Below are 142935 nucleotides of genomic sequence, written 5' to 3'. Positions count from 1 at the left end.
TTCCTGTAACAAAGGGCGAATATCAGTGCATTGTTGATTTGGCTCCAGTACTTGTTTTATTTGATCTGTTAAGAAAAGAGAAATACAGTATTTCTATATGCATTTTCAATGCTGTATAGCTTTAATTAGACATGTACAGATACCTTTTTCATCATCCTCACAACTGCCGTGTTTAATTTTGTACCATGATCTCTTTGTTTTTCAAAGAAAACTACTGCCTCACAGAAGCTAGCCTGGAAAGATAGTAAGTGCAAAGCACAGGGAGAAAGTGAGTGTGCTTACCTTGCCAAACTTGAGAAAAGGCAGAATTACTTGAAGAACCCCCGCTTTTTCCCACCAAATGCTCTTCATGGAGGCAAATCTCTTGTCATTCCTCAAGAAAAGGTGGAACAAACGATAGCCAGAAGAAAAGCAGAAGATAATAAAGGGTATGCAGTATATACAGTTTCTTGATTCTGAGCTGGAGCACACAGAGAGCTCCACTGTAGAATTACTGTGGATTTACATGTAGATATTTTGAGCTAAATGTCTGTGTAGTCTCTTAGGAAACAAAGTATGTCTGTATGACATTTTGTTTTTGCTAAGGGATACCTTTTGCAATTTCTCATTTTATCAGTATTTAAAGAACTAGGCAGTAAGATAATGTCTCCTTTTTTTTATCTTTCAGTGATACCTCATTTGTTCCTGTGTTTCTTGCCAATCCACCTACTGTTTTGTTTTCTGATTATGAAGTTGGCCAGGTTTATGAGGTGAGAACTTAATTCTTTGTAGAGTTAATTCTACCACTGAGAAGCATTATGCCCTGCCATGATCTACATATTTCACCCAATCTTTTGGCTTTCTGCAGTTTAACAAAAGTCTGAGTTTCTTCTTTATATTGAATTAATGACCCTTTAGCTTCCTTGGAGATACTCTTTCACACATGCCACTGACACACTAACTAATGAAAACTAAAATGGACCCTTTTCAGTCTCCGCTTCGTTTTGGTAGTATCTGATTCAGCCTTTATTGAATAAACAGATTTTTAGGCTGCTTGTGATAATAAATTAGTTACTACTAGTAGAGTACTAGGGAACTGCAAACATTATAATGAGTGGTGATAAATACAATGGGGTGTTTTATTTTCTTTTTAAATGAAGATGACTATAGAGCTGCAGAACATCACTTCAACATGTCATCATGTAAGACTTATCCCCCCCACTACTTCAGCGTTTGCCGTTGGGCCAGGTAAGGGTTCTTTTTGCTGCCTTTAAGATGTTAACACATAAGAGATCTAATTTATTTGCTTGAACAAAGATTTTTCAGAGACATTCTGTTTGGTTCTGCTATCCATAGTGCTCAGTTCTTTAGAAACTGAAGGTTGACTTATGTCTCTAGGACCATTCACATGCAACTCATAAGCAGATTCAAATAGTCTAATGAGGAATTCAAGAAGACTAACTAACATTAAAGTGTTTGAAGTTAGATTGAAATGTATCCATGGAATACCTAGATTGAGTCTTATCCAAAATTCATCTAGGAACAGATGTAGTTTCCACTGAAATCATTAGGGGGAGAGGGCAAGAAATAACATACTTCAGTTGCAGCAAGGAAGATTAGGTTAGAGGAGAGTTAAGAAAAACATCTTTCCTATAGTAGAATAGCCAGGCACTGGGATAGATTGCCTAAGGAGATTGTGGTATTTCAGTCACAACATTGGCAGGAATATTTAGAAGTTAGATGCCCCCATGTAAACCTTGTTGTCTTGTGGCAGAGGAAGACTGGGTAACATCTCTGGGTTTCTCCTCACCCTGTTTTCTGTAGTTATGAGAAGCATATTTCAGACAGAAAATCTTCTTTGAGTTCAGTGGAGGATATGCACATACACAGATTACGCTGGCAGGCCTTTTGTGGTCATTTGTTTTTATCAGCTTGACTTAGGCAATAAATGGGGAGAGTTCACAGGCACCTTTCCAGAGAGAGATGTGATCATAAATACACATGCCAACTTTGGGAGATTTTAATTTTTTTAATTCCCTGCATTTTTTTTTCCAAGGAAAATTTCCAGGAAAGGGAGGACTGATTGCTCCTGGGATGACATGCCAGTACAGAGTCCAATTTATTCCTGAGTATCTAGGAGATTATGAAGATTGTATATTAGTGGAGACTCAAGTATCAGAACCTCTTCTGATCCCAATCCAAGCTAAAAGACCACCTCCAGTGTTAACATGTTAGTAATGTCCAATTCTTAAGTTTCTCTAAAGTTAAATGGACTTGTTTTTTTTTTTCATTTGACTGTCTCCAACTTTATGTCACAAAACAAATGCGGACAAACTTGGCAGTGCAGTTTCTACATTTTGATATCTATCTCATTTTCACTCATAATAGATGTATTAGTTATTAAAATGTAATCCTGCCAAATTTTTTCCTCAATTATTTGTTCTTGCCACATCAAGCTCATTTTTTTTCACTGTATTAGAGGAGTGAGCAGGAGCCACTTTTCTAGGTTTGTGTCTTGTCGATTCCTGAACTACTAACTGTAATTACCAATCCTAAATATTGAGGAACTACGATTTAGTTATAAATATTTGATGCTATTAATATTCATGGAATGTTACATTAATTATATATGGATATGACATCTGCAGGATTCACCTCTCAGATATCTAACTTCAGCTGTAACAACCAGGATTACTTTTGCAGAAACTTGCTTTGATTTTTTGTAAATTCACCTTTCCTGTTATACTGAGCTTTTTTAAAAATCATCTTACTTTTTGTCATTATTCAATGGAGTCTTTAAGTAAGAAGCACCAACAAAACGTAAGATGAATGTAGAAATATGCACCCCATACTGTGCAACTTTTAAATGGAAACAATTTAAGGCTTTTTAGGATCGCAGCACCTAGCATATTCATATGCAGTAATGTTGTCTTTAACGAGTTATTTAAGAACTGGCTTTGCCATCTGCTAGCCTTCACTGTCTGTGTAGTCTGATTTTCTGTGTTACTCATTGCAGTGCCTCACATTATAGACTGTGGTTTCTGCCTTGTTGGAGGAATAAAAGTAACGATGATTTTGTGCAGAAATGAAGGATTTAGCACTGGGAAGTTCTGTATAATGCCAAAGAAAGCCTGGCCACCTCCTAATTTCAGGGTGAGTGATTAGAAGGGAAATACTGGACATGGTATGGTATAGATGCCCCGACATGAAGACCTTTAATCTTTAATCATGGTATATTAGCACAGAAGTCATAAGGCCTTGCTAGGGACATCTGTATTGTTCCATTCCCTCAAGGATTCATATTCATCCTCGAGCCCAGTCTCCCTGGATGTCCCTACCGCCTCCTTGTGCTCTGGCTTGCCTGTGGAAGAAGTTGTCTTGCTCAGTGGTGAGTTAAACTCAGGCACAGATCAGGGAAAGGACAACTGGCTTGAACTTTAATCTTACCCTTAAAGCAAATAGAAATGCAATCAGTTCTAGCTAATTTGCTCCCCTTCCCCACCAAAGATATCACTTACTGACCTTGCTGCACCTGTAGACCCTAGCAGTCCACTGCAGTACTGCTCTGTCTTTAGCTTTCCATCACAAAACAGGGTCTAAGTGATACAGACAAAGAAGATAAGATGTGCCTGGTAGATTGGCATTTTATGTGCTGGAGAAAAGGCTAATGGGATAGCTGATTTGCCAGGTTGTCCCTCCTGAAACGCTTTACAGTTCCAACTCAAAGTGAGTCATAAGCATGGAGAAACAGACAGAACTCCTATGCTCCAGCGTAGCTGTCCCGTGAACGTGAATATTAGGGCTCCTGACACTATTGTTTGTCTTTGGAGACAGCACCTTCCCTCCTGCTTTCACTAAGGTAATTATAAAGCATGGAGCATTTCTTCTAATTAGGCCATATACATAAGCCGCATACTTTTGAGATGTGTGAAAAAAATTACAGTAAGAGGTAGAACAATGTTGTTGTAGTATACTGCCTGTTTTAGGTAACCCTGTACTTTAAGAACAACCTGATCAATTTAATTTATTAATCTTTTGTTTTTCTTCTTTTTTAATGATTTAGGCTGTTGCCACTGTTGGTTTTGTGATACAAGACCCTTTTGGGATCCATCCTGCTGTTTTTGAGCTAGCTCCAGGGCAGAGTACAACAGTAGAGGTTAGTACCAACTGCTGTAGAAAGTATTTGTACTTTACCAAATACATTAGCAAACAAGATCATTTTAGAAGATCTTGGCTGGACCTTGCAAATTTGGAGTTGTGTGAGCAAAAATGCTCAAATCCTTTTGTGCAATTATGCTGGAAGAATTGCAATTGTGAGTCTTACTGGAGAGTCTTTCATTGCAACTTCCAAGTCTTGCTTAGCCACTCAAAGACCAGTCAGATTTTCCCCACGCAAAGAATCCTGTTAGAGAAAACAGGAATCTGAGAACACAGGAGTCTTTATTTCACTCCAGCTGGGGCATCAAGTCCAAGAATTGTTTCCTCTCTGAACTTCCTTGGAAAAAAAGGACATTTTGGGTAAAAAATTATTTCAATGTAGAGCATCAGGTACGGATCCTTCACTTATGCTGTGCTCTTTCCTGAAAAAGATCCTGCAGTAGGTGTGCATTACTGCTTGCTACCACTGCTTTCTCTGATGTGGGCCACATTTTATTATAGCATTACTATGGGGAGAGGAAGAGTGATATGGAGCGTATGGCTAGCCTCCAGCTCTTCCTTTCTCCAGTACCTCCTGGCTATTGATAAGAGGAATGAGTCAGGCAGGTGTGGATGAAGGAGAAACGTTTCTCCTCCTTTATTGTCTCCCCAGGTGCATTGCTTCAGCGGGGCCAGGCACATGTGGGAGAGAAAGAGGAGATGGATTTAGCATGGGTTGGGTTTGCAGGTGGTAATGGATAAGAGGTAGAATAACTGTGGTGCACATTATACAGCCAAAGGTTTTGGCCCCTGAACCATTTGTGTTGAGGTGGAGCTCAGGGAAGGCACACAGCAGCTCACGCTGTTGTAGCTTGACAGGCAGCGGTGGCATTGCTCAGTAAATGACTGAGCGCAGATTCGATTCTGAGGATGCAATTCATACAACTAACCCAGTAGACTGCCCACATCTCCAGTGACTACAAAGGCAGCCCCTGGTGACCATCATGACACACATGTAAGTTTTGTGACCCAGAAAACACCTATTTCTTTCTGGTCTGTATTAATGGAATGTGACACTGTCTGCTTCTTGCAAATGTAAGGTTTAATTACTAATCACTAGAACTATCCTTTAGTCAACATTTACGAACTGAAACTTAGTACCTCCTGGAGAGAAATCAGTTACAGACATTGCTGTTCCACTTCTCTCTTTCAGGTAGTGTTTTTCCCTTCTTTTCCGGAAGTCTCACAGCAAACATACACCATTGTTTGTGACAATTGCCAAGTCAATGATGTTACAGTCACAGGTTTGTTTCTAACGCCTTTCAGAGATCATGTTTCTAACACTGTAGATATTCAAATAATGTGGGTGGTGGTTGATGGCTTGAAGTGATGGTAAGATTTTATGTCACTGAATTAAGCAAATACTTTGTCCCCTGATGGTGTTAAATGCAAAGCATTATTATTATTATTATTATTACTACTCCATCCCAGTGCATGAAATACAGGGGATTCAGAAAGCACTGAGCTCTTAACCCACTGTAGCCAAAACTCCAAATGTAAGATGTCATGAAGTAGCAGAAAAGAACACCTGTAGTCAGGTGCAATTAATTTCTTAGGCTTTTGTATCAATAAGATAACATGACAAATTATAAAACATCAGCTTTAACAGGGCAGAAATACCTTTGGGTGTGAAGCAAATTTGGGGCACATCTTGGATTAGGGTGTTCGGGGGAGATAGGCAGTCTTTGGATGAGCTAATGAAACCAGTTGAAATTCTTGTAGATGTTAGTGCTTGTCATGTAATGTGAGTGCTATAACATTAGGCTTGACTTGTAGTCTATTTAATCACTTTATTACAAGTATTTCCTTTGGAAATTTTTTAATAGTGTGTTTGCTGCTTATTTTTATTTTGATATACTGCTCAAAACATCTGGGAGCCATATTATCAACCATTGCAAACATTCTGCTCACTTCAGTGAAATGATGCTGATGTCAGGGAGCTGAGGTTGTGGCCCTGAAATCCAAATCTGTTAAAGTCATGAAGAGAAGATCTCTGTTGATACATGTTGATGAACAAAGAACATTAGGAAAATACTGTAGAATTAACACATTGGAGTTCTGAAACTTGAGGAAACACCAGATATAATCAGTAATGGCCATTGCTGGCATTTGCTGTTAATGAGTAATATGAACAATGTTAATAGCCAGATGGTAAACAGTAATATCTACTTATTTCTTCAAGGGGTTGGACAGCTGATAGCTCTGGAGCCTTTGTTTGTCACGGGTGGAGAAAGCAAACCTGAACCTGGTGAAGTTACTGATGTAACAGCACAGCATCTCATACGATTTGACCCCCAAAACCCACACACCACTGAGGAGAAGAAATTGGTTATAAGAAACTCTACGTATGTAGCTACTATTAATAGAGTAATGCTCTGCATTCCGAACATACTGGTAGGGATCTCATTTGTTATACCATGCTCTCTCAAGATGGAGAAACCTTCATGCACTTGATAAAATTTGTGCAGAAGCCTTGCTTCTTTTTGCTCCATTGTTTAGTAATTAAGGTTCAAGGATATGCTTGTAAGAGCAGGAACATTATATATAGATCAAACATTATGGCAACCCTTAGCCATGCCATTTCATTCGTACACTGCCAAGGTCAATATATTTGCCTCAGTATAGATAAATCTACAACTGCAAAAGATTCATAAATATGGCTGGTTGCAAGAAATATTTAACAGGGTCATCCAGATGGGATTTATCTAACTTTACATGTCTACAATGTATACTTGTGCAACTGAGCTAAGCACCCTATACTCTTTTCCTTTCATAGTGCAGGGAAATAGATGCTTTTAAGGATGCAATTCTGACTGTAGACATCTCCCACAGAACAAGACATAACGCATCCTGGACTCCACTGGATATCCACCGATTAAAACAGGAGCCCAATGAAACTAGCTCGTATTAAAACTTTCCAATGATTCCTACTATTGAGTCCTAATAGATTTAAATATAAACTCTATTTGAAGTCAAGGGATATGTCCCTATGTGCAATTACATTGTACTGAGCATAGTGGAATCCTGATTTTGATCAAAATCAGTTGGACAATAATAGAAGTACACTAATGTGCATGACTGCAGTAGTTAGAGGCTGCAGACCATCAAAGCAGTGAGGAGGTCAGTGCTGGTTTTAGATACATTCATGTAATTGCTATTTGCTACAGTGAATTTCTGGAAGTTTGTTTTCTGGCCTGGAAACCACACGTGCATAATGCCAGTACAGAATGCTGTTTGGGTATAGAAAGTGTGATTCAGTGAACTGGATACTGTAAACTGACGAAGGATGTGACTATGCCAATTTCCACATTTTCTCTGTGTTATAATCATGACAGCAGTCCCTGCATGCCTGGTGTCAGCATTTGCATGAAACAAAGCTGGACAGGCTGAGACTGAACTCCACAGAAGCAGGAGAGAGAAAACTTTCTACTGCTATAGAAAGTGATACAAGAAATTGTACATATTCAGTTTTATGTCATGGATACACACTTTCAAATTCCAGTGTCATTCCTCCCCTTAGTAAGGCAAAGTTTTTGAGGTCAGTATGAACAAGATTTTAAAACCCATGAACACATTCCCTGGAATACACTTCTGCTGAAGCAACCCAGTTAAGCAACCTTTTCTGGATTACAAAGAATGTTGCAGAGCCATTGCTATAATCTTAGCTGGAGCCCATGTGTTTCTTGATATGTTAAAGACCACAGCTTGCACTTGGATCAAATTCAGGATGTTGTGTAGATCATCAGCAGTGATCCAATGCAAACATACTGATACCAGCAGGAGTTGTCCTGTTGATCTCAGATTCTTGAAAGAAGAAGTGTAGAGTTCCCTAAAAGTTGCATTACATGAGAAGTTAAGTAAGGCAAGAAAGTGTTAACATATCTTGCACATTTATATAATTTACTTTAATATATTAGCATGTTCTTTGTACAATTTATATACTCTGACTCTATGCTGCCTCATCAGCTTTGTAGCTCACAAAGACTGGTAAGTCTAACCCCTGTAATTTTTAAGGAGAGAAAATCCCTACATGGAAAAAGGCACTGAAAATTTTCTCCCAATATTTTGCTCAAAAATATTTGATTTTTTTTATCATAGCTCTTTTTTGTTTATTGATCTCTTTGCAGCCACATAGAACTTCCTTTCTACTGGCAGATAATGAAGCCTAATCTGAAACCATTAATACCAGAAGAAATTGCAGACTTTATGAAGCTCAAATACAATCAAGACACAGAGTCAGCCTTCTCCCTAAATCCTGAGCAGGGAGTTTTGCTTCCCCATGCTGATCATGAGTTTATTCTCACTTACACTCCACAGGAGGTATGGCTTGTGAGTCCTTCCTATCTACAAACTCCAGCTGTGTATTTTTATGCAAGTCATAAAATCCTTGCTGTGCAGCTTTCTGAATTAAATTTAATTAGCTGGTACTATGCTCTGATAAACAGCGTTCAAAATGTAGAAAGTTACTAAAAGAAAACATGTTTTGACTGCAAACTATGAGACAGTTTCTGATCTCATGTCATTTTTGATACTGATTGGACACAATTAATTTTACACTGAAACTGTGGACACATCCTCATAGCTGCAGCTGTGCTGGCTGGTAAAGTTACCACTCTCACATTACCAGCTCCTCCACGATCTCCTGACCCTTCCCATCTGCTGAGTGAGCTGCTTTGGGGATGTGCCCCATACCTACTGCAGCCTAAACAAGTTTGATTAGCAAACAGTGATTATTTAAACTGTTTCCAGCTGTAGCTTTCTTGGGCTGAAATGGGTCCTGTGAACAGCTGTATGGTAAATTAAGGGGGTAGTAGTAGCCTTTGGCAGAGAAATGATGGTATGCAGCTGTGGATAAAGAGGGGTGCAATGATGTTTGAATGCAGCTGTACCAGTGACTGTTGTCTTAGTTTCTGCTCTGCTGTCCGTGTAAATAAAGAGCATGAGCTCACTGTATTTAAAGAAACTCGATCCAAAGTAAGCCCAAGAGTGGGAATATCCTATGCTGTAGTGATTGACAGACATAGGAATACCTCAAATAAGTATGGAAGAGAAACTACCTGGGTTTTTAAAATACTTTAATTAGTTAAAAGAAAAATATATGAATGATATTTTAAAGATTTTAATTTGTTAACAAAAATATATTGAATTAACATATACACTTAAATTAATATCTCTCTACAAACAAATTAATCTTTCTCAAAGCCCTTCAAATTTAAGGCCTGCTTCTGTGTTTCCTTTTATTTTCCCCATTAGAATATAGAAGGCATCCTCTTTTCCCACGACAGAAAAGCAGTGTTTCTTACTCAAAATCAGATTGATGGTCAATTAAGCAAATACCCTGGAGCAGTTAGAAGAAACTTTAAGTTAGTACAGCAGTACTGATCTTAATTTGGGGAGCCTTTGCAGATGCTTGTGTGTAGTATGCAATATACTAGGGAAATAATAACAGGCATGTCAAAAATTAGTATTTTTCTTGGAACCATACACCATGAGATCAGAATCTGGCTTAATATTTTGCAGTCAAACATGTTTTCTTTTAGTAACTCTAAAGTTTCAATATTGTTTATCAGGGCTTAGTACTCCAATGATGATTGTTCATCCTTTAAATGTAAACTACTTTTTCATCTTTTTTTTAATCCTCAACATAACTGATTACTTGACATTAAAATTCTCTCCTTCTTCATGTGTATAGCTGAAGAATTATCACAGTGTGATTCAGATGGTACTGAGGGACATCCCAGAATCACCTTGGTAAGCTGAGAAACAGTATTTCCCAGTAAGATGTGTAGCCGCATTTTAGCTATGCTATTACGTTAAGTTACTGGGATTCTTCATCTTTCTGGTGATGATGGACTGACAATTATAAAGGATTTTATCTGCACAACTAATAGTGATAGAAAGAGCGTCTCTGTGAGCTTCCCTCAGGTCTGAACACATTCCTTAGCCCTAGCTAAGGCTGCACCTCTCTTGGGAAAACATACTACTATCATTTTGTCTGTTCATTTCCCAGCTTTCTGCTGAGATTTCCAGCAGGTTTTCCTGTTATTACTGTTTGTCACAGCAGTCTATGACTTACACACTTGTTTGTGAACAGACTGGGACGACTAGAGTACATTAAAGAACTACTGTAATTTTTCCAGTTTTTAATTGTCCCCAGCCTGAGCTAACTGCACACGGGCAGTCTGTAGTTGAGAAACTTTTGATGATTTTCACTTTTGATCTGGCAGTTAACAGATGGGATCCAGTTTAAACACCAGTTTAAGATGCTTTATAATTCTACCATATTTTCTCCCAAAGTTCAGTAAAAGAGAGGATCCTTCAAAACATCCCAGAATACAAAGCAGAGGATGTAATAGCATTGGAAATAGAAGTTAAAGGATCAACAGAACCATTTCATCTTCTTCTGGAACCATACGCCATTATCATCCCTGGAGAAAACTTTATTGGTGTAAATGTCAGAAAAACATTTAAGGTTTGTTTGCTTTTGACTTCATTGTTATCATGTGCTTTGAGTCACTAGATGTCGTACGTGTTATTAGAAGATATCAGACAATCCATGTTATTTTAGTTTTTCTTAAATATTTTTAAAGGAGGCCGTGACTCCAGGAGGATCTGAAAATCCAGGGGTACTGAAATCCCCTAGCAAGCCTTCTTAGCCCTACACTCCAGGCAGCAGGCTTTGTTCTTTTTTCATCTCTCAAGTTTGATACCACAGAGTTTTACCCTTCTAAATATTTTTCTGGGTCACTAACCTGTTGTTTATCACTTTGTCACTCCTGTAGTGTAAAAGTTTTCCAGTTGGAGGAATAGCCAATGGATGATTAAATCACTTCGTAACAGAGGCACTGTTCATGCAAAGTACTACAGCAAGCACAGAAGATCTACAAAGTCACATATGCTGCATCTTACTAGACCTTATTCTTTCCTGCAGGTTCTGATAATTTCTGTTTGACCACTGTGGGACAGACTGCTGCTGCAATTGTCCACTCACTCAGCGTCCTCTTCAGTATAGATCAGGATCCTTTTGATCTTAGACTCACTTGGGAAAAATAGGCCTGTTAGCAAGAGCCAGGCAGGAAGACATTTCCCAGTTAATGGTCTTCCCATTTTTTCTTAAAGATACTGCTAATCAGTGTTTCGTTTTATGCTTTCTCATCCTAGAAGTTCTTTTTCAACTTAAGACAGCCGTTTCATACTTTCCGGTAATCCAGCATAACTACGTGTGTGGTATAGGTTATTAAGTCACTTACGGATAATATAATGGTATTCCTCACAGTTTCCAATTGGTTTTTTAGTCTTAAAAAGGTAAGAATTTGAACTATGCTTAGAGATAATTGTGCTTCAGAGAGCAAAGTTATTTGCTGTAATTAAGAAATAATGTCTGAATAGATCTGAAGAGCAGGCCAAAGATTTCAAGAGCTTACATCTCCCTCACAAAGAGATCCTTTGGCAAAAAAAAAAAGCTGCTCTCAAAGATTTGAAGTTTACCTATAGAAGGTCTGTTACTTTTTTGAAAAATGGGGAAAAAGTTTTAAAGGCTTCAAATATGATAATGTTCTTCGAAAGAATGGTTAATAGATTTTTCTTCAAGTTCAGAAAACACCTTCACCTGTGTGAAGATAGCCACTGTGTTAAATATAGTGCTTATATAATCTGATTCAATATAGTGCTTTCAGCATAGATCTCCACATCTGAGCTACCTGGGCTAAGCTTTCCTTACAATCCTCGGAGATCTCATGGGCAGCATCCACAGGGTGATTAATCTCATCCTATAGGCTAAAATAGGTCAGAGGAATTGCTCCCAGTGCTCTCTAGTTGGCTTTATTTTCAGTAAAGAGAATCCTAGGAGCTGAGGTCAGATGTAGCTCTTGCATCTACTTTGCAGACACCTGAAATCCAGTCAGGTGAATCCCACTTCTTCTTGTCCTTTTTTTACATCACAGAGGAGAAAAGAAAGGGAGGACACAGCATTATCATGAAAATAACAGTAGTTAGTGTATGGCACTGGGTTAGTACTGTTCGAGTCAGAAGTTAGATGAAGCTCTGTGCCTTTCGCTCTTACCGTGCTCAGTTTATTTCAAGATTCAGGTGAAGATACAGTATGTTGTAGCTAGATTCGAGGTATATTAGTAGGTCATAATGTTTAGTGGTGACCAGGATATTGTTAGAGTTTGCAAAGTATGTGATGTAAGACTTGCAATACCTAGTTTGCAGTGCATCAGTACTCTCAGCAAATTGGCTTGTTGCTATGAAAGCTTAAAGTGCATTAATTGTCTCGTTGATTTTAATTGTTTTAGATGTGGAATAACAGCAAATCATTGATCAAGTACACGTGGGAGAAAATCATTGTCTGTGACATCATGGAAGTTGAACCTCATACTGGCGTCATAGGTAAAGTTTCTGTGACTTGCAAGCATCAGTTAATGGCAGAAATATTTAAATTGGTACGAGCGGAAGAGAAGAGTTACAGAGCACTATAATGCAAGCTGCAAAGCAAGACCTGATCCCCAGCCCACTGGAGCCAGCAGGAGACTTAGTCTGGTTCCAGGAGTTACAGTAACAGGCTTGCAGTAGGTGGTTTATTTGCAAAACAGTGGAACAGGACCCTGAATTTTTCTTTTCTAGATATGAATAAATGCTGTGAATTTGAACTGACAATTACTGGAAGCAAACCTGGGTGCATCAGCCGTAACCTCCAGTGTAAAATTGAACACTGTCCAGAGCCAGTTGTACTGCATGTTGAGGCTGCTTTTAAGGTAAGAAACAGTTCAGTGTTGTGGGATGACTAGCTGTGGGGCCTGGCTGTTGTCCATATAAAGCTTTTTGCCTCTTAAAGGCCTGTAAAATCTAAAGCAGTTACAAACAGGAGGTATTTTTGCTGTCTAGTAACTATTGAGTCAATGTTGATACTCCCATGACAGTAAGATTTTTTCTGTATTACACACAATGCATTTGCTTTCTGCTGTTCTCTGTGAAAATGAACATTAATCTTAGCTAATGTATGCTTCTTAATTAGGCAGTTTTGGCAGAAGTGTCCATTCTGACATCTGTTTCCTGGTGTCCTAGGGTCCACTTCTTTGTATTGATGTTCCATCACTCTGGTTAGGTTTGATTAAGCAGGGTGAGAGCGTGTTAAGGACCTTTGAGATTAAAAATCTGTGTCAGCTGCCAGCACGATGGAGAATGCAAGAAAGCCAGGTTTGTCTAGCTGAAAGGAATGAAGAGGTAAGTCACTGCTATAGCTGGCTATGCTCTCTCTTTAGCTATTTCTTCCTTATGCTTAGGAGTTGTAATATTCATTCCAGATATCAAAAGTTCTAATTTTGGTGATTTCTTATGAAACTGGTTGTGCACAACCAATTCTTTCTCAATTCTTTTGAGATTAAATGCTTCTTTGCAATTTTTCTCTATTTCCATTTATTACAAAGCCCCTGCCAGCCTGATCCAAAGCGACATGGAGTGTTTCCTGTATGACAGTGGTTTCATCTGCTGCTGATCTAAATAAGGGGGCAAGACTTTATCAGAACTGAGGCTGCTAAACACTCATCCCACACACCCACATCAGCATCTCAGACAAGAATCTCAGCACCTAGTGAATTGGGCCTTTTGGCTTTAAACAATAGCTTTGAAACACACAGGTGTCTCCCAAAATGACTTCTTACCACAATGAATACTAAAACTGTTGTTTAGTATTATCTAGGCTGTGATGGGTCAAATGCAGTCCATTCCAGTCTTTGTCTTCAGAGCTCATTCCACCATTTCATGTGAAATAACTAAAGCAACTTGGAGGCAATACTGGTGGCAAAGAATTGAGTGAGATTGAGTGAGATGGTCTGCTATCTGCAGACCATCACATATTCCTAAAATTAAAAAAAAAAAAAGTAAAATGCTTATTTTGATTATTTGTGGCACACAGTGGGCTTTGTAGCTAGATTTCTCCTTGGTGTTATGCATTAAAGGGAAGTGAGGAAATCCAGACTCTGGGGTAAGTGTTTTTTGTTGTAAGGAAAGGCCAAATTCTACCTGTAGGACTCTTTACATAATTATGCATGCAAGGAATTGAGTTCACTTGTTTCATGGCAAAATTGGTCTAAACGCTGTTCAGATGTTCTGTTTTTCTGGACAGACTGTCAGTTTTGCAGCGGGGAGAGGAGCTTGTTAAGCAGGAACTTTCCATTGACCATCAGGAGATGGAAGCCTGTGAGAAGTTGTACTGTATCCCCATGAGTTCTTGAGCTTTGTTTTCTTTTCTACATATCATGTAGATATCTCACCAACTTTGGATGAAAGTTGATGGCAAAAAGAAAAGATTTATGAGTGGTGGTTATGGCAGCCTTGCAGAACAGGGGTGGGTGTGGGGGGGGGTGTGTATGTCTATCCCTTTTCCCCCAGAACAATTATAATCAGAAGTGCCTTATTAGGGATAGGGGTGCCCTGGAGGAGACCCTGTCCTCACAGCCCTCAAGCCCTTACTTCTGACTGTTACTCCTTTGTCTCCTGCCATTCCCAACAATTCCCAGAACTCCAGGGAGATTTTAGACTTAATCTCTTGAGTTTTTCATCCCAGAGCCCATTCATATCGCAGTGAAGATCATAGATCAAGTGCTCCATTCCTCCTGGATAAGAGCTACCCCTTTCCTTTCCTGAACCTCTGCAGTCCCCACCCCACACTGGTGCTCTTTCTGTTTCCAATCCTTCAGCCCTCCGTTCTCCACCTTCTGCCCAAGAATCTCCCCACCTTGTGGCACCTTGCTCAGCCCCTCCACTTGGGAGGAGACACTGCTACTGCTTCTGACTGCTTCTCCTTCACATTCCCCCTCACTCCAAGCACAGGCATCCCCGTTATGCCCTTGGCTCTGACTACCTCTCTTAGGTCATTGTGTTTTTATTAGCTGTCCCCATAGAAGCAAAGTCCTGCCTCCTTGTCTAGCCAGGTTTTCACAAAGCTCGCACTGTGCTTACTGAAATCAACCCAGGTGGGATGCCAGGGGCAGAGAGAAAGGACATCTCTGAGGAAAAACTAGACACATGCAAGTTCCTAATCAGATTGTGTGGCTTCAGCATTTTACCCTTGCTTTGCAGGCGTCAAAGAAATTCCTGTTTCCTCTCTCCTCTCCTAGGTGTCTCCCTTTACCATTCAACCATCTGCTGGAGAAATACCTCCTTTGGGTATATGCAGTGTGTCAGTTCAGTTCACGTCATTGCTGTGCCAGCGTCTCCAGACAGTATTAGAACTAGAGGTAGAAAATGGAGAAGGAAGGTAAGGGGGAAGAGTGGCATTGTGCTTTGTTTTTTCCTGACATTCACATGTGATTTTCACTTTAGGTAGTTTTATCTCCTAAAACAAAAATATGTAGCAGGAACTCAGAGTGGGGTTGTGTAACCTATCAATGAACTATCCAATCACTAATATTGCTAAATAAACATAATCATCATTCTTTCCAGCATGCTGTTGTATGTCTAGCACATTTCATTAACGATAACAATAGACCATCTGTGTGTTTATTTCCAGTCATCTTCCTGTTTTTGTTGAAGTTCAGACCCCCCAAGCGTGCCTGATATCTAGTCATCTAGTATTCACTGAAATTTATACTGGAGTTCCTGCCAAAGCAACCAGCAAACTTTTTAACCAGACACTGCTGCCAGCAAAATACTTATGGGGAAAGGTAAATGCGCTTCTAATAGATGAAGAATACAGCAGGGATGGAAATTGTAATTTCTATCAAAATACAAACTACTCTTAAAAGCTTTTCTGATGTATTCTTTGAGTAGTGATTCCTGTTTTTCTGGCTTATGAGCAAGACTTCAACTTGAGACCAGCCTTGAAAAGATTAACTACCATTTGATATTAATATGCTCTTACTGTCTGTGGATCATCCCCCGGAGAATGGGTGGGCAGAGATGTGAGCGGAAATAGGATGTAAGCTACCAGAGTGTTAAACAAAGTACCATGGCAGTTTAGGGTTTGCATTTAATTCAGTAGAGCAAAGAAACAATGTTGCTTTTGAATTGTGTCTAAATTTTGCTTAAATTTTACATTCTGGTTGGGATTCAGCTCACAGATTAGGACCCCTAAATTTAATGTCAGTATGTAAGCTATGGTCTGAACTCTCTTTTCAGTCAATGGAAATCCGAGCAGGAAGTCGGTCACTAGAATATATATGTCTAGTGTCGTTGTGGGTGCTGTAGAGTGTTCTTCCTCACCTCCAGGTGTCACTCAAGGAGGTCTCTTGTAAGTCCTGTCACACCAGCCAGCCACGTTTGTATGGCTTGGCTACCCTATGTGCCTGCATTTAGGCAACTGAATCCTACCCTGTCTATACAGTCAATAGAGTCCAGAGAAGTATTCAGCTCCCCCTAAAATGGACACCTGCTTCGGTCTGCAGAACGCTCACTAGCACATACTAACTGGATGTCTGTTGGCTACAATGGTAGTGTTGACGCCCACTATGCATACAATTAGGTTAATTAGCCTGTAAGCCGAATCCTACTGTCAGTGTCTTGGTCATTCAGATCTATTCTGACATCCAGGGTTCAGCTCAGTTGCCTACATAAAAGCATTCAGTGCCATCCGAGATGTCCTTAGGTGCCCAAGACATCCTAACTGAGCGTGTGGATGATATAGGACCTATGGGAAAACGTTTTGGAACAGCTGGAGCCTAGGAGGGATATCCACAGTATTTTGCATGGTATCTGATGTTCATATGTGAGCAACCAAGTTGAACCCCGGATACATGCCATGTGCATGTAGTCAATTAGGGAAGGTGCCAACACCAGGATTGTCTCTGTAGGCCACCTCTGTAGTCAGTGGAGAGAGATATGGCACCTGTAGGATCCTGCTCCGATATCAGATAGGTTGACTTAACCCTGGAAGGGCTTGTGACTGTGAAAGGGACGACAGTGACTCTGCTCCCAGCCCAGATGCTCAGTTGGGCACCTGAAATCATTTGGAATAAACGTAACATGAGGATCTTATCAGCCATGGGGGAATTGTAAAGCAAGCCTCATCTCAACAAATTATATGTGTTGCTACCTGAAAGTGTCCTAAACCTTAAAATAACTCTGTTTTTATAGTCCTCTTTGATCCGAAGAGAAAACCTGAAAGAATCGGTGTTAATGAATTGAGAGAGTTAACTGCGTGACTGTCCTTTCTGTTCGGCAGCTCATTGGAAGTCAGGCAGCTTTCTGCTCTGCCGCTGTCTCCCCAGCCAGTGGCACCTTAGGCCCAAATGAAGAAAAAGAATTCTGCATAGAGCTGTCAGCTAACATCGTGGTAAGTTTAAAAATTGATGCAATTTTATCAAAACAGCAACATTGGCATTCTCATCTTGCCTCCATCTGGCAAAAGGAAGGATTTTTGTATACAAAATGTAATGCTCTTTTTTTCCATACAATATCTCTGAATTTGCTTTGCTTTAGAGGTAACCATGGTTGAAGGCAAGAATTAAAGCAGTCTACATGGTGTGCAATTTTCTACCCTGCCTCTTTTTTTCCCAACTGTTCTTGTTTTCTTTCTTTCTTGAATGCCTATTCAATTACTCTTAATGCTTATCACTTTTCTTAGAGCATTCAGATCCTCACTTTGGATTATCCCAAATGAAATGTAGCAGACTGGCATATATAGTATACATTTGGTTTTCTGAATATGACTGGGCTCATGACATTTTGATATTTGAAAACTTAAAAGGGGCTGATGGGACTGAGTGTCTGCAAAATAGGGTGTAGACTGCAGAGTCTACAAACTTCAGGGATTCAGCCATAGACTTTACAGGGGCATTCAAACAGTTGATTTAATGCAGCTAAATAAAGGAGCTTCCTATAGGTGTGGTGTATTAGTTCCCATTACAGTCACTGGAGACCTAAGTTTCATTTATTCACTTAAAAGTAGGTGTTCAGTACTATCAGAGATGCCCTAGAAGATCTCAGATGCCAGACATACATGGGTATGTGGCACGGGATCCCAGTAAACTTGAGCTTTGTTCATGGAAAGCTGGAAGCTCAACAGGACACGTTAGGCATCTGAAAGGGCATTTTTGCATGTGGCTGGGGAACTGAATGCCATCCAAGCCACCCACAAGAAAGGCTGTCTGCATTATATGTGAGCTAGACGCCCAAGTACCATTAATGAATCAGTGGAGATTCAGAGCTCGTATTTGGAGTTCACCTTTACAGATGAACTCAAGGGCTCTGTGGTGGGTTGACCCTGGCTGGACACCAGGTCCCCACCAAAGCCACTCTGTCAGTCCCCTCCTCAGCTGGAGAGGGGGGAGAAAATGTAACGAAAGGCTCGTGGGTCGAGATAAGGACAGGGAGATCACTCACCAATTACTGTCAAGGGCAAAACAGACTTGACTTGGGGAAATTAGTTTAATTTATTACCAGTCAAAATCAAAGTAGGATAATGAGAAAGTAAAAACTAAATCCTGAAACACCTTACCCCCACCCTTCCCTCCTTCCTGGGCTTAACTTCACTCCTGAGTTCTCCACCTCCTCCCCACCAGCAGCACAGGGGGACGGGGAATAGGGGTTGCAGTGAGTTCATCACACGTTGTCTCTGCTGCTCCTTCCTCCTCAGGGGAAGGACTCCTCACACTCTTCCCCTGCTCCAGCGTGGGGTCTGTCCCATGGGAGACAGTCCTCCACGAACTTCTCCAACGTGAGTCCTTCCCACGGGCTGCAGTTCTTCACAAACTGCTCCAGTGTGGGTCCCTTCCACGGGGTGCAGTCCTTCAGGAACAGACTGCTCCAGCGTGGGTCCCCCACAGGGTCACAAGTCCTGCCAGCAAACCTGCTCCAGTGTGGGCTCCTCTGTCCACGGGGCCACAGGCCCTGCCAGCAGCCTGCTCCAGCGCGGGCTTCCCATGGGGTCACAGTCTCCTTTGGGCATCCACCTGCTCTGGTGTGGGGTCCTTCATGGGCTGCAGGTGGGTATCTGCTCCACCGTTAACCTCCATGGGCTTCACGGAGACAGCCTGCCTCACCATGGTCTTCACCACGGGCTGCAGGGGAATCTCTGCTCTGGTGCCTGGAGCACCTCCTCCCCCTTCACTGACCTTGGTGTCTGCAGAGCTGTTTCTCTCACGTATTCTCACTCCTCTCTTCTGACTGCTTGCTGGTGTTGCGCAGTTTTTTCCCCCTTCTTAAATATGTTATCCCAGAGGTGCTACCACCATCGCTGATGGGCTCAGCCTTGGCCAGCGGCAGGTCCATCTTGGAGCCGGCTGGCATTGGCTCTGTCAGACATAGTGGAAGCTTCTAGCAGCTTCTCACAGAAGCCACCCCTGTAGCCCCCCCACTACCAAAACCTTGCCACACAAAGCCAATACAGGCTCACATTTAGACAGTTACATTTAGAAGTCTGAATCTGGAGCTGAATCCCAGTCTATTATTTTATGCAGGATGCACCGGTTCATGAATTGATAAGGCAAAAAAGAATAGTAGTGTTGAATTAGCCAGAGTACTGGTGTAACTGCACCACCTAATTCATCCTACAAGTCCTGCTTTAAACCCAGGTAGAAATAAAATCTTGGTTTTAGAAGATTATTTAAGCATGACTAGAAGTGATTAATGCTCAGAGCTTCAACACTTGCAGTATAGCAAGTGTGTCAAAAATCACTAATAGAGCAGTTTTAAGCTTATAAACTGATGCGAGTACAAAGCCAAGAAAGAGCGACAAATTTTTACTTTGGTACTGCCTTCTAAGCAAATCTGATGCTGGCAGAGAATGCACTTAAAGCAATTCAGTGAAACTTTTCAAGATTCCGTTGTAGTTCTTGTTTTAGTCCAGTGATGTTTATAGGTGTTTTCTAAGTAAATTTCTTAATGAGGCTGCCTTTCCTCTGTGATGTTTGCTTCATTCACAAGGAAACTTGACTCTTCTTTCAGGGTGAGCTGAAACACCTTGCCCTTTCCTGTAGCATAGAAGACATGATTGAACCCCTCATTCTGAGCATTTCTGGAGAAGTGAAAGGACTGCATGTCACCTATGCAGTACCTTGTGACAGTGGAGTTGCCAGGTAAATCAAGGATTTACCCCTGAACTGAACACAAATTACTTCTTCCCAAAGCAAAAATACAATAGAGAGGGGAAAAAAACCCACTTATCTATGTAAACTTCATTCCTCCTCCTGCTGTAGGCAGCAAGGACAGTAAAATGTGCTGGGACAATTCACTGAAGGTGCTTATGTGAAGAAAAGGTACTGGGTTTACACCCTAGCCAAATTCAGCCAAATAAACCCAAGAGAAGACTGGAGAAGAGCACTACTCCACTCCCACCATTGTTTAGCTGAAACAAATTAAATTAACAACTGTGAATTCACTAATTCATGAATAATAAATTGGTGTGAAGTTAACTGCACATTAGTGAAACTTATGTTCATGTGTTGTGTCTGTTCTCCCTTGTTCTCCTGGCACTTGTAACCTGCCAGCTGCCTTGAGACTTTTGTGTAAAGAGAGCATGAAAAATTACCTTTCTCCCTGGTAGCCAAAGTGTGGGACCTCTGCTGTCCCTCACATGTTTGTGAGTAACAACTATTTTCTGGAATGCCCAAAATTTGCAAATTCAACTCTTAGATGTGAATTTAGAATTACAGAATAATAACCAAGATCCTGTATTTTGGACCATTAAGTTTTGTTGTTGCACTGTGAGACATGATATTGAAGAAAGATGAATATACTTCTCTTTGACTTGCTATATCTGACTGATATTTATTTTTCTGATACGTAGCATGATTGCTCTTTTTTGGAATATGCTTGTCTTTATATAAGTAAAAATGGCTTTAATTTGGTAGGGTGGCATGTTATACCTGATAAAAATTCTACCCAAAATAAATCCTTATGTGGATAGAAGTGAAAAAATGAAAAGCAGTAAATGCTGATGACAAAAATAATAGGCTGCATGGTCCTTTTACACTGGTCATCACAACCACATTGCATATTGCACATTTTAAAATCTACTGAAATTATCTGTGGCGTAAGAAAATAAGACTGATGTTTTAATACTACTGTAACTTTTTCTGACAGTGATGAAAGACAAATGTTACAAAGCCCGTGTGATCTTCTTTTGGACTTTGGATCTGAAGTTGTGTTTAACGACATAGTAAAGCGTCAACTAATTCTTACCAATCACACTGGAATCAGTGCTCCATTCAAACTAGAAGCTGAGTATTTCACTGGCTATTCACTTACTCCAGAACAAGGACTCTGCCCGTAAGTCTTGCTTTTCTGCATAATGACTCAAATACTAATTTAGGTCTGGATTAAATCTGAAATCAGGACAGAGTGCTATTGCCTCTATCACAAAATGGACTTTCTGCAGTGTTCTAGTGGGTTTTTTTAAGCTCTTACTCTGACTGTGGTAATTAAACCTGCTGGTGAGGTTTTCTGCAGAAACAGATAGCATGCAATGCAAGGACAGAAGATTTAGCTGGTGTAAATGGCAAAACACTATTGTTGCCAGTGGACATAAGCTGGTTTACACTGGCCAAGGCTCTGTTGTGTTAGATTGTACACAGATCTTACAGCTCTGAAGCTGATTCACTCTTAAGGGTGTTACTTTCCAAAAATGCTTTGTAGGCAGTCCTTCTTTAAGGTATAATGGCTACTAATTTAGGAGTCAGGTAGAGCTGCTGCTTTAGCAGAGTCCTGCTCATTTCACAGAAATGTCGTTGTGATTTTTTTTAGTTTTTCAAACTCCTTAAGCTACCTGGTGAAAAGACGAGGGCCCGTCACAAAACATGCAGCCAGAAGAGCGCAGTCAGGTATGAACATAGCTGTTAATCCTCCCAGTGGAGAGAAGGCAAAATACAACTGACTACCATATTCAGCATTAAATGTGCTAGTCAGGCACATCATTTCATTCTTGGAGTATCTGGCTAAGTCTACACTGTTAAATGACTTAGTTCCTCAATTCATTCTTGAGTTTGAAAGCCCACATTGCATAAGCATTAGGTCAATCTCTCTCTTCCCCCTCCCGCTTCTTTTTTCTCCCCCCCTGCCTTTCTTTCTCTCTCTCTTTCCTCTTCTTTTTCTTGAAACCAACAGTCTGAAACAAAGATGGGTGGTTCTGGTGATAGTTCACTCCCAGGATCACTCCCAGCACACAGTATGGATGACACGCATAACGTTTGGCTATTTCCCTCCTACACAGTCTTCCAATACCATTGCAGCAGGCTTTTCTCCCTCAAACCCTATTATATACCCTCCCCACTGTGGAAAGCTACAGCACAGCCCATCCATCATTTCTGATGCATTGTACTGAAAAATAATAATATTTGGAGCCACAGGAGGCCCAGGGAGGGGGGAAATGGGAGCGAAATGCTATAAAGTGTGGATGTGTCTTCTGTATCCAAAATAAAACTTGGACATATTGGTACCTTGCCATAGTGTTTGGTATCTGTTACAAAGAGAGAGCTTTTCAGCTGTTGCATTAGTACTTAAGATTGGAAAAATGCTGTTCTGACAGATTCCATGCAAGCTTATTGATTTAGAAGGCTAGGTGACTCAGAATGTGGAACAGCTTTGCTCTTTGTAATTCATTCTTTGTGTTGAAGAGCACACAGAGGTAAACAGGCAGCTGCTAATAGAAAGATAACCAGTTAGCACAAATTCCAGCTTATTTTTCTCAAATTGAGGGTGTGTTTTCACATAGCCAATTAGTGCCTTGCATATCCCAAAGAGTCCTGGATCAGGTTGTTGGAAGGGAGTCCCTCTATGAAATAATCTCTGCAAGAACTAACTCTCAAAAAAACAGATTGATTAAGACCCACTGCAGAAGGGAACTTGGGTAAAGTGGTATAAATGTAGGTTGTGTAAATGATCCCAGGTTTTTTTTTAAGCCATTGAGGTTAGGCTGATTAACACCAGCTAAAAATACGGTTCTATATATGAAAGACTAACTTGTTCCATTTCCTCAAAATTCATCAAATGCTTCTTTGCTGTGCTCCTTCAGAGTTTGCAGCGGCAGTGCTGTCTCATGGGAAGGGAGTAGCTTTCCATATACAACCTTCCACAGGAACCCTGAGAGCCTTCCAGCAGCTAATCATAGAAATAACAGCTTACAATAACATGTGGGGAGAGTACCGGGATGATCTTGTCTGTAAGGTAGGTGGGGCTTCGGTTTTAAGTGAAGTATTGCTATGGCAGATCTTACACCAATTATATTTCCCATATTCCTTTCTGTTAAAAATACTTTTTCAGTTTCGTACGACTTCTGTAAAAACTCAGGGTAGATATTGCTATACTGCTACCTCCAACGACATGTAAGGAACAATTGTTTGCTCTTACAGTGCCTGGTTTAGTTTTGGGGTAATATGTTTATCCCCTGGGAGGTCTTCATTTGCCTTTAAAATGACTGGAGCAGTTTTGATTTATAAAATCTGTTTGGTAGCTGGCCAGTGCACTACTCTGCTCTACCAATACAATATATTGTGTTGTATGGAAAAGCTGCAGGAAAGCTGATGAATGTATGAGGTATTGCATTCTCCTGCTGAGAAGAGCTTTTGTTAGCATATAAATTAGACGCTGTCAAAAGAAACCAGTCAAAAATATTTGAAAATCCAATCAGTTTTCAAAACATAATTTTGTAACCCAGAGAACTAAAGTTTTATCTTGATTCTAATAGCAAAAATTGATTTTTAATAGGTGGGAGACTTACAACCGAAATTAATTCCTATGCAAATGACTGTGAAAGGCTGTCCAATCTTCCTACAGATGACAGGACCACAAACAGAGCAACCCATAATCAGGTATAGCGCAAAATACTGTCAGAGAAGTCAGAGAATTAAATACCATTGGACTATAGCCAACATACACACCTGTTCCCATCGTGTTGTGATATAATGAGAAGGTCAGCAAAGTGACTGTCAAAGTACAGTATCTGCTTCTACAACACCACTACATTTGTCTCTGCCAGCATAATTAGAACAGAATCTGCATACAAGCCTTCTCAGGTTTACCAGCAATCACTGTTCTGGGCTTACAGTCACAGAAGTTCACCCAGTCGAGCCTTACCCGATTCTGTGGAGATGGAAACTGGTACACGGTGGCAGTTCTCATCATCATCCACAGTCTATTTCTCCCTGTCCCTTTACCTGGACCAGGAGAAATGCAGCCCCAAGGTAAATAGGGACAGGGGAAGGTTTAAGCCCTCTCATACAGCGAGTTGCATCTGCACATCTGGGTGAGGGGTAAGGGTTGGTTTACGGGGGCCGCAGCACTACACGCTCGGCCAGCTGCCATACAGCATGACTGCTTCTTTCTGACTTCAAAGGAATTAGCATCATGTGTCATACTGCAGCCAAGAGCATTTGCAATGTCAGCTCCGTAATGGGGCATAGAAAATGGATTTAGCTATCCACCATAAAAAACCCCTTATGCACCTGGAAATCTGTGTCTGACACAGGTCACTCCACTGCTGTGTAGCCATTTGCTGCTGCTGCCAGAGTGTTTCACAAAAGCTGACTTCACATGTTTACCCTGAAACATCTGAGACAACTAAGAAAACTGGAAAAAAAGAGACTAATTAAATAAAGCAGTATTGTACTTCACAGTATAGGCCATGCTTTACCTGATAGCCACTCTTAACAGGCTGCCAGTGCAGCCAGATATGTTTCCACTTTTAAACAAATCTTTAATAATTTCAGACATTCACTTTTATTTTCTGCATGTACTGACAGCAAGGTTCCCGCCCCCAGGTTTGGCACTCATGTCTCTGGAGGGTCTCCTGTCTTTCGGAGGGTCCAGCTCAACAATCCCACTCCCTTTGGTAAGAATGACTTTCGTGCAGCAAACATCGACACTTGCATTGCGCTCCTTATGATAATAAAAATAGAAGAACTCATTAACATGTTAATTAACAGGCCTACTTGTTTCCTAATCAAGATGTTTTTTATAAAAATAATAATAGTATATAAGAGAGTGTCTAAGCTGTTTTCTAACTTAGCTTGTACAGAATGATAATACATGTTGTCAGGTCTTTATATGCATAGTAGTATTTATCATGATGGCATTATTGCCGTGAATATTAGTTTGCTTTCTGTAACAGTAAAGCAGGTAAGCTCCAGCCAGAGTGTAGTAGTATATACGTAATTGACTCAATGTGTTGTTACCATGAAACTGCAAATCCTATCCTGATGTGTTTGGGTTTTCACTCATTGCAATGATGGGAATTCAGGATTTTCCATCCTGTTTTTGTAAATCCCTCACAGCACTAACCCTGGTCAATGAGATACACTACCTGCTTCTTAGTGGCATCATCTGGCTCTTCTGTGTTTAGTCTTTTTATCTCTTGAGTGAGATTTTAAGCTCTTAGAGCAAAGGTCAATCACCTTTTTTTTTTTTTTCTGAATGCCACCAAACACATTTGCTTAACAAACAAAATATTTATTTTAATGTTAATAAAATTACAGTTTAGGACCTAGAGAGCAGACAAGCTAGAATAAGGACATAGCACACATGGTCTTAAATCATTTTAGTTTACAGCAAACATGGAAAGCTTAAGATGTGCTTTAATACAAATCCAGTTGCTAGACACAAATTCGTTACTTGATCTTCTTCTTCTCTGGTACCAACCAAGCTATGTGTCTTCTCAATGACCAGAAGTAGTTGTCTTTTCTCCTTTTCAATTCAGACATCCGCCTGGACTGGGAAATTTACAATCAAGAGGAAGATGATAAAAACCTGGTCGACCTGTTGATGTTATTTGGAGACCCTTTTCCTCCTAAGGACATGGATGAAAATGAGACTGCATCAATTGGTAGCAACTCAGAGTCAGAGATTGTGTTAAAGCTGGATCAAACTGCCATTCCCTGCGGAAGCATTTATTCAGCTTTGCAAACCACAGATGAGGTCAGCTGTTAGTCTGTTTTTTGTACTGCTGCTGAGATACATGATGGGTTTCTTGGCATGAAAGGTTGAAAACAATAACATGCGATATAACTTGTAACTAAGAGCTGGATTGTTAAAAGAAATGTCAGCTCCTCTCACAGTCAAAAAAGCAATACATGGGTAGATGGCTATCGGTATCAGCAGTCAGTTTCCAGAATGAGCTATAAGCAAATCGCTCTTCAGCTTCTTCTTTTCTTAAAGTTGTTAAAGGAGCTGATCAGATGATACTTTTTAAAATATTGTCATTGACAAACTAATGCCATTTTTACATGAAAGTGTTAAGATAGCTAAAACTCCTCAATTTGGGCCTACTTTTCTCATGGGTGCTTTATGGTGTCAATGTGTGCTGTAGTCAGGGAGCAGAACCTAACCTGCGAAGTTCAAATTGCAGCTAATGTTTTGGAGGTATTTATCCCAGTGCCAAACTTAGATTGGTTACTCTGTTAGAATATGGTAACACCTATTACACATGAAGTTTGATTATAATATGGCCATTTACTGTCTTGAAGGGCTGGGAGTGACAGGGAGAAGGTATCATACAGGTTACGTGTATTTCTCCGGCAAAAGCTTTACAGGAAAGATATTAAAATCACCTTTTTTCCATTTCAGCTTGGAAGGCATAGTTGTTTTGAATATACCTCTAAACTTTCTTGTGCCACAAGGGAAAGTTATTGCCCTAGAGCGCTGGTTTGTATAATGGGCCAGAGATGTTCCAGTTGAGTGCTTCTCTGGGCAGAACAGGACCCAAGCATGCACATTTTCCAAGGGGTTCAGGAGCAGTTTTGGGAGAGCAAACCTATGCATGAAAAAATTCATGTACAGGACGCATCCACGTGTCCAGCTTTTGTGCCAGAAGGAAAGAAGCTGGAGCTGGCCATACTTACTGACTAGCGCAGCAGTTCCCTGTACACTTCACTTGCATTCCTCCTTTGCAGCATAACGGTTTTAACCATTCCCCGCCCTTGTGTCCCTGCAGTCTTCAGACACCAACAGCAAAGAGAAGGAAATCGTCGCTCAAGAACCTACAATACAGAAAATTGTCTCTGTACTTATACGACCTCATGAAGGGGTTCCTGCAGACAACCCATACTCCATTACTCCAAGACAGATAGTAAGCTTTTACATTTTCTTTGTGCTTAGATTTAGCATATTTTCTGCAGGACAGAGGAGACCGAGAAGGAGGAGGAGGTAGCTTTGGTTTGGGGTAGAGACTACTAAACAGTGAAACAGTAGGCTGGGAGGCTCTGGGATCTTGAAGATGACCATGAGAAGAGTTTGCAAAGTCAACAGAAAAAAGAAAGTGTCCCACCTACATTTGAGCAGTTAACTGATGACTGGAATTAGGTGTTCAGTTGTACTAGGCTCTCTAGAGTGGCACCTCTGGTCTTCTCACTTGGGTTGCCTCGGTGAAATGTGTGGCATTAGGTGGGAGGCATCCAGCCTGAAGCTTTGGAAGCATGTTACTTAACCAGGGTAGATTTGCTAAGTAGACGTGGCAGAGCTGGAAAGCAGGCTGCTGGGAAAGGGTGCTCTGTAGACAACTCTTTTGGATAAACTGTTGTAACCCACGGTACTTCAAAAGTAACTGGTGCAAATAGGGGCCACAGTGTCACAATTCCTTAGGAATAAGATAAAGCAAAGACAGCACTGGAAAGATCTAACTATGAGTGACAGGGTTGCCCAAAACATCAGTGTGTCAGTTTTGATTCTTAAATACTAGCAAGTTTTTTGCCAAAGGGTTTCAGTTACAAGTTAGAATGAGCTAAAGATTACATAAAAGAAGTAATTACAGAAATGGCATCTCAAAGCAATGAAGCCTACAGTCAGCTCTGGGGTAATTGAGGCTGAGATAGCTCAGATAAACAAGTGCCTCATTGTGGAGACAGCCTGTATCGGGCATAGCCAGCAGCGAGCTTGGCCCATGTGGAATGGAGTTGCTGCCTATGGAGCCATTCAGGTATTCCTCTGCAGAAATGTCCTCTGTGTTTCTACTATTGCCGCAGGAAGGTCTGTTAGCTCAGGTGCTGTGCAGCACAGCTGGCCAGACCTGGCGTAAGTCCATGTCTGAACAACTAAGCTCTCTATGACCACAATGCACAGACCCTGCAGTGTTGTAGGATGTGACAGAGCTTACTAGCTCTGCTCTGGCCCTGCTAGACCTCAGGCAGAGCTTTCTTATGCTCCTCACCACGCTGAGGAGGGGAACGCAGCGCAAGGAGAGCTGAGCTAGTTTTGCTTCTACTGAACGTAGGTCCCAGCAGGACCACACGTCTCACCCTGTGATCACGTGAAATGGGGGAGTTTGTGTCTGCACAGCACGAGCCTGAAAGCAGTACACGCCACATGGCCCCTGAGCTCACAAACTCGGCTAGACATGAATTGGCTCTGTAGGGAGATGGAAAAGGCTTTTCTGCAGCAATAGCAGGATTTAACCACAACCTGCATATGTTTCTGCAGCAATAGCAGGATTTAACCATAACCTGCATAATGCACCTAAAGAAAGCAGAATCTGTTCAACCTGTAAATCCCAGAAAACCCACTGTAGCTGGCTAGTGCATTTGATTACATTCCCTGCTGTCATGTAAAATGGAAAAATAGCCAAGAGTAAACTGAACTGTAAAATACTCTTAATTCACACTTGTAACTCTTAAAAAAATGTTTCTTGTATCTGTGAGTGCTGTCAGTTGTGGCAGAATCATCTGAGTTAGCCATGGAGTAAGAGTAGGCAGAACTATGTATTTTTAAAAACAAACTAACAGGTATGTACATATGTTTGTGTACTTAGGGAGCTGGTCTGTGACTGTGCTTGAAATCTGTTGATGCTAAAGAGTAGCTACACCAATATTTGCAGCTGAAATAATTAAGTCAGTTTTGTTGTCACATGTTGTGATTTTAGTGCAAGCCTGAGCATAGCCCATCCCCAGGAGATTTCATGCTGCTTGTGCAACTCAGTTTTAGCAGCTGAGAGCTGAGGCTGCTTGTGCAATCCCCAGCAGCTCCCTGCACTACTGAACACTTGGCTCTCGGGTGCAGGTGGTTCCAGGAGGTGGCAGCAGCTCCGTTTGCATCTCCTTCACCCCACGCGTCCTACCAGAGGCTGTGCCTGAAGTGCAGTGTGAAGGGGTGGTGCTGGGTTTCATGAGCCTAGACGACGAGGTAAGCTGACTATCACAGCAAGGCTAAAGATGACTAGAAAATAATCGTTTCCCTTCCTGTAATTTCATGTACGGGCAGGTACACAGCAGGCCGGTCTGTATAAACAGTCCTGTTCCTGCTACCCCGTTACATCCTTCCTTAACTACAGCTCTTCATTTGTTGCATTTGCCTTTTAGCTTGGAAGCGTTCTGGGGTGGGAATGTCACCGTCTTCTTATGTTGTCCAGTGCAGTAGACCCCAGACAAAAGCCCAGGATTTGAAACGCTATCACAACATCAGGTTTTATTGATAACAACAGTTAACAATGGGACTGAGACTCAGGACTGCTGAGTTCTGTTCCTGGCTCTGCATCCACCTTCCTGTGTGAATTTGAACAGCGTATCTCTCCTCCGGGAAACTTCCTCTTCAAAACCTGCAACTGCAGCTCACAGGCTAATGTGAGGCTTGAATAGTGTTTTATGAATTGCTCTGCGATTCTCTGATGTGAATCATTGCAAAGATGCAAGTTATAATGAATGAATGATGATAGAATATTTAATAAAAACATCCCTAATGTTCCTGACTCCTGGAGGAAGAAATATCTGCGTCTGTATTAACCACAGTCATTCAGAGTTCAACTACTGCTTAGCTTTTGCTGTTCCTTGCATGTTGCCATCGTGTCTTACAAACAGGCAATACATTGCCAAGCAGAATCCCTTTTTGGCTAACGGCCTCTTGAGCTAAAAGTAGCATTCCAGGTCTTAGTGCTATCATTTTATACATCATTTCCATTTTCATTTTGTTGTCAGCTTGCAAAGACAGTGCCTAACAAAGTGCATCGCAGGCACGGCTATGAAGCTCCGCCGTTACGAATAGACTTGCAAGCTTTCATAAGGCATGCTCTGTAAGTACCATCACACTGACGGCTGGTACGCTCGCAGAAGAAATCAGCCTGGGGCAGGGCTCTGACCAGCTCTGATTCTTTACGCTCAGGTTAAAAGTAGACATGGATCATGACAGAGGAATGGTGTTTCATTCAATGGCAAGTGATCTCGTACCAGATCAGCCTCTGTTAGGAGTAAGTATTTCAACGCACCAATGTATTCAGCTGGTTTGTACTGCCGTGCTACTGTAAGAATTCAGAGCTGTATGCACATGGTTTTTAAAATGCATCTTTATCCCCAGGAGCCTCATGTTGCAATTTTCTATATTGCACATAACAAGATAGGTAAAACAAAAGGACTACAAGTACTTATTAGGCAGGAATAAGCAAAGCTGAGCTCAAACAATGCCTATTTTGTACATCTTTCTCTTTCTTTGTAGAGGAGTTTGTAAGTAGAAAAATAAGTACTTCTTTTCAGGACATAAAGGTCTGATAGCAGAATGAGTCACTTACTTAGAGCAGCGTGGTCAGTTTCTGTGGCCCTTGACATTCAAAGACTTTTAAAATTTATTACATTATTTGTATTTTGGTTTTTTACTCAAGAAATGTTGAAAAACACAAGTAGAAAATACTGGGTTGCTTTGGGGTAAAGTCCTTCAGATCCCCAGTGGTGCTGAATGACCAGACAGACTAGCACAAACCTCTCAAGGGAGTTAAAACTAACCAGTTTGCAATCATTTCTCCACCAGGTTTTGACAGATTCGGTAATGACTCAGAGTTTGAAACTCATCAATTGCACTAAGGTTCCTCTGTACTTCAGGCTCCTTCTGTCTACGCCCTTCAGCCTGTCCAGCGCAGATCCCAAAAAGAGCACCAAAACATCCCGCAGCAAGGAGGAAAAAGAACAGCAACCACAACTTGTACTTTATCCTCAGCAAAACATGCTGGTAGGCTCCAAAATAATAACCCTGTGCCAGAATAGATAGTTTAGTAATTGGTGTGTTAGCATGGTCCAGATGAACCGCAAGAAAAACACAACCAGTATAGAAATCTCCCAATTTCAGGGGAAACAGTGGTAAAATAGTGGCAAATGCTAATTACTGCAGTTTTGCCTGCTATATTGGGGTACAAAATATTTTTCTACAGTGGCCCTGATGTGCTTTTCTCATCAACTCTGACCTGTTGCAAACTCCTGCAGAAAACCCTGTGGTTTTTGGAGCTCACCTAAATCAATAGCTATATATATGCTGGACAAATTAAGAGATTTCTAAAGACTGCAGTCCCCTCTTTTCCTTAAATTAGATGCAGGCAGTGCAAACAGAAAAATTTGATTTGTTTTGGGTGTACACAATGACATTAAAGGAAACAAAGTCCTGGAGTCAAGAATTAGCCAGGGTGCAAAGAATGAGTAACAGTTGTATTTCTGAAGTGTGCTTCTCATTTTTTCAGTGTTCATTTTGCCATGGAGACACACGTGTCTTAATTCTGCATGTGCAGGAAGAAAGAAGACTTGTATGTTTAAGACAGTTTGGGGAATATGGTATTTGTAACCTCAGGAATTTAGAACCTTTGTCTTGCTAGAGACTGTTTCTCCCCTGTGGTTCAGAGATTAGCTGTTCACCTTTACACTCCATCTCCGTGTACTGGATTCATAGGAAATAGCTGTGTTTTTTCTTTAATGCTTTGTTCCAGTGGGAATTTGGTTGCTGGCATGACACCTTTGGGTTCCAGTGGGAAAATGTGTGCCTGGGCCTTTGAGCAGTGTTTACTTTGGACTTCCTGCACACAGTGTCTTCTTACGTGATGGTCATCTGAATTTCTCTTCCCACAGGTGAAAGTGTCATTTCACACAACTCTGGAGTTACTTACGTATCAACATTTGCCAGATACCCAGCTGCTTCCTGGATTCCAAGTGCTCCAGTTTGAGAACGGAGAGAGAAAGCTGAAGTTTAATCAAAATCTGGTCATTGAACATAGTAACAGCACTACCCAGGTAAGATCAGAACGAGATCTCTGGGCTGTGAGAAAGGGCTATGTTTTATTAGCACATCTGAGACAGAATGAATGTGCCTTAAGATTTACTCGGCTTTGAAATACAGCCACCTCTAGAGTAAATTGTGTCATCCAGTTGAAGTGAACGGCCATGGATTTGCAAAAGGAGATAGCTCCCTGTTGAGACTGCAGGTGACTCTCAGATGGACAGAGCGATTTCGGGTCAGCACCCTGGTGTTCGTACCCCAGCTCTTTGCGCAGCGTGACGGCCTGGATGATACGGCTCCATCGACGGGCAGCACACCCAAGCACAGTATGACTCTCAACGTCCTTCTGAGACATGGGGTCAGGACTGTCTCGGCGAATGTGCCAGCGACTGAATCACCAACCATTGCCTCCTGCAGTACCCGAGTGCTTCCTGAAAGTCTTCTGAGTCTGTCTAACTCATGTGGTGTGGTCACAGCCCACACACATGTAAAGACCAATCTCTTCCAGATGGAAAGCTATAAACCCCCCCCCAAGTCTTCACCAGTTCCAGTGCACTGCAGGCGTTTGGGGTTTTTTTTCATACCAGGTATTTCTGAGGACTGATCTGTGTAAGATCCGAGCACCATATCTGAGATACAGTCAATTTCATAATAATCTTGGGCAATCTGCACAAACTGAATGACTCACAGTGGGCCATATACAGTCCTAAGGGATGACAAGATGCTGTAATGTCTGCATCTCCACAGAAAACCCTAGTAACAAATGAGAATGTTCACTTCATTAAGACCACAGTGTCTGGTTTGAAAACCTATCCCAAAACAGTAAAACAAGCAACAACTTAATTCACTCTAAGCTGTAGAATGGGGAATTGACTCTACAAAAGAACACAGAACTACGCTTGATTCAGTGCTTGAGGTTAAGAATGATCCAGCTGTAGCAGATATTAAAGCTCTACAAAAATAAGGTGGGTGTTTTTCTCCTTTCCCTTTCCTCTGTTTTGCAGCTGGTCCCAGTGACTGCATACCTCACCGTTCCAGTTCTGGAGCTCTCTTGTGACACGGTTGATTTCAAGACCTGCTTTGTTGCACAGACCAAGACTGAACATGTCTTCCTATGTAACAGGAGTGGCTGTAGAAGTTACTGGATTGCTTTGCTGGGTATTCTGGTTTCGCAATTGGATTTCCTTTTATATAGTTTCACTAGTCAGTGTTTTCATTTAGTAAGACTGCATGCACTCACTCAATATATAGCCAATATATGATGATGTTGGCTGCAAACGTATCAGGTCTGCTTCTGTTCTCACTTACGTGGCTTCTTTTCTTTTTTTTCCTTTTTTTTTTTTTTTGACATCAGTGGATCTCTACTGATTTCAGCAGTTAGTTACTCCAGATTTAACCAAAAGATTGAATCACAACCCTTACAATTAGTCGACATGCTTTGCTCATTTATAATACCATCCTAAGAGGCAAAAAGAAGCAGCAGCTCCTCATGAGTTCGGTTTGAGCTTGTGCCTAATGATGTTAACAACAGAAGGGCTTCAAAGGAAAGAAGATCAGGGCCTTGTTATTTTGATGTGGAGGCCACTGATCACTCCCCTTGATTAGAGGATGAAAACAGAAACTGGTCACATGCATAGAAAGCCTGTGACAGTGCAAGACATGATTTATTAGGCGCATTGGTTTGAGTGCTGTACGTGCTGTACAAACTCATACAAAGGGTCGTGTATTGCTTTGCTTGATATTCACTGCAGATGAACAGGAGAGGCATAACGACCTGGAAGTATTTTCTGTCTCCCCTACTAACGGCATTTTGGAGGCACGTGAAGGGGACCCACCTACCAAAGAGATTTTGCAGATCAGCTTTACTGCAAGGTACAGTTCACCAGACTGAAATATTGCTGTTATTCCCTGTCAATCCCAGACTTATGGTGTGAGTAGTTGCCAAAAGCAGAGAGCAGTTCTGCTCTGTTCTCGTGTTATCAGGCTGCTCACTTGGCTTCTAACACTTCCCAATCCTGGGCTTCCAGCTGGTACTTTTTCCATATAACCATGTTCCCTATACTGCTCCCATATATGGAAAGCTGCCCAGCAGGGAAGGACCTGGGAGTGCTGGTTGACAGCCAGCAGAATATGAGCCAGCAGTGTGCCCAGGTGGCCAAGAAAGCCAATGGCATCCTGGCTTGTATCAGAAATAGTGTGGCCAGCAGGACTAGGGCAGTGATCGTGCCCCTGTACTCGGCACTGGTGAGGCTGCACCTCAAATACTGTGTTCAGTTTTGGGCCCCTCACTCCAAGACATTGAGGGGCTGGAGCATGTCCGGAGAAGGGCAACGAAGCTGGTGAAGGGTCTGGAGCACAAGTCTGATGAGGAGCAGCTGAGGGACCTGGGGTTGTTTAGCCTGGAGAAAATGAGGCTGAGGGGAGACCTCATCGCTCTCTACCACTACCTGAAAGGAGGGTGTAGTGAGGTGGGGGTCGGTCTCTTCTCCCAGGTAACAAGTGATAGGACAAGAGGAAATGGCCTCAAGTTGCACCAGGGGAGGTTTAGACTGGATATTAGGAAATGTTACTTCACTGAAAGGGTTATCAAGCATTGGAACAGGCTGCCCAGGGAAGCGGTTGAGTCACCATCCCTGGAGGTATTTAAAAGACATTTGGATGAGGTGCTTAGGGACCTGGTGTAGTGGTGGTCTTGGCAGTGTTAGGTTTACAGTTGGACTCGATGATCTTAAAGGTCTTTTCCAACCTATACGATTCTGTGATTCTGTGATTTCTTTTGGAATTGGCAACCAGAATTTCAGACTTCAGATTCACCCACTTGAAATCATGCTGTTCCAACAGTTGGCATGAGACGCTATGTATCACTGGATAAAATCCCTTTCATTAGGGCAATGTCTTCAACAGGGGCAAATCTCAGGCCTCTAATTCAGTGCAGAGGCTGATACAACAGTTGAGTCCTTTATGCATGCAGCACTGTATTAGGACAGAGGGAGAAACGTGTCTGGAGTATCTCAGAATTCCAGTAAAGCATGTTTGTCAGCATTGTCCATTGTCCCAGCAGGAAAGCGCAATGATGTCTTTCAGAGTCAGTCTCAGGGCTCCTTCCTTATTGTTTATGTGGCTTCTCTCTAAAAGTAACTTTTTGAAGTCCTTTACTTCCCTACATGCATTCGGAGTACCTCCTGATGAAGCAAATAGAGCAAAGTGTTGTTCTAATGCAGTGATACGATGTGGTTTACCCTTGCTTAGCCTGGTGCAATGTTTAGCATAACTGTTATGGTGATGTCTGATGAGAAATAAAAAAAAAAAAATCAATGTACTTTTGTTGCCTCTAGTCCAAAGGTTTTCTACACAACAAAAATAATGTGAGCTGCAGGCAAATGACAGCAAAGAACAGAAGAGAGCAGATGAAAATGGCTTTCTTTGTCCTATAAACATCCAATATTGTTCTAATTATGTTTATGGATATCTTATCATAATCTTTGTCAAGGCTAGGAATTAGTTGTGAATGGCAGAGGTAGTGACGCAAAGCCTTTAATTCCTTTGCTCTAATTAGAGATACAACTCCTGTAAGAAAATTTGGCTTCCATTACAAATTGTTTTCTTGGAAGTTATCACATGGTGGCAGAAAGTTTAAGACAAGTCTGTCTATCCCAGTGAACTCTGAACACTGCTGACAGGGAAGTTTCAAGAAGCGAACTACAGGTGACACTAGTTATTGTCGTAACTTGGATCTCCCTGGAACACGCTGCGCGATCTCCATCACTGGAGCTACTGAGATCTCGGTGGGACGAAGCCTTGAGCAGCTGCTCTCAGCTGTCCCTGCTCTGAGCAGCGCGATGGACCAGGGACCTCCCCGGGCTCCCGACTGCCTACATTTTTCCGGCGTGCTTGTGAATATGCCTGAAGCGCTTCTTTCTGTCTGACAACAGATACGCTAATCGGCATGCCTGAAAGTGCCTGAAAGTACCAGAAAGCAAAGATGTTGCTGTATAGCAGCCAGCTCGTCTGTTCAGCTCCGGACATAGAATTCCCAACACAGCACAGCTTGGGACCAGCATGGCATTAGTAAATAATTATATGCACGGTGTGAAGTGATTTTAATAATTCACCTCCCTAAATCAGTGGTCTTCCTGCAGGGGAATTTTTTATGAGAAGGAAAAAATAAAAGTTGTCTGGCAGAACAGGCTCTTGCCTCAGGCCTTTACAACAGCCATCTCTTAGACGCGGAGAAGTCCTTCAGATGAACAGCCTCAGGAGTGTTGGGTAGCTTTAGCCTTAGGTGAATTATGCTGTAAGACTTCCCCTTAGCACAAAACTGCACTTGCTGTAAGCTTTTTGATGTGCATTTACGACCTGGACTCTGTTGACTGCCCCTTGTCTTAGGGGACCTGACAGAAATGTTTCCGTTTCAAACGTGGTCTGTCACAGGGACGAGTTTTCACATCAAGGCACTGCAGGCATTCGCTCCCAAACACTAGCCCCCAGCAGAGCTTCATTTTATTTATTTAACAAAAACAGAATTTCACAAGTAGGAACACACTAAAGTTCTTCTTTCAAATATGACGTTAACAATCCAACGTCTTCACTTGAGGTAGAGACTGGACCATTCTTTTCAAATATCCCGTATGTAGCTGTGGGACATGACACTATGAAGTGAGATTGCCACCCGCAGACTCGACACTAAGGTTAGAGACCAGTGCTTGTGACTAGGAGCAGTTTATGTCTTAGAGCACCATTCTCCCCTTTTTCTTCTGCAAAGTAGCTAATCTTATCCTTAAACGCAATATTGCGTCTAGCTGTAACTGAACTGTCTTTTTGCTCTGCATTTTAGGAGCGACATTGAATATGAAACTATCATGACCATTACTGGCATGCTGGGAGAGGAGCCTTGCAAACTACAGCTCAGGGGACGAGGAACATATGATGGAAAATGTGAAGACCTGGATTTAATTTAAGCAAGACAGTGTGGGACATGACAAGGTAATGGGCTGGATGCAGATGTGCCATCAGTTGAGCCTGTATTTTCACTTACTTCAGTTGTTTTAATATGGACTGGAATTTTAGCAGAATGAAATTTTAAATTATGAGGAAAAAAGCTCATGGTACTTTAAAGAAAACAGTCATAATCTTCTGTGCTATTACTTTTATTGCTGTGATAAGCTTACCATTACCCACAGAACCAGGCTCTGCAAAATAATCCGTTTTAAATTGCAAAGCAGCTATGGTAACGGTTAGGCCAAAACTCTTTGCATATCACCGTATGCCTCAAATTACAATTAAAGACTGTTCGTACCTTAAAAAGCAGCTTTTGTTTTGCCTTGTTTATTTGTTTGACATTAAAATGGACATTGACACATAATAAAAGCAGGAATTGGTGAACAGGCCAGCGTTCCCCTGGCTGTTTTCTCGGTGCCTTACGTGAAAAGGGGAAGAGCCAACTTTCCCTGGACTCCTTGGAAAATTACCAACCTGCATGTTTCATCATGCTTGGGTATTGAGAACATCCCCTTCAGCTACAGAGGGAGGAACCCTTCTTCCTTTTAATTCTTTCCCCCCACATGGTTCCCATTTACTCACACTTCTCTTTAAATGTTTTTAGTATTACTTTAGCTAAAGGTCACTGAAATTCCCACTTCTGAGCCTGTTAAGTTTTCCACTCCCATCATATAAAAGGTTTTTGTTAAAGGCAGTGTGCGCAGGGAGGAGGGAGCTGCAATCCACACTGGAGGAGAACAAAAGACGCACGATAGCTGCCTTCTGCCTGGTTTAAAACAGACTTGTACTAGCAATGAGAACTCATTGTATACGCAGGAACCTCAGTATGCAAGAAGGACCCTCGAAGATGCTAATGCCTCTCTGCCTCCTCTAAATAATTTCATCTTTTTGCTCTAAAATACAGCATGCGTCATTGCTGAGTGAGTGAGACAGGCTACAGCGCAGGAATGTCAGAATATCAAACAGCTCTAACTAACCATGACCTTCAACTAACAATCATCCTAAAAAGAAAACAAATATATTGCAAGAGCCCAACTGTATTAATAAGTGCAAAAACAAGAGCCAGGACAAAGAACTTCAGTCTATGTTACAAATTTAAACTTCTCTGACATCTCAAAGACGATGAGTACATTTCTTTTTCAAGCCGTTAGCTCTGAGTTTCAGTGATCTTTCTGCTCACAAGAGGAAGAACAGGTAAGGGAGAACTTTACAAGATGAAACATACATTCTGCTGATGTTCATGTAGTGCCTGCGGTAAGAGTAACGCTGCAATCTGGTTTATGTTATGTAAGTAAATATTCTTAAGCATAAGCTTGTCCTCTAAGTTAGAATCATACAGGCTGATAATTAGAAATGTGTTGTAAGAGATGGGATGGCCATTTTCAAATTCCTGGCTTCTAGCAAATCATCAAAACCTCACTATTCAGGCACCTCAATCGTTTGTTTACTCCTGTGTAAATTACATTCTAGTCCTGCCACTTGCCCCCACTGGAGGCTTCAGAGCAGCTTGGTTAAAAGTAGAAAGCTAAAGCACATCCTCCAGTACAGGGACAATTTAAGACATAGCCAACTTGTGACTGGGCTAGGACAGATGTAGTTGTAAAGGAAATGATGTTAAGTCTTTGCACTGCTTTGAAAACAAGCTGTTCTGGACTTCTTGCAAGATGGTGAAATCTTTTAAGAAAACCCTGGAAAAGCCTTTCCATGTGCACTGTTGTTTTCATTCTGAGCAACCGTTTCAGACAGTTTGTCATTAAAAAATACTGTACCATGAACTACTTCTCTCTGATAATACTCAGAGAATAAAGGGATCAATTAGATTAGAAATATTCATTCAGAATCACCACACAAGGGCCTGTAGTTGAACTTCAGCTGAACTAAATTCTCATGTCAGGATGCCATTTGCCAGTTTTGCATTTTCCCACCTGCTTAGTAGATCTGCACGATTTATTCTACTTCGCCATTTGTGCCCAAAATTTGTAGATCTAGTAACAAATCCCTGAACCCACTTGATTTCACAGTGCAAATCATTTGCTATTACGAGAGAAGGCAGAGAATTAGCTGTTGCGTTGTTTCATCAGTACACTGGAGTTCAGTTCCCTGGGTACTCAAATACCGCTGCAGCGCCCATGCCAGTTCCAATGCACATTGATACAACACCGTATGCTCTGAAACGAAGGAACACATGGAATTAAGACAGATCTGGTTTAGATCATCTGGGGAAAAAAAGAATACAATGAATCTGAGCTACCAACTGCTCTCCTGTGTCACCAAGAGATTCTAACTCTGGAGCAGGTCCTGATGCCCTGGAGTTCTTGCAGGGTGGTGTTTGCAGAGCACGTGGACACACGTTTCTCTGCCTGCTTCCTGGACAGGAGCAGTGCAGCAGAAGCAAGCTCCTTAGCCACCTGCCTCAGACATACTAGCAGCGAGGCTGAGCTAGGAGAACTGCTTTGATTCAGATGGGTTGAGGAAGAAACTCTTCCTTTCCTACCACTGCCCTTCACATGGGCTTTGCTATGTAAAAGTTCAAGGTAAATTTGGATAGTCGGATGACATGCAGTAGGATTTGTGGAAAAGCAGAGTGGAAAGCCTGATTTCAGAGCAAGTTCTTCCACCTCAGCTTGAGGTGATTTATTATTACTGCCCGATTTGCTTGGCATTTAACAGCTCACCATCACTGTTACCCTCCCCTCTAGGCCAGGGCACAGCTCATCCTAAGGTGCAAGCCAGTGACACTGTACTCGCCAGCCCCAAAGGGAGCAGCGACAGAGCCAGCCAGCAGCAGCCCCAGGGTTTCTTCCACACGTCAGGAAGAGCCCTGGGACCGAACTGTCACAAAGGCCGATGCAGCCCAGCCTTGTAGAGCTGCCAGCCCACCAGCTCTCCCCGCTGACTTGCTGCTCTATCGCTGCATGCCGGAGATGTCTACTCCAGGGCCCCGCACCGCCACAGACCAGGAGAGACCCTGCATCCATGGACAGCCCCACCTAAGGAGAACCATTGGGAATTCACGCTCAAAGCTATCAAAGGGATGGAGAAAGCTTAACCCAAACCAATGGTTACTTCTGAGCCCAAGTTACTTACATACATTTAAGGCATTAAGGCTAATGCTGTTCTTCAGCGCTCACCTTTTCCCTCTGCGCTTCAATTCATTGAGCAAAGTGACAACTTGACGAGCACCAGTACAGCCCAGTGGGTGCCCCAGTGCTATTGCTCCTCCCAGGGGGTTGACCTTCTCCATGGGAATGCCCAGCTTTTCAACACAGTACACAGCCTAGAAAGACAGAGGGAATGGTTTCATGGAGATGCTCTTGCCTCTGTTAGTTCTCAGCTCTCCTGCAATAGAGCCAAGAGGACTGCAGAGAAGACTGGTAACTGGGTTTATGAAAGGCAGGTCCTGCTTGACCAACCTGATCTCCTTCTATGACAAGGTGACCCGCCCACAGTGGATGAGGGAGAGGCTGTGGATGTTGTCTACCTAGGCTTTAGTAAAGCCTTTGACACCATTTCCCACAGCATTCTCCTGGAGAAACTGGCTGCTCGTGGCTTGGACAGGCGTACGCTTCGCTGGGTAAAGAACTGGCTGGATGGCCAGGCCCAAAGAGTGGTGGTGAATGGAGGTAAATCCAGTTGGTGGCCGGTCACAAGTGGTGTTCCCCAGGGCTCTGTGCTGGGGACAGTTCTGTTTAATATCTTTATCAATGATCTGGATGAGGGGATCAAGTGCACCCTCAGTAAGTTTGAACCAAGTTGTGTGGGAGTGTTGATCTGCTTGAGGGTAGGAATGCCCTACAGAGGGATCTGGACAGGCTGGATCGATGGGCCAAGGCCAATTGTATGAGGTTCAACAAGGCTCAGTGCCAGGTCCTGCACTTGGGCCACAACAACCCCATGCAAGGCTACAGGCTTGGGGTAGAGTGGCTGGAAAGCTGCCTGGTGGAAAAGGACCTGGGGGTGATGGTTGACAGCCACCTGAATATGAGCCAGCAGTGTGCCCAGGTGGCCAAGAAGGCCAATGGCATCCTGGCTTGTATCAGAAATAGTGTGGCCAGCAGGACTAGGGAAGTGGTCGTCCCCCTGTACTTGGCACTGGTGAGGCCGCACCTCGAATACTGTGTTCAGTTTTGGGCCCCTCACTCCAAGAGAGACATTGAGGGGCTGGAGCGTGTCCAGAGAAGGGCAGCGAAGCTGGTGAAGGGTCTGGAGCACAAGGCTGATGGGGAGCGGCTGAGGGACCTGGGGTTGTTTAGCCTGGAGAAAAGGAGGCTGAGGGGAGACCTCATCGCTCTCTACAACTGCCTGAAAGGAGGTTGTAGCGAGGTGGGGGTCGGTCTCTTCTCCCAAGTAACAAGTGATAGGACAAGAGGAAATGGCCTCAAGTTGTGTCAGGGGAGGTTTAGACTGGATATTAGGAAATTTTACTTCACTGAAAGGGTTGTCCAGCATTGGAACAGGCTGCCCAGGGAAGTGGTTGAGTCACCATCCCTGGAGGTATTTAAAAGATGTGTAGATGAGGTGCTTAGGGACATGGTTTAGTGGTGGGCTTGGCAGTTAACAGTTGGACTTGATGATCTTAAAGTTCTTCTCCAACCTAAATGATTCTATGATCTCGTCCATATATAAAGAGGGACAGCAAACCATCCTAGGCAGCTCTAGGGGCTTCACAAAACTTGTGCTTAAAATGAATTTAGCTCAAACTATGTTTGTTATTACACAAACTCCACATCATTGTGTCAGTTGCTCTTTAAGTATTAAACAGTTAGTACTTAAGTGGCCTGACTCCAGCCAGACCATCTTTCCCAGTGGAAAGGAGTGGAACTACATTACAAATCCAAAGCACACAAAGTGAGCTAAGCCTATCAACTTCAGCTCAAACTGAGCCCACATCCTTTCTGACAGACATGTCATAGGTTTGTGGAAGACACAGTAGTGAAGTTCCTACCTTTCATTAAGGACTTCCGAATTAGCGAGCGCAGCACATTCACACTGATACCACCCGATAACAAATCACAGCCCTTGCGAAAAACATTTTGCAAGCTGGTATGAGGATTCAAAGCAAAGATTATATTCTTATTCAGTGGAGATATTTTTCTGGTTTGTTTGGGTTTTTTTTAAATATTAAGCTGTATAAGCAATGCCCTGCTTATTTTTATTTGAAGGCAAGGGAAAACAGTCTGCGCATGTTATTAACATTTGGCTGAAGATGTAACATGTGGAACAAGTTCAAATCTTGATTTGGAGTCCAAGCTGAAATATACTCCGCTACCAAGCAATGTAGCAACTCAAACGGGACGATCACTCACCTGGCTTGCAAAGGCTTCATTAATTTCATATATATCAATGTCATTCAGAGTCAGACCTATGGTTCAGAAAAGCCAGGATTTAAAAGGAGATATTTTTGCCTTATGACTATATCAAAGAGAATAATTCACTCACAGCCTCCCTTTATGAATTCTAGTTCTACTCCACTAATGACAATGAGGGGAACCTTGGCTCCATGTGGGGTATCTACACTTGTACACATGTTTAGGTACAACAATGTCTGAAGACTGCAAAACGTCACAGTTCACGGTATTGTGTCACTGAATTTACCAAGTTTCCTTAGATTAATGTGATTTCTTTGCAGAGGGATTAAAGATAGCAGGGTATTTTGAGACTGAAAGATAAAACTATAGGTGAGCATGTGACCATAGCAATGATAGACGGACACACCAATAATCGTCAGCTATAAAAGCGATTTAACCTGATGAGTATGATAAGAACCCTGAGGAAAGCCTGTTCCACTGGTCAGATGCCAAAATTGTAAAGAAAAAAAAACAAAAAACAAACAAAACCTACACTCCCACACGCTGGTCATATTAAGGAAGAGAAAACAGCACTAAATGAACACTAAATCACCTGCCACGTGTTAACTGTTTGTTAAGACTGTGCAGGGATTTAATCCTGAGCTTCTCAAAGGTGCGTGAATGACAATTTATCCGAGTACAAGTGAGCAGTATTACAATAATCCCAGCTGGGATCTCTTTTAAGGTTTTGAATTTAAGTTCACTGTTCCCATGGCTGATAGCTGCACATGCTAGAATAACAGAATGTTAAATTTCAGTCCACAGAGTCTGATCTGCCTTGCGCCAAGCACTGTATGAATGACAAGTGGTTCTTACCCGCCTTCTCCACAGCTACAGGGATTGCGTAGGCTGGTCCTATGCCCATAACATCAGGTGGGACTCCAACCACAGCGAAGGACCTGAGCACCCCCAGGACTGGGAGTCCCAGTTGCGCTGCTTTTGAGCGTTTTGCCAGGAGAACAGCAGCTGCTCCATCACTGACCTGGCTGGCATTACCTGTTGGAAGAGATCTATTAACACCTTTTTTGCCTAAGCACCTTCGATTACAAGGCAGGTACACCACAGGAACAACACAAATTTAACAACAGAGCTGACCTGCTGTAGTGCTACCATCCTCTTTGAAAGCAGGCTTCAGCTTTGCCAAGCCTTCCAGGGTCGTGGAGGGCCTAATCCCTTCATCTTGGTGCACGGTGATTGTTTTTTGGTTGCCTTGATTATCTAGAACCGTGGTCTTCACTGGAACAATCTCAGCTTTAAACAGTCCTATCTGCTGAGCTTTTGCTGCTCTGTTAAACAAGAGTATGAAAGGTTAGAATATTCTGGAGGTGACTTGCAAGAGAACTAACGTCAAGGAAACCAGTTAGTAAGAGAATGAACTAAGGTGTGACTTGGTACACAGGTACATCGTCACTGAGTAGTGGACAAAACAACAGGTGAATACTTGTTTCCATTCATGGGAAGACAAACTTCCTACCTCTGCATCACGAGAAATATACCGCTAACATTATGGGCATTCTCCCCGAACCTGGGTCACAGGATTGCACACTTCTGAGCAAGATCCCCGTTCTGTTCCCATCAACACCTTTGTGACTGACTGACCACCACCAGCCCACAGCATGAAGTTGTGCTTGTCCAGTGGTACAGTCACATCACAACTGTAAGAAAATAAATGAATCCTGACGTTCAAACATAAATTCTTATTTTTGAGTTTAAACAGGGCAAGTGGGCTAAGCCTCTACATAATGCTAATAATTTCTGACAAGTTAAGGAATGGCTAAAGTTTCACTCATTCCTGGTCTTGTCCTACTAAAGACAAGTTGAGCTTTAGACCGCAGACTTCAGGTATAATCTTCTGGCATTTAAACGTAACCTTTCAATGCAAAATTACTGCTATTTATGCTGCATAGTTCAGCATGACTACACAGAAGGGTATCACTTAATTTAGCAGTAAAGATGCGGTGAAGATAGGGTCTGGTCCTTGAGACAGCAGCATTAGCAGCAGGGACTGACCTGCTACTGACCAGACTGACGGAAGTAGGCAGAATGCAGTTAGCTAAATTAGAATTAGCTCAGGGCACACGGTTTTAATCTTTCATATCAACAAGGTATTTAAAAGCCTCCACAGTACAGCTGATTTAGAAGATTTACCTCCCAGCAGCAGAGCACCCTTTACAGGGAATACGAATTGGAGACTGAAAGCTTGTTTTACCCCCTCATCACTTTACGCTTTTACTAATAAAATGAAAATATTTAATACTCCCAGGTAAGTGAGAGTTAAGAGTGAGGTGCTGAAGGACAGATCAGTAACTCCGCAGACATCCTGAGACCGAGGCCAGAAAATCACCCCTTTCCTCATGTGAGAGGCGAGGATCGCGTTCACATACCCTTTTGCGTTATCAGTTCAATGTCAGTGAGAAAGGCTGGCATGCCAAGTTCCCTAGAAGCAGGGCCAGAATTTAAAGGTTAACTGGCCTGTGCAGTGGCTTCCTGTATTAGATAAATAATTGGACCGGGGCGATGCTTAAACACAGCTCTGAAAGTGAGTTTAACTCTTTGACAGCAGCAACTTTTAACGTATCGCCTGACACTGGACTGCCAGTACAGCCGCATGGATTCCAGGGGTCAGTTTACTTTGGCAGTGACTTAACCTAAGAGGAAGGTTATTAGAGGTAGGACTGGACTCGCTTGGAGCCAAACACCTGCAGTGAAAACAAGCCACTCTTCTCATAAGCTTGGCAGTTCTCTAGAAACTGCTACATTTCAATATTCCTCCTTTAGGAAAGGTTCCTTCTGCTGCCACTGCCACGTTCAGTTTCAAATGATACTGAGCCAAAGCCAGTATGAAAATATTGAACCATACATTCATTTCAGAACCCTCATCCTTTGGATGCTGAAAACACAGGGGCACTCATGGCTCGTGTGCGCAGTGATACCTGCACAAGATTAGTCACACAATTCCCAGTACAGCTCTGGGCTCAGGTTTCCTTATCACACAAACCCGGGGCATGCACTAGTCTTCGCTCTGACCATGTCAAGCTTCTCTACTCACTACTAAGTTTTCAAAGGCAACACGAAGGCTGCACCTAACCACTCTTGAGAAGTAGCGATGCGTTTTCTATCTGTATTTATTCCTTAACTAAAAGGCTGGAAAAAAAAAAAAATCATTTACTTTTGTTGGGAAGCCAAGGCAAAGGCATCTTGCTTCTTTCGGGAAACTCCAAACTTCTCTGCCACGTTTTCTGAGGTAATTCTGGGGAAAACAAAAGCACAGAGTTAATCCAACGACACAGCTAATGGAGCTGCAGTTGTCTTCTACTAAGACAACACAAGGTACAAGCATTGGCTTCAGTCTCAAAGCTAACTGCTGCCTTCTCAACCTAGAACCGCTTGGCAGAAGCAGATCCTGAATCAAATCCAGAACCAAAACAAGGTTCAAATCCACTCTCAACATTTTGCTCATTAAGCCACTGAGCTTAAGACGTAAGACGAGGACATCTTTCATCAGAGTTGCTGATCTTCCCCCCATTTCACATAATTCATCTTCTACCACAACCAGGGAGGACGCTGACACATGCAGATCCAAGCTCTCCGCATTCAGACTGATCTGAAACAGTACGGTCACTGAGGTGACAAACCAACTAGAAAACCCTTAAACTTTGGGAAGAGGAAAACTTACCCCATAGGAATAAGGCAATCCCGAGCTTTGCTGTTTTCCATCATACTGGAACTGATATCACCAGGGTTATTTGCATTTCTGAGGGACATCGTTTCCACACTAAACACAAGAAAAATTTGAATTTGCTACCAGTGCTTTCATAGTATATTTGTGGTAATTGCTCAATTAAGACTGATCAAAACTCAGTATCTTGACAACATGCTTTCCTATCACCCTATAGAAACGCAGCTAATAATTAAGAACTGGCTGAGGCAGAAGCTCTTCAATCATCAATATAAGAATTACCATGAAATGAAAACAGATTGCTAGATTAAATTGGTCCTTGTTTCACTAAGAACAGGATACCAATGTCAACAGTTAATTTCTCGTGTTTCCACAGCTAGGAAGGAATCGCTAATGATTCTGGCACTTTTGTCCTCAAACATACCGAGAAATCTAAGGTTCTAGGACTGGAGTTTCCAGTGAGATTGTCAACAGCCATAAAAATGCAATTTACAGCTTAAGAACTGGTTGGCAGTATAATAAGAAAAGTATTAAGCAAACCATGACAAAGAGACTTCAGTGAGTTAGGCCATTTGTATTTCGCAACACAGAATTTAAGACGTGGATCCCAGAGGCTGCAGTCTTTCACCTACAAATGAGTTAACAGATTGAAGATGGCCAATTTTACTGCATAAATACACAGCCATCGCTTAAGACTAGTGAGCTTTTGTAAAGTCAGTCTAGACCATGAAGCCTATGATGGGAGGAGGGTTTGAATTCTACTCTGCACCACATAAATACATTAATAAAGAGGAAGTAACAAAGAAAACATTCCTGGAAAATGCAAGACAAGCAAAAAACTTTAAGGCTTCAGGCCTTTCCCCAAGCAGCTTATAGTAAGTGTTATCAGGAATTTAAACTAACTCTAATATGGGACACTGCATTACTTGACTTCAGCTGCGTCTACTCCCAGAGGGAAGGTACAGAATCAGGCTTTAAGACCAAACCACAGCTACTGCATTTTGCGTTGAAGGTCATCCAGTATCTCTCCACCTACAGAGTGTGCGAGTCCACCTAGGGGGAGAGCATGACTTGGGAGAAACCCAGCTCACAAATGCCATTTGTAACATACGGATTTTATGTCTTCTGGCCTCTACCCTGCAGGGTCCTCCATGAAAACTTCCTACAATGAAACGCACTGGCTTGCATATCCAAAGGTGCAAAGGCTGGATTCCCAAACGCTTTGAGCCTTTCAGTACCTTTAAGCGTACCATTTTGGTGGACACTGCCAAGCAACTTCTCAAAACAAATGTGTTAAAGTGAACGAGTGAAAAGCATCACGTGCTCAAGCACAAGCGTTCCCCATGACACCAAGTGCTCAGCCGACACCAGAGGAACATGCCTGTCTTGCTGAGCTGTTTATTTCGGAGCAGTCTAAGAAGGGTGTTCTGAGCATCAGATCTTGCTCAACCAAGTACATGCAGGTGCTGAGAAGCTGTAAATATAAATATTTTCCCAAGACCTACCAGATGACCGTGTACAGTAATAATTCAAGAACAACTTAGAGTTACCAAGGTAAAGAAAAAGAGAAACCCAATATTTTAGTCTCAGGATTACTGAATACTTTTTTTTGTTATTTGTTCTTCTGAAGTGAATGTGTATGTGGTCACTAGTATTTCTCTAAAGCCAACTTAACATTTACATAATCCTCTAAAAAATAAACACTTCTTATGATGTTAGGACAGAAGCAAAGAACAGCATGCCCGTCCACTGCAACAGAACATCTCCTGTAAGTCTGTAGAACAGTTATTAGCCTGGGTAGGACATTAATTTCTTTACCCAAGATAGCTGCTGGTATTCTAAGACACCAGTTAACTGGAGATTAGTTAAAATCAGGCTGTCAGAGCTCTGCACACAAGTGGTATCCTACAGCAGAGCCAGAGGACCCTAATAAAACAGGCTTTTTGCATGCTTGTAAGAGATACTCAGCCTCTTACTGCAACCCCAGCAGACATGTCACCAAGACCAAAACTTCCAGGGGAATTAAAGGATTTTCAAGCACCCTCTCTCAGACCCTTTAAGATGACCCGATCTTCTGTGAAAGTACTCAGCAGCCTCTGGAAATACACGAATTGCATCTACAGCCACCACTTAAATCCAGGTCCTAATTTTAGAGTTTATTCACCCATTTTTCAAACGAGGACAGCACCTATTTCCTTGGACAGGGAACAGATCTGCTTGGATGGGATTTCTAATTCCTCACACAAGAGCTATTGCAGAGGGACTGAGCGCTACTTGCAGGCAGCCTAAGCAAGTGCCATAAAAAGCCATTCTTACCCACAGGCCAAGCCAATGTCATATGATCCATTTCGGATGCCACCTGTAACAGCAGTGCATAAATATTCTTACTATCATTAGGAGCAAAAGCACTTCCATTCCAGCTGCGGTTTTATGAACACCTGAGGCACCCACTACAGCTGGAAGGTGCGTTCCCGCCGCCCTCCCGCCTGCCAGAACGTGAGCCAGGTCAAGGAGCTGATGGGGCTGAAGGCTAACCATGACCTGACGTGCGAGCAGAGATGACAGGAGGGACCCTTCTAGAAGCTGCCTGATGTGGAAGTGATGGTAGAACTTATCCTCAGAAAACCAAGTTACTTCTCTGGGGGTAAACTCGGCCACTCAAGGATATCACAGAACTAAAAACACACTGAAAATTCCTCAACAGCAGAAGACTTTATCACTATTTTTACTGCTCAGAGAGACTGAAGGACAGGAGAAATGAGCACTTGGGGTGTGGCAGGCATCGACTCTGATCCAAGTGCCCATAACACTTACCAGCGATATTGATAATGGCCTGTAGCCCGGAGGAGCACTGCCGGTTCACGCTCGAGCATGGCACTGTCTCTGGAATACCACTAGGAAATAAGACAGCGTTGGCAAAGACTCAATGATGAAAAACACGCATCAAGCCAAACCTCTGACGAGAGCATTAAGCCACTTGATTAAATGTTAACCCTCAGGTTTAAGACAGACCCCTTTATAGGTGTGTTGACCTATTTGGTCCTGCACCAAGAGAAAGCAAAGTTCACAGATAATTTCCAAACTTGATTTGCAAGTGGCTCCGAGTGCTGTTTCCCCACAGGTCTGTCTTCAGACCTCTGTAAGCAAGGCCCTCTCGCATGCCTAGTTCCCAAGCTCTGATTGAGGCCAGAAATACTGGAAAGCTCTGCAATATTCATAATTACAGGTGGGCTGTGTCTGCACCTCTCCAAAGTAGTGGTGGTACACTGATCTACAGAAGCAAACATCACTTGGCAACAGACACTGGCTGAAATATTTGGAAGCTGGGATCTGGCTCAATATGAGCCATCGACCACCAACAACAGGCAATGAACAGAAAGACCTGAGACAACTCCATGGTTTCAGGCCCACATAGAGCAGAAAGAAGCGCAGCCTTGCAGTACAGAGAAGCAGCAGGTACAGCTGAGAGCCCACTAAACAAGACCTCCCATTCACAGGCTCAACACAGGCGGCACAGATTAACTGGCCTTACTTCTGCCTCCCTGTCCCTTTACTAGCAGGGTTCTCCAAACACTTGATCAAAGTCTAATTTCTAGACAAAAGGTGATTTGCCATAATTTCCTAGGAGCGCAAGAGGCTCATCGCAACCTCTGACCCAGTGCTGCTCTGTAGCCAAGGCCTGGAAAGGGAGGAGGAACCTCGATCTGGTTGAGAGTTTACCTTAGAAACTGTGCAACTCTTGCAATCAAAGCGCCAGCTCCAGGCTGCAGCACATTTCCTGAATGCAAAGATACGATTCCAGTCAATCGGTTGCATTTCCCTCGCTATTTGCTGCAGGCATCGAAGGGATGTTAACATCGCCATGGCTGGGGACTGTCCAGCACCCGGATCAGAGCCCCACTGCTAGACAGAACAGCTGTGAAGGTTGTACTGATTTCATAAAACTAATGCTACGCAGTAACCCCTTCCAACCCCACAATACTTGCAAGTATCCCGTGGGACACCAGGAGCGGCCTGTCCCAGAGAGAGCTATCCAGACCAGGAGTTTCAAGTCCGGACAGAGGTTGTTCACTCACCAACACAGATGTCTCCCAGGACCTCAGGACGAAGACTGACATCTTGAAGGACAGCCGTCATAACAGCAGACAGCAGTTCATCAGGTGTAGTATCCTAAAAGCACAGGGGATTAGCACTAGTTAACAAACACCAGAAACTGCCCTGTCACCAATTCACCCTCAGACTGCTTCAGGGGGCTAGTGCACAATGCTTAGACAGCTTTACTCCACTCCTCAGCTCATGATGGTTGTTATTTTCCTACAAAAGCAGAATGACTCTGCGTGTTTTTTACCCCAGGTACCTTTCAAGCACTGTAACACACGCTGCTTTCTTACCTAGCTCAGTTTTATATGAGCACGCTTTGTAGGGCCTTTAAAACCAAACGACTACAGTGGGTTATGTGACAAAACTTAGCAAGTAGAGCCCCTCAGTTTATTTTGTGAAAGAAACAAGGGTGACCCCTCAGCTAGTGGGAAGCGCTGCTGGCACGATGAGACCTATTTTGAAGGATGACAAGCGACGCGCATCCTTTGGGGCCATCCCGGCACCACGCTCTTGCCTCGGTCAGAGCCCCAGGACTCCGCGCTTGCCATCCAGCGAGGAAAAGGGCTGCTCCAGGAGAAGGGTGGCAGGTCCATGCCAAGCGCCGTCGGTATCCGAGCAAGCCGGGCAGGCGAGGGAGACGCTGCTTTTCTAAGCGGTTGCTCTGTTTCACCGCAGCAGGTAAAAGCAGCGTGGTAGAGACCTCCCCCAGGCTTTAAGGGGAGCCACGCAACTCGTCAGCCCACGGGCCGACATTTTTGGGGATGCCAGTGGTCCTGCCACACCTGGGCCAGGCGCCCCCCGGCATTAAAAGCATCAGAAAAAGCTGTCTTTTAGCGCGTTATAAGGCGGAGCCCCGCTCCTGGGCCGTGGATGGGGACAGTGAGAAGCAGCACCCTGGGTCTGTGAGGAGGGGGGGCAAGCGGGGGTCCCCACCTCCCCGTGGGGGTGCGCAGCGCCTGTGGTGGGGCAGCGCTGGGGAGACCGGGAGGCCCCAGCCCCCGAGGGGGAAGGCGGGCCGGGACCCGCAGCACCCCGGGAGGGGGGCAGGCCGGCAGGTTCCTCCCCCCGGCCCTACCTTGAAGCCGCCGCGCTTGGCGCGGCCGATGGCGGTCCTCCGCCCGTGCACCACCACCACATCGTCGGGGCTGGCGGCCCGCGGCGAGACGCCGGCGTGGCTTCCGCACGGCGCGGCCCGGATCCCGGTCCCCGTCGCCGGGGGGGAACCGGCGAGGTGCCCCAGCACCAGCTGCACCCGCCGCCGCGCTCCGCCGCCCGGCCCCGCCGCCATCTTGTCACCGCCGCCGCCGGGGGCGCGACGCGGCGGGCCTCGGCCCTCATTTGCATGGCCCCGCCCCCCGCCCGGGATGGCCCCGCCCCGAAGGCTTAACCCAGGGCTTCGGCCCGTGCGTGGAGGGGGGCAATAAAACATTAAAATAAAGACGTAAACCAAAGAAACCCCAACAAAACAAAGCAAAAAACCGGATTAAAAATAAGTATATTAAAATAAATAAGTAAATTTAAATTAGGTCAATTTAAAATAAATAAAAATTTAAATTGAAAAAGAAAAATAAACAAATTAAAACAAAAAATAACAAAGGAAAAGGGAAAAGGAAAAAAAAGGAAAAAAGGAAAAACAAAAATAAAAAGGAAAAAGGAAAAAAGAGAAAAAATATAAAATACAAAAGATAAAAGAAAAAAGAAAAGAAAAAGGAAAAAGGAAAAAAGAGAAAAGAGAAAAAAATAAGAATATGGAAAAAGTAAAGAAAAAGTAAAGAAAAAATAAATAAAGAAGAAATAGAAATAAAGAAAAGTAAAGAAAAATAAAGGAAATTTTTAAATAACAATAAATAAATAAAAATAAAACGAAATAAATTTTAAAAATATAAAAAACAGCGCACGTGGAGCATTTGAAGAACACGGGACGCCACGACAAAGGGACAGGCAGAGCCGTGGGGTCTGAGACCTTCACAGACTCATTATTTCGAGTAAAACCCACCACCCACCAGCTCCATCCCTGCCGGGTCGCCCCCCCGGCCCGGCTGCCGCACCGCCCCTCGCCCCCGCCTGCGCACAGCCACTGCCTACTGGGAACCGTCCTACTGGGAAGGGGCTGTACTGGTGTGCAGGGGACAGGTGACGTCCCGCTCCAGCCTCCCCCCCGAGAAAATAATTTCTCGATGGATACACGACGATGCGGCACGCAGGGAAAGCCACCGGGCCCGCGACAGGCAAAATAAAATAAAATTAAAACAAAACAAAACAACAAGCAACTTTACATGGCATAATATTACATTCTCTTTTCCTAGTTTCATTCTGTACATCAGAACACTGCAAGGGTTTTAAAAAATAAAAAGGCAAAGGCACCTGAGGAGCGAGTCGCACGCACACACGTGCACACAGACGTGTGCACACACACACACCCCCACGCACGAGCCGCATCCGTCCACGGGAGGGTCTGGGTGATTTGGGGGCCCTGGGAGCGTTTCGGGGTGGCCGGGAAGCCCGTTTTGCTCTCAAGGCTTTGCAAAGAAGGAAAACACCCACCCACCACTGAAGGGCTGAGAAAATCAAAACCAAACGGATTCAATGAAAGAGGAAAAGACAGCTTAAAAATGTTTTGTTTTTTTTTTTAGCTTTGGTGAAAACACACTTTGTTACCCTCTTCTGACAAAACCCTTCCCAGCCAACACTGATTTATTTTTTTTTCTTGTATTTTTTTCCATCCATCCCATATTACTGAACAGGCTGACGGATTTGGTCGTGCTCACAGAATGAAATTCTTCATTCCTCCTCGGAGAAAGGAGACGATTTTACCCCTTCTCCACCCCCCACCCCCCCCCGAGGAGAGCTGCCCATCACCGCTGTGGTCCACTGGCACAAACCCCCCGTGCTGCCCCGCTGCAGCCCCCCAGCTCCACCTGAGCCCAGCCTGGGTAATAACTGGCCTCTGCAGCTTTGCAGGCAAATTTATAGGGAATCCTTTTAGCTCTTTCTTTTAATTTGCCCTAACACTACACCAGTGGTTTTGTTTTTTTTTTTTAACTAAAATAACTCTAATTTTTGCTTCTCTTTTCGGAGCTGTGGACAAGGAAGCGCTCCCACCGCCACGCTAGTGGTGCAAAGTCTTGATCTCTTCCACGCAGAAGAATTCAAGGATGCGTGAAGTCACACGAACAACCAATTTCTCAAATTCCTCTTCAGTCCAAGCAACACTTTTCATTTTCAATTAAAAACAATATTAAAATAAACCTGTGTTTGACACACTGGCCTGAAGATGGCAACCTCTCAGTAACTACTTATTTAACCCTTTGCTGAGCTGGGTGGAAATAGCTAATGCAGCAGGGAAGGGGGAGGTGGGATGGTGCAATTAATTTGTCCAAAAATACCAAGATCTGATTAATTAATTAGCTTCCAGGGACTTTGTGCGTGCTCCCTGCCCAGGTTTTCCAGCAGGGTAGTGCTGGTCAAAGAGGCTGTAGCCCAACTCTGCTTTCAACTGGCCCATTTTCTCCTATGACTTCAAATATACTGCAGGAAGAAATCTGTTTCCAGCTGCCCTCGACCGACGCAGCTCTGCTCTCCCGCTCTGAGGCTTCATGGTCCTGCAGCTGCTCCCTCAGGCACCACCACGGAGGTGACGTCCCCCTTCCCTGCACCTGGGGCTGGTCCCACGAGGCACGGAGGAGAAGGCACCCAGCCCTCGGCAGCCCAGATCTGCAGGCACCGGTCCTCTCTCCCTAATTTTAGTCACCCACTTGGGTTTTATGGAGACCCACTGGGCTCCTCCTGCAGCTTCACATCCAAAACGCATTGGCATCCCTCCAGCCCCAGTGTAGCAGCATGGGCACGGCTAGCAGGTCTACGGCTATGGGCAGAGAGCCGCCCTCGCCAAGATCCCCTCCAGCTCCCCCCTGAACCCTGATGGTTCCCAGCACGAACTGGCTGGTGCTCAGCCCTGCCCACCGCAGGCATCGACAGCTTTTAGACATCCCTCTGCACGGCCCGTGGCAGAGGTCCCAGGCATCCGTCCGCGGGTGTACCCCGCAGAGACCTCCTGCGCCCCGAGAAGACCCCTTCTTCCAAGATTCGCACACACACACACACACACACACACACACACACACACACAAAGGCAAAGTCAACACAGCTGCTGCATCACTGAGCCCGACTCCATGCTTTGTGCATCACTCCTTGATTGTAACCGCTTAAGGCACAGAACAGTATTAAACGCCGCCCCGCTGGAGATGCTGGCTGGTCCCGCGACCTCCAGAAGGGTTCGGTCCCCTTGTGAACAGGGACACCTGGGTCCCCCCGACTCTGCGGTCTGAGGATCTTCTCCTCCGGCTTGGCTGAAGCCCATGTCTGTTCCCCTGTGAAAGGTGGTGATCGCCACCGAGCATCTTATTCCTCCACTGCTCCCAGGGACGCTGCCAGCATCGTTGTCTTGCTGGGGGGGACGACAGATCCCATTCGCCGCACTTTCCCCAAGAGATAAGTAACACGGCAAGGGGGGACGACCCCGACATTGCTGGCAACAAGAAGGTTACTTGGTCCTAGCCCAGCACCCGCACAGTCCAGGAAATCCCTCACTCTGAATTCCCGGCACTGATGGTCCCGAGCGCAGCTTGGAAATCCAACAACGTGGTGGGTGCCGAGCCGGTGACAAGCAAGAAGGGACCCGCGGGGGCCACCGCCAGGACAGCCCAGTGTGGAGGTCTGAACCGCAGAGCGCAAAAGGCCGCGGGTCTGGCGGCCGCCCCCCTCCCACCGGCGTTTCCCCATCCCCGCTGCCAGGGGCTCAGAGCCCGCAGTTGACAAAGGGGTGTCTCAGCAGCTCCTCGGCCGTCGGCCTCCGCTTCTCCTCCACGAAGATCTGTTTGAGGAAGTTGCGGCAGGAGTTCGAGACGCCGTCGGGGAGCTGGGGATTGGTCGGCTGGGTGGCGATTTTAAAAATAGCTGCCATGGCTTCGAACTCTGCCCACGGCGGCTTCTCCGTTAACATCTCCACCACGGTGCAGGCCACGCTCCTGCAACAACGCCAAGCACGCAGGGGTGAGACAGTGGGTAAGGGACTGGGGTGGCTGTGCATTTGAAGTCTAATCGGCTCTAGGATTGCACCTGCCTGGAACGGACTGCACGGGGAGCAAACCGCGTGAGAGTTGGGCACACGTCTCCAGCACGCATGGCCCCCTGAAGCCCACTGTTCACACAGCTCCTTGCACAGGGCTCTCCGCTCCCACTGGTGAGAGTGAACTTGCAAGCCTTGCCCTAAAGCTGGTGGCTTTTCTGCCTATGTTAACTGGCAGATATTAAGTTTCATAAAAGCATGTGAGAAACCTTATCAGAGCATGCCCTGAAGGGAAACCCAGGCACAAGTTTAGACACCACAGTTTCAGCAGTAGCATGTAGTTCCCCAAGAAGCTGAACCAGAATGAAATGTGTTCACCTACATCCAACTTCATCTCTGACATGCATCTGAGAAGGAGCACGTCAGATGAGCGGCAAAGAGCCTGAGAGGTTTCCCTGTGCTTGCTGAGGAGTCCTCGTCTCAGCAGGAACCCTCTCTGCCACCTCCATTCATAGCTGCTTCTAAAAAATTAAACCCTCCCATCAGCCAGAGCAGACGGTGCAGGGCTGCCTGCTAAGGAGTCCCTAGGTTTCCATCCCAGGCCTCCAGTGGAGAGACTAGTTTTTGTTGACCCTACTTTGCTTGGGCACCCAACGGAAAGCACAGTGCGAAAACACTGCTTCCTCCCCATTTATTGGGAGGATTAGTACCATTATCCCAACTCTTTTAGGCTCCAGCTGACATCTGTGGATCTCCACAGATCAAAACATTCACAAGCAGCCAGTGATTTTGGTTGTCTTTGTGCCCGAGCCAAGTGCAAACACCCAGCAGCAGTTTTTGAGAGGCCACACAAGATCCTCCCTGAGCCTCCAAGCTGGGTTTAGCTGACGTAAAATCAGGGCCACCAAAACTCAACAGCTCTTTTAGCAAACTTTGTTATCAACCTGCTTTCCAGGATTGAAGAGCAGCTATGGGGTTGAGCTGCGCATGGCCCTCAGACATGATAAAAGCTTCCAAAAGCAAGTTGTGATTTTGAGTGCTCCTGTTTTGGGACTTTCAGCTACAATATGCCCCCTCTGGATACCTGCACGGTTGATCCTAACATTTAGCTCCTATTTCCATCCTTTGCACTGCTCCATCTTCCAACTACTAGCTACATCTATTGTTCCCATTCCAACTTCCCAAAGGGATCATTTGTTGAAGCGGCAGTGGTGGGGTTTCTACTGTATTCCTTACCACACGTCAGCTTTCCTTCCGTAGCCTTCTCCACTGATAACCTCTGGGCTCATCCAGTATGGTGTTCCTGTGACAGATTTAATCCCAGTCCCAGACATGCAGATGGTCTGGATGCGTTTGCTGGCCCCAAAATCTCCAAGTTTCACATTTCCAGCAGAATCTCTCAAAATATTGGCACCTAGGGGTGAAAACCAAAAACAGAAACCCCAAGAGATGAAGCAGCAACCTGAGTTGAAGTGGCTACAGTGAGGAGAGCAGGAAGGGCAAAGGCAAAGAGCTGGACATGAGGGAGCCTTGATGGGTCTGGACTCAGCATTACACAAAACCCACCTCTCCTAAGGCAGCTGCTCTCCAGGAGGGTTGACTCCCATCAGCTCTCCTGGATAGCCTCACTCAGCAGGTTTCCCAAAAGTGAGCAGTGAATGGGAGACAACAGATCGTCCTCCCCACGTGTAGACAGCAGAACAGAGCCTCAGATCCCTCTGAATGCCAGGGCCTCTCAGTTCCTGGGTATGTTACGCCAGGTTTTCAGACGTGTAAGGGCAGTTAACAATAATCCCTCTCAAGTACTTAACCTGGGCTTCCCAAGCAGGAAGACAGCACAAGATTTTGGTTTCAGCTGCTTGTTCAAGATTCTCATGGTTCAAGTTGGTGAAGGCCAGGGGCAAAAATACTTTAAATACCAGATCCCAGCACTATGTTTTGCACAAGAATTTATATTGGGGCGGGGGGAGGTTGGGTTGAACAAATACAGGCAAGTAATAAGCCTCTCTTATGTGAATATTATCTACTCACCTTTAATGTCCCTGTGGACAATCATATTGCTGTGTAAGTAGAAGACTCCCTGCAGGATCTGCCTGGTGTACTTCCGAGTGACGTTCTCGGTCAGAGCACCATAAGCTTTTAGCTGGTCCTTTATTGAGCCCTGTTGCAAAGAAACAACATACATCAACTGTAAGGACCAGCAGAACCAGGTGCATCACGTCACAGTGACTTTTTAAACTTTCCTGACCACTCCGCCTTCCATCTCGAAAAAAAACCCAAAACTCTGCTGTAGAAACAGAAAGATAAAAATCCACTAAGTGCTGAACGGAGCAAGGACTTGTTCCCAGTGTCCCAGATCCCACTAGAGAAAGAGGTATGGTTTCTGATGGGTATCAGCGTTACCTTCTGCCACCACTACAGACCTTTTTCTCCCTCTAGTGGCTGGACGTCACCAAGAGCTCATGGGGAAGGACCAAACCAATGAGGAGTTACAACTCAAGTGAAAGGATCAACTCAACTAGTTTTTCAGGGCCAAGCTGATGAGTCAGTCTTCTATGAAGCCTGTCCCCACAACTTCTCACAGCAAGGACCACCCACTGCCATGGGGCAGACAGACTCATGAGGGACATGATCAGCCCCACATGGGACTGCTTCACCAAGAAGACCCAGGGTAGACAATTTGCAGGTACTTGAATTTCTGTCCCAGGCATGCAGGCTCCTACTGGTTTGATTTTATTGATCAAAGAGGAAAGGAAGCAAGGGTGCAGACATCTGTCATCTGTAAGAGGCTGACCCCCTTGGTTTTAGCTATATTTTCTGCCCACTTGGAAATGGACATCCCTTACTATGCCAGAAGTGAGTTTTAGCAGGGATGAACCAGAGGCAGATTTGAGGCTCAGAGAAGTCACACCCACAGATCTACCTCCAGCATTCAGGTTGGCTGAAGAGCAGGAGGGGAAACTCATCCTGTTTCTGCCTGTCTTGCAGCTCTGGGGTTTATCCAAGATTGCCATAGTCCTCTTCTGGGAACGGTGGGATACTCTGCTCCAAGTCAGTCACTCAAACTGTATCAGCTTTTCCACATCCACCCACCTCTGCTGTTGCTCTGCCCAGCTACTGTTTTGGCCTTCTTTGGAGGCTGGTGGTGATCCTGTTGATGGGCCTATCCTTTCCCTTTCACAGTGCTGCTGAAGTAACCCAAGATGCTCTGAAATTACCCCCTTGTGCAAGCTGTATGCAGGGTATGTTCCCTCACCCACAACCCGAACAAGCTTTCTTATCCTGGCCTCCCTCACACTGAATGGGGGACATCAAATATGATACTGTTTGATGGGGGAAACAGGGTCTTCAAGGCCTGTGGTCAAATAGACCATTCCACTTCCCAAGCATAAATTTAAAAAAATAGTTTATGGGCAGGGCAGGACAGAAAACACAGAGTCAGCTACTTAATGGGGGCAGTCGTAAGAATGCCAGGCTAATGGTGCACCCAACCTTGGCCCCGTGAAGATTTTGCCAAGCTGGCTGCGTTAAATCAGAAGCTTGGCCAGACCCAGCATTGTGGAGCTGCAGTCCTGCAAGGTTTGGGAACTCATTCACTTCCACTGGCCTTGGAAACCAAAGCCCTGAGCTGCTTTTGTGAAATGAGCCGTTGTTGCAGTACGAAAGTCAATCTGTATTTGGTCAGAGCTCTGGTTTATCATTAAAAAAACAAACATTCAACTTCCAGCCCTGCTGGACACTGCCCCAGCATCAAATGTTGGTTTCCTGGCTGCTAACAAACATCAGCACACTGCAGAATAAGTGGCAAGGGGACTGCTGAAAATCCCGGGTTTTATTCCTCTGGGTCCATGCCTCGTGGTAAGGCCTGAAAGTGAGATGTCTGCCTGCAGGGAGAGAGGGAGGACAGGGCTTGGAAGGTACTCAAACGCATGAAAGTCCACCTGATTACTCACATGCAAGATGCGTTAGGAGAGCTTCTAGCACGTTTACTAATGACCAAGATTATTTGCAACCAGATGACTTAATAGTGCCTTCTGACCTTACAAATCTCTGTATAAACAAGGGTTTATTCTCCCACACTCTGGGGAATGAATCCAGCTGGACAGGCGGGACTTAGCAGACCAGATCCTCTGGCAATGTAAATAGCATTATGCTGGTTTATACCAACCGATGACTCTGTCTAGGTGGCTGATGTAATTCACATGCTCGCAAACAGAGAAAGAGATGTTCAACTAATCTGTGTACATTCCCCAGTCCCTGCTTAGGCTCTCTCAAAGCTTTCTGATCTTCTTTTTCCCTAGGGCTATTTCATCCTATATCAGCAAAGTCACAAATTGAAGCCACTCCTGCACAAGAGGATAATGCTACCAACAAAAAGTTCTGTCCTGAACAGGAGAAGACTTACAAGTGAGTAACACCATTTTTAATACACACGTGCTGAAAGCCATAAATAATTGATGACAGCTGTGGGTGGACAGTTGTACTACTAACTTTTCCTGCAGGGATTTGCAATAAATACTTAAGGATGGGCTCAGGCCACAATGTTTGGAGGCAGATCTGTATCATGTCCCACATTCACCAAGTTCAGATTCCAGACAGTGAACACACCCTGCTCCAGGATTCAAATCTAAAACCTGCCTTCAAGGCTTTTGATTTCACCCACTGCACGTTGAGGGGCTTCACCATGACATCTGACTCACAACCTAAGCTTTCCCAAGCCTCAGGGATGCATCCACTGTTTTGGTTTGGCTCATCAGATATAGAGCAGTTCAGCTGAACAGTTTAACTCCAGATCCAAATTTCACCAAACTCCAGGGCAGTCTAAATCTGTTCTCTGTCTCTCAGGATAATCTTTAGCAGGAACCACACTTACCCCTGGCATGTATTCAACAAAGATAGACAGTTTCTTCTCCTCAGGATCCCGCAAGCACCCGTAGTACTGCACTATCCTGTCGTGACGGAGAGTCTTCAACAGCTGAATCTCACATTCTAAGGCATTCACCTCCTGCAACAAAACAGACATGCTTCGTGACGAAAGGGAATGGTTACTTTGGCAATATTATCCAAATATTGCTCGATGCTGAGCACTCTTTTCACAGCACCTGTGAAGCTGCCCACGAGGACATCTGCCACGTAAGGCTCAAAATGAGGAGTGCTACCCTAAGAATAGAATAAAATAGACTATTTCAGTTGGAAGGGACCTACAATGATTGCCTAGTCCAACTGCCTGACCAATTCAGGGCTGACCAAAAGTTAAAGCAAGTTGTTAAGGGCACTGTCCAAATGCCTCTTAAACACTGACAGGCTTGGGGCATCGACTGCCTCTCTAGGAAGCCTGCTTCAGTGTTTGAAGAAACAGGTAAGGAGAGAAAGAGATGGGATACACAAGGGCTTGGATTTGAGACAGGTTTACTTATTTACTTGTGCTCAAGGAGTTTTTCTGGAAAGGTGTGAATGAAGATACCAGCAAAGCTACTGCGGAGCCCAAAGCAGGAAGAAGCTGAAGGGAGCAAGAAGGCTGAAACTAAGGAAGAGCAGACAGACTTGCAAGAGATGATACTCGAGACAGAGCGGCCCAACATAACCAAGGAACTGGGAGGTAGAGGAGTCACCGGCGCACACTGACTGGTGCCACAAGCCATTGGGGACCACGCCAAAGAGGACAAATAACACACATTGTCTTTACACACTGCCTTCCATCAGGGACACAGACCCCTCCACCACCTCTACCCTCAGCCTCCAGCCCACAATCCCCCAACATGCTGCAGAACGCAGTCCTGCTCTCGTACTCACTTTACTCGTCTCTTGACTGTCAGGGTCAAAAGGCACCTGTTTGACCGACAGCTCCCGGCCAGTGTCGGCATCGTAGCAGAGATAAACTTCCCCAAAAGCTCCTCTTCCGAGCAGCTTCCCCAGCCTCCAGTTCACAGGTGCCTGCAGGGCTACACGAGAGAGGAGAGGGTTGAGAGAAGAGCACAGCAGGGAGACTTCAGCACCAGGGTCCATCTGACCCTACAGAGTGCAGATCAGGCTCGCAACGAGCTCACCAAGGCAAGCAGTGAGCCACCCTCTTCCCAGGGGTACCATGACAAACCAGTTTTAATTGCACGAGTGCTACTGGTGTGGGGGGGGATGTCTCCCAGTCTGCATTAGTATAAAGCAGAAACAAGTTCCAGAAAAGTCATATTTCCTTAGAGTCCTTCCTCTAGAAACTGCTTTCTTAGCTAATGTTGAACATTCCTCTGCTATAGGAGTGGTTAGCAGGATATGCCATGGCTGAGCAGCAACCCAGGCGGGGACCAGTAAAGAGTTTTATCTCACTAGTCATTTCTAGGTTGTTATCCATCACTGAACAGGCCCAGAATGAACCAATTTCTACAGTATGGGCAGTCTTGCAACACCAGAGCAGCCTGCAAAACCTCTGCATCCATTTGCTCCTGCATCCCACGTCTCCTAGAAGCTTCTGCTGTGCAAGCACATTGACAGTCCAGGACAAAAGCAATTTTCTGCAACTCAGCAAGTGATGAAAACCAGCTGACCCCATACACGCCCTCAAGTCAAGGCCAAGGTAAGATACAGTGTGTTGTATTAAATCTTCCTCATGAGACGTAAGCTAGCGCAGTGTGCCTTGTGTTGGGGATGGAATCAGGGTGCATTCACACATGGTTAGCTTAGCTGATGTCCATTAACTCAGCAGGTGACAATAACTCAATTTTGTTGAGAGACCCATATGTACTGAGGCCTCAGACACTAGTGGCTTTGATTCACTTACAGTTCCTAGCTTTCGTAGGGGAGGTGCTGAAGACCTGCAGACCTTTTTCACAATTGTTCCACCATTTGGGCCTGTACTCGTCGTACTGCAATGTGCTGAGCTTGCTGTCCCCATTAAAGCTCTTGGTTCGGCTAGAAGGGACAAGCTGAAACAGGTTCTCCTGTGGGAAGTAACTCCTTGGGAAAGTCCTCCGGCCTGCAGGAGAAGAGGCGGAGAGTTATGGCAAGAACGCACACACCAGCTTGGATCTAACTATCACCACCTTCTCACGTCACTGCCCAGAGCCAGTCATGCACCTCTTCAAATTAAACAAAACCAGTTTAATGAAACTGAAGCAAAGCCCTGTGAACATTTTAAATTCAATTTAAGAGTTGTTAACAGCAGGCATTACATCTAATGCAGATGTTTCCAGAGGCGTTTGCAACAGTTTAATTACATTAGGGGTTTTGTTGGTTGTTCCTCACAATTAAATGCTGAACAGGCAGGGATTTACACTGCAAATTATCCCTGCCATCCCCTAACACCACAATACAGATGACCACACAAGCAATGCCAGATCTCATGATAATTGCTTGCACAAGGGTGGTGTCAGTGAGAGATGAAGTTCATTCTGGAAGGCTCAATATGTTGTCTGCATGTCCTCAGTATTTTTTTTCCAAGGGAATTTGATCATTATTCAGTTTTGCCTTCCACCACTTGCAGTCTCACACAGTGAAAGAAGGAGCAGCAACGAGGTGATGGAGCGGGCCCCAAAGCTCAGAGCTCAACAGCTTAAAACAGAGATGTGAACAGATACTGCTACCCTGAAATTGCTAGGGGATTTCCTACAGCTCTGTGAGAAACCTCCTGTAAAGGTCACAAACCAGCATCCTCAACAGCAAGCAATTTAGGGGGACAGAAAGGTTGATATCATCAGGGATGAGAAATGCTACCCATCCATGGGGCTAAGTTAAAACACTAGGTATAAGCAGAGGAGGAGCTGAGCACTGACTTTCATACATGCTGTAGATGCTCAGCACTTCCCAAGAGCAGACCCGCAAGGTGTCACAGAGCATGCTCTTCAGAATATGCAAGTGAATCCCAAATTATTTGGTTCTTCTCCTTTTATTAGAAAATTCTCCTTCCCAAGTCTCTCCAGTCCTAGGCATTGTCACAAGCCACTGAGATCCTGGACCGAGCACCTCCCTCCCCAACCCTCCATCATTTTCTTACCATCACTGTAGTCCTTGCGACTTTGGGAGAGGTGGTACTGCCTCGGAAAGGTCCCACCTTTCCCAAACCTCTCGCAGAATGGGATGTCGAAATCTGTCAGGAGGGAAGAAGAGATGCGTTTCTGAGATCAGCTCAGTATCAAATGCCCAGAGCGTTTCTTATGGGAAAGCGTTCTGGTCTTCATGCTAAATTACAGGCACAAGGACGAGGCGACAAGCTGTTCATTTACACGACCATACATTCCCCAAGGCTCACTCTGAAATCTGTCCACAGTCACACACTCCTTAGTGGAAGGTAAGGGTTAGACACACTGGTCTCAGTTCCCCTAAAGCAAAGAGGTTTAACTGCTGACTTTATGGACCCTGGCCCACACTGTCCAAATACAAGGCAGGGGATTAACATAGGCCATGCCTGATTTCCAAGACAGTGCACTACACGTCTTATTTGCACATGGAAAATACAAAAATTAGCGTGGAAACAGAACTGCCAGGCAGGGTCAGGCCGAGATCCATCTATTCCAAAACCTCTGCTCTGATATCAGCTATTTCCAGGGAAATGCAAAAATCCAGCACTTGGCTAACACCAGAAAATCCCTTCCCTCTTTCTTCTTAGATGCGACTCCTGATCTCTGAAAGCCAGAGACCAATTTATACCCCCAGAGCCCCAAACTTTTATATTTACTTTGATTAAATGCTAGAAAGATAGACTTAAGAATGTACAGGAGGGACTAAAGACCATCAGTTTAGATCAGACACGAGATTATGAGAGAGATGGATGGACATGTGAGATAAGGACATATTTTTTAAATAAAAAAACCACAGCACAGGAAGCCATTGCTGGTAGCACTGAATAACTTGAGATTAAAATATCTGTCATTTCCCCCCCCATCTTTCACCTCCTGTTTTTCCTCCATCCAACTCTAATGACACAGTCCATTCTGATTGTTTGTTTGTCTTAGCCTGAGGCCAGCAGCCGCTCCTTGGAGACCATTCCTGGCCTCGGCCGCGCTTCAGCATGATTTCCCCATTACAGCAGTGTGCAAGAGGAGTGCATAATGGCTGAAATATGGTCAGTAAGAAAAGTAACAAGGACAGGTCAAGAGGTTCCCGGCAAGCCACGTGTAAGCAACGATGCCGAGTGGTGTCTCAAACCAAAATGCCTCCCCTACCACCAGGGATGTATTAAAACCTTCAGCGACATGGACTGACTGCAGCTTCAACTCTACGCTTCAGTCTAGAAATCCTGCCTCAGGCCAGAAATGAGTTATCATGCTACAGGCTGACTGCCATTTGTTCATTTTTAATAGTGAAAGTCATTACAATATTACAGAGTTTCCATGATTTAACCAGCTGGATGTTTATAAGTGATTAAGCAGTAACCTGTGATCCTTGCAAGTTACCAATACACTTCCTCTAATGGCACTTGCAGTATTACAGATTATGATTAATGCAAGTGAAAGAGGTATAACTCCCTAGAGAGTTTGGGACTTGGGTTTTGCTATGTAGGAAGCTGGGATCCTGAAAGTGCAACTCACGGGTACTATCAGAGACAAAAGGTGATGCCACAAGGCTGTTTCCAGCTTCTCAGCACCTCCCAGTTGACTCCAAATACAAGAGCAAGGCCCCCTCAGCACCTTCTTCCAACACAGAGCTCATCTCTGATCTTTCAACAGCTATACTTTCTTGCATTCATTTACTTCAGGGCCCTTGCTGCCCAGTTTGGACTGTTGTTGCTGTAAACCAATTCCCAAACCAGGCCCAAATGTTCTTCAGTGCTACCACTATTGCTGCGAGCCAAGAAGGGTTAATGATGACAAGAGCAGCCCTGCCTGTGTTTGATGCTCTGGGTCTTCTGATTTTAGAGAACATTCATGTTTGACCATTGCAGCGTCATTCTGCAGTGTAACCTAAGCAATGGAGCTGGTTTGCTTGATTGTTTTTAATTACTTTTCATGCAGTGCCACTCCTCTAATAGCCTTTATCCAGTTTCTTTATTACATGCTTTTTATACTTTTAAGCAAATACAAACCTCCAAGAGTGCTTACCCATGCAATCCAGACTGTCTTTGGGATGGCTCTTCCTTCCAGGAACAGGGGTTTGAGTAAAGGGAGGGCTGCAAAGAGATGGAAAGAAAAAAAAAAGATACACTTTATTATATCAGAAAGGCTGTAGAATAAATTAGGAAGTGATGACACGCAGAAAGCACAGGCTATACCACAAGATGCACTGACCACTGATCAGCCCAGTCTACCCAACTAAACTCCCATCCTCAACCTGCACAAGAATGAAGACTGGTTTTTTGCTGGATCACAGCTTGCCTTGTGGCAAACAAAAGGGATGCTGCAGAAAACACGCTCACCAGGCTGAAACGAAGCAGCCAAAGACCATAACACCTATGCACAAGACAGCACAGAAGGAGGCCTGCAGATTTCTCTTCCCTCAACGTCAAGTGTTCAACCATGCAACTCTGCTTTCTATGAATGTTGCTTAGCTGCTGCAGATGTACACACTGGAGTCCTTCGGTCACACTGTATTCATGCGGATCTCCCCTTCTCTGCAACGTCATCCCCCGCCTTCCTCACACAGGCGGGTCTGTACCACCCCTGGGCACACGCACCCTCCCAGGAGACCAGAAGGGAGAGAGTGAGCTTGGTGCTTCAAGGCGCAAGGTCTTTAAACTACGCTGAGACGATGATAAAGCACTGCAAGGGTATCTCAGTGATCCTAATTTCACCCCAGCCTCTGTAAGGGCCAACAGGGTGATCTGGGCAGGTTGCTTTTCCACTCTCCCTTTTAACAAAATGGGCATAGTAGTAGAAATCTGCTTTGTAAAGTGCTCTGAAATCTACTCATGTCAAAGCTGATCACAACAGGTTTGCTATGGTGAAGAGGAATTTGTCGTGTTATTTCTTAGCATCAGACTGGTCACCATGCCTGGTGACTAGCTCTGCCCTCTTGAGGCTAATGCCATCTCAAGCAATTGGCAGCCATGACTCAGCTACGTCTTTGCAGGAATAGTCATGCTTACTCCTCTTTCTGCCTTCAAAGAATATAGCCCTCCTCGTGCCTTTTCCAGCTCCTAGACCCCATGACTGAACACAGCTGCCTGCTTCTTTGTATGTGAAACCAAGCCATACTACCCTCTTGCAAACATGCCTAACACTCTTCTCTTGGTTCACAATAAAGCATTATAACCAGAACATGCCCATTCTGTTGTTCTTCCTAGCAAAATCTATGCAAAAGTGAAGCTGGGGCATTGAGGCTGGGAGCACACAGAATCCAGCTTCGATACAGCTGTAACAACGAGCAAATACATCACAGGAAATTATTAAAAGCCACAAAAAGGAAATGGACCTTGATGCTGAGACAGATCCAAAACGCACAGAGCTGCAAACCTGAAGCACGCTACACAATCAAATCAACACAACGCAGACCTGCTGGAACACAGCCTTGACGCTGTATGGCAAAAGCAACAGGGGAAAAAAAAAGAAAATCTTTGATGCAGATGGAAAAAAATATATATTGCTTCCAAAAAGGACACTGTGTCTTATACACAGCCTACCGTGCACAGCAGCAAACATACAGTTGCTGTGCACGTGTGAGCTTGGACCAACCAGCCGCACCAACTATTGAACTGCAGCCTGTGTTAGTACAACGTGTCCTAGATGCTTCCTGCCGAGAAGCTAAACTTAGTCGTTGCTCGTCTGGTGTCCTCAGCACTTTGACTGACATGGCCGTGGCTGCTAGCAGTGCACAGGGGCTGCCAAATTTACAAGCCCTCAACGGAGAGCAGACGGCATGCCCGGGGAGGAGGAGGCATGGAGAGGCTAACAGAGTACTGACCCGGTGACTGCAGAGAGCCGGAGCGGTAGGAGAGGGAGAAGCAGAAAACCTGGGCACACAAAGCCAGGATGTCTGCAGATCCCCAGCTACTTTGTCCAGCTCAGATTACTGCAATTCAAATCATACCATTGCACAGATATCTGTGCTAGGATCTGGTTTTTAGCATTCAGGATGAATTTGTTTTTCTCAGGTACATCCTCATCCCAACAGGAACCTCAGGGGATGCCGCTGACCCTGCTCTTCTCCTGCTATGGAGTGGAGGCTGCATTTCAGCTTGTGAACATGGTGACATGCACAACTCACCTGTCCACAGATCTGTCCAGCGACTGGCAGCTCCCAGAGAGCGACTCATCAGGGCTGATGAAAGCTTCAAGCATCTGACGGTGAAAGAAAAGGGAAAACAATAAAACCACGCACTGTAGCTCTCCAAGCTCCAGTACCAGTGGACCTCTGCAGGGTCAACAAAGCTCCACTGAAGCCAGCTGATTTACACCAGCTGATGCGAGCCGCAGTGAGATCCAATCTAACAAAAGTTTTCTCCCCAGTGGAAATCCATTTATGATGCCCTCTATGGATTATTCTTCTTTCCAGCTGCTATTTGCTAGTAGGGAAACCGAGGCAAAGATAATTAGCACCCTGATGTTCAAACCATGCTGAGAAGTCAATGAGGTTCAAAATGCTCAAAGTATTTGTGAAAAAAAATAGTAACAAAAAAAAAATCAGGACACAAATGATGTGCCCAAGGCCGGTGGATATTGTGTGCCACAGCCAGGATCGCAGCCCTGGACTCCTGACTCCCCTGAGCTGCCCTGGCACATGAGACCAGCCTTCCGCTCCAGTGATAAGCGAAGCATCATCAGGGCTTTTGGCTGGAGGAACTGGCTTGGCTCTCACTAGCTCAGTGAGTCAAAAGCTGCATTTGTGTTGCTTCCTGGATGAGACATTGTACTGGACGGGGTTATTTATAGATGGTTAGTAACAATAGAGGTTTTGTATTGAGTGGCAAACCTAGGGGCTATGTGCACTTCTACGCGGAGCAGAGCTTGCTCAGGGCCACGCTCTGCTGCAGTCGGTAGATGCATCCTCCTGCATCCTCCTGTCCTGTGGACACGTTAACCCCTACTCCACAGCTAGCCCCAAGCCCAGCTCGTTCCCGGGAAAGCTGAGCAACGAGGGTTAAACACCACGTGGAGTCACCCTTTGCTGGCTGCCGGACCCACATCGCTCCTCCTTCCCCGTGTACAGGAACAGCCTCCCTTTCCATGTGCTGTTCCTGCGTTAGACGTCCTCAACCGGTTGTCATAACAGCTCACATTGTTTTGGCAAGACAGTCCCATTGGAAAGTGAGATTTTTCTCTGCTTCCCAGTTTTTACCCCAAAGCCTCATCCTTCAAAGTGCACCAGCCAAAGAGGAGCAAGACCCTTGCCAGACCCCACTCTCCACCTCTGCCAGCCATGCCAGGTCTCTCCCAGCAGTCAAAATAATGCTGAAACGGACTCATTTCTCGAAAGCATAGAAATCCATTGGGAATCCAAGCAGGCTCCATACTCAACCTCTGTCCATCTGCTAAACTGGTCTCAAGGCAAAGACTGCAGTTATATCACAGGCTTGCACAGGGGCATCCCCCAAAAGGCAGCAAGCACTAGCTTGTAAGTGGTTTTCCACAAGGTACATATAGGAGCTGCAGCACGAGGACATTCTGAGGGCAAAGTCCATATGGGGAAAAGCATGGCTACACAATGAGAAGAGGGAAAAAAAAAACCCAACCCCAAATCCCCTTTTTCCTGCATTTAACTTGCCAGAGAAGTGCAGCAGGCCACCCACAGCATGATGCTGGGGAAAAGCGAGGAGAGCATCTGGGAACCTTCATCAAGAGCAGGCTCAGAGCTCAGCTAGCGCTAACAGAGCTCCATTAAAAGCCAGTGGAGCTGCGCTGATTTACACCCAAGAGGGGGTTCATGTGGACCCTCCCCCGGCACGCACACACAATTTGTCTTAATCCTACCAAACGTGTTTGGAAGGCATGTGAAAACAATAGAAAGCCAACTTTTGGCTCAAGGAGCACAAGATACATCTGCACCCTGACGCTGCCAAGACTCACCCGGAGTGACTTCTTATTTTATTAATGGCTGTATAATAAACCGTTGAAAACACAACTTTGCCATGGAAACACTGGCACAGCCTGCACACAAAAGCGGAGCTAGTGGGTGCTGTTTGAGTATAAGAAATGCACATCTCCCTAGGCAAGATCCTTGGGGGCTGTCACAGCAGCCTGCTGGAGTGAGCTTAGCGCCTTCCAGATGTCCCTCTGTGTCCCTCCTGCATGGCTAGTCCTCCTGCAAATTGTGGATCCTGGTCCTGCCCTTCCAAGAGCTTCGCAAGAATGAATTGTGTGCCCAGTTATCCCAGCTGACTTCACAGGACCTATACTAAGCTTTTCGGAGCTATAGCTTGAGCAGAGATGCAAATGGAGAGGGAGGTGTAAGCTGCTCCCACTCTGATCCCTCGACACTCCAGTTTCCCCTATCGTGGTTACCAAATTGACTGGAGAAGAGGTACTGCTCATCACTGTGCTGAATAACTAGCTGCTCTTTTATTACTGAGGGATTGGAATATACAAACTCCTCATTAAGAGAGGAAAAAAAAATATATGGGGGGAGGAACAGAGAGACAAAACCACAGAAAGAGGCTGCAGGCAGAGCCAGGAACTGTAGCCGGAGGTCAGGCAGAAACAGCACACGGGAAGCAGCGAGAGCTGCTGACATCCCCAGGCTGTTGCAATCACAGGCAATCAGTTGCTTCACACACTCCCTCATGGTCCCCGTGATCTGGAAGGGCTGCGGCCACAAGGGCCCGGCAGCTGGTGTGCACGCTTGTGCCAGATCTACGCTCCTCCAGAGCTACCTGAGGTGCCTGAGCATGTTGCCATCACCACTGCAGCTGATTTTAGGGTTCCTGGAAATCGGGCCTGCTGTTTCTTGAGCATGTCAAGCCCAGGGGCACCCATTCCTGGAAAAAGCTGGCCTGAGCCCCATGCACAGGGCCCACTGGGGATTTAATGGTGAGAATGGCACTCACAGCACAGCCTCCCTCGTGCCTGATGCTGTTCCAGTTTAACCCACGTGCCCCGGCCCCACTTACGTTCTGATCCATGGTCTCGGGGATGAACTCGCCCTCGCTGTTGATGCTGGTATAGGATCCCTGGCGAGCAATCTGCTGCTGCTCTTCGGGAACGCTCCCCGGGGGTGGAGAGCTCCGGCCAGTGTGCAGAGAGCCTAGGACATGGGAAAGGCACGGGTCAAGGAGAGGACTTGCCACATCCAAGTCCTTTCAGAGACGCTGTTCCAGTGATCACAGACCTCCTGGAGACGCTGCTGGGTTTGAACTTGTGTGGAAGGGAATGGAGGAACTAGAGATGCAATACTGTTTACGGGCATCCTACAACGCTTGTGCAACAGGGACAGTTTGTTACTGTGGGGCCACACAACATCTAGCAGACTTGGCCTTCAACCTACCCTGGATCCTACGAGCTGTGCACTGTATCCAGGTGCTCTGTCAACACCAAAAAGAAAAGGGGTCCAGAGTTTTGTTGCAATAGAATCAGGCAATCTCAAAGCAAAATGCAAATCCAAACCCACCTCTCCTCTTTGACCTCCGGGCATTTCCTCCCTGGATCATGTCACTGCTTTGTTCAGCAATCTGGGAACAGCCCAGGTGAACTCGGTGCAACATCACTTAAACACTTCTTATATGGAAAACAATTTGCACTCAAATACCCCTCTTCTCTCCCCCTTCCCTATACGAAAGTAAAGAGGAAGGAAAACCAGCCCTCAAATCCAAGCATCGCAGGGAGGGGCAAGACCTACGGGATCAGCTCATCCCATCTCCTGCCAAGGGGGGGTTGTCTCTCCTGTCTGTAGCCCCAGAGGCTCCATGCCTGCAGCTGGCAGAGCCTCCACACTGGCAGAGCCACCTGGAAACCCTGGGGCTTTGCAGTGCATCATGCACACCTTGGCACAGGGAGCAAGGCTTTCGCAGGCACACCACCAAGGCCTGCTTAGCAAAGGGGGTTTCTGTTTTGCACCTAGGAGAGAACTCCACAGCTTCTTTACGTCGATGGCCCATTCCTCCCCATTATTCCCTCAAATCCACCCTAACTGATTCCTTGTGCCTTTTCAGGATTTAGGGAGTGTTGCCCTCACTTGGCCTAGATGCACAGGCTTGGCTCCGCTTGTCTTTCTGCAGTCCCTCCCCTCCATCTCTGGGCTGTCATCACTTCATGGCAAGGAATTGCTGATGGAGGACCATGCTGCTCTGTGCTGGAGCTTTAACCAGCTGGAATTGTGCAATGTCAGCCTTCACACCAACACAACAACTTGTTTTTAAGCAGACTTCTAAAAAGCACACATCCTTGAAGAGTTAGAAAGCACATGGAGATGTGCTTCCTTACACTTCTTACCCACTTTTGTTCATCACTACCATTTGGTAAGAACGTGCCCAGGCTTAGCACAATACTGCAAGAGAAAAGTACTGGGAAGGGGCCTGTCCCATCGTGAAAAGTCAACACTGATCAATCAACACAACACTTCTGCCTCTTCTGCTGCTATTTTGCATCACAGTTACTGTGCCAGATTGATCTCTGGCATAAATCCATCAGCGTGATCAACGCTTCAAGTCCAAGTCCCCACCTTCGACTTAAGCTGATATGCATCAGGAGCTCCTAACGTTAACAGTGTCACACCACATTAAAGATCACTAAATCAGACTTGCTGGATTTATACCAAATACACAGATATCTCTGTCCCATGGTACATCTCCCTCCAGGCTCCTTGCTCGCTTTGTAAAAATAAAAGTCACATGGCTTCGAGTTACTTTTTTTTCTTCTTCCTATTTTCTCCTTCACAGATTTCCTGCAGGATAAGAACACAGTGAAAAAAACCCAACTGAAGTAACGCCAAGATCAGAGGGAGAGAATCTCTCGAGTGCTGCGGCGCTCATAATGAACTGGCTTTCCACCAGCCCTAAAAACAAAACCAGTTGGGAAGTACAGCATCCTCTCTTTGAAGATAAATAAACAAACGTTTAACCATTTAACAGTTTGGGCACCCTGGATAAATCACTGCGTTATCACCCCCCTCATTTGCTTAGCAGATGTCAATCCAGAATGCCACATAAAGACATTAGGGTGGCTCTTGCTCCAAAAAGCTGCTAGAGGATTTGACGTGCTGTAACCGCTGTATCTTAGCTTCGGTGAGCATTTCTGTTACTGCTACTAAGAGGTGTGGATCTGCTCGTGCAGTGCTGGGATCTCTCGCTGCAACAACCCACCCACTGCCCAGGAAGTCTTCAGCTCAGATTTTACAAAGAGCTGTACATGCCCTGTTTGATTTTGAACCCAGGGAGTTAAATGAGATTTATCACAACCGTAAAGACTTTGCATGATCTCACATTAAGCCTTTGCCTGTAACAACTACTCCCAGTCATCAGGTCAGTTGTGTTTGACCTTCCAGAGCCACATTTCCTGCCAAAAACTGTAAAAGGGGATAAGACACTAGCAGCAGGCAAGGAAGTTAAACAAAACGCTCAGGCTTTTGCACGCTTGGAAACTGCTGGATTGAACCAGACCCCTTTCAGCCAGGCTGTTCGGGTAGAAGAGCTGCTCGAAGTAATTTATGCAGCTTCATACCTCCAGGAGCACTTGTTGCTGCTGCTTCACATCCACACGTGACCATCTGCCTGGGAGGAACACGGGGAGGTGGTGGGAGCAGAACCCTGGAGCCCAAGGTTGATTTCCCCCTCCAGCCCTATCCTGCCCCATTAACAAAACCTCAGTCAATCTCAGTGCTGCTGGGGGGGGGGAATGAAAATAGGGGTCAGGGAGAGAGAGCAACTATGGTACTCAATGGCAGACTTAATTCATAGTGAGGACAACACAAGGCATATTGGATATATTAGATAACGCTGCTTTACCCACCCAGAGGCAGAGGAAGAGACGGACAGACAAGCCCAGATGTGCCTGTTTGAAACATCATGGATGCTCTTCACACTTGACCTAGTACTCAAGAAACAGCAGCAGCAGCAGGCAGAGAGAGGAGAACCCCAAGGGGCTGTCCTTCTGGGGTCTACAGGATTACATGTCAGCTCCAGTCCTCAGACCCAGTGGGGATGGGGCAGGCTCTGAGGCACATCTTTATAAGCTGAATGCTGACCAGAACTCAGCAGCTCTATTCAAGGTTCCTGAACTCAGAGAAACTCTGCAGATTGGCACCGGTTGAGCATCTGACCTCGGTTACCCTTTGCAGCAAGGTGCTTTGGGAAGGGATTCCTGCTCCATGTTACACGCACTAATACAAAGCCATATATTTGAGAGTAGAGCACAGCATGTCCCGAGAAGGGTGAACCAGGCCAGCACGGAGACTTACAGTCACTGCTGGCATCTACTGGGGTCTTTCATGTTCCCTTCTGTTATTTTTATTGAAGAAGTGTCTTTCATGCAGTATGTGCAGAGTTCGTGGTGCTGCATGTACAGCCAGCTCCCCCGTGCCAGGCTTGGCTTCCTTCCGCCTCTGTGTTCCCTGGCTTCACCCTTTCCCTGCCCCAACGGGTCCTTCCCAAAACTTCATCCATCACCAATCGGCATCAAGCAGGGGTCCTGATGGAGAATAGAAGCCCCTTAAAAGTCAGAGCTGGGGGGGGCGTTTGTTGGCAGCCACCTACGCTCACAGCTGCAGCCACAGAGAGCCCAGCCCTGGGATGATGTCACCGCAGAGCCGAACGAGGGACATGACGTCAAGATGTGCTGTTCCTCTGAGCCCTGCCAGAAACACAGGGCTCAGGACACAGCGGCACAAGAAGAAGGGATAAATCTGCAGGAAATTTCTCTCTCTGTGACTGTCGAGGGGAGGTGTGAGCAGATGGACCAAATCCCCCTCAATTTCTTCTTTTTCAGTGGGACCCCTACAAGTCTCCCTCCTCTCCATGCTGATCCTCTGAGGATGGAGTCCTACATCTTGATTTAAGGCAAACTTTAGGGTACTTCTATACTAATAAGCAGGACAGAGCCCATTTTCTAGCCCTAAAGTAGCTGGCATGATGCACACAGTCAAATTCTCCTCCTCTTCTCAAAACAGAGGGGGTCTCATTCATCCCAACTCCTGCAACAGGTCCCTAGACCATGCTACCCCAGTTTGTAACCGGGCACTGCTGGGACGGCAGTCATTGGTACAGGGCTGGCCAGGCAATGTGCTAATGATTAAGCAACCCCATCAACGGCCAGCCAGTGCTCGTGTCCTGGACCTGTGAATTTAACAGCAAAGATATCACCTCCAAGCCTTTGTTTCTCGGAGTCATCTGACCAGCCTGTGCACCAGCAAAGTCTCTGTACCATCTCTCTCCAGAGATCTGTATTCAAATCCTCCCAGCATGCTAGCAGGGGTTAGATGCTGCTGCACACGTATCCGGGCACCCATGAAAACCTGGGTACCACCACTGCGGTGGCAATTCTCTGAGGCGAAAATCCTGCTGTTCTCATGGCTGGTCCATATTTGACAGCATGGACCCAGCCAGCATTCACTCCTCATCTGGAGAGGGCTAGCAGGCACCTGATGCCACAGCTCAGCAGCCTGGTTTGCCACCGTGAGGGGAGAAAGAAAACAAAACAAAACAAAACAAACTTTTGGCAAATGTTTCCATTGAAATGGTGATTCTGGAATGGGGCTCTTGCATAATTTGTGGATAATGTTCTGAAACATGTATTTCCTCAAAGTAAATAAAAACAACCCTCAGCTATCTGAAAATCCAGAATCCAGATAGATTTTAGCCAAAGTTTCCTGGCAGCCAGCTGAACATTTACAGATGCTGGTCACCAAGAGACTGGAACATTTTCCACTTCCTCCCCCCCAAAAAGTGTGGGGGGTGGGGGGGTGGGGAATTCCCACTGAAAAAGTTTATGGGAAAAAAAAAAAAGAAAATATTGACTTCGTATAAGGTTTTTCAGGGACATGGAGTGAAGACATTTTCTGTCCAGCAGAAGCAAAAATATCCAAATCTTCCCCAGAACATCTACCCCCCTTCCAACGTGCTTGTGCCAACAACATGCAGTTTTATTATTTTTCGCTGCTGCTAACATGGCAGAGTCAGCAGAAAAATACGAGATCTCAGAAACACTGAGAACATGACCATGAACCACTTTTTTTTATAAAGTCACTTCAAATCTCCTTTTAAATGTGATTTCAAGAGAAAAGCTGAACTGAGTTAAGAGCCTCTCTTGATAGCAACCCCTTTGATGACAGCAGAAGCAAACACTGTGAAATACCTTGCAACTGCAAGTGAAGAACAGTTTCTCCTACAGAAATCCCAGCCTCTTAGGCTGCCTTTTCACTATCCAGCAAGTTCAGTGAAATCCCTGGTTCAGGGAACCACAACACAGGATCGTCTCTGCCTGTCTGTTGCCTGACTTTCAGTTTTATGCTCTACCTGAAACACTGCTCTCCCTTTCAGCTCACTGGAGTTTCTGCCCAGCTGCTAAACTACCCAGTTCTGACTCAGGAAGTCAAAAAACTGAATCTGCTAGATTGCGAACAGCTCCTAAGCAGGGCTCTAGTAGCTTCATACAGACCTCAGCTAACTCCAAAGAGAGGTCTGGTGTGCTGTTACCATGCAGAGGGTTTGTTGCAACCTTTTTTCGAACTAAGAGCAAGACTGACGGTCTGCATGGAAAAAAACAGAGGAATGACTGTAGCATGGGCTGGTTACCTTTGCTACCTAACAATATAACAGCACTGAGGACACTGGTTTTGGCGCATTAGCAATCGGCATGCTGACTCTCCTGAAGACCCTAATGTTAGCACACTCTACATCCCACATTTGGTGCCGCCCAGTCCCCCTCCTCCATTATCTAGATTAAACCAGCATGTTATACCCATTCCTCCACTTTGGTATTCAGGCATTCCCTCAAAACCCATCTGTACCTCAGGTTTGCACCCTTGCAGAGCTGACTTCTCTTCCTTTGTCTGCCTTGTCTTATCTACAGGATGCTCTTCAAGGCAGGGACACCTCACAGTCAGCAGGGATCTGGTCAGAGACTCTCTTGGTATTACAGCAGCTCCAAAACAGTAACGAAAGGCCAAAGCATGACATAAAAGCTAGTAGGAAAGTCTAACGATGCAAGAACTAATCTTCTCGCTAGCACAGCTACACATGGGATCAATTCTGCCCATCACGCTTGGTTCACACATCAGCTCCCGGTGCCACAGCTCTTCACTGGCTTACATTAACAGCTTAACAAGTGCCAAAAAAGAGCAGCAGAGATGTTTTGCTCAAGCACAGTTTCTGCTGAGGCTCTGTGCCTTACCATGTATTTGTGTGTGCATTTCATTCAGAATCATCTAGTGACTCTGCCAGACTCTGAGCAAACTCTCAAGAGCCGTGTGAGCTAGAAAAAAAAACACAACAGAAAAAGACATCCCTGGCACATCCAAACAACAGGCCCAAAGAGAGCTCTTGTACATGTACCACCCACCCCTGGCTTCAGTAAGAGTTGGGCACGGCTGCACAAGGGGCTATACTGGACCTACCCTAGAAGAATATTTCCTATATATCATTTTCTGAGATGCAGCAAACCACAGGATATGTTACCAAGGCAGCACAGGCTATGAGACAGAGGAAGGACAAATTCTTTGAGAAAAATACTCTTTGTTGCACAGAGAAAAGAGTTTCGAAGTGTTTACTGCCATATAAGCACAGAAGATCTTTGGAGAATGAAGCATATCTTCATATATATTTGTATAGGAGGATCCCACTTTATTCAAGGCCTCTGATTCTGTTGTTTCTACAGTTGTCGAATAATTGTATGAAAACAACAGGGATCTGTAGAAATTACCCTGTAACCAGCACCCACAGATGCAGCAGAGAGTATTCACTGTATTTCAAGATCATTGATCCTGCCTATAGGTTGTAATATGAATAATTATACCCCTGCTATACACTCCTACAGGCTGCTTTACCAGTTCTGCACAAGGCACCCTGCGCTCTACAAAATCCTACAAGGTTCTTCAAACAAAAGGTCCTACAGACAGCTCATCAAGAGTACTTGTCATTTCAAAAAGCTCAGAGCATTTTAGAAAGCAAGAAAAGCATAAACTCAAGGACAGAAAAACAAAGAAAAGACCACACAAGGCTATGAACAAACTCGAGTCCCTGCAGGGCTGCAAGAAGAGACTAGGCATTTGCCAGCCTGGCTTGAGAGGCTGCAGGTATCTACTCCCAGCACCTCTAAAGGAAAGGGATGCTCCCCTTCCTCTGAAATGCAACCACTGCAAAACACTGCACACATCCATTCTCCTGAGAAACCACAAAAGCAACTACCACAGACTTCATTTCACCAACAAGAACAGATCGGTGGCATGGAGACACATATTTGGTCCTTATGTGGTGAAGCTGGTCCAAGCTCAGGAGCTAAGAAACCCAAGCCCATTCAGCTACATTATTCTGCTAACTGGGGAAGGGGGAGAGACGCCGAGAGAATGACAGCAGATGGTTAAAAGAGTAAGTATGTCAAGGTCTCAAGAAGCCTTGGCTTTCTATAGATCCTTACGCTTCACTTTGATGAAGCTCAGTAGCATCGAATTCACTGGAGATTTTCATCACTGCATTTCCCCCCTCCAATTACACCTCAGATCCCCTGCTCTTCTTAACTTTCATGCCCAACGTGACTCCCTGCTCAGCACAACCTTGTCCGACCTGTGCAGCTTGCAGAGTCTATTCCTCAGGCTGAGGATAAGCAGCAAATGCACTGAGCTACTGGTGGGAGACATCAGGGTGGTCATCCAGACTGCAGCAGCTACAGGGTTGTGACAGGAAAGAGAAAGGGGATGGTGGCCAGCTTGTAATAGCACAAACCACCCCGCAGAGGGTTGCATTTCACTGACCTGTTGAATACTTCCGCGTCCTCTCAGAGTCCTTGTACAGGGATCCCATGATATCACCCATGGATCTGGAGATCCTCATTTCGTGCTGTTTACTGTTGTTTGGCTGGAGGAGCTGGTAAGCAGACAAAGGGAATGATCAGACTCTGCCAGAGCCCTTGCAGACGCACCATGTGAAACCCTGTATTTGTCTCCCCATGACCATATTACCCAAGAACAAAAAAAAAAAAAAAAAAAAAAAAACCCAACCACATGCACGTAATCTAGAGTGATCCAAAAATCATTCACAAACAATTGATATCTGTTATTAAAATACTGTAATAAGATAGGATTGAGCTCCAGTTGATAATGATAAATACAGATATTTGATATAAAAGACCATTCCCACACTGGCATTATGTCCAGATAGATACAGAGATTGATCCCTGCCCTGAAACCCTGTTTGCAGTCCCAAAATCAGAGCCTCTCCTCCACGCTCCCTAGACTTCAGTGGTAGCCTAGGCACTGCAGAGGTTTCTCTGTAACAGGGCAGAGGAACAGAGTGGAGGATCAGGCTCTGCTAGGGAAGACAGATAAGGGAGAAAGCAAGGAAATGACAATCCAGCTGGTAAGTTAAATGGTAGTGGCCAAGTCTTACTAAGTTAACACGCTACAATGTACTGTGATTTTGTGATAATTCGATGTATGACCTTGGAACCCTATGTTCTTGCATGGTTACATGCTTCAGGAAGAGCTGGACCTACTTTCAAAGCTATGCATGAATCTACCTGGCTGCCCTGCTCTTAGTAGCTGACTTGCAATACTGCAGTGTTCCTGCAGTTGCTATGGTAGATCGCCCCATTTCTGCCCAGGATTTAGGAAACTCCAGCTGATGGTTCAGTTTTCCCCTGGGAATCTGGTCCCTCCACCTTTTGAGAGCCTCTCAAAAGGAGCAAAGTTCCAGGAGCTGTGAGCACCAGTGGTAGCATGAGGACAAGCACTATGAGTTTCAAGACTTCCAGTCTCGCCGGTACTTCTAGGAAATATAAGGAAGCAACGGAGTTGCAACATCTGTAAATCCCTTGCTTTACAGCCTGTGCTAAGGGCAGCACGACATGTGCTTTGGCAAGACACTCTGTGCAGGCGAGGTCAAGCTAACAGGCTTAACTGCAAAACCACTGAGCTCAGGAAAAACAAATAAATAAATAATGGGAAAAAAGACAGTCCTGCATGAGACTGAAGGGTTCTCCAGTTTGCTCTCCCTGGCCTTTAGTACTGCAGCACCACATGGAGGGAACGGTGCTCACACTGCTACCCAGCATGGCAAGGGCCAGGGCATCACCCTGTATGTGGAGGAGAGGCTACAGAGGAATGGTGACAGCATCCCTAAGCAGAAAGCACAAGGGGTTCCCTTGGGGTTTAACCTTGTTTGAGGATCAGTACAGTATTTAACCTTTCACAGGTTGCAGGAGGAGCTAGAGGGAGCTGAGCTCAGTCTCTGGGCCACCACCACAGGAGGATTTCCGAGCAGCTGAGCCAGAGCAGGGCTGACCCCCCTCTTGACCAGCTTGCCTTCTGCTCTGCACCATCAGGAGATTCATTTGCACTCCCCAACACAATAACAAGGCATCTCGCTCTGGACACAAAAGAGCAGAGAAGGTGAAGGGCTCACATTCGCTTTCTTTGGAGCGCTCACGAGGATCCGCAGGCTCTTCAGGGAAGGGCTCAGCTCCAACTGTTCCATCGCTTTGTCCAAATCTTCCTGGGATTTCAGTGGGATCAGGAGCTGGAAGGGATTGAACAAACACCGGAGCATGGCAGTGTCGCACTTTTGGGTAAACAGAGGAAGCCAGATCCTTGCAGTGAGCAGCCTGGGAATCGGGGGGTGAGGGAGGAACCCAAGAAAGCAGATGGAAAACAGAGCCCCCATGCCCTCAGCTTGCCAAGCTCTAACGTTTTCTTACAAGTTCTCATCTACCACGGAACAGACGCAAAAAATCACAACAAAAAACATCTGCAAGGAGAGAGCTTAAAGGTCACCAATTCAGCTAGCAGGAAGAGGAGAGGGCTGAGACGAAACCTTAGGCTTGCTGCCTGCTCTTCTGGGGCTGCTCTGATCTCGGAGTTTGTAGGCAAGACCTGCTGCTACCCAGCCCCAAAACAGCCCCACACATTCTTCCTGGGTTTCTTCCTGGGAAGATGGTCATGCAATGGTGCTCCAAGAAAGCATAAAGCTGCACCCAAGGATTTACTGTGGCAGATCCTCAGTGGCCTTCCCTACTGCTGCAACCTGTGTTCCTGCGCAGTGACACAGTCTCCCTAGTGTTTGGGCATCAGGAGAAATCAGGGAACATCTCACAAGCAAGAGTCTCTTCCCTTTTGATGTGAAAGGCATGCATTGCTCTCCCTCCAAGAACCACTTCTTTGACTCCCAGCAGGACAAATTCAGCTTCTGCTCTTTATAAGGTAAATAGAACAGGGAACTACACAGTGCCGTGTCTATCAGGCAGCTAAAGTCCTGATGTTTTCCTGGTAAATGGCAGACTATTGCCCTCGTATCTCCAGAGGGAATTTGAACCTCCTGACATTGCTGTGTGGTGTACCATGTCCTGCAGACAGCCTTCAAAGCTTCCAATGCCCAACACAGCTGCACTTCAGAGGGGCTCTGTGGCCTTCTGCTGCCGTGGGCTAAGATTAAAAACACAACTTTTTGCCCCTCATCTAGGGACATTCTGCCTAATCTCACAAAAACCAGTCCTCAGCCTCTGTAGGTTGCCTCGGGCATTGGCACTGAATCCAGCCAACACAGCACATGTTATACTTACGCCTCTGCCAAAGTACACAGCAGTTCCACCTACCGAAGGGACTGAGTAGCCACAGCTCCCAGTAGGCTCTCACTGGTCTTACTGGGAGCCACAGCTGCCCAGCACTTCTGAAAGGCAGCTCAGCCCTCTGGCTCATCAGGGTTCATGCCACCAGCCACAGCAAACGCACCTCAGATCAACCGCTCCAGAAGATGACACTCAAAAGCCACCTGTGTCTACCTTTTTGATCCCAGGGTGTTGCCAAGGGTTTGGCTGTTGTCCCGTACATAAATACACCTCAGACTGTGTGCACTGAGGCTAGGATTTTGGGGATGACCAGGTCAAGGGAAGGCTGTGGGCCCTGGCCAACAGAGATGAGGTTTCACCTTGGGAAACTGCTACAGCCACCTCCTCCACCCAAGGACCACAGCCTGAGCCTGCCAAGCTCCGTCTTAGATGTCCGTGTGCTGCTGTTTCTACAGTGTGAGCACTGCAAGGTTTGGGTTGTGTTTCTTCCCTCCTGTGTGATAGGAAGGTTATCTTTCATCCCCATTTTGCAGGCAGGGAACAGAGCCATATGCAGGCTACCTGTTTCATATGATAAGCATCAAGCTTACCCAAGAAAGCCAGGCTCCTGCAGCTGTGGATAGCAGGTGGTCCTGAGTTTATACCTACCTTAGGCACCCAGCTTCGAGATACTAAAAGCCAGGTCTGCAAAGGGGCACTGCAATAGCTAAGTTTAATGCAACCTGCTATTCTGTAGAGTTTACAGTCCCAAATTAGATACCCAGGACATCTATAGCTTGCATGGGAGAGTTAGATATCCAGAAATGGGATTAGCAGGTGAGAAAAGGAAACTGCCAGGTGTAATTGCTGGAAGCAGTGGTAATTGCTGAGGAAAGAACGCCAGTTCTCAGAAGATATTTAAGAATGAACTCCAGGTTGAGCTAGGAATGTTCTTCTGGTCTAAGGTATGGAAACGTGGTTGAGAAATTTCTACAAGAAGACAGAAAAAGAGACCCTAGAGCAAAGCATTTAGCACATTCACCCAGGAAGAGGGATAATCAGGCTGTGTACCCTTTGTCTGAAAACTATTTAGTTATTTGTATGTCGGAAAAAGATTCCAGGACGAACTCTTGAGAAGGCCTTGCCCCAGGACATCCTACAGGCTGTACGGACTTGAGTTCTCAACCAAACCAGATGGAGAAGAGTTCAGGAAGATGTCCCTTACCTCCCAAGCAAGGGACCTAACCAGCTGGGGTTTTTACAGAGAACACTAACACCAGTCTTGTCTGGGCTGGGCCTCACAAGCAATGCTGGAAACAGATTCCCAGACTGGGATAGGGCTTGGACATGAATGAAAGGAAAGTACTCACCAGGTAGATAGCAACTATTCAGGGCTTTCAGTAGGTCAATGGAGTAATGGTTAGACCACGGTTCATGGTTAAACTTTGGGATCTGAATGAATCACCTGCGGTCGCAGCAGATACCAGACAAAGATGGTATTGAATAAGTCTCCCAAATGCTGCGCAGCTGTCCTCTCAGTCTGCTTCCTTAAGCAGCAGAGCTTAAGGGATATTCTCTTGGTGCACCGCTTAATCCTCTTGAAGTTCACAAGGGCTCCACAGGTGCATCAAGCAGAAAAGCCTTCTCTCCTACACTCACCCAAACAGAAATGAGAATGGTGGAGAGCTGCTCCACCTCATTTCACCACCAAGCAGAATTTGACTCTGAACTGTAAGCATAATCTCACTGCTCACGCATCCTTTTACTGAGCTCCTCACAAGTGTTCAGGGCTGCAATCCCTCAGCTGCTGCTTTGAACAGAATGTTCTGCAGGTCACTCCATCTCACTCCAATATCACAACATTAACACATTTGCATGCCTGCTTCAGAGGAGCCAAAAACATCAGGCAGAACTTGCCCTCCTGTAAAAAGGACTGGAGCCAGTATTTAGCTTGGCTTTACCTATTGCCCACATCTGGCAAGTAAATTTTGCTCCATTTGGCTTCCAGACTGTGGCACATATGGATATCAGGAACAGATATCTACTAGGCACAAAACTAAATATAGACTCATGCAGAACCACAGAAATAATTGCCAGGGTGCATTTCCAGTAACTGGGTTTATTCTGTCTACAGAGTGAGCAGCCATGACGAACAGCAAAGTTTACCCACACAGAAGTTTCACTAAATAGAGCTTATTAGATTTTCTTCTTGCTTTTAAATAATATACTCCCCTGGAGCCTAATGTTTTAGTATGGGACTTGGTACTCAATCCACTGCAGTCTAAGAAAATGAGTGCAAAGGGTGAGTTTTCACTGACTACAACAGTCTTGCTAGACCTCACTCTGTAAGACACTGCAGAAAGCCAAAGAATAGTAGGAAACAGGGTTGGGGAAAAATCTGAGAGGTCAATTAGTTCATCTTCCTGCCCAATGCCGGACCAACTGGCATCAACAATTCTTGACAAATGTTTGTTAAATATGTTTTTAAACACCCCTCCTCCCCCGCGGTAATGGAGCTTCTACTACTTCCCTAGGCTTTAACTCTCCTTAACCTTCCAAAATGACGGTGAGGGACAGCCTCAAAGGAGACAAGCAAGGGGAGGTCAGGAGGGAACTGGTGGCACGCCAAGGTTCAGTGTTCTGCCCAAGGTCATGAGTTGGTAATGGAGATGGGACAAATGACAAGGTAACACTTAATCACACCTGGAGCAGCTGTTGAGCAGTGTATACAGATCAAATTCAGACAGAGTATTTGCTGTAGAAGCCAGTCTTTCAATCCATAACACAGGCAACTGTCTAACAAACACCACGCTGTGCTGTCCATGGCCAGGCCAGATTTTGCTGTCCCGCTCATCAGAAAGATGAGCCCAGCCTAGTACTAACGTGCAGACATGCCCCATGCGGTACACCCACAGCCAGGCCCCACTCTTATCTGTACCAGCCCAAGCCCGCTGATTCCATGGTCCCACCAGGATGTGATTCATGCATGCCCCTGCTCCACCCAACTGGCACGCTCATCTCGCTGCTCTTGGCTTCAGGACTCCTGCTTCACCGGGACAGGGACTGCCATTTAGTGAGCTTTTGTAGGGGCCTGTTGCCCTCAGTGTAATTTTGGTCTACAAGGTGTTATTGCAAGAGAAACATCTGATGGCAACACAGAATTACTGCACAGTTCCCTTTGAGCATGAAGAAAGGGTGAAACATTTAATTGTAATGAGTCTGTGGTCAGGCTACCTCTGAGACTTGCAGTCATGAGACTCAAAAACCTTACCCAGAACATGTGAGGAGCCAGATGCCAGGGTGTCACCATGTGGACATGTAGGCTATCTCCCCAAAGGTCACTTTTGTCTGTTTATGGTGTTTCCACAATAACAACCCTGAATTACTATTGCTCAGACCTCTTCCAAAGGTGTGGGTTCTTACAAGCAGAAATTTTTATGTATAGAAAAACAAAACACTGAAGGTCCTTCTCAACCCTAAGAAGTTAGGGCTACCCAAAGGCCTGCTCACAGTCCTGCTACATGCTGTGCACATGCCCAGGAAGACAGTCTCTAACATGGGATAAAATGCATTATTTAAGCTTCTGTTTGCTGTTGCTGGAAAAAATTCCTCTTCCAGTGGAAAGAAACCTGGAATGAAATGAGTCATTCCTGGAGAATTCAATGGCAGGCTATTCCCAGGAGGGCTGTCAGAGAATGCCCAAGATTAGAAAGCTGACCATATTCAAAGGCAAAACCCAGCGGACACTTTGGTATCATGAGGTACCTATTATAAAAGAATAGCAACCTTTTTGTGGATCAAATTTCCATTGAAACAGAAAGAAAAAAAAAAGAAAATAAAAGGAAAAAAAAAAGAGAGAAAGCTCTCTTCATGACCTCCCTCTCCATTCATACTTTAATGAAAGGCCGTTAGTCATTTGCAATTAATACTTGAACAAGCAAGCTGTCACGACAGATCCAAAAGAATTGGTGTTCAAAAGCATACCTATTTGTCATCTGGCCCTCTCCTCCTTCCCAAAGCCAAACCCACCTTAAGAGTCCAGCGGCTCCAGCTGCCTGCCCAGTTCATGGCAAGATGCCTCACAAGAAAACACTAAGCACACCAAAACAGATGTCAAGGATTGCCCCCTTCTAGGTTAAGGCCCTCATTAGTATCCTCCTTTCAGACACCGTGCTGGGCTCAAAGAAAAAGTTGGAAAACCACAGTGCTCTGGGTTATGAAGAAGGTTGGAGTAGAAAGGTCTTCGAGCCTTAAAATGCAAGGATCACAGAGGGAGGGTTTCTTGGCTGCCTGTACGTGGCCGCAGGACCTGCTAGAGGAACCTACAGTGATGCACATTTCACTGCAGACCTAACCACAAGAACGTGCACATGGTTCTGGAGTGAAACAAAGTCAGTGATGGATAAAAGCATGCTGCCTTAGCAGCACTGTGCCTCATGCTCTGGACTTCACCATGCTCCTGCAACTGCCCCCAAGATGGAAAGGCTTCACATCCAAACCAAACACGCAGTAGCCTACAGTCACTTCATGTGGCTCTCAGGAAAGCCATCTGGTCTCAGCTGTTCTTCTCTCTGTCCTGTGTGCACTCTCACCAGCCAGATACACTCTGAAAGTTGGTTCTATTGCCCCAGGGTGTTAATGGGAAAACATCTACCGCTGCTGATTGTGTAGCTGAACTGACAATGTCTCCATCATCTCAGGTAATTAATTCCTCCCCTCTTTGAGTTAGGGGGATTTTTTGTTCTGGGGAAAAGACAATGTTCCTGGGTCACCATTTAATAGGCCTTAATTGAAATAATTTTGAGAAGGGGAAAGCCTGGCTTGGAGTCTGAGAATCCAACTGAACTGTGTCTGGACAACAGCTCTTGTACGCTCACTAGCTGGGAACCACAAAATAAGATTATCTTTCTTCATATCCACGTACAACACTAAATTAGGGCCTTAAGAACACACCACTGCTCAATTCTGAAGTGGGGACCAGGCACCCTAAAACTCTCCCTCAGCAATAAGGAGAAGAGTACCTCATTGTTCACACAGACTAAGTCCATCGTCTGTCCAAAAGCATCCGTGACCTTCTGCACCACTTCTTTGAATCTGACTGGTCTCGGAAACTGGATAATCCTGTATACACAAACAAATACAACAATAGTCTCAATTTAGTAGAAGCATACTATAATTTGGGACTAGACTGACGATTCAGAAGCAAGGACCTGTATGCTTCTACCATGAAGCATAAAGCTTGCTCCTTGCTTTTAGACTTACAGAAATACTGCTCATCTGCTATGCCCAAGAGGGGACTTGACCTACCCTGCAAGAATATCTACCAAAAATCCTAGTGCAGCTCCTCTGCTCCTCCCCCTACTGTGAGGTACAGGTGGAAAAGAAGAAAGTCCAGCAGCCCTTCACTGGAGAAGACCCAGGATCAGGCACTGGTCAGTGATTTATCATCTCCATTTTCAGCAAGTGGCTCTGAATAGGGAGGAGGGATGGAAGAGAGAATAATGCAGTTTGGCATCCTGTAACTCTCCTGTACCATCACATGCAGCAGCTCTATAGGTACATATCAGCAGGTACAGTCTAGCCCTATGGTGACATTAAATTTTCTTTAACTTTAACATGTAACTTGGACAATCAGCCTGTGAGTTTCCAGCCCTGTGTCCTGCCCTGCCACAGACACTGAGCACCAAGCAGAGGTGATTCCATGAAAATGTCAAGCCGGGAAGGGCGGGCAAGCTTTAACTCCCAGCTCTATTTTTATGGGACCCATGCCCAAAATCTGGTTATCTTAAGTGTCATAGGCTGCTAATCAAAGGACACATTTCTGTAGAGCTGCAGCTCAGCTGTGGTTCAGCAGGACTCAAGAATTAAAAAGAGAAAAAGATCCAAGCATGCACCCTATGTCCCTGGTAAGAGGCATTTAATGACTTCCAGCTTGGAACCACTTTGCCTGTGTGCAGATCCCGGGAGGTACTTGTGGCAAACGGGATGACGAGGCAAGGCTCTTGCATATAAAATTGTAGTTGATTTTAGGGGAACGAATTCTGCTGTGAGCTCATCTGCAGCTGGCTGAAGTCAGTAGGATGATGTTGGGTAAAAAGGGTAATTTGTCCCTGTACATGTGGGGGACTGGGTTGGGTACATACCTTTTCTCTCCTTCATATTCAAACTTGATCCTGACATTTCGCTGCTGAAAGAAAAAGCAGAAAAAGGTTAGGTCCCAAACCGCATCCCAGATTGACACGCAGGTCCAAAGCTGACAGCAGTTCTCAGGGAGACTCCCCTAACTCCAGCGGGCGCCTGGTCTATTTAGGGCCAAGCTGCCTGCTGGACTCACGGACTTTGGGGAAACTCCACATTGCTGATAAATGTGCTTGTCAAAAAATAAGGTCTTCTGTAATCAAGAGGACACTCACTCATCTGTATAATTGTTAGTTTTAATAAAGTGCATTAATAAAAGTGGAAAATTTTGAATGCTCCGAACTCAGTTGGGAACAAGCCACTATTATCAAAGAGGCAAACATGTTAAGTGTCTGATGTCTGTCCATCTTCAGCGCTTCCCATCGTTTTACCCCAGTACCTTTCTGTTGGAAACCCAAAAAGCAAAGCTCAGAGGATGTTTAATAGAACACAGGAATATTTGGGGCAAAGAAATAGGAATTAAAAGCAAGCATCCTATAATGGAAGTGGAGAGACAGTCTTGGATTTTAAAAGCCAACAGTGCTGGGGTGGTGGGGGGATGGCTGTTATTTTGTTAGGACCTACAAAATGCAAAATATATCAGGCATCACTACACTATACAGAGTAAATGCCCACCCTGAACTGACCCGTTGCTCACCTCAAGAGAAATCATTAAATTTGTCCAAAGAAGAGCCAGTGGAGTCATGGGCAGACTGAGCACACAACTGTGCAGGGACTAGTGAAAGCCAGTTCTCCCATCCTCTATTTGTACATATTTAGCAGTGATCGAGACCACAGGGAGCCTTTTCATTCATTCAGCTTCTCAGACCGAGCCTGAGCCAAGCATCCCTCTAGCATCCCTTGGCTCATTCCAGGACTTTCCGATGGTCTCCAAGGCAGATCAAAACCCTCTTTACTTCCCAGACCAGGTTTAGTCACCCCAGTTAACCAGGGCTCTGCCCCCACTAGTGCACACAAGTCTCCTCAAATAGTGGTTTTCTCCCCATGGAGAAAAAAGAGCTCTCCCCCTCCCTCCAAGGTGCAACACCAGGGAGGGCTCGGTCCCATGCTGCCTGCATCTCACAGGGATAACCCCCGAATGGGTGGGTGACAGCCCTTCCTGAGCAAGGGCCTTATCTCTAACCCTGGATTGCCAGCGCGTGAAGGCACACTTTCCATCCTCTCAGAGGGAAAGCAGAGCCACAGTGAAACAGCTTTGTCTCTAATGAGGAAAATAAGCTGGACGGGCGTCCTTAGGTTTATTTTTAAACTGACAGCTCCTCGAGTTCTGCAAACACCCATCGAAGATCAGGAAGTCAAGGCTGGAGGTGATTTGGTTGAAAAGCTTAAAAAGCCACAGCAGATTCAGGGTAAACATGTTGGATCATCTGAAACGCATCCTTTTTATCTCTGCTCGTGGCATTTTCTGTGTTTCCAGAAAGGCTAGGAAATACCAGGGCCAGGACAGTCACCAAATGGGGCACTCCAGCAGTGTTACAGGTCTGTGCTAAACAGACACTTACATCACCTCGGTGTCTGCAGCCAGTTCTCCAGACCCACAATGTTTGGACAAACTCCAGGTTCACTTCTAGAACCAGGCCCAACCCATAAAAATACCAAACTAACTCTAAAACAGCCCAAAATTCAAAAGGAGAAGAGATGACCATAACTAACGTAGTGTTGAAGGTCCAAATCATTCTAGAGAGACAGGCAAATATGGGTGGGATTGCCACCTTGGATTATCTCTGTTGGAAAAGAAAAAAGATATGGGCTCTTTTATGCTAATTTTTATTTGCATGCACCTCTCTGAACAGGGTCTGGCTGGTTCATCCCTCCTGGATGCGGACGTGTAAATCAGGAGGTGTGGGTTCACTGTATGTAGCTCTGCAAAGCCCTTCTCTAAAGTGCGAGAAGAAAATCAGGGCAAGGAACTTTCAAGGTTTCTCCTTACAAAGGAGCAGGACGTGTAAGGGGAAAAGCTCACGCAGCTCTGGCCTTGCTGCAGGAAACCTTTCAAAACACGGGTTTCACTTTCAGCACAGACCCGAACGCTGCACCAAGCTGGGACATACCATGCACTGCCTGTTTATGCTGAGCAACACAAATTTCGCAGACAAATAAGTTTTGAAAAACAGCTTGTGTCTGGAAAATGTCAAAACACTCGTATAAAGCTCCAGAGAGAGAAGAAAAGGGAAAAAAAAGAGCCACGACCCTGCTGCATCCTTTTCTTCTACATCAACAACAGGGCTGATGTGCTGTGGCCCAAAGCCAACAGAAGCCAGCTGCCCCAGACTGCTCCACTCTGCTTCTGAGCAGAGCAACAAACACACTGGCTGCAATAGGGGAATGACAACCCACTTCATTTGTTAATTAGATTATTATTTATTCTTTTTGCTGATATAAAACCCACTAACCTCTTGTCTCCCTCAAAGAAATCAAGACCATAAACTTGTAAGCATTTGCGAGAGAGAAATATATATATATACACATAGTCTGAGAAATTGGTTACAGTTTTATTTTGCAATCTTCCCTTGGCTTGCTCATGTTTTTGACCCACAGCTAAAGACAAATTCATCACTGCTAGCAGCAACAAATACTTTTTCCCTTTTTAAAAAAAAAAAAATAGTGGGCAGTGCCCAAAGCACTAGGAAGTCCCAAGGGGATGCAAAGCACTTCCTAAATGCCAGAGCAGGCTGTGATTTTTTACACCCATGGAAATCTGGTTCAGAGCAACTGGTTTGAGATTACACAAGGAGTCTGGGGCACTGCCAAGTGCTGGAGCAAAATCTCACATGAGTCTGCACCCAGCATCTCAAACGCACGATCGAGGGGAAGGCAGGATCAGCATCTTCTCCGTAAGGACCTCAACATAACGTGCAAATGCTTGAGGGCAGGTTGTGGAAGAGGGGCAGGTGGTGGAGGCTGCCGGGTCCTACTCACTTTTGCAATTTTGTGAGGAATGAAGACAACAGTGACTCCTCCTTGCAGAATCCAAGTCGTGCTATTTACTCTCCCTGCCATCAGATGTCAAATGAGGTCAATGGCAGCCTTGTTCTCCCCGCAATCAAGAGGTCATTAGTTGGTGTAGGAGAACAAGCTGAGATGTCCAAGAAGGGTGTGTGTTAAATACGGTGGAGGAGAGGGGTAAGGCCATGCCGCAAGGCACCAGCCTTAAACACTGAGCTCTGGCAGAGGATTTCATTGATGGTTTCATGGAGCGCTTTAAAAGCTGAGGCAGGTAATGGAGCAAGCAGGGGAAACTGAGGCACAAAGTGCTTTGCCTCAGGGTGTGAAGAAAAAGCCCATCCTGGGGAAGAGAAATCTCCGGGGAGACCTTATTGCAGCCTTTCAATATATAAAAGGGACCTTATAAGATGGAGAGAGACTTTTTACCAGGTCCTGTAGTGACAGGACAAGGGGCAACAGTTTTAAACTGAAAGAGGGTAGATTTAGATTGGATATAAGGAAGAAATTTTTTATTATGAGAGTGGTGAGACAGTGGAACAGGTTGCCCAGAGAAGCTGTGGGTGCTTCATCACTGGAAGTGTTCAAGGGCAGGTTGGACAGGGCCTTGAGCATCCTGGTCTAGTGGAAGGTGTCCCTGCCCATGGCAGCAGGTTGGAGTAGAAGGTCTTTAAAGGTCCTTTCCAACCCAAACCAGTCTGTGATTTTGTGATTCATTCTATGAAGCAGCAGAGTGGCAGAGCCAGGCACAAAATTTAGATGTTTGATCTCCTAGGTTGTATGCACTGAGCAACCTTGCCCTCTCCACATGCGTTTCCATACGACATGGGGCACGGAGGAGCCCGCGTCTCAGCTGGCGCCTGTAAGGCCCTGCTGCGACACAAACAAAATAAGTGACAACCCTGACAGGAAATACCACAGTAATTCCCTTCGTTTCTGGAATAATTTCTTCTCCGAGATACTCGTACCGGCATTTCCTCCAGCCCTGCTAACAAATGGTATTTTACTCTTTCTTGCCATCTGCCTCGGAAAGGAAAAAGCAAAGCCACCGCAGTGGCCACAAACCCATCACCATCTTTCCAGGCTTTCCTTGTGGTATTTTTAGCTCCTTCCTCAAAACTTCTAATTTCACGAAGAGAAAAGACCACAACTGCCGAGCTTTGCTGACGGGAATCGGGGGGGGAAAGGGGGCAACCGCTTCTGCCTGCGAGGCACTCGGCTGGGGACCATGCACCCCGGCGGGCTCGGCCAAGCTCAGCCCCCAGAGCTCGACCCAGCAGCCCTGCACGCTGGTTTAGATTAAGGAAAACATTGGAAAAAAATTGAAAAAGTGTTTCCAAACGAGGTGAATCATGATCTTATACAGAGATCCCTGAAGAGCTGACTGCTGTTTGTAATAAAAGCACGCATGGAGAGCAGGAAAACATGCTGTTAGGCCTAAAATGGAAGTAGCTTCGGAGGAACAGGAGGTGCTGAGCACCCTCAGCTGCTGAACACCCAAAGAGTCGATCAGAGAGGGGGTATGAGTCCAAGCTGAGCAATACCATGCCCATGGAGAAGGGCAACTGATGGGGCAGGGACACCCTCGCTACATCGCCTCGATGCCACCGACTGCAGGCAGGGACCCAGCGGAGAAGACAGCCCCGCACCTCCACCTCTGCCCCTGCACTAGTGTGGCACCGAGAGCTGAAGCACCTAAAACTACCACGCTGTAAAATCCCAGATGACTGCCAAGTTCAAAGACTCCCCCCATCATGCCCTCTCCTCCTCCCAAATTCAGCCACCGTCAGAAACAGCGTTCTGGTCGGACTCCACCTCTGTGGATTGCTTTTAAAGCTGCTCGTCAAACCTAACCAGAGAACAGCTTTGCCCATGCTGAGACACCACAGGGACAGAGCCTTTGGATCACTCCTTCCATCCAAATCCATGGTTGCCTCACAAACCACCTGGGACAAAGCCTCTGACTCCAGCATTAACCTTTCTGAGGTCAAGAAAGGCAGGAAAAAAAATCATCACAAGGGGCCTCCCCTTCCCTTCCGTGCTGCACCAAGGGGGGCTCATTCCAGCTTTGCTCTTACCCACCCACAAGACCTTGGGCACTTACTTTGCCTCAGTTTCCCCCCTGGGCAAAACAGGGGCAATGAAGGAGACCCACTTCTGCATGCTGCAGAGTAAGCAGAGGGATTATATTCACTTCTCTCATTTTCTACTTGTTGGATTAGGAAACAATGAGAAAACCCCACTGAGCGGTGCGGCGTTCAAGCATTAGTGCTCTCCTAATGTACATTTTACTCCTTTGTACAAATTACTCCTTTGTACAAAGCCACAAAGCGGTGGGATTTCTCCTCAACTTCTGGCTTTGGCCAAGAGAAACTGGCACCACAGGGCCAGGCGGAGGGGACTTCTGCACCTCCCTGACGTGCACGTTGTTTGCATTAGTCCTGTGCTCGCCCCTGCTTTTAGCAACGGGATGTTCGTTACAAGCCAGACATCTGGACCACGTCCCTAAACCGCAATAGGAGATGACTAATCCTCGTCATTAGGAATTATCTGCACAGAACCCCCACGCGCTTTGGGTTATTCAGCAATCAGACAGAAAAGGGTTTGTCTGGGATTGCCCCCTTCTCCTCTCGGGGGGTGGAAGCTACAAGATATCCTGGTCCTCCTGGATCCTTACAGTTCTTTTCCTCCAAAAAAGCAAGCCCAGAATGTGAGCAGCTCAGGGGCCACTGGAAAGATGATGTCTAGAGGGTTCATTGCTCCCTGATATAGATATTTTCGGTTTATACATCAGAAGAAATCACAGGCTTCAAAATGTTTATCCAAAACCACCTACCTGGCAGGGAATAGCTTTTTTTCCAGCTGGATTTCTCCTTGGTATTACCCTCTTAGCACCCAAGTCAGCTCCACACACAGACAAGGGAAAGCCTCTTCCCCAAATTCTTGGGACTCCACTGCCTTTGTCATCTCCAGCCAAGCCTTTCCCAACCGGTGCTGCTGCCCTCTTGGTCCCTTGCTTCTGCCCCCCAGGTGGGGCAATCCCTGCAGACCTCCTCATAGAGTCTCCCATCTTCAAGGTGGTATTTACGGACCCTCATCATATTCCCCAACGGTAAAACAGATGTGATAAAGCCAAACTCCTTTTAGGCTGCTTGAAGACCTATAAACAGAGACCCCTAGAACATGAGCTGCATTTTTTTCCAGTTATGAGCAAGCCTTGTCCTGCATCCAACTTGCCAAAGAAAAGAGAGTCCGGGGGTAATTTACTAAAAGCACAACTTTTAGGTCAGTCTGACATTTGTTGTGCATGGGAAAACGTTCCTCGGAAGTATTGGACTTTACTGCTGTGAAAGAACTTGCAATCAAAATTAACGTGGCGGAGGAATTGCTAGCTGTCATCAGCTGTGATAGAGGCCCACACCAATGCCTTGTCATTAGACCGAAGCGCAGCACTGACAACCAACTTCATACTGCGAGTTGCCAAGCGCTATTTATGCAAATAAATGACTGTGCACATAAATAGATGTAAAATAAATGTTAATATAATTGCTCCTTTCTTCTCCATGCTTTTGTTTGGGATTTCTAATTCTTTGTGGTTTCCCTTCTTATCCCACTCATCTTTTTCCTTAGTGATTACAATACAGATCTTTTTTCTGCCTTTTCCTCCTTCCCCTCTTCAGAGTCACTGCTATAAACAGACTCCTTTGTCCAGGAGACTGCCTGAAAGGACTCCTTCCAGCCATGCCAGAGGATGCATGAGGAATAATGGAGCGATAAAAGGAATGGAGGAATAATAGTGCACAGGATGCACTAGGAATAACGTCAGGATGATCCCTCTGTTCCCAAAGAACAGTTCTGTTTTAAAGATTGTAACTTACACACGGAAGGAATAGGGTGTCCATCTCTATCCCACTACCCTGTTTTCTCACAAGGCAGAAAGGCAGAGTAACGTCGTGACTGACACACCTGACCAGGACTTGGGAGATTCAAGCTCAGCCATCACATCTGCTGCCAGCTGCCTGGGCAATCTAAGGGAGGAAGCTCATCTGCACCGTGCATCAAGTATCGCTGTTCTCATTTCCAGCTGGTTCTACCATGAGGCATTAGACATCCAGAAACTCAGCCTTAGTCCTAAACTCATTTGTAAGGAAAGCAAGCTAAAAAAAGAAAGATTTTCACGCAATTTGCCAAAGGATGTTCATTTCATAAGATGATCTGAAGCAAAACTGGCGATATTTTTGGGAAGAAATACTGTGCAGCACACACCACCACAGACGATTTTCTTGTGTGGCCCAAGCCCACCAGGAATACTATCTGGCAGGCTCCAAATTTCAACTTCTGTCAAGAGAGCACTAAGGAACCCCTCCAGGAGACAGGGATGAGATAGCACTTTGGTTGTGTTTCTCTGTGGACCAAAAAACTGCTGCAAGCCACAAAGGGACAGGCTAGTTAGTCAACACATTCTTGCTTTTCAGTGGAAATGTGGAACACTGACTAAAGGATTCCCATGCCTCAGAAGAGCATTTTTCTACAGAAAAAAAATATTTTTTTTTAATCTAATAACTGAACGTCCAGACCCAAGTATTTCAATGTGAGCATGTTGCTGCAGGGCCTCATAAGAGACACCTACAGTGAGATTCCCAAGAGGAAAAGTTAGCATCTAAATGCCCCATGCCTCACTCTCCCTCTCCAAGAAGGGAGACTGTGCAGTGCATCTGTCAGCCCAACCAGCCAACCTGATCACAGAAAAAAAAAAATCAAAAAGAAAGAAAAAAAGAAAAGAGAACACCAAGTACCAAAGGAACAACAAATCACAGGCATGACAACAGCATTTCCAAAGGAATCTTTCCCCCACATCAATTTCTGTGCTAAAAAACAAGGGAAAAAAAACCCTAAAAGTGACCCAAACAAGTCGATTAAAAGTTTCTGAGCTGCAAACATGAACTAAATCCCCGCTAATTCCACCTACTTTGGCCACTCCCCACCTCGCAGACTAGACTCCCATTGCCCCACGAGCCAGACTTGTTCCAGCTAGTCCAATTTAGTGAAGCAACAATTCAACATACTCCAACGCCCTTTCATCTCATGGGGCCTGTTGGTCTGAATTCTCAACCCCGGATGCGCGAGGAGAGCGGGATGCTGACTATTTGCATCTCCTCCATCAGAGAGCTCTGAGTAACAATGAGCACGCAGCTACGGCTGGTCCGCTTACGGATAAAAAGAAAAATCATAAAAGAGGCAATGCTTTTCCAAGCATCAGTGTTGTAATTGGGAAGGAAAGTTTGATTGCTAATATGATAAAATGAAACGCAAGTGGCAGCCAACAATTCTAAAGCTGCTATCAGAACACAACATAACTCTATTGGTGATTTATAAATGAAGATACAGACTGGATGGGCTGTGGATACGAATTTGATTGCAAGATGTCAACCTTATGAAACTTTTGTAGATAAGAATTCAGCCACTGAAACCTATTATTTTCCTTATTTTCGACTAATTATCTGGTTAACTGTGCATCTGCAGCACTTATAGCCACAGTTTTCAGAAGCGACAGCAGGGATTTTTCCCCCATTGTGAGAAAACAAATATGTTATTTAAGAGAAGTCTAAAACTCTTTGCTATCCTGAAAGCAACCCGAGATGGCTTGGTATGGTCCCCACCCATCAACTTGCAGAAAATGCTACCCTCGGAGCCATCCAAAGCTGCGCTGGATTGTCTGCTTTGCCTGCAGCTGCAGAGAGCAAGCTCTGAATTTCTCTGGTCAGTTTTGTAAACATCTTGGACTTATTTCAGCATGAGCTGAACACAAATCCAGTGATTCAACTTGGACAGCTGCTACCGCCAGGACACACTTTAAAACAGACATGCTACGTGCGCACTTTTCTCCTCTGCATACAGAGTTCTTTGTTAGTAGCACAAGTGCCATTAAAATATGCATAACGACAGAAAATGACAATTTGTTTTCTTCCTTGCTAGGCATTCAGCAATTGCAAAGTTGATTGCAAGCTTATTCTAAGCCATAGCACTGGAAGTGGAATTCCAAGTGGACTTGCTCGCATGCTTCTCCAGCAGCTTCCCGGCCTCCTTAATTATTTTTCCCCTTCTTTTTTCCTTGCTATTTTGACAACTGAATTCTTTCTTCACAACTTTCACGTTCGCATAATATTTGTTCCATACGCAAACAGGCTATTAAATCCACTTTAGCTATTATATCAATGTCAGCGAATAATTTCTGACATTGCTCAAGGGACTACATTTTTGCTCACCAAATCAACTCTGAGTGTGCAACAGGGCCAAAATGTTTGGTTTTAGGAGCATAAAGATAAACACCAGTAATTAATATTTAAACACTTTATATAAGAATGACATTATTCCTCCCAGAAGAGCCTGGGTGTCTACAGCTCAAAGTTGGCAGTCTGTCTTTCAAATATCTGAAGTACAATGTGCACATGATAAATATTGTATTTCATCAACGCTGTCAACAGAAAACATTTGACTAATCCAAATCTTAAAGCTGCATAGCCCGTAACAAGTTCTACTACTTTCAGTGCTAAGCAAGAGAAAGTATGCCTTGGGGTGAGATTTGAGATTTAAAACCAGTTTTAGGCTCTGTTGCCATATTTGTGAATGATTTGGGGTATCACCCTTCTTCCTCTGCTCCTCCATTGCTCCTCTGTGATGCAGGGATGCCTGTAGCTTCTTTGCAGCTCTTCAAAAAGAAGTCCTAAAGCTTACGCCTTGATAAAATTACGTTATTTCTGATGTGCTTAGCTCCTGCAGCACTTGTTAACTTCAGTTCTAACATTTCAACTGTGTTCTCCCAGCATGGAGAACCTCTTTGGTCTACTGGAGTTTGGGGTGGACTCAAGCAATGCCTTACCTGTTTGCTGGAGTGGACACTGTTTTTATTCCTGTTGTTGTCCAGCAGCCCCCCACATTTGCCCAACGCTGCCAAATCCTTCATAATAGAGTTCAGAGCTTCTTCTTCATCTGCAAAAGAAGCAGAGACAACTGAAGTGTGGAAGTCAACCTCGCCCCTGGAAACGCAGTCAAAATACAGCATTGCAAATGCAATCTTTCAACCCAAATGGCTCAAAAGACACGACGTCCAGCCTTCCTATTAAGAGAGGCATTCAAAAGCTACACCACAGTCCCTCCCAGCCCATCGTGCCTTGGAAATACAGGTCTCTTCATCACAGGTCAGACAGATCCTCAGAAAAGCCAGTGGCTGAGTGTGGGTGACCACTGCTCCTCCAGCTCGTAGCCCATGTCTGCTGCCCATGGGGCCCTTTCGAGAGGGACCCATAGGCCAGATGCACTGTCCAGGGGCCTGGATCCAGTTTGTGAGGTATAAGGTGGTGCTCTATAGGACAGAAACCTTTCAGGACCCAGAAGGCTCATGCAGAAGGTGATGGAGTACAAAACAGTTCTTCATCTCATAGAATCATTAAGATTGGAAAAGACCTCTAAGATCACCTAGTCCAACCATCAACCCAACACCTACATGCCTACTAAACCATATCCCAAAATGCCACATCTACATGTTTTTTGAACTCCTCCAAGGATGGTGACTCCACCACCTCCACCCTCCACCCAGAGGGGCAGCCTGTTCAGTGCTTGATCTTCTCCTTTCCTCCCCCTTTATTAAAGATGCTCAAGAGCCACAACTGATTTTCAAAACTAGAGCCAGTGAGAAACCATGGGAGAGGGCAAGAAACTCATTAGCAGAGGTAACAAAACTCAACTATGCAGGACAGAAGAGAGAGACACACTGACAGCCCATATGGTATTTCTGATTTCTGCAGTAACTAGAGAACTTTGAAAGACCCATTTGATCTGAAACCAATCTCCGCCTTCTCAACACTTTTACATCGATGGTTGTGGTCTCTTAAAGCAGCTATAAACGATTACATTGCAAAATACCAACCACAAGCACTAAAAACCCCATCAAGATCTAGGGCACGGCATACTCGTTAGGAGGGTGTGAGAACCCGTTGCATGCTCCATATTCACGATACAGGCAAGACAGGCAGGTATTAGGCACGTGACGCTATTACTGTAAAAATACAAATACAGCTACTGCATTTTGTGTAAAACCAAGTGTCTCCAGTGTTAGAGCCACCCCTACACCAAGCCAGCCTGCAGATTTAACTCAAAGTCTGGAGAGGTGAAAGATGACAAAAACTATATGAAATCAGACAGGACTGGACCCAAATACTGAGGTTCTTTCCCCAGAGAGGTATGTGTCCCGGATCCTCATACTCAGATACAACATCATCTCCTCTTTTCCCACTCCTCCTGCTAGGCTGTATCAGGACTGAAGCTGTGGGGAAAAAAAAAGATGTGAGAAAAAGACTTCTCATGCATGCTGTGCACCCAGAGACATCTCATTAAAGAAATAAGGGGGAAAATGGGGGAAAATGTTTAAAATTCAGTGTCACTTTTATTTTAGAGCTCAGAAATGAGCTATAATGTATGCATCAGGCATTAGGAAAATGCCTACATTTTACTGTAGGCAATGCACATGTATATATATATTTATATTATATTTTAAATATATTTATATATCAATATTAAACATATAATAAACAAAATAATAAAATTCATCTCAAAGTACATTAAAGTGCAATTCCTCTTCTCTTCCACATTTCCCTACCCACTAAAAAGACAGGTATGTTTTTCCAGAGGGGTGTCAGGGAGCATAACCTGAAGTGCTACAAGAAACTACTCAAGAAAAAGATAACTTTCAGTTCTAGTTCAGGGGCAAAAAAAACCCAACAAAACCAAACACAACAACAAGAACAAGAATGTTCCCATAGTAGTTTGGGGTTTGGGTTGGGTTTTTTTTGTTTGGGGTTTTTTGTGTTGTTGCCTTTGGTTTTGTTTGTTTTTTTTTTTTAAAGGGACCTCTGGGGACAAGCATAGTTTTGCAGACAGATTTTGTAGTAGGAAAAAAACCAACACAAAAAAGAAGAAAAAAAGCCTTTTTTTTGGTGGAGGGGGAAGGGAAAAGGGGGAGGGACAAGTTAAAAAAAACCCACAAAAACAAAAACCCCACACACCACCCTCCAGGAATTTTCCACCAAAGCTATAATCTCTAAAATGCCCCTCACCCCTTTCTTTTTTCCAACCCGAGTGACAACAAAAGTTTCCTGAACTCACTGACACAAAACGTGGTCCGTAATGTCATGGGGAAACAGGGCTTCAGCAGGCAGTGGCAGAGCTGGGCTTTTACTAGCAAAACCACCCGATTCACCACCGCTCTCCCACCTCCAAACCCTCCTGGACATGCCTGGCAGCATCTGCCAGGAGATGCATCTCTGGTTAACCCACCGGTGCTCTGCAAGGATAGTCCAGGACTTGTAAGTCAGCACTGCCTGTCCCAAGGAGGAACAGCAGGGTTTGCTGGAGGTCAATAGTAATAATAATAAAAAATAATAATAAACCAACAAACAGGGACAGAGTAACTTCAAAGTTTTCTGGAGTGACTGTTGGCTGCTCCCACCATTCCTCCCAAGAGAAAGACCTGGCAGCCCCCAAGAGCTGGTCCAAACCCCCCGTAGACCACATCCCAGAGAGCTCCCACCACATCCCATGGGTACCCGCAAGGATTAACCATGCATCCAAGACCAATAGGATGAACCACACTTTTGCTAGGATGTCTGACGAGCACATGGCATCACTGAAGACATCAAAAAAAGAGAGATCTTTGAGCTCAAGTGGATCCTACCACTATTACCACTAGAGATGAGTATTCAGCGTCACTGCTTCAGTGTTTTTCCTATAGGGTAGGCTACTTTGTCCCTCGTACAGACAGTAGTCACAAGGGATTGCAATATAATTTCACTAGACGGAAGCTGGAGGTGAGCAACCCTGCAAAATGCAGAGAGACTGCAATTGAAAAATCACCTCTGCGGGGTGTACAGAAAACCTGGATGTCCTCGCTGCATACCCTGCCACATGGGGCTTATGCTGGCCATCAAGTCAGGGTATTCAAACTAACTTGTGACAAGTTGTTTACTAATAGAGAAAGCAAGGAAGGCCCATTTCCCATGGACTTCTGTCTTCTCCTTAAACACCAAGGGGTTTCCAATGTCCAGGAAAGGTTGGATTTATATTACATTGCCCTCAAAGCATTAACTGAGTCTTCCTCCTCTACCTACCCATCAGTTTTGTCAAAACTTTTTGCAATGCAGTCTTCCGAGTCCATCAAATACAGGTTTAAAAATTCCTGGTGCTGCAACCCCACCTGCATGATTGTGAAAAATCACATTTCCTTAGAAAGTCAGGGTACTCATCTCTGCCAGAAGTGTCCTTTTGCATCTCTCCCAACATAGCAAAGCAAGAAGCATCCACTCACTTTCAGTAACTGCTTAAATTTAGCCTATTTTCACAAATACCCAACCATCAACTTAATCAACCTAGAATCGGTGGTGTAAAACTGGGCCCTAGCTGTCCCGAATCAGGTACTAGAAGAGAAAAAAAAAAAAAAAAAAAGAGAAGGAAAGAGAATGTATTTCTAATATTTAGGCTGTCCACTCAGCATCTTTGTTCCTCCATCTACTAAAAAGCCTATGCCAAAGAACATTCTGAAGAGCATTTGAGAATTTTTTATTATAAAACATGAGTGTTACTTGCCAAAAAACCAAAATACACATCCATGCCATCACTGCTACAAAATAAGATAAGAAAACTTCTTCCTATACGAACAGGAAAGGTTGTTTTCTGCTGCTGGAGCGTGAAAGAATACGACTTAAGCACAAGCAGGAATACGTTATTTCCTTAAAGTAATGTATTTCTATGTGCTTAAGTAGCTTTTTAACGACTTTTAACAGTGTGCTTTTAGTTCAAGAGAACTGCAGTTTCAGAGGGACTATGACCGAAGCCTCAGCTGTTCAAAACAAAGCGAAAAAAACCCCACACCATCCTCTGAAGCAACTTCAGAGCAGGAGCACCATTTGCATCATCGGTTGCAAAACTGACACTTCCCAGTCCTCTCTGTGACAGCTTTGCACAGGAACTGATGCTTTCCAGACTAAGCCTCTTGCCCATCCTAATTACTGCTCCTGGGGTCTCCGAGCTGACTCCCAAGAAGGGTGGAGAACTTTGTTCCATGGAAACAAGCAGCCAGCTCAGCCAGTTCAGTCAAAATTCAAACAAGTACTGAAACTTACTGGATAATTAAATCCAAATGCCACTCCCAAGCCTCTCCGGCAAAAGGGGTGTTACAGGCTGCTCGCTCTCCATTTGGCTTGGTTTGAGCGGGCAGAGGGTGCAGGATGGATGGCTCTTCCCAGGGGAAAATGCCAGGGAATTGATAGGAAACCCATGCCCAAGGGACATGCAAGATCAGGTTCTCCTGATCTAGCACTGGCAGGACCCAAATATGCAGCAGCCTTGTGAGAAGGCAGCATTGAGACTACACAGCAAACATCTCCCCAAGCTCTACCACGGCTCCAGAGCAAAACAGCTGCAAGTTGCACAACACCAATGAAGTATCTGCAGAGCTCAGATGGACTCGGAGACTCATGGAAACCACTGACTTTGTGCAATGTGAGTAGGTTCTTGCTCCTGAACAACCTTCTGGCCCAGCTTCACTCTTGCACCGTTTTGTACAAATTCACTTAAGGTATTGTAGGTTGACAGGATGAATTACTTGTATAACGAAGCCTGCTCTCTCTCCAGCACAACGTGTAAACGGGAATACTTCTACTATGGAAGAGCAGGACAAAGAAAAGCTGATTACACAGACAGCAAAAATGAAATGTAAAAATCAGTTGTGTTTGGCCGTGTCTTTTTGCCCCCAGTGTCTCTTCTTCCATCTTCAGCTCTTTACTTTCAGCTATTTCCCTTAGTGGGAAACTCATTTCTTTCTTCCCTACTTCCCACCATCACCCCAATTTTGCACTTTTAAAATCATCTTCCTGTGACAAAGCTCATTTGATCACATCACCAGCCCACCCAATCAAGGACCACTTCCAACCAAATATAGTAGAGGTCTCAAAGATATTAATGTCCCAAAGGTTTGGGGGCGGGGGGAAATCCATAGTCACATAGAGGAGATGAACACATGGAAGAAGTCAGCCAAGAGCCCTCCCAGGAAGCAATGACAAGCAGAGCTACAGTGGGCATGGGAAGGTTGGTTTTATACTTTAATAAAAGTACACTGATTCATTTTGTCAGGATCTTATAAAAAAGAGAATGCCTTCTTCTCTCATCAAGTTTTCAGTTCTGTAGTATGTTAAGACTCACAGGTCTAAGGCTCTACCAATGTGAATCTAGGGCATTCAGCACTTAGTAAAATCAACTATGAAGTGAAATCAAAAAGCCACAAGATGACACATCTCTCTGCCCTTCAGATACATGTTTCCGGTGCTGCTACATGCCTTCGGTTCCAGTGTGCATGCGGGAGAGAGGAACTTGGAGTTTCAGTCTTAGTACAGCAGGCTCACTGCTGCACGAGAAGAAAAAAAAAGGCAAGGGAGAAATAGTGAGCCTGAAGGTCAACACGGACCACCCAAAACAATTCAACAGTCAGGAGAGAAAGCAAATGAAAAAGGGACAAAGGAATAATTTAGCTGTGTTCAGATGGTCTAGACAGTGCTGTTGTTGTTGGCTTCACTAATAGGTCATTACTAAGAGCAGCTTACGGTAGTTCCATGAAGCTGCTTCCATCAACACTGCAAAAAAAAAAAAAAAAAAAGCACCAGCTGGATGAAGCACACAGAAAAGCCTGCAGAAGTAAAACACAGTCTTGTAAAACACGACAAGTTCTGATTTCGGCCTCTCACACACACCAGGCAGAGCTGGGGCTGGGAAAAGTCGGGGAAAAATCCTGGGCGTTGCAGAGGGAAGAATATTGTCCTCTGAGTCATTACTGAGCAAGGCTGGAGTGTGTAGCTAAGGGGCCGCACGCTGTCATATACGCTTCCGCTTGGATCCAACGTAAAACCACAGACGTGACCGCTTGTGGTCACTAAAGATCCCATTGTGCTTTTCACAGCTGTGATGTTGATAGCCCAGTTCAGCCGTTGTGCCTGTGTAAATTCCAGCAGCACCCTCCATCGCTAGCATCCACCTCTCTGGAAGGTGATGCAACTGCTGGGGATATCCCCAGGCAGAGGGAAGAGCTCTGTGAAGGCTGAGAGGGGATGAGGAGAGGATGGGAAGCCTCACAGAACCATTGTCGCCTTCAGTAAGAGCCCTTTCAAAAGGCAAGACTTTGAACATATAGTGAAAAAAATATTGCAATGTAATAAAACATACTGAAAAGAAATATGGAACCACATGACTACAACACTAACAGTCTTAACTTTGGCCTACAAAGGACATCAGCCTTCCATTTTCTCTGTTTTTGGAAAACATTTTTTTTTTTATTAACTGGTATACAAGGTTTATCATTTACCAAAGAGAACCTCAACTGAAAGCGAAGACTCACTACCTCAGCATCACTCAGTACAAAGGGCAGTCTCTGTCCTGATGGACTTTCAGCTAAATTGTCAGCTGGAGACATGAGTGTTTTTTATGTCTCATTTGATGAACAGGAATCTGAGACAGACAGAAGTCTTGCTCAATACTACACAAGTCTGCAGCCAGAGCTAAGTACATTAATGGAGCTTAAATTCAGAAAGGACTTGACTTGATCTAGCCTTCCTGGCTGTATACAAAGGCCACAGAAATTCATTTAGCAGCCTCTGCATCACGATCTTGACCTGGAATCACACAAAACAGCCTCTTTCAGAAAGCTGTCCAGAAAGTCTCAGTTTGAACAGTTCACGCACTTATTTCAATAACCTCTCTGTAACAAATATCTCTCTAAGTTCCAGTTTGAGTATAGCTCGCTTCATATTCTACTCATTAGATCTTGATATCCCTGTACCTTAGAGACCTCCCTATTAACAGAAATCCCCCCTCATCTTCTGCAGGTATTCACGGACTGCTATCTCATCCCCTTTTAACCCTTCTTCATTTAACTAAATGGAAACACATAGCTTCTTACATTAGAGTAATCCTTAATTCATTCCTACAGCTCTTCCCAGTTGTTTTTTTTTTTTTCTTCATGAAGAGCAGAGCAAACATCAGAGTAGCATATAATGTTCAATGGCCACAACACCTTTTCATTTCAATTTGCAGTGTAACCATGGGGTAACAGCAAACTTGGCCCACGCGTTACAGTGAAAGTTCATGTCTACTGGGCCAACAGCAACTTGGGCTGCCCACTGCCTTCGTTAGAAGGTCAATGTCATACCAGTCCTTCCTGGTATGATGCTTCCTGGTCCAGGGAACTAGACAACACTAACTTATGCAAAAGCAGGTGTCAAAGAACTTGCTTGTGAAGACAAACGCTGCCTTTTCTCCAAAAGCCAGAGGAAGAAAAAGCTTGGAGGTGAAGAGAAACCCAGGACTTTTGGGTTTCTTCAGTACCTGCAAACACTATCAACAGACATGTACTGCCACCAGGATTCAGGCCATGCACAAAATACCAGGCGCTGAGGTACCACGACAGCATGGACTCAGTGATCTTAAGGGCCTTTTCCAACCTAAATAATTCTATGATTCTAAATAGCAGAAGGGATCAATAAGTAAGTAACCACTGTCACAGTGACCGACCCAGTCAATACTAGGAAGGAGTCCAGTGAGCTAGAAGCTCAAGAGCCTGACTTGGATCATAACAAAAGCCTCTAAGCAAGTAAAGAAGGGACCCAGACACACTCACAGGCAGCTACAAATACTGTTTTGTAACTCACCCCCCTTAGAAGGGCTGCCTGGGAATGACCTGCCGCAAAACAGATTGCTGCGTGCATCCACCTACTGACAGAGATGCAGATACACCTCCATGTAAATTAAACCAACACGCACAAATCATTTTGCTACTGTCTGCAGCAGTGTTCAGTATCTGATAAAGAGAAAAATGATCCAGTTACCCTCCCCCAGTCCAGATTACTGTGCACTGCAGCAGACACACCAGTGGAGCACGTTCCTTTTGCAAATCAGCAAAGGCTCACCAGCAGCTGGATCCTGCTGCCGTTCCCCCTCCTGCAACCCCACCCAAGGGATGGCAAGGTCACCCCTGTGTACGGCTCGAGGGCAGGGCACAGCTCAGCAGGTCACACGGAGCAATTCTACATGAGGAAGTGAGGGAAGACCCTTCTGATATGCAGGATTTCTTGGCAGGAGTTTGCTCACTGACGTCTTAAGCTTGGGACACACAAATTCACACAGATAACTAATGCCGTGAGGTGCTGGGGTTTCTTGAAAGCACGTTTCTCCTTATCAAGGAGTTATGATGCTAAAGGGTGCACCATCTAATAGGTATAGAAGACTATTAATACGTTACCTGACAAATTGATAGTAAACGTTTGCTCTCCATAAATGGCATCATTTTGGATTTTGAATTTTGCTTTTGTAGCACAACTAGTAACTGCTTTGTGAAAAGAAACAAAACCAAACCCATCAGAAGCTTTTGACAGCTACAGACATCCATCACGCCAAACGCTCAGTAAAACATCTGTGGTTTTAGGGTACAGTTATACTATCTCACAGACCCTTTTCTCAGGGGTAAAGATCATTTTGAGAGTTCCTGCCTCCTATTCCCCCTCTACCCCATGCTATCCCTCAGGTGACCCATACACCTATTGGGAAAATTGCAGAGTCAACAGATCAGAGAACCTGTTTAGATCAAAAACAACCCTTCCCTTTACATCCCCTTGCAAAAGGAGACAGAAATTAGTGCTCAGGAATGGGCTTGAGGGGAAGGCAAAAATCTGTTGAAAAAAGCTAACCAATTATTTTTTACATTATAATTACATTATAATTAGTAAACTATCAACTAATTCTTATCACCACAACAGGACCCAACCAGTCCCCAAAATAATCATGTACATAAATAAGCAAACACCTCCAATGTAAGGTTAAGTGATTGGGCTCTTAACATGTCTGCACGAGCACTGAGAAAACAGCAGAAGAGAATAAACTAGCAAATAAATATGCTATATCATAATGTATTGAGATACTGTATGCGTGATAACTAAGAACTTCAACTACCCTCTGAATTTCCCCAGGAAAAACAGAAAGCTAAGGTAACACTACTGGGAATTCACTTCAGTTTAGGTAGGGCAAGAGTGATGCCCTTAAAACACTGAGTGATCGCTGTCTTGCAGACACCAAAACCAAAACCTTTTGAGGGCATTGAACAGCAAGTTTTATCGCTTACGTAAAAGTTTCAGTGGCTAATCCACAAATCATACAAGAAATTTCTCTTGATGAACGCGAAGGCTGTGGCACGATACTGACATACCCTCATCCTAGAGATTTACCAGGGACTTTTGCAATGGAAAAGGACTCAGGATCCAAAAGGTGTTTGGTTTAGCTCAGCAGGGAGGGAAAGTAGGGTTACGTCTGCAGTTCATTACAACCCTCTGCTCCCAAAATAGCCATTCCTCTGACAGTGCCGTGCACAGTAAAATTCCACGGGATCAGAGCTGCCGGCAGAGCCTTCCCATGCTCTGCCCTCCTCCACGAACCGATCCCCGTGCACACTCGTCACCATGTCCCCCATACATCCCCGCACACGTGGAGGGCAGCAAAGCCCAGCTACGAAGCCATTTTCCCCCCCAGATACAGCCCGTGTGACATCCCGACAGCCAGATTTGGTTAGGGCGAAGCAGCTCAGGGACGAGGCCATGTAAACTCTCTGGCGTTACAGGATGAGGAGAGCTGCTCGGAGGCTGCACTGTGATGGGCGTCTGAGCTGGTCAGCTTGGAGATGGGCAAAAATCTTTGCCCTTGTGGGTTTATCCCATGGCTTTCAGATAAAGGCTCAGGCACAAAACCCGGCCTCCTCCCTCCTTCTCACAGCCCCCCTCCTCCAGCAGCGCGATGCCGCTGGGCCCCTAACAACCTGGGGGGGTCCAGCCATGGCACCCCACACCCTTCAACCCTCCTCAGCTAATGGGGCAAACACCTGGGTTAAAACTGGGTGCCATTTGGTGGTGGGGGGAAGATTTGCTGAAGAGGGCAGAATTGGGGAAAACAGGAGCTGCCTCTCATATCCAGCCAGCGACTTGGATCCAGGAGCAGGAGACGTGATGGTTCAATAATAAAAAACACACCAGTTTTTAGTGATATAAAGGGTTTCAGTGCTTCTCCAGCACTTGCTGACTGACCCCGCACCCTGTCACCAAGGGGCGGCGGGGCTCAGCCCAGGCCCAGCCACCATGGCACCCCGAGCTGCAGCAGGGTGCACAGGCCCATCCGCATCCCCAGGCCATGGGGGACAGGACAGGACCCTGGTGTGGTAGTCATACCCACCATCTCTCTAAGAAGTCACCCCTCAAACTCTTCTCCAGCCCCCAGCAGGCATCATTTTGCTGCCAAAAGCATGGCAGCATGGTGCCTAGCCCTGGATCAGTCCCCAGCACCGAGCACACCATGCAGGGCTGGGACCCACAAGAGGAGTTCTGACCAGCTCTACGCTCCTTAGACTATTTTTCTATGTAGTCAACTAAGCAAGATCAGCACCCAAGCCCTGCCCTGTCACCTTCCATAGCTAATTGTCAGCCTGCCGCCTGCTTTGTCCATGCCACCTCGTGGGCCCCCAGCCAGCTCCCCTAACGCCTGGGCTGCTCCCTATAAGGGGAGCAGACGAGCCCACTCCATTTTGGGGGAGGAATTTGGCCATACCCCCACAGGCAGTGCCCAAGCATGGGCCATGACACATTTTGTTGGCTACCACAGATGTAACTGGGTAAGCTGCTTTGCCTCTAAGCACCTCTAAACTTGGCCTTGAAGCAGCGACCATAACACAGACCGTGTTTGCAAACCCATTTGAGGCGCGCAGAGAACGACGAGAGCGCACCTCAGTCCCCTGCTACCAAAGTTCGTAAGGAGTTTGAAAGCATGGCAAAGATTAAATAAGGAAGTCTCTGTTAGCCAAAGAGCAAGCATTTACCCCACAGAGCACCAAAAAGAAACTTAACCCAGCCTTGACCGTTCCAGCTGCCAAAGGCTTCCCAGCCCGGAGCTGGCTCCTGCACCGGAGGGCTCCCACTTGCAGCCCTGGGGAAGGCGGGAGGCAGAGACAGGAATACGGCAGTGAGAGTCAGGGCTTCCCTGTAAAAGCACAGAGTGCTGCGAGATAAGCTGTCCTAAATGGACGTGGTAGACCTCTTGGACAAACCTGTTGTTTTTCATTTGCTTTTGCAGATTAAAGTTAGTCTAGGAGAGCTGCAAAAAAAAAAAAAGACCCTTAAGAAGCAAAATTAACCACATTTAAGAAAATTTTGTATGCCTGTAGGTCCGCTGAGCATTGGGAAAAAAAAAAAAAAAAAAAAATAGAGGGGCTGTTTGGTTTTATGGCACGATGCTTTTCCTCCCACAGCATCTGCTTGCAAAACTCCTCACCACTTCAAAGGTACTAGGTACTGGTTTCTCTCTCTCATCCCACAACAAACTTTCACAGCTTTTTTGCTAACCCTGCCCTTTGCTCCACAGATACTAGCTGCCGTTTCCTTTAATGGATTAACATAATTAAATTAAACTTGGGGCAATTTTCCAGCCTGTTTTCCTGCTAAGCTTAAAATTTGCTCCTTCTGGAGAAGGGCTTATGCGCCTAAAAGGCAGCCTATTTTTTTCTACCTCTATCAGTTTGGTCTAATAAAAGATATTACTTCTCCCCCCCAATCCATACCTCTCTCTTGAGCACACTTGAAAGGAGAAAAATGTTTACCCAGCGAGAAACATAGCTGGCAAGTTATTTCCCCTGACTACCTCCGATACCTTTGAAGGTTATTTGCGGGCTCATAAAGACCTCTTTCTCCCTCCCAGCCCAGCTACTTCCAATGCTCAAAGCCACAGCCCAGAGCCTGTGAACTCCTAATCTGTTGCTGCAGCAACAGCTGCAACGTCCCAAATACAGCGACGCAGGTCTGGTCCCGCATTCCCCAGGTGCCCAAAGCGCCTGGCGTGACCCTAAACAGGAGCCCTGGGTGCAATGGACACAGTGCCAGGAAAGGGAGAAGGAGACATGGACACCTCTTAACTCGGACACCTCTTGAAAATAACAAAAGCTGAGCTAGAAAGCCTGACGTGCCTTATTACAAGATAAACTGCTGCAATTCAACCTGAATTTTTTTTTTAATAGCTCTCCGCATACAAAGAGTAAGTGAAGAGCAAAGAGCAAGTGAAGAGCAAAACCATTGCTTTAGATTGAGGAATGAGGAAAACAAGGCATGGGAGAGCTGAGACATCAATGCCTGTGTGCAAGCAGATAGGGAGAGTCGGTCTCTTCTCCCCCCACCAACCGGGGCAGTTGTCTCCATCTCAATGGCCCCCCAAAAAACACCAAATTGGGTTAAATGGCCAGACCGTGGCTGTGCAAACAGGCCCCCTCCTTCAGCAAGCTGCTGTGCCTTCTGCCAGCCCAGCCTGCAACCTTCTTCTCCAAACACACCCACTCTGTCAAGGCAATACTGTAAATAAGCATCATTCTCCCATCTCCTGCACCTCAGATTACCTTTCTGCTGAAGCAAAGGTCACGCTTGCTCCAGAAAAGTACTAAAGACGTAAACCTTTGAGTTGTACGTACATACGCTGAACAGAATAGATAAGCATTCCTGGAGTTTTTATCATTAGAAATACACATGAATGCACACAGCATTTCATAGCCAGAATGAAGAATACTCAAATAATTTTTAAATAAAAAGAAGTTAGGCAATAAACATGCTGGTGCCTTTTATACCAACTTCTGCAGGTTTTTTTAATAATATTTGTGCTGTGATATCATGTTTAAACACAGCAATTTTTAACAGCCATTGACCATGGTCCTTTCACTGTGTTGTATTTGAGATGTGGACATCTTTTGAAGTGTCATAGGCACTCGCTGGGGCACAGCTACATCTTGATCAAATTATAAAGAGGTCTTGGAGCCTCACAGAGAGGTAGCAGATGGCAATGGACTGCGAGCTGGAGGAATTGCTCTGTGCCAGGAGTGAGCGGTGGGACATCCTGCTTTAGGACACATGTTCTCCACTCCAATTTTTTGCCCATTATCAAGACTGAGAAAACCAATGTGAGAGGCACATGTCACTTGGACTCTCTGAGGCCCGAGAAGAATGCCAGCCCAACCACCATGTTAAAAATTAGTATTATTCATCCAACCAGCAGGAATTACAGTACCAAACTGACAGGAGACAACCACTTCAGGCTCCGGCACTGTTTTGGATGATCAGTATCCAGAGAGGTGTGTTGGGGACCAGCCTTCCTGAAGATGCCTCTCTCAGACCCATGCTCAGTCATCTTACCCCACTTCACCTCCATACCCAAGGCCTGACCCACTCAAGAAACATGTGGTCAGCTTCTGAAGCAACGACTGAACACCTACAGCATGACCACATCTCTCCCTCCAGAAATCACAAAGTCCTTCCAACGCCATTTGCACCTACAAACCATCCCACTGTTCTCACCACCTTCCTTTTCCATACAAAGAAAAAGTCAAATGCTTCGGTACAAATACAACTGTTACACATCTGGAGTAAACTGTCCCAAGACAACACTAAATGGGAGTCCAAGTGATTTATTGAAGACCAAAGCATGAAGCAAAACTAGAACAATTCTGTCCCGAGATCCTATGCTGTATCCAGTTGGTCTTCTCTGAAATTAAGCCCTCTCATCTATCCTGCAGAGAGATGTCCAGATTCTTCACAGACAGCACTAAGAGAATAAGTGTCAAGTGACATGGTCATGGCTGCGTCTATGCATCATAAGACCACCCAACACCAAGGACTTCTGCTTAGGCTGGCCCCAAGCTGGCACATGTAGAGATACTGTCTTGGACCTGCAACAGCAGAGCAACGTACCCACAGCGCTGGGATGCCATGGCTGCAGAGGGCTAGTCCAAGCCCACTGTACCGCATGACACAACCAAACTGCTATGTCAGAGGTGCAGCGCATGGAGATGCCAGAAGTCCCCACTTCCCATCTTGTGGTCTCCATACAAGGTCATACAGCTTCCCTAGAACATGTCCAGGAGTGAACAGTCCTATGCTGAACTCTGAGACACTAAGCAGTCTATAAATAGGATCCTAGGAAAAAAGGTAGACCTGGAATAGACCTTCAGAGATCACTTCATCCAACACACCTCCTCTGTGGCCCACCAGAAGGGAATCAATGACATGACTGCAAATTCCCTGCTCTTCCCTTGAAAACGCTCCCCCATCCCAATGCGTAGAGGAAACAAACTCACTTCCCCCTCTCCTTCTATATGTGTAACTAATAAAACCTCAAAATTTAGCCTAATTTTCTGTGCGTCAGCAAAGCTGTTGCAATGATCCTTTAACTAACAACCAGCACTCAGTAACACTGATGAAGATACACATCACTTCATCCATCTTGCCCCAACAGTCAAGCCAGAGACCAGACTCAGGACTGCACCGTGATGCTTTCTGAATGCAGCCTAGCAGATCTAACCGGTCCTTACACAAGCATTGATGCTACGTTAGTGACGAGCTATAGCAATGCTCCAAGCAATGACATTTGGGGAAGGGGATATGAACAGCACCTTCCACCCACACACAAGTGGAAGCAGAACTGCAAATCTGCACAAGACTCCTACCAATTCAGCTCGCCTTCCCAAAAAACCAGTCACAATGCCTTGCAAAAGGGTGCTCTCTTCACTACGGTGTTCCCGCAATTACTGCTTCCCCAGTGCATCCATATTATGTTTACAGCTGACAGTCTGAAGGCACCTCGAGCAGTTTCTATCAACCGCACTCTCTGTAAAAGAAGTCATCAAATTGACTGTCTGCTGAGAACTGGACTGGAGTCAGCAACTCATTCCCTACTGGTGCTCAGAGGGAGTCTGAACTTTCCTTCTTAAAAAAAATAAAATAAAAAAATATTGCATTGACAAAGGAGTGGCTTTTGCCTTCAAAGTGAAAATGTCTCTAAAAAATTTAGGGGTTTTTCACCAGGGATTTTAAACTGAAATTTGTCATTCTTTATATTGAAGAAGCAGGTCTGGACTTTCTATTCCCTTCCATTTTTTTTTTTTTTTACTTCGCTTTAAAATAGTCCTCTCCCCACAAAATCTCTGTTCTAAGTAACAGAGAAAGAGCAAAAAAACCCAGAGAGGTAAAGCCAGGATGGGGTAAACACTGCTCTTCTCCTTTCTCCATGGGGGAGGACAAACAGTTAAGGTGTGGCAGTGGCTTCACATTTTTCATTTTTTAAATTCAAACCACTATCAAACTCTGAACCACTTTTCTACCAGTTTTGCAAGGCCAATCCCTAAATTACTGGTATTCCCCCCACCTCCTTTTTTTTTTTTTTAAGCACCATTTCAACCAGCCCTGAAAAGTTTTGGGTGAACTTGTGTAAATGCTGCAAATCTAAAAATGAAGTGCTCAGCTTCAACCAGTATGCTTCTGAGATCTCTTCCCCTTTCTTGGGTCACGAGGTCAGGAAGCCATTTCAGGAGATTAATTTAGTCTCCTCTGTAACCTGCCTCTTCTGGTGAAGGAAACAGGACAACCCAAGCTCAATTAGCTCCACGTGTTAATCAAGCACTGACACCCACGTGAGGTAGAACCTGGTCTCATTCTTCAATCTGCTGAGCTTTCTCTTTTCAGCAAAATTAAAGAAAAGGAGTAGAAACCCTTACAGTTGCTGGAGCTGCCACTGGCTGGCAAAATGGCTTGTAGACCACTTTGGAATTGTTTTTGTGGTCAATGTTCGTTCTGCAAAGAGCTTTCTCATCCTTTGCCATGCTCATAAATGCATGAAATGCTGGCTGAATCCCAAACCCAGCAGTGCTGCTGGCGGTAAGGCATGCGTCTCCTGTGGAGCCCTTTAGCAGGGATGGGAAGACAGCAGGCAATCCCTCCAGCTGTGTCCCACCTGTGTGACAGGTTACAAGCACAGCAGCAGAGCATGGACATTTTCCTGAAAGTAAGGTATGATTTTGCAAGAGTAATGTGGTAAGTTTGATGGCCAATGGCATGAGAAGCTGAAGGAGGCTGCGGCTCTCACGCTCATCTCCTGCTCATGTGAGACAACACCACCGACCTGATTGCTCACATGCTAAAACTGAGAGAGTCCGGCACTTCTAAGTGGTCCCAATTTCTGACATAAGTTTTCTTTAGCAGCAGAGATAAGATAAAGATCATTATGTACCTCCAGAGCTACAAATAATTTCCACTTTAAAAAAAAAGTCTCCCTCAGCACCACAGAGCATCTGATACAGAACTATTCCAGTGGAAGAGGAAGAAGGTGCAAGTAATCCAGGTCACCGATTAGAAAAGCAGTATACTCAGGCTCTGTTTGAAACAGAAGCTTCCTTGGGAGAAGAGATACAGGGAATTAAGATGCTCTGCCCAGAAATACAAGGCAGACTTGGGAAGAGACTCCAGCTAGAACATGACCCACCAGATCACACTGATGGTAAGAAGATAATTTGTCCAATTTCGACACCACGGGAAGGCAAAAAAAAATTAGAATGCAATGTAATATTCAGGCAAACCATCTTGGCAATGTCTCCCACTCTGTTGTCATGCGTGGTAGCCCAACCAAAATTAGCAGACTGCAGAAAATTAATTGCTTCAGGGGAATCCAGTTCTTACCCATCTTTCCATCTACATCAGGCCTCCATTCCACCGGTCCCAGACACTTGTACCTTATCCTCCACTCTCAAGCATCCACCCTGTAATAACAAACATACACAGAGTTTACAGATGAATTTTGACATGTCGACAGAGACTGAACAGGACCACCCTTCACAAAGCATTTCCCCACCATCACCTGGGCTGGAGGAAAGAGGAGAACCATTTAGTTAGGCACTGAGACCAGGAGTCTGCCCTCCTCTACACACCCCAAAGGTAACACACTACAACCCCGGTACCTTTTTGTTTTTAAAATCTTGGAGTAACCACCTTATACTTGTGCCACAGGTCTCCTTTTGTTAAGAGCAGACCATCTTTAATACATTACACCTTTAATGTATTTTTACATTATTTAATGTAACCTTAAAGCAGTATCATCTTTAATGCAATACATTTGGCAGCATCCCTGTGAAATAACACTCACTTGGGGAACAGACCGACAGCAGGACATGGAAAGTCAGTCCCGGAGGCAGCCAGTATCAAAGCAGAAACCTAAATTTAGGCCTTCCAAATTCCAGCCAAGGTTTCTCAAGGTTGGACCAGCCTTCCTCTGACCGCATGGGAAAAAAACCCTGGGTCTGGGCAGTTGTCGGCAGCAACATATGCCCCATACATCCCTCTTAGCAGGCCGTGCCCCTACAGCCTTTCCAGAGTCCCTGCCTGTTGCCAAGTGCTACTCATGGCTGTCCACTGATCTGCCCAAAACCGATGCAGAAGGGGATTCAGTTACCTGGCATGCTGCATTTAGCCAAAGCTCTGTGCCCAGCAAAGGGGTGGGTTTTTTTGCTCACCCAGAAACTTAGAGTGTAAACCTGAGCCTGCTGGAGTCAGTCTTGCTCACTAGTGGAAAACCTCATTTTACACTGAACGAAGGCATAACCCACCTCAAGATGGGCACCTTTTAAGCAGCAATGTGATAGAAGTGATCAGCAAAGACCAGTCCACTTCAGCTGACTGATAAGCACACAGATTTCTTGGCCATAAATCTGTGTGATAGCATGAGTAAATGGAGAGACATCTCAGTTACTTCATCTGACTTGCACGGAGAGAGTAAGACATTCCTGTCCTGCAGTCACTGCAGGCAACATTGCCCCAAAGTCAATGAGAGCTGTGTATACCAGGACACAGATGTGAACTCTGCAGTGTTATGCATCATGGATTGGGCAGAAACAGCAGAAAAAAGGCACTTTGAAAATCTCCCAGCTCAGTCAGATCAATTTAAACACAATAAAAAAATCTGAAGTGAACCAGGAATGATTGCAAGCGTGGATTAAAATGATTTTCTGCAACTCTGGCGCCTTGGTGCTGGCAAGCAGGAGGATATTTATCCAGCCTATTTTGAGAGAGACGAGCAGGAAGGGAAAGCGATAAGAAAGCAGCAGAGGCGGAGACATCCATGTGCCCCGAAGTGCGTTGTTCCTTTTGCTGCTGCAGCTTCCTCTCAGGACAGCACCATTTAGCCTAAGAACCCACAGCCGCCGGGGTCTCTGCTCTGTCCATTTTCAAGACAAAGAAGGAGGCAAGGAAGTAACTAACAGGCTTAGAAAGGTTTAAAATCCTATCTTGAGAAGGAACCGGTCAGTCTATGCAAAAGTGGATCAAGAGAGAGCAGAAAAACACCAAAAAGTAGTGTAAAAATTCCATCTGATTATAACAAGAGCAGGAAACAGCCCAAATCTTCACTGCTTTTGCTTTCAAAATTGATGCAACACTTCCAGCAATTAAGCTGCATGCAGAGTTTGCACCAAGGGCCACCTGCAGATAGCCTGGATTAACCCTAAATTCCTGGACTAGCCCAGGTTAACTCTCCCATCAGTGTAGTAGACTTTTCTAACGGCTTTTTGGAGACCTTCCAGACCTTTCCAATCCGTATCTAGTTACAAAAGCATGCACCTACAGGAACTGTGCAAACGAACCCTGGAAAAACAGGTGACCTTTCCATCGGCAGAGCCCTGCCCTGTGCTCTTCTCCATCATTTCTGCCATACCAAGCCCCTGAGACCCCACTGCCCAGCTCTCGTGAGCAAACCAGCCCCCGCAGACAGCGCAGGAAATCTCCACAGATGCTCGACAGAGAAAAGGTTTTCTGTTTTAGCAGATCTCTTCAATCCTGAGGACAGCCAGCCTTCAAATTGGTCTGCAAACACCGGCGATTTCCGTGGCTTCCCAAAAATATATACCAGCAGCTTCCTGTTACAGAAGGACAAATTCCTGTTTCTAGTACAAATTCTGCCCTTTTATTATATCCCTTAAAAAAATAGGGGGGGAGAAAGGGAAAAAATATGGGGGGGGGGAGGGAGAAGGAAAAATCCTTCTTCTACTCCGATGCACTTCAAAGCAGCATCCCCTTCTCCTCCCACTAAGCTCCCTGATCAGAGCCTTCGAGTGTTAGCAGTTTGCAGCACAAACCAGTGAGCATCTGAAACAGGGCTCCTACTTTGCACTCCACTGCTCCCACAGCTAGCAGAACCAGCCTCCACTGTAAATCTACTCTAAATCTCCACTGTCAATCTACAAACTACTGCCCTGGTAACCTCGCCATGTACAAATGCCTTCCACAAAGCAATGAAAGTAAGAGGACAGGAGTAACCTCCTCCAGGACACTGCTGGAGGTTACTTATCCTGCAGGAAGGTCCAGTATAGATGTTCTCATTTGGAATACAAGCAGCTTTGATTTGACCGAGCTGAACTCAATTCTGCAGCCGAAGTGGCTCAACATCATTACGGCTACATGAGTGCAGAGTATGAGTATCCACGCGAGAACTATATGCAAGGTTATTAATCCACTTTAAAAATTAATCCCGGTTCTTCCCTTTTCACCCCATACTTCTGGCTGGGAAAGGATTAAGCAGACTGAGTTCATGGGAGACAACAGCAACGTACTGCCCAGCTAGACAAGACTCCAGCCTCTGTCCATCTAAATTGCAGAAAGCAAAGCAGGGGAGGAGAGGATGGAGAAGAGCTGTCTTCCCTGGATGTGCGGGAAGACAAAAGAGTGACTGGAAGAGACTTACTGGGAGGAAGGATGTAGGATGGGGGGTAGGAAAGCTTGAAGAGTGCAGTCCAGCATTGAAAGCTGGAGTCACCAGCAGCCTACCATTGATTTGAAATGGGATTTACAGTATCACTTACCCCAAAAAGGGCTGTTCTCACCTGACAGAGGCTCAGCATCCAACGTAAAACACAGCCTCCAAGTCAGGATATCTTGCCGCTACTGCAAGTGACATCTCCCTCTGCAGTTTACCATCCCCAGGCTTCCAGGGAAAGCAGCACCTACTTATTCCTCCCTGAGCACCACTTAACACTTTGGTTTGAAGTGTAGGGACACACCACCATAAAAAAATAATAATAAGCCACAGTTGCCCCTGAAATATGGCTCAGCTGGAAAGCTACTCAAACTAACATTGCTAAAATTGGGACTTTCCTTGTTTTTTCAAGCAGCAGGGAACAACATGTTGGGCTCAGAGAGTTTAACAAGCAAGAGTCAAGCGGAAAAAATCTCTCCTTTTTAAGAGCTGACCACATTAACTTTCAGCAAGTTTCCGGGAGTCCTGCCAGGGCGCTGGAGTTTTGTATACTACGGAACTGTTAAAAATATTATTGTAAATGTTATTTTCAAAAAGCTTCAGAGGCCAGGGCTGGGGTAGTGTTAAAAACAACAGCAAAGCAAATGAGATTGTTTTAACGGTGAGAATACAAGCTGTATGCATGCTGATAGCTCAGTCAAACAGCCTGCAGGCTTGGCAAAGATGGATTCAAATGCAAAGAAAGAGCGGTTGAAATATTACAGGTTTCCTCAGATCATCTCAACCTTTATCCTTATAGTTTTGTTCTAGACACTATAGGACATTTGTCCTGGTGCACATAGAGCTGCCCTGGAAATGGGATCCATATTTAGGCGCTACACAAAAGAATAGCTAAATTTTGGTGACGCTTCTGACACCTAAGACCCTACTCATGGAAATTTTCTGCTCAGGTTAGGATGTGTCACACAAGGTTACTCAAAAAGTACCCATTTAAGACTATACATCTATGTTTATGAGCATGCAACTGGGATTGACTTTTTGCAAACACTTGTGTAACCAGGCCAGGTTTGCAAGCGTATCTCCCAAGTAGGCTCAAGGGACAAACTGCATGAGCCAAGAGGAGGAGAAGAAAACCTTTCCTGAGCATGCACTGGTCAGGCTGCTAAGCAAGAAGTGACATATATGCATCACCACAGATCACATAAGGAGTAAGCCAGTGCTCTGGGAACCACAGCACATGAAACCCAACAAGCAATTCTATATGAACATGCATCAGTTGAGCTTTCTTCTCCCCGTTTTTGAGGATGGCACCCCAAAACTACTTACAAATCTTTTTCACAACGTATGTTGCTGGGAGAAGAGATCCGTCCTTAAGAGCCATCGTGCACAACGGAGGATACCTTTAGTCAGTGACCCAGTCAATGCAGCTGTATTCAACAGCTGCTTCTAAAGAAAAATCTCCTGAGCCATCCTGTTGATTCCAGCACGTGTATGCAGAATAAGAGCTTTAACACCTGCATGACTCCTGCTGTTAAGTTCCATGACAGCTCTTTAAAACAGCCATTGAGATTTTAAAACCCCTCCCCTCTCAACCCTTCCTCTTCTCACAAATGACTTTTTACTCTAAATGAAATGTTGCAGCCAGCATGCTCCATAAGTTCTTTTTTTCAGTTAGTTTCTTTTCTTGCTTTACAGTAATAATCCTTTTACCAAATTCAGTGAAATAATGAGTCATTTATACTGGTATATAAGATAGCTTTGATTTTGCATACAGAACTCAAACTTCTGGCAACCCATAAAACAAGGAAGCAAATCAAAAGGATTAGAAGGGGTTTCAGCAAAAACCAGACAACACAGCCCTATCAGGTCAGAGTTAATGTATTTTTTTATATATAAAAATATATATTTATATTTATATATAAATATATAACAGACCAGTCAAGCAAAGCAAATCTCCAGAGAACACACGTGGTCCCCACCTGTTTGGTTTTTTACTTGCATCGAGGTCTGCACAGCACAGAACTGCATCTCTACTGAACTCGCACTTGTTACAGAGGAACTGCCTCCTCCAGCAACTGGCGGAGCCAAACCAATTTGCAGACACCCTGATTACACCCCAAAACCCACCTCAGTCCCACCATACACTGTGCCTAAATGTAAAGTTTTAAATCAGGCATTGAAGTGACCAAGTCCAAAGGATCCTAATCTCCTGCAACCCGGTATGTTCATCTCCCCAGAAGCCAGCCGAGCCAGGATTATTTAAACACACACCCCTGCTTGCTGAGGATGAAGGTCTGCAGCTAGAGGATAGCACTGTTCTGCATCATTTCCCCTTTTACAGGGCAAAATCCTGTCCTCAGATAGTTATCTGTGCACTTATAAAGCAGAGAGCCACCCCGATGCAAGTTACACCAACAGAAACCCTCCGATTTCAATGAACATACCCCCCTAAGTGAACACAGCAAAGGGGAAGGTATATCTCTACATACAAGATAAAAGCCAACACAGAAGAGAGTTATAATTTCTTCCTCCTGCAGGTTTTCATGGCCTTTTTTTTGTGTTTCTCCTCAAATGACTGAAGCCTTTGTGGGGGTGAAATTAAAATAAGAAAGCGTATCTGAAAAAGTGAGGCTTCAGGCCTCTTTCTTCTATGTCCCTGGGAAAAGAGAGGAAGAAGAAGGACCAGAAACCAAAAAGGAGGAATAGATACTAAAACCTTCAGATGAAATATGCTCTCAGAAAAGCATTTGCCTCAGAGCAAAATCTTTCCTGGCAAAAGCAATTGAAAGCAATTGGGAGAAAAGCATCTACACAGCACTGATCTGCTATCCGGCATCAGAAATGAAGAGTCTCCGTGAATGAAGCTTTACACCAAAGAGCTGCAAAGCCAACGATGTGCAATGGAGAACCTGACCCGACAGCTGGCATCTGCACAGGGACTGGGACACCCAGTTCTCCCCGTGGGTAATGGTAGGCAGGAACCAACCCTGCCTCTGTGGCTTTGACCTCTAAGAGTATCAAAAGCATTACAAACTTTATGACTGATCCAACATGCTCTAATGGGGAGGTTAACACTAAATGACCAACCTTCGGACTGGGAAGGAGGGAGGTCTGTCCCATCCCCTAAGTGGGCAGCAAGACCTCATGGCAGTATCAGGACTTTTAAGCCACTGTGCCATCTTCCACGCTCATCCCACCTTCTTGCTGACCCACTTATCTCACTTGCAACATCCCGCTGACAGCATACAGGATAATGCCTGTATCTCCTATGAGTTGTCCTACCAGCCTCTGTACACCATCATTTACCCTCAACCGGCTGCGATCGATAGTCCCTCTTGCAGCCATCCCACCGCACAGCTTCCTCTTTAACGAGCCGCAGCCTCACCCCCGCAGCCCGTCTAGATTTGATTGATCACAACACAACTTTCCAATCGACTGCGAAGCCGAGGGATGAGGACTAATTGACCACTTCTTGCTCTCTCAGCAGCTACCTGGTTATTTTGCTCCTTCCTTGCGGGCAAGAAGCATGAGCTCCACAGCATGTGGGGAGACCAGGACCTGAGGACTTGAGGATCAGCCCCCAAGAGCCACTGCAGAATTTGCAAGGTCCTTTTCTTGCTCACACCAGTTCTGCCGAGCAGTTTTGGATTGAGGTTAGACCAGAGGGAGGAAGCTGAGCTCAGCGAGCACTTGGTGGCAAGCGAAGATTAAAAGACATCCTGTGTTTTTGGGCAGAAGGACCATGTTTCTGCACAACCCAGGACACTGCTGTCTCCACAAGCGGCTGGCTTGTGCATTACATTGGTGGGGTGGTGACAGGGTTATGAAACAGAAACACGTGGGTAAGCTTTCACAGAGGTTTTGTTCTCCTTGTCCTCTTGACTTCTAATATCACATGAACTCAAGTACGCTTGCCTTCATGTGTGACTCAACACGATAAAGAGTGAGAGGCATCAACAGTGCAGGAACCAGACGGGGCAGCACACGGCCACACGCTCACACAACCTTACAGGTCTGTGGAGCGTAGGTATCGCCCAAGGCTCGAAGTGTTCAGGGCCTCCCAGGTCTGCCCTGCCTCTCCTGCCAGCCCTTCGCCATCCAAGTTTCACATGGTTGTGGCTCTGCAGAGCCCACACATAGGCTGTTGCTTGCTGCGGCACCACGGCAGCTTCTTCCAGAGAAGAAGCAGCAACCTCTAGTTGCTCAACCTCTCCCACCCACACCCATCATGTAATGGTGACCTGCTCCCCCAGTACAAGGCAGCAGGTCGTGGCTGCTGTGCTCACTCTCCTTCATTCCCCAAGGTTGGTGGGGGGAAGAAAAGATGAGGAAACTGAGGAAGAGGCAGATCTTGCCTCTAAATCCAGCTTAGGGCATTGTAGATTGTAAGGCTGAGCACGACAGCTCCCTGAGGCCAAGCGCAGTCTGCGAGGGAGGCAGAGTGATGAGTAATTTCCTTTCCTACGCCATCCAGTCTGGTGCGGTGCAATGGAAAGTTGCAGGCAGCAGAAGGCTGTGGCCTTCTCAGCCATCTCGGAGGAAGTTTGACCTGAAAACCTTCGGAAGAGAGAAGCCCATCACCCTCAAGAGACCGTGGACCAACCCTGAACTGTTAAGGCAGCCACACAACACCTCTGAACTGGAAGACCATCAGAGCAGCAGTTGCTCAGCTGCTGCAAAATCAGGTCACTTCTTAGGCACAGTGGGGAAACAGTCAACTACTTTTAGAAGAAAGCTCTGGAGAACTACAGTTCAACTCAATATTGATTCCCACGGCCGTTACAGACAGACAGAATTAATTTCCAGGATGGAAAGAAACATATGCCTGCATATCAAAACAAAATACAGAAGCCTTTCCAGTTCTTCAGCTGCATTTCAATGGAAACCAGAAGGCTGTCACAATGGAAAGATTTCAGTTCTCTAATTAATCCTCCCTGCTGAGCATTTAATGCTGCTAATTGATGAGGAGAGGCGGTGTCCAGACAGCGTTTGCAATTGCTTTTTACATCTTTAGACCAAGTTTTCTCTAAATTAAATAATAATAAGGCAGATTTGCTCTCTGCATGCACTGTGCCCTACTCCAACTCTCTCCTCCCTAGAAGATGTCTGGTTGAGGGAAGGGAGGCGAAGCCCATCTTAGAGCTCATTTACAAGTGTTGGAAGTTTTCCTGGAAAACGTCATCTGCGATACTGTCGCTTCCAGAGAAACATGCCAAGAGAAAGACCATTGGTGCCAGGGACACGGTCTGCACTGTGAAACACCCAGTTCCTACCCTCCACGGATCTAGGGGATAGCCTCTCCTGATTCCACAGAGCGATCGCTTTGCCAAGAGATCTCCCATAACACCTCCAGCACCTCCATAACAAAATGCACCATAGTGTCAGGAAACAGATCATCAGGCCACAGCACAGCCCCAGGGGCTCAACACAGTGCCACCACCAGCAAAAACATCTCACTGGTGGCAGAGCAGGCTTGGTTGCTCACTTCCACCAGAGAACAGTCCTGGTCTCTAATCCTAAATATTGATCTCACACTGGTGTTGACCAGGAGACACCTTTGGAGCCAGCGGAGTGATCCTAAATGCAAAAGCCAACAGTGTCAACATGAGGAGGCAGTTCAGCACATGCCTAGGTATGAAATTTCTGCTCCCGTCCCGTACTTGTGTTCAGCATGTGCTCTAGTTCTTCTCTGAATTAGTTAAGGACAGAATCTGTCCCTTTATACTCAACACTCAGTGATTTCAGTCTGGGAAGATGCTGAGGGCTCTAAGCTGCAAATGAAATCAGGGAGTGTGAAATAAAAAAAGTACGCATGCATGAGGCCGTGCTATGGTTACTGAGGAGTAATAAACGAAGCAGTGTTGATGGTCCCCAAGCTCAGGCCTGAAACTCCAGCACGACCCTGTTTGTCATAGCAATAGCATTTCCACCTGCACCTTTCTGACATCTCCTCCGGGAGTCTTCACACACCACTGTCATAGATCATGGCCAACGGAGCCCAGGCCAGCTGTGCAGATGTCTAGCTGGCTGACCTCTCCTTACCAAAAGGCTTCTAATTTTTTTCCCCTATTATTATTACTTTTCAAACCCCCTATTCCATCACAAATATCAAGTAAAATTAGCTTATTCCTAGAACATTAAAAAAAGACGAGCTGACGCCTACACAAACTGAGTCCCAGCAAGTCAATGGGAAGCCTCCAAGCATGCAAAGAATGTTGAGTCTAGAGCTTTTGGCCCTTTTAGTACAAAATCCTGTTGCTGCAAGCAACTTGTGCACGTGCAAGTCGAGTCACGCGCGTGCAGTGTTCCTCACCTGCACAGGCTGGCTGCTAATCTTCCATAGTACCCTGAGTAAACTACTCCCGTCTGCCCAACAGCCTATTAATAAATATACTCAAGGGAGAAAAATTGCACGCCAGCAGGGAGGTGGACAAGATGATCTAATAGGACCTTTTCCATCTCTTAACTTTTATGCTTAGTCACAGGATAAATATCTCCCACATTGTAAAGAAACATGCTGGCTTTGCTTGCCTGCTTATGTTGGGAGAGCGTTGCCCTCTGAAGACATTTCGTTTTCCGGCTGTTATTTCACTCACAGTAACAGGACTTACCCAAGGAGAGTTAAGCAAAGGAGGACTTGCATTTGCCTGGCTTTCAGCTTCAGTGAGCTCCAAGGCACCCAAGCAAGTCCCCTAATTCCTGTCCCAGCAGCCACAAGCAGTGCAGGAACCTCGTTTCTGTATTATCAGAGTACTTGTGCTTCTCTGAGCACTCAAGCCTGATCCCGTCCAAGGTGGCGAGGCACTCAGTTTCCTTTTTTGCAGAAAGCAGGTTGGCAAGAGAACAGACAGAAACATGCCCTCCATCAACCAGCCAGGTCAAGCTTCCTGTGACAGACTGTCAGAAAACAGTTCAAAAAAACCCCCAACCACCCCAGAAAGGGAAACGCAAGGAACCAAAGGGTTTGGGGAAGAGAGAATCCAAATAGCATAGCATAGCATAGCTTGGGTTGGAAGGGACCTTTGAAGGTCATCTAGTCCAACCCCCCTGCACTGAGCAGGGACATCTTCAACCAGATCAGGTTGCTCAGAGCCCCGTCCAACCTGACCTTGAATGTTTCCAGGGATGGGGCATCTACCACCTCTCTGGGCAACCTGTGCCAGTGTTTCACCACCCTCAGTGTAAAAAATTTCTTCCTTATATCCAGCCCGAATCTCCCCTCTTTTACTTTAAAACCATTACCCCTTGTCCTGTCGCAACAGGCCCTACTAAAGTTTGTCCCCATCTTTCTGACAAGCCCTCTTAAGTATTGAAAGCTTACATTGCAATTTCCATTGGCATTGATTCATGCCACTAGCAGCAGCAAGGCCCTCTCTTAGTTTTAAAATGCAAAAGGAGTGCAGTCGTGCAGAGAAAGGTCCAGCAGCTGCATCACTCCACCATCTCCAAAGTGTGTTCAAGCAAAACATGCACCAATATGCAAGGTTTCTACAAGAGACCATTCTCACACATAATCCAAAGAGCAACTGAGAGCCTCAGGATCACAGATCTGCAAATTCCACCATGTAAGGAAAAAACCTTTTACCATATAAATTATATAAAAACCTGCACACCATAAAAACTCCAAAAGCCACACAATCTAGATCTCTTGCAACAAGACAGGCACCAAGGGATGGGGAAGCAACGCTGGAAAGGCAGTCAGGAGAAGGTTTTGCTTCTGTTCCTAGTTCAGCTGCTGGACCACGGGACGACCCTAAGCGTTGACAATTCTCATAGGATTCGTCATTTTTCATAAGTACCCGGTTCCTGAAGTCACATGATTACATCAGAATCCACAGTTCCTTTTTTTTAGTTAAAAAGAAGTACTTGTAGATGTCAAAAGTTGAAAAAAGAAGTCTAAATCATGAAGTTTGAAATGCTTAAAACAAAAATAAATAGGAAAAAAAAAAATCACTATTTTAAACATAATTTTTTTTTTTTGGAGGAACGAATGTGATTCAGGATTCTTTTCCCCCAGTACTATACACTGAAAACCTTAGGCTGAGTGGGGAAGGACTTAATTTAGGAGGGGGTGTGTTCCAACATCCCCATCTGTAAGTTACAGATGAGAAAATACAGCTTTCATAGCAACACCTGCCTAGAAACTAGGTAGCCCCTTTGAGGAACCCTGATGCTGGCCTCCCTAGTCAAAAGAGCATTATGCACTGGGGCACAATATGAAGGCACAGCAGTTTAAAAAAAAAAAAATACAGCAGAACAGCTTGCCAAATTCTCCTGCCACTTATTTTATCCAGCATCAAGCAGGGTAAAGCCCTGGAAGTCAGCTACGCCAGCTCATCTGCTGGCATTCTCCACTCACCAAAACTACCGGATTTATAGCTGCTGATGGGTCTTGCCCAGCAGAAATACCTTATGGTAATAACTAGTCTGTAAATAAGGACTTGACCTTCTGAAAAAGCCTTTGTTGGCTGTTACAGAGCTCATTCTATGCTGCTGCTGAGCCCTGGGGCAGCGCCGCAGCCCACTGTGCTAGCCACCGTGGCACTACAGGCACATGGGCTGCAGCTAGCCACCACTTAAGAGTAATGAACTTTGGCCCTGCATGCAAATATCCACAAGCACAATGAAGAGGAGAAGACTGCAGGTCACATTTATTTCCTTTTTTTGCATGGAAGAAAACTATTAAGATCTAGAAGACTTGGATCTGGGGTGTGCTATGCTATGCATTGAATATCTATGGAAAAAGGGGGTAAACCCTACGCTTTTGATTAAATCAGGTGTCTTTACCTACTCTGCCCAAAGCTAACTAACTAAGATGCATGGAAAGTCAGAGGAGGAGAACAGGAAGGACCTGAGAAATCATGGTGCACACAGCAGCTTCTGGTGCAGGGTGCTTGCACAGGCAGCAACCTTGGAGCCAAGCCCAAGGGGTAGCATCCATTGCCCCGACTTGAGCTCAACTATGCCGTTCCTCGAGCAACAAGCGTTTCCTTTTCATCAGTCGTGCAGCCAGAGACGATAGCAAGTCAGCTGTTCCTGCCTCGCAGAACACGCACGGGGCAGAAAAAGGAAGCCTCGCTGTTCTCGCTGGCAAACATTTCTGGGTTTCTGTATTATCTCATCTTCGAGATTACAAGGAAGTGAGCACAAACCTGTTCAGTCATGTTGTTCCCGCTCACCCCTGGCCAATGGCTGGGCCATTGCACTTCTGTGTTCCTGCTGTTCCCAGGGCAGAGCTGCTGCCCGTGTGCAGCCCTTGGGCAGCTCTAACCCATTCCCGCAGCTCTAACCCATTCCCGCAGCACATGAGGACACACTTCTGCCTGCCCCAGCTGGGGAATTTAACCACAGCCAAGCACTGGCAGAGAACATGCACAGCACGAGAGGTCGGTCCACATCTATTAAATTCCTGAACTCGGCTAACATTGCTGCATACAGTGTTTAACAAGCCTAACCCTCGCTCTTTCCACCACCTGCAAAGCACAGGCACATTAAACCCACCACTCCGCATATCTCCCTATTCAAACCTTCTATACCTTCTGCCTACCGAGGATTTCCACTCCCTTCTCTCTGTCTGCTCTCAAGTGCCTGCAAAGGGCAGCCAGACTTGGGACAGATACTGTAGAGGCTGCTGCAACCTGGTTGCAGAGGTAGCAAAACACTTGGGGACCTCCCGCTATCTGAAGTTATCACACAGCTATCGCCGATCTGATTCTCCTCCAGTTAATGCTCATCTTGCAGCACTTGGTTCTCAGGGACATCAGCACTGCTGCTTTTAGACTGAGCAGACAAAACCAGAAGGTGAATCAAGGATCTACAAATATTAAAAAAAATTTTTAAAAATCAGATTGACCAAACACTAAAACACCTCTTGCTAATAGCCTGCCTGCCTTGCTGCATCGCTATTAGAATCAGTCCTCTATTTGAGCAAACATTATCAACAACAACAAAAAATTGATGCAATTATGGTTTTGTTTGCAGAATTTTCTCTGCACCTCCTTCTCCTTCCCCAGAAGCATTTGCTTTAAAAGAAAAATACCACCCATAATGTTTCTATGCTTGCTTATTTAAGAGGAAAAATACAGCATGCAGCTCTGTAACGTTATTAGTACCTTTCCTCTTCTTACAGCAAAACACGACCAAATGAGACATGCTACGAAAACTAAACAGACATGGAAGTTACAGGTCTTTTTTCCCCCCCTTTTTCAAATGAAGTAAGTATTTTATTAGGCGAGCTCAAAAATCCAGATCACACATACAAAGAAACAAGTTTGGAAATCCCCCTCCCTCCACCCCCACTGCTATTTGCTAAAGAAACCAGATGCCCAAACCCAGCCAAAAAATGATCTCAGCCATTCTTAAGAGAGCCCACAGTGCATTTTCATGAGTCATGGAAAGCAACAACTCGTTGCTTTGGTAATGCTAGGTAAGCAACTGGTCATCCATCCACAGCCAGACTTTCAGCAGTAAGTCAAAGAGCAGACCATTTCTTGACAGATTACATCAGAGACGGCCCCAAAATAGAGCCTCGTGGCAAGTTTACCTGGCAGGAGGTTTTATAGGACATGCCACAAAGCGTGCCCTATAAAAGCATTTAGCAAAGCATTCAGCAGCCGGGATCGCCCGAGGTCCTGATCCCTGCGTGGCAGGGGTGTTTCTCAGTGCCCCACTTCCCAGCCCGCATTCTCAGAGCGGGCAGAGATGCCCGCTACGGGCAGCAAATGGAGGAGGAAGCGACAGACACAGGCAGCGATTAGCGAAAAGAAGGCAAGGCCCTTGCCCACGTTCTTCCCACGAGCCAGGGTAGATAGGAAACCTGCCGCCCGCCAGCCCAAAAACCAACACTGGGGCAGGCAAGCTTGTAGTAAGAATTGCAGGATGCTTCATCCGCCAGACCCCTTCCAACCATGGGTCTGTGGAGACGGCAAAGCACAGACACACAGGGCTCGATGCACATATGCATACAGGCGCATGAAAGACATACTTAAGCTTTCATCAGTCCCTGACCAAATTGCTTGCTCTTCTCATTTCTGTTGCAAGGTAATAACCAGAAGGATGCCAACCTGCGGTTAAGCAGAACATCGCTGTGTCTACCGCCACCTCAAGACTCATGCAATAAAGATACATGCAATTTATCCAAGCACTGCAATGGGAAAAGCAGGCTTTCAAATATGTATTTGATATATAATTTCCCTACCACCCTCTCTGGGTGCGGGAGGCTACTGCAGGTGCAACACTCAAAGCCCTTGGTGACACTCCTGAACATGGCCATGAAGATGGTGGTGTTCCGTGATGCAGCCTAGAGCCCTTCAACCATACCTGTCCAAGGCACCCATCCATCAAAACCTAGGTCTGAGGTTTTGGAAATCCAGCTCAAGACAGGCCAGGGAGGTGGGAGGTTCCCCCTGCAGCAAGGAGAGACCCTTTTCAACACATCCCATGTCCTTCCATGAACACCTCCCACCTTCATCACCTCTTGGTAACTCCCACAGCAAACACACAGCCACCGCTGCCCAAGAAGCTCCCGCAAAGGTGAGACACCAAACTGCACCTCTCTGGCAATGCATGCTACGGAAGGCAAATCGGCTTCCCATGTAATGATGAACCAGGTACTGGAAGTCTTGCTCCATCTCGTCCAAGTCCCCAACAGCTTTGGGACTCTGTGGCAGTCCAGGATGAAAGTGCAGTGTGCCACATCACCTCCCTGGGACAGCCCGGCTGGCTTCCTGAAAGGGAAGTTCTCCGGCACAGGATTTCCTGGACATAGACCAAGACTGGAACTAGCTTGTCCCCAGCTTTCCCTCCAGAGGTGAAGACAGTTACAATCTTCAGTGCCTTTTGCGCTGGGTCCAAAAGCCAATTGTTTGACCTTGCCTCCTATAACACAAACTGCAAACAGAAAACATATCCTCACCCCTTACAGCCCCATTCCGAAGCCGACCGGGCATGTAGCAGATGTTAGTCACACTGGTAATGCTGTAGGTGAAGTTGTTGAAATATTGCGATGATTAAACATTTTTTCTCTTTTTCTTGAGTCATCAGCCTGATGACACAGTGACACACATCGTGCACATCTTTAACATCGCAGCACCTTGGGGAGAGCACTGTGGAGAGCCTCAGCAAGCATCCCCACCCCAAACAATAATATGCAAGAGCAGGCATGGTTCCTCAAATCCTTCATGCTTAAGAGATCATTTCAGCCAAGCAAGGTGAAGCCAAGCCAGTCTTCAGACAGAGACCATCATCAGGGTATGCAGAAAACAACACAGTTGCCCTTTCATCGGAGACACCCATGACTCAAGTCAGCATCCAGGAGTACTTCATATTCCCCGGGTAGCACAGCCAAAAGTGACCATACCACAAGAGGGGGAGCAAGTGGGCATCAGCCCAGGCCACCAGTGAAGCAGATCATCCCAGCCAGCAAAACCAGGGTGAGCCATCCTAGCAGAAAACCGAGGACGGGGAGCGGGAGAGTGCACCAGGCTGTGTGGTCCCACATCCAGGCAGCCCTGATGGTCCCCTCCCAGCCTCCACACCCAGAAGGCTGCAACAGAAGACATCAGCAGGGCTTCCCCTGGCTGCTACCATCAGAGGAGCAGCTCCTGGGGGTTAAGAGGAGCCAAGTGCAGTGTTTTCCAGTGATAACCCAAGAAAGAAGCACGACAGGACTTGCCCCATCATGCTTCTTCCAAGGCACTGCAATCGGCCCCCTGCGGCCACCATTCAGAAGGAATACACAGCGATAACACTAAAACGACACCCTTCCCTACCCTTTTCCCTCTGGCAAAACAGAGCACAGCTTGGAAGCAGCTCGAACGCACCCTGCTGCTGGGTTTATCCCAGGCAGCAACAACATTCAGAGCTGGACCTTGAACCTTTCAATAAAACCAATGATGCAATAAGCTAAGCACAGCTCAATACAGTCTCTGTTTATCTCTTCCACTTGCCACCAGCACTATCCAAAGAGAAATAACTGAAATATCTTGCATATTTCTCTAATGACTCTTGCTACTCTGTTAGCACCCGCACGGAGGGACTAAGACCAAGGAGCAGCAAATGCATTCTACCGGTTTATTAACCAGGTGCTCAGGTTTCCCAAAAGCCACTCTCCAAGCAGTAAGCCAGCAGAAGGATTGCAGCAGAAGGATCAGTGCTGTAATTTTGTGCTGAAAGGCAAACAGAAGGCATCAAGGCTGCAGCATGAGCACCTTGCATCAGCAAGGAAAGCTCTCCAGGAGCTTGGCCCAGCCTGGTATCTTTACTGAAGGATGCTTCATCAGTTCACCAAAACGAGCCCTGCTCCACAGCTCCACACTACATCAATGCGTTGACCAGCCTCAACAGAAGCAAGCCCAAATCTCTGATGTCTGAATTCTAAGTACCGGTTATTCATCGCTTACACACTCCCAGACCGCTCTGCCCCACCGCCCCAGCCCGCACACCTTCCTCCAGCCACCCACTTCCACAGCAACCGTGTTACTTCTGCTGCAGATACCAAGCTGAGTTATCAACCCATCAGCATCACCCAGCTATAGATAACACTATCAGCCGCCTTTTGCTATGACCCAGCATGCAAAAAAGGGACAGTCCTCCCCAGGGCACTTCCTGGGTAGTGGCAGAGAGGAAGAGATGAGAGACTGAAAGGAAGGGGGTATTTAAAACAGGGTTTCTGTGCACGCACACACGCCTTTCCTTCAGTTCACCTTCACCACCAGCTATAAGAGACCTCACCCTACACTTTCTCCCCAAGCCCTTTTCCCTGACCGAGTCATCTTTATCACAGCACTCGGATTGCCCCACGCCGGGGATGCCCCAACCCTTTAACCCGGATCAAAGGCGAGATTTCCCCGTTACTGGGAAACATGCCCACCGCCCTGTGCCCACCACCCTTCTGCAGGGTCCTCATGCCTTGGGGTAGGACATCACTGCTGCCACCTTGCAGAGTAAAGAGTGCAAACAGCACACTGGAAGACATTAAATCTCTGCTAGATTTTTTTTAGGCTCTTATCATGGAGGGCGCTGCACTATTTCCAGTTTATAACTAGATTGCAATGATCTGACCTCTGCTCAACCACAAAAACCCAAAGAGGTTGTAGTGCAAAAGCACTAAGCAATCCAAATAATCCACTGTCCTCATCACGATGGACTTCCACGTACAAGGACAGATCTCAACAGATACCCCAAAGTCTTCCTCCGAACCTCTGCATCAAGACCAGCACCAACAGAACTCCTAGCACAATACAGGGTTCATTTTTGCATGTGATCCTTGGGCTAACAACTGTTACATGCAAAATTTTCAGTAGTCCCTTGGGGATTTGTGGGCACTTGGAACCCACTGTGCAAGAAACACCTTCACATGGACAAGACAAACGCAATCGCTCCAGGACAGTCCTAGTAGTGCAGGAACACTCAAAGCTTTGCAGAGGCCACAAACACCCTTCAGCAGTGTTGGATTTAAGACACTGCTACCTCCTCCGCAAAGACTTCTTATCTCACAAATTATTTTCCCAAAGCAATTGTACAGAGTCTTTTTTCCTCCGAATCATCTAGCTATCAATCAGATGACTTTTTGTTATTTAGCACGCAAGCTCCTGGCCATAGCGGGCTTCCAGAACGCCCCCATTCCACCCACCTAGGGCTATTTTTTCAAGCAATTTGGTGTTTAATCACTACCTGAACACTCAACCCATCCTCACACCCCCTCCGAGGACCTGGCCTGCACACATGCTGTTTACACAGCAGCCCACGCAGTAGCTTGGCCGGCTCCTTCCAGGATCTGGTCCATGCTCCTGGGCATGGCATGCAGCACACATTGCCAACCGGACTTTGTCCCATGAAGCTTCTATGGTGCCAAGCCAAACCCTGGCTCAGCTCCACCCTGGGTTTCACTGCTGTTGTGGCTTGTCCTCCCTGGGCTGCCCCAGATCATCTTGCAGAGTGGAGAGTATAAAATTAGGAGAGCTTTCACAGAAGTGACAGTTAGTTCTGCATAAAATGGTGGCCAACCTGGGTTAACTCAGGAGAGCAGGACAGGCTCCAGCCTACTACGGATTCTCATTAAATTCAGAGTCCCTTGGTCTCCACTAACATTTATATTAGGATCTTCCAGGGTAGGAAAAAGTGTTTGGGGAATGCATTTGGGAGCTGTACCCCCTCTTTTAGGGGGGTACAGATATACCTTTCACCCTTGACTTCTAAAAGCCTCAGAAAGTCCAGGTTAAATCCTCTGGGTAGCCTTCACAGATGTCCCAAGCACTCTGGGAACAGAAGCTGGCACCTGAGACCAGACACAGTGATGACACGCAATAGTGTGTCCCCACCCTGGGTCACAGAAATGGGGAAACAGGGGGAAGAGCTGCGAGCAGCCTCAGGGCTCGACCACGAACCCACACACGCTCAGCTCGCTGAACCCTTCCACCACAACCACTGTGGCACCGGGCGAGCTGGCTTTGGCCCAAACTCCTCCACCGCGGGCCACGCTGATGCTGCATCTTCCACCACCCTCGGTTCAGCTTGGCCGCAAGCCCTGTGGGTCCAGGGAAAGCTCCTGGAGCAACAGCCCCAATGCTGAAACAAAGCAGGGAGCCACGTACCCCCAGCCTGCAGCCCCAAAACTCTGCGCTAGCCCTGCTACAGCGTTCTTCTCTCGCTCTCCCTTCCCGTGTAATCAGTCTTCTGCAGGGAATAGCTTCCCAGTGGCTTTGAAGAGCATCTATTTTAAAGATCTTTGCTTTTTCTTTCTTGCACCATTACAGATGAGCTAGGACAGCCTGATTCAGTTGGACACCGGTGCCATTTTAGTGGGTAATGGGAAGATTACTTGGCCAGACCAGATCAGAACTGCAGGGACAGACAGAAAACAAACAAAAATGCCCACATATCCACGCTCACGCGTGCTCACTCGCGCCTTCACAGACAGAAGAGCACTCATCTTGTCCGTCTGCTGCTCGCCACAGCGTTCACCACATCAGACGAAGGCTCATGCCGCACAGGGTATGGGGAAAGCCTGCAGAGACAGCACGCTTCAGGCACAACCAAGATGACATTCGTCATCTCTGCATCTCATATCACACTCAGCAAAGGCAAACGCGGTCCTGACCCAGCATGCATGGCCACATATGGGGAACGGGTGGAGGGACCTGCCGAAAATGCCTGGTCGCCCATTTCCCTTTGTGCAACTTAAATAGGAAAATAAATAAAGTCTGGGGACTGCGAGTGAACCCGCCAGGTTCAGGATCAGTGGGCCATTTATAGCTTTTCTAAAAAGCATCTGAGGAAATAAAAAAAAAAAAGATGAATTCCATATTCCCCTTCTTATGGCTCGGTAATGCATTTTCCATCTCCCCGGTGCACAGCTGACATTCTGCACATTTCTGCGCACATTGCACTTGGCCTGTACTACGTGCAGAGAAGGGAGTGGAAGTGACTGAGCCCAGCAGCCTCCTGCTGCTGTCAGGCATCAGCGAGCCCCAGCCCCATCGCCTGCAGCTCCCCTTCGTGGGAGCTGGGCTGCAAAGGGCTCGGCCACCTCTTGAGAAAGGCGGGCACGTGGGATGCATGTCTCTCTCCTGTGCTGGATCTCAGGATCTAAAAGAGTCCAGAGATTTGTAGAGAGAGAAAACATGTTTCCCTAGGCCAGATGAATTGTACAGGCTGAACTGTAGCTGAATACCTCTTTTTCTTTTTTTTTTCCCCCTTTTCTTTCAGATGATCTCCTCAATTAGGAGAGCCAAGGTAAGCTCAGAGCAATCGCTCCCTCCTAATTCTCAGCTCTGAGGTTTGCTGCTTCTGCGCGTAGACAGGTTCACATGCTCCAAAGCCAGTCTGCGTTCACCGAGCAGTCTAATAAAAGATATCCCTTCTAACGGCAAACCCTGACTCACTTCCCTCTAGCCTCCACCAGCAGGTCTCCAACAGCAGGGCCAGGTCAACCAGTACAGAAAATCCTGCCAGCTTTCACACTGGTCCCCATGTCCAGCTGGGGAGAGCAGGGCTGGAAGCACATCACCTTCCATGCCACAGCAGCACGCTCCATCCCACTGCTCTGCTGGGGAGCCAGACACACCGTGTGATCCTCGCTGGTATCTTCCCGATGGGAAAAGTCAGAAAACACATTAAGTCCAAGCTGCACGCTAACACCACGAAGCATCATCAAGCGATAGCAACATTTCAGAAGGGATGGAGAGAGAACTGCACTCCTCCGGCTGCCAGAATTGCCAGCTCTTCACCACGCAGTCTCCGTCCTGGATGAAAATCCAGACTACAGCCCTTTGCGTGAACACATCTCCCTCATGGGCTCTAATGGCATCCGAAAAAAGAAATGCATCGCTCACCAGCACACGTTGACAGGGCAGAGCTGTGGGTTTCTGACAGAGATTTAAGACTCATGGAAAAAATTGCAGTACCAAAACCCGTTTAGAGAAGGAAGGTATAAAAGAGCCTTTAAATCCACATCCCACCAGGCTGGCAGCCCATCCAGCCTTGCGTCCTGCCTCCAACAGAGGAGCTTTTACAAGCTGTGAAACCTTCCTAAACCTCCTAGGCTGTGGAGGTACACCCCGAATCTGCAGGAGCCCTGGGAAACATTGAGCCCCCCGATTATAACTAATGTCAAATTAGGGGCTCTGGAAAGCGTACCATCCAATGCAGGTATTTGCAAGACACAGGTAGTCACGGGCAAGCCCCCAAACGCAGCCGATCTCCCACATGCCTGAGGAACGGCTCCCAGGAGCCACACTCCGGGCATGAATCCTGCACGGAGCTACATCAAACTGCATGTGCCAGACTGGAAATAAATTCACAAGGCGCCACAGAAGGAAATTCCCCCAAACCGCTCACACTCACCGAAGAAGCGAAAGAGCTTGACCCTGGAAATCCCTGGGATCACTCCAATTCCGCACAAATCCCAAGCCTCCAAATCTCAAGTGAGCCTCAGATTTTTGGTCCACGCACTGGCCACACATGCAGACCCTGCACTGAACCAGGAGTGGATCTACTTCCAAAAACCACCGGATTACAAGTCAGGAATTGAAGAGGAGGATAAAAGCAGCAGCCGAGGGGGAAACCACTCTCCAAGCTGTGCCAGGGCCAGCAAGGGACGCACTTGGCCGCCATGCATGACCTAGCGAGCCTGCTGGCGCACACCCACTCGCGTTGGCACATGGCTCCCACCTCCGCTCCACTCCTCTCCCCGCCAGGCTACAGAAGGCTGAGGTTTGGTGCCGGCAGAGCAAATCCTCCCGGAGCATCAGCCTGACTCACGGCACAGCTCCCCACGACAGCTGCTGGCTCCGTCCAGGTGGAAATCCAGCTTCCCAGCTCCGCCAGCCAGCACGGTCACTCACACCACACGGGTACCGGCATCCCTTGCCCACGGGGGTCCGTGCCCGCCGCAGAGCCTTCCTCCCCGCTGCTCATCCCACCCTCACAGCTCAGGACAGTCTGTGCAGGGAGGACTTTGCTCATGGCAAGGCTGGAGGGTGAGGCCTGGCCAGGCATTCCCGCAGCTCCCTGGCATGGACATGACGCTTTCCACCAAAGCGGGACTCAAGCGACTGCAGCCAGCAACATACCCGCGGGCTCAATGGTTTAATGCATCCCGATAACGGGACCGTCTGTGTTAGGGTCTAATCCTGGCGCTGGCTGTCAGACAGCTGCAGCAGGGACAGGCTGCCAGGCTGGCTCATGGCACCAGGCAATAACCTGGGAAAAATGGTTAACCCGAGCGCACCAACGCAAGGCGAGGGCTGTGCCGGGGAAGGTAAATCCCCACAGGGGAGGCAGGTCCTCTCCGTGCTCCGCACCCACGCACACGGCCCCCCCACGCTCTTGGGGAGCCGCTCCAACCGCCTGCTCGCCTCCCACGGCTTCCCAAACCCAGCCGAGCTACTTGCCCGGAGGGACAAGCTCCCACTTGCAAGACTAGAAGGGGAGGAAGAAAAAGCCACCGAAGCCAGACCCGGCTGCAAAACTCTCGGTCACCGCTACGAAAAAGACAATTAAAAAAAATTAAAAGAGCGAAACAAACCCGCGCACCGCAGCCCGGAGCGGGTGCAGGGACCTACCGCCCGCGGAGCGCCCCGTCCCCGGGGCGGGGGGGCGGAGAGACTTACCGGTCCGGCTACCCGCGGAGGGCCATGCCCGGCGGCTCGGAGCACCGCGGTCCCAACGCCTGGCTCGGCACCGCTCGGCTCGGTTCGGCACTGCTCGGTTCGTCTCCGCTCGGCTTGGCTTGGTTCGGTTCGGTTCGGCACCTCTCGGTTCGCTTCGGCACCGCTCGGCTCGGCTCGGCACCGCTCGGCTCGGTTCGGTTCGGCACCGCTCGGCTCGGCTCGGCTCTGCGCGGCGGCAGCAGCGGGGCGCGGGGCGGTGCACAAAAGCGGGAGGAAGCGGTGACGCGCGGCGCCGCCGCGGCCAATGGGGCGGTGGGGGGGGGGGGCCGGGCTGGCCCCGCCGCGACCGACCGAACCACCGACCGACCGACGGACCGACCGACCGGCCGAGCGGTGTGATCGGGCGGCACCGCCCCACACCGCTGGGGGGCGTCCCCGCGGCGGGAGGACGGAGCCCGGCCCGGCCCGCGGGGTAGCTCCGAGCCGGGGCGGGGAGACGCCCGCAGCGCGTCCCGCAGCCCCGCTCGGTGCCGGTGAGGCTCCCCCGGCCCCGCAGCTCGGATCAGCCCCGGTTGAAGCCCATGGGATCCCCCGCCTTTGCTTTCGAGAAGGCTGGGCTTTGACCTCCTGCGCTCCAGCTGAGGGTTTCTGGGACCTTCAGAAACGGGGCGGGGGGGGCTGGGACCGAGCTGTCCCGCTTAGGGTTAACTTGAAAAACCAGGAGATGATGAAAAACAGTGTTGAAATCTCCTGACTCCAGGAGATGAGCCTTCATGAGTTGAAGCGTTGGAGAAGCTGGTGAAACCTTGCTGCAGCGTAGCTTTGTGCAGCACCCAGCTTTCTCCAGGCGGCCAGGCGTGAAGATGGGGTGAAGGGATTGCTCTCTGATAACTTGGTTTGGTTTTGCTGCTTACACAGCAAAAGCGAGCCACAGTTAAGACCAAAGAGCGGGGGGAAGCTCTCAGCCGTTCCCAGGCTCTGACCCATTGTCACAGCTTGCTCTCCAGAACAGCTCGGGGCTCCTTGGGCAGCTCCCCAAGGGAGGTAGAGCAGCCTTGGGGCTGCTCCAGTTTACACCCTCCTGTCCCAAGCCTCCTTTGTGGGTCCAAATCCCTTTGGACTTGGTTCTCCATATGGGGAGAGCCATCGACGGCTTAAAGGCAAAATTCACCCCCGAGCAAAGGGCCAATGCGATTCTTGTGCCTGAAAGATGGATGGAAGTGGGACCTGAGTTTTGTACCAGATATCGCTCAGACTGGTGGGAAAGAGAGAAAATTCACGTAGACAATGGAAAAAGTAGGTAAGAATATTTTTCTGATTATTTCCCTGTTTCCCCATTTAGTAAATGTGTTGTGGAGAGGAACAGGAACAAAGTCAGTTCAAGATTTGGGGGGGGAGAAGAAAATGAGCAGAATCCTAAACTCAGACCCATTCCCCTCAAGTTTTTAAGGACTTGCTGCTGCAAGAAAGTTTGAGCCATTGCCTATAAAGGCAATAGAAACCCCAACCAGGGACCCCTCCTGAGAGATTCAGATCTCACATCCTCGTATACAATCGCGTGACCTATTAATGAAATCCATAGAAACCAATTCTGTATATACCAAATAACAGCAGATGGCTCCAGCCGAAACCGCTCCGGGTTCCCTCACTCCATAAATGATTTTACTAGGGCCAGTCGTGCTCTTGATGTAATTGAATAGCTTTCACTCTTTTCTTTCTCCCTCCCCCTCCCCAGAATATTTGTGCAGCTTACGGAGAGACATCCAGGGGGACCGAGCTGTTGCTGGAAGGAACCTCTGACTCCAGCTTGCCTCATCCGTTTGGGAAGCGGCGTAAGTCTATCCTAAGCCACCTGGCTTTGGGAAGGAGCTTGCCTTTCTCTGCACCTTCCCTCTAACTCTTACAGCTTTTAATAACATTCTGGGTAACTTGGCACATTTGAAATGTTTTGGCTGCTGCCCATCGGGGACGGATGTAATGAGTTCTTGTGCTGCAGATGCCTTTCTGAAATAAATCACATGTGTTTACCTTGGGAACCAGGCACAGGACTCCAGGACTTCAGGTTCAAGTATTATAAGGCACTAAGCAACAAGCAGCTCCTTTAAAACCTCCTGGTTTTAATGGGAATTGATTAGGCAAGCACCAGTTACTGCTGAAAACTCCTTCCAAGTGGCTTCTCTTTTCTGAATGTGTTTGATGCACCAGGAATCCCGCTACAGGGATTTCGGTTCCAGGGTGTTCCTGAACAATATAAGGATCGTCATGTGTGCAAAGCCTGTTTCCATTGATGTCAACAGCTCTCCGCTGATGGGTGTGCTGAGGATCTGCCCCCATATTCTGCTTCCTCGAGTTGCTCTTGAAAACATTTACGAAGCCTGGCAGAAGAACGGACGGAGGTGTGTGGCTCTGCGCATAGTTTCATGTGTCCTCCTACAAATGCCGGCTGGCAGCATTCGCCGCCTTTCTGGAGAGGAGTGAAAACCTGGTAGACAGCGCACAGTGGAGAGTCCTGGTAAAACCAGTGTGTTGCAGACAGTGGTTGTAGTGGCTCCGTATGGGAAAATAAAATAGACGTGGGGCTATTCTCTGTCTCTGAGGACAACAGGCATGGCATTCCTTGTACCCATACAGCCAAACTCTCCCTTCTCTTCCAAAACAGTGTCCAAACTGCCATTACGAAACATTCTTTGGAGCATGCTGTCCCATGCCGTGCTGGTGTATGTGCCAGCTGGCGAGATGAAAACCATGGCACACATAGAACGTGTAGATGTGTGCTCTGATTCTTCTTAGTTGACTGGTATACATGTTGGGGTGGATATGAAGGACCGTATCATCCTGATGATAATATCTTCAGCAAAAAGTTTGATGGCACAAGTGGGTAATAGTGAGCTATAAGAAAAGCTCATGGTTCATCCACAGATCAAGACCTTTGCAAATCACAGCACCGGGCTGTTCTATTTATGTTTCTCCTTTAATGACGTAAGCATTAGTATTTGCTGTGGGGAAAAAAAGGGGAAGATATTTGGCTTTTACCTAACTGCTACTATTTTGGGCTATGTTAGGGTTCCTGCAGGAAGTGAGCACAGGTCCCAGAGCACTGACCCAATTCTTCTGTGACTAAGTATGCTCCGTCTAACCTGAAATTCTCCCATGCTTTCTGTTTGATATAATATCCTTTCTTGCTTCCTGCCCTGATCTGCAGCATAAAGCTGTTGTGTGCTGTGAGATGTCTGTCAGGCTTTCTCTCCCATCGAGATGGCTGCGTATCGACGGTGGGTGAAATCATTCCTATACTTAGTTTGCAAACTGTAAAGGAATGATGCCATTTCAGTGTAAAGAAAAGAAACCAATTACTCGGAAAATGTGTGCTGCTTCACAGCAGAAGGCTGGAACCAGTAATGGACTTGGGTGGGATTTCAGCACATAGACACAAGCCTGTGATCCTGAAGCCTCTGCATGGCAGCGCCTGGGCTTGGCAGACCTGCGTCAGCTGCAGCTCCTCCTCACCCAAGATTGATTGCGGGTCTGCTGTTTGCAGTGGAAAAGCAGGTGGAAAAAGAGGGCTAGAGCTATCCTATGTCCCTCTTAGTGATTCTACCTGCAGAGAAGCCACATTTATTTTGTTTAAATGTTCCCCCATTTCCCACGTGTTCTGACTGCTGATTTGGGGACTACCTGATAGATAAACCTGGTCAGGACCCACAGACCACACGTGTCCTGAGGGGTTTGTGCTGTTCCCAGAACACGCCTGAACATATGCAGAGGTTTGCTGGGGACAGACCTTTGGGGATGGCACTTCATCTCTATCTCTGCTTCCGTTTTACAAGAACCACTGTGTGGAGCGGTTGAGAAGGGTGAGAGTCAGGTTCAGATCCCTGTTGCTGAGGGGTCACATGCTTCCCAGCTACCTTTCTCTTCCTCTTCTGTTACATGAAATGTTCCCTGGCTGATATGACCATACATTCTGCGGGGCAGACACCGAGATCTGCTGTATGAAAGCCCTCACAACCAGGCAAGAGCAACAAGTAATCTCTCTGGCTCAATGGGTTTTGAAACCTTTCCTCTGCCATGGCAGAAAACTGTTTCTCGCAAACAGCTGATGACGCCTCTTTCCCACACAACAGATTAACTTCGTGGGTTAGAGCTTGGATTTATACCCGCTCAGGCTGGGGAGGAAATCCTGGGCTCCTTCCCAGGCTCTGGATATTTCTAGCATCCACTCCAGTGTACAAGGTAGGTGGCAGCAGCAGCAACCGTATTTTAAAAAGAAAGAGTGAGTCCTGCACTTGAAGATAAAATGCGTGGACCTCATTCTAGAGGAGAGGGTTCAGAGCATGAAGACCTAAGAGCAGAGGAGCATTCCCCATGCACTGTCGCTCATCGACCACTTGGGAATACTGCAACACCCCATCTTGGCGGGGGTAGAAAGTTGCTCTGTGAAGGGATCAGAGCAAAGGGGTGCCCCCCAGCCCTCTCTGTGGCAGCATTTGTGTCCATCCACCTAGCCATCCACAGCTGTCAGGAGAGATTTTTCAGATTTTAAGAAACAAACGCTGAAGGCTGCGTGCTACATGGAGGAAGGTAGCAGCATGCAGCAGCCAGCAGTGTTGATCAACAAAAAGCCACAGATTTTAACTTGTATTTCAAACAAGCTGGGTGTGACTATGATGAGATTGAGTTGTGTGGATTAATTTTTTTCCTGGTAGTCATTGCATGCGCTTTCATGGCTGAATGTAACTTTCTACGCTGTCTTTGTTCCATGACTCACCTTCTCTGCCCAAACAGAGGGAAAAAACATCTCCAAAAAGGACAAAGTGAAAGTGAAGAGGATCTGATTTCTGGGTGGGTTGTTAAGCAAATGTCGTTGGAGAGCATTTCTCTGTGATGATTTTTCACATGTGCACAGAGCTTGGAACTTGTGTCCTCCAAACAGTATTTCTGAGGTGACTCTATATATTGTGCTGGTGAAAGGTGTGGAGCTGAAAGCCCTGGAGAGTTATGCTACCTGTCTGCAAACAGACCCAGTTTAGACTTTCTCAGGTAAGGTCAGAACTATCCCAGAATATTTATGGGCTCATCTGGTGCCTGAATATTGTGGAAAATAGCACAAGAAATACTGTCCTTGTGGTATTTGCAGCTGAAGCTGCAAGAAAGCCAAAAATTGCAGGGGACATCCTGCGTTTCTATCCCACCTTCCCAGGAAGTTCAGAGAAAATCTTGATACTTTTCCTGAAAAGAACCAAGATTCTCTACCCTGCAACTGGCTCCTCTTGAGCAGAGTCTAAGGGATAAGAGAAGGACTGAAAGAGCATGGTCCAGACATGGATTTAGGTATGTGTATCCAGCCTGCCCTGTTCTTTGTCACCACTGACTTCAGTAGGATTTTTCTCCTTAAGAATATGACCCTATTTCTCTAATCCCTCTCCTGATTTGAAAGGTAACCGATCTACAGGGGTGTAGTCAAAGCCACCCATTATAATCACGGGATTACATCTGCCATTTCAGTTGGCATTTTGCACTCCTTACTGTATTCTTGATGAAGAAGCTCCTACCAGAACCCTTCAGGCATATGTGTACTCCCACAGCTGAAAGTGAATCATTTAGGAGCAGCCATCGAGCCCAAGTTTGTTTGTATTTCTTCCCATCCACCCACGTGGAGCTGGATTTTAGGTGACAGAAATCAAGGGAAGTAGAGACTGATTTACTGCAACTGCCATCTCTCCCATTGGCCATAAACTTATCTGCACACATCAAGTGGAAACCTACAGTTTTTCCTTTACATCTGTCACGAGGGGGAAGAAATCACCGAAACAATCAAAACCTGACTATTTACACATGTTTTGTTTTATAAATGGACTTGTATAGAAAGTTGCAGCACTGTTGCACAGACAGCTCACATAAATCTCTTATCACAAAAGCCATATGTCCTCATTTCCTCATCTGCGGTAGAATACAAGCAGCGGCGCTTCGATAATTAGGAAGCTGGAGGTAAACCACTCAGCATCCAGCAGTAGGAAAGTGTATACGGGTGAAGGTTACAAAACACAAAACAGAGCAGTTTGGTTTTGAGCGGTGTCACTTGTCCATACAGCTTTCCATTGCGCGACTGTCGTTTGCGTATTCACAAGCCAGTTCCTTCACGGAGGGGATACTGGAGAAACTGGAAAGTTCTGAGAGGTGCCTGATCCTCCCCGTTCAGTTTGCTCTGAGGTGGCAGCCTGGTTGCTCAGCTGTGCTGGACGTTTATCCTTCCCTTGAAAAGGACCCAAAATCAGACATCAAAATGCAGTGAACTGACCTGCCTCTATTTAGGTCCCTTTGAAACTATCTCCAGACATGTAGAGGGGGAGAAGAGCATCCATGGATGGTCCTGCAAAAAGCCTTCTCATCGGACAGATGGCACAGTGCGGGATCCCCTGTTCCCTGCATGGAGCTAATATGGTTTCACCTTGGAAGAAGGAGCAGGAGGATCCCACAGGACCATTCAGACATTTTTTGGCTTCTCCCTTACCAAAACTTGGGTGACTGTCATCTGTGGCCCTTGTTCGGCACTGGTAAACCAAGCCAGTGTCACTCGCTAACTTTTAATTTCACCCACGTGTTTCCATAAAGCTGCTCTGAGATGGATAAAAATTAACTGAGTGCGTACAATGAGCACAGCTGCCATTATGGCATGCCTGAGTCCTTCCAATCTTACTTATTCCAAAACGGAGACATTTCCTAAATTTCAGATCAGCCAGCAATGGTGAAATGCCCTTTTGCCCAGCTTGGTGTGCTTTGTGTTAGGGGTATTTATTTAATCCATCTGAAACTACATGAGAAAGGAGAGAAATATCCCGGCAGCGAGATAAGATGATTATCTTCCTGACAAACAATAGGAACACAGTCAAAATTAAAAATAATTTGATTGCAAATAGGAAGCCTAGTAAAGCAGCAGGACTAGAGGAAACATGACTAATTTTTTTTAGCTTGTCTGAACTTACACAGCAGAGCTTTGCAAGAGCCATAACTTTGAAATATAGATCTGTAGAAAACCCATGGGGGGAGGATGGCAACAATCCAACTGCAATAGTACAATAGGGGCAAGTTAATGCAGCTGGTAGATCCAGCCTAAATGGCTAAATAGCAACAGGCAAAAGCTATTTTAGGTATAATTTAGTGGGGACCACAGTAAATACGATTTGGGGAGGAGTGGAGAAAGTGAAGGCTT

The 142935-nt window shown here is 45.9% G+C and overlaps 3 protein-coding genes and 1 long non-coding RNA gene across 7 annotated transcripts in view; 2 read left to right on the top strand and 2 right to left on the bottom strand.

The window, feature by feature from the left end:
• Positions 1-37028, top strand: part of DLEC1 (DLEC1 cilia and flagella associated protein) — a 41777-nt gene extending 4749 nt beyond the window's left edge. Inside the window, exons 6-38 of the mRNA XM_072854796.1 lie at positions 208-428; positions 668-749; positions 1140-1227; positions 2036-2209; positions 2996-3132; positions 4043-4135; positions 5330-5420; positions 6359-6521; positions 8304-8496; positions 9869-9927; positions 10474-10648; positions 12474-12567; positions 12802-12932; positions 13243-13401; positions 15297-15436; positions 15689-15842; positions 17339-17449; positions 20062-20192; positions 21199-21384; positions 21859-21935; positions 23126-23277; positions 23818-23921; positions 24870-24940; positions 25805-26022; positions 27038-27172; positions 29095-29217; positions 30006-30100; positions 30190-30274; positions 30829-31026; positions 31911-32072; positions 33063-33216; positions 33810-33930; positions 36893-37028. Of these exons, the coding sequence (XP_072710897.1) occupies positions 208-428; positions 668-749; positions 1140-1227; positions 2036-2209; positions 2996-3132; positions 4043-4135; positions 5330-5420; positions 6359-6521; positions 8304-8496; positions 9869-9927; positions 10474-10648; positions 12474-12567; positions 12802-12932; positions 13243-13401; positions 15297-15436; positions 15689-15842; positions 17339-17449; positions 20062-20192; positions 21199-21384; positions 21859-21935; positions 23126-23277; positions 23818-23921; positions 24870-24940; positions 25805-26022; positions 27038-27172; positions 29095-29217; positions 30006-30100; positions 30190-30274; positions 30829-31026; positions 31911-32072; positions 33063-33216; positions 33810-33930; positions 36893-37016 (4401 nt within the window). The 3' untranslated portion in view covers positions 37017-37028. The remainder of the gene's footprint in view (positions 1-207; positions 429-667; positions 750-1139; positions 1228-2035; positions 2210-2995; positions 3133-4042; positions 4136-5329; positions 5421-6358; positions 6522-8303; positions 8497-9868; positions 9928-10473; positions 10649-12473; positions 12568-12801; positions 12933-13242; positions 13402-15296; positions 15437-15688; positions 15843-17338; positions 17450-20061; positions 20193-21198; positions 21385-21858; positions 21936-23125; positions 23278-23817; positions 23922-24869; positions 24941-25804; positions 26023-27037; positions 27173-29094; positions 29218-30005; positions 30101-30189; positions 30275-30828; positions 31027-31910; positions 32073-33062; positions 33217-33809; positions 33931-36892) is intronic.
• ACAA1 (acetyl-CoA acyltransferase 1) lies at positions 36520-51510 on the bottom strand. The gene is made up of 12 exons (XM_072854797.1): positions 51260-51510; positions 50160-50253; positions 49804-49861; positions 48898-48977; positions 48400-48442; positions 46081-46179; positions 45574-45654; positions 43500-43690; positions 43221-43400; positions 42363-42418; positions 40188-40333; positions 36520-39224 (listed from the first exon to the last, which is right to left on the bottom strand). The coding sequence occupies exons 1-12, from the start codon at positions 51470-51472 to the stop codon at positions 39149-39151; spliced, it is 1317 nt and encodes a 438-aa protein (XP_072710898.1). The 5' UTR covers positions 51473-51510; the 3' UTR covers positions 36520-39148.
• Positions 51511-53033: 1523 nt separating this feature from the next.
• LOC140648569 (mitogen-activated protein kinase kinase kinase 3-like) lies at positions 53034-135865 on the bottom strand. 2 transcript variants are annotated; one of them, XM_072854793.1, is made up of 17 exons: positions 135726-135865; positions 113550-113629; positions 96815-96924; positions 86937-86980; positions 85815-85914; positions 79656-79769; positions 78008-78119; positions 70221-70354; positions 67382-67455; positions 65281-65348; positions 63237-63329; positions 62025-62219; positions 61046-61194; positions 60126-60257; positions 57284-57413; positions 56489-56666; positions 53034-55211 (listed from the first exon to the last, which is right to left on the bottom strand). In XM_072854793.1, exons 2-17 carry the CDS (start codon positions 113551-113553, stop codon positions 54983-54985), a joined length of 1866 nt encoding a protein of 621 aa, XP_072710894.1. In that variant the 5' UTR covers positions 113554-113629; positions 135726-135865; the 3' UTR covers positions 53034-54982. The 2 variants fall into 2 exon arrangements, with proteins under 2 accessions (XP_072710894.1, XP_072710895.1); XM_072854794.1 differs by having other exon boundaries at positions 86937-86977.
• Positions 135866-136078: 213 nt separating this feature from the next.
• On the top strand, positions 136079-142074 carry LOC140648570 (uncharacterized). 3 transcript variants are annotated; one of them, XR_012041282.1, is made up of 3 exons: positions 136079-137025; positions 137461-137557; positions 138023-142074. It is a non-coding gene; the product is annotated as an uncharacterized lncRNA (long non-coding RNA). The 3 variants fall into 3 exon arrangements; XR_012041284.1 differs by having other exon boundaries at positions 137461-139958; positions 140511-142074; XR_012041283.1 differs by having other exon boundaries at positions 137461-140765; positions 140893-142074.
• The last annotated feature ends 861 nt before the right edge of the window (positions 142075-142935 follow it).

Source organism: Ciconia boyciana, chromosome 2 (assembly GCF_034638445.1).
Source record: "Ciconia boyciana chromosome 2, ASM3463844v1, whole genome shotgun sequence".
Taxonomy (NCBI): domain Eukaryota; kingdom Metazoa; phylum Chordata; class Aves; order Ciconiiformes; family Ciconiidae; genus Ciconia; species Ciconia boyciana.
Note: the sequence above shows the minus strand (reverse complement) of the source record. Positions and strands in the feature narration are given on the sequence as shown.

Coding starts and splice junctions, on each gene's coding strand:
- ACAA1 (XM_072854797.1), bottom strand. CDS start 51,472: ATGGCGGCGGGGCCGGGCGGCGGAGCGCGGCGGCGGGTGCAGCTGGTG. Junction 49,862..50,159: donor CCTGGGAGACATCTGTGTTG/GTGAGTGAACAA, acceptor CTTTGCATTCAG/GAAATGTGCTGCAGCCTGGA. Junction 48,978..49,803: donor AGAGTTGCACAGTTTCTAAG/GTAAACTCTCAA, acceptor CTTATTTCCTAG/TGGTATTCCAGAGACAGTGC.
- LOC140648569 (XM_072854793.1), bottom strand. Junction 65,349..67,381: donor CTGGACAGATCTGTGGACAG/GTGAGTTGTGCA, acceptor ATCTCTTTGCAG/CCCTCCCTTTACTCAAACCC. Junction 61,195..62,024: donor CCCTACGAAAGCTAGGAACT/GTAAGTGAATCA, acceptor TCTCTCGTGTAG/CCCTGCAGGCACCTGTGAAC.